This window comes from Salmo salar, chromosome ssa02 (genome assembly GCF_905237065.1).
Source record: "Salmo salar chromosome ssa02, Ssal_v3.1, whole genome shotgun sequence".
NCBI classification, from domain to species: Eukaryota; Metazoa; Chordata; class Actinopteri; order Salmoniformes; family Salmonidae; genus Salmo; species Salmo salar.
Window position 1 is genome coordinate 74092089 of NC_059443.1, and position 144179 is coordinate 74236267.

The 144179-nt window shown below is 46.0% G+C and overlaps 5 protein-coding genes and 2 pseudogenes across 11 annotated transcripts in view; 4 read left to right on the plus strand and 3 right to left on the minus strand.

The window, feature by feature from the left end:
* Nucleotides 1-6386: 6386 nt before the first annotated feature.
* On the minus strand, nt 6387-10811 carry LOC106592666 (GTPase IMAP family member 7). 2 transcript variants are annotated; one of them, XM_045709857.1, is made up of 4 exons: nt 8521-10811; nt 8117-8177; nt 7846-7914; nt 6387-7711 (listed from the first exon to the last, which is right to left on the minus strand). In XM_045709857.1, the coding sequence occupies exons 2-4, from the start codon at nt 8133-8135 to the stop codon at nt 6756-6758; spliced, it is 1044 nt and encodes a 347-aa protein (XP_045565813.1). In that variant the 5' UTR covers nt 8136-8177; nt 8521-10811; the 3' UTR covers nt 6387-6755. The 2 variants fall into 2 exon arrangements, with proteins under 2 accessions (XP_045565813.1, XP_045565821.1); XM_045709865.1 differs by lacking the exon at nt 8117-8177 and having other exon boundaries at nt 8521-10810.
* Nucleotides 10812-13460: 2649 nt separating this feature from the next.
* On the minus strand, nt 13461-20244 carry LOC106592646 (GTPase IMAP family member 4-like; annotated as a pseudogene).
* Nucleotides 20245-37102: 16858 nt separating this feature from the next.
* LOC106592601 (GTP-binding protein Rhes) lies at nt 37103-39117 on the minus strand. Its single transcript, XM_014183941.2, has 2 exons — nt 38198-39117; nt 37103-37812 (listed from the first exon to the last, which is right to left on the minus strand). The coding sequence occupies exons 1-2, from the start codon at nt 38850-38852 to the stop codon at nt 37274-37276; spliced, it is 1194 nt and encodes a 397-aa protein (XP_014039416.2). The 5' UTR covers nt 38853-39117; the 3' UTR covers nt 37103-37273.
* A 2273-nt stretch (nt 39118-41390) lies between these two features.
* On the plus strand, nt 41391-71320 carry LOC106592609 (MYCBP-associated protein). Its single transcript, XM_045713282.1, has 14 exons — nt 41391-41516; nt 41978-42012; nt 43321-43410; nt 43766-43928; nt 46432-46538; nt 47303-47435; nt 47632-47747; nt 47821-47965; nt 48623-48741; nt 67145-67269; nt 68264-68372; nt 69196-69367; nt 70090-70277; nt 71302-71320. Exons 1-12 carry the CDS (start codon nt 41450-41452, stop codon nt 69211-69213), a joined length of 1227 nt encoding a protein of 408 aa, XP_045569238.1. The 5' UTR covers nt 41391-41449; the 3' UTR covers nt 69214-69367; nt 70090-70277; nt 71302-71320.
* LOC123731111 (putative nuclease HARBI1) lies at nt 57273-58637 on the plus strand (annotated as a pseudogene).
* Nucleotides 71321-84925: 13605 nt separating the features above from the next.
* epn3b (epsin 3b) lies at nt 84926-104934 on the plus strand. Its single transcript, XM_045713283.1, has 12 exons — nt 84926-85690; nt 96516-96728; nt 97934-98092; nt 98971-99054; nt 99806-100130; nt 100851-100969; nt 101508-101588; nt 102407-102535; nt 102965-103076; nt 103172-103429; nt 103524-103757; nt 104657-104934. The coding sequence occupies exons 2-12, from the start codon at nt 96660-96662 to the stop codon at nt 104932-104934; spliced, it is 1848 nt and encodes a 615-aa protein (XP_045569239.1). The 5' UTR covers nt 84926-85690; nt 96516-96659.
* Nucleotides 104935-125090: 20156 nt separating this feature from the next.
* b3gntl1 (UDP-GlcNAc:betaGal beta-1,3-N-acetylglucosaminyltransferase-like 1) overlaps nt 125091-144179 on the plus strand; it is a 24452-nt gene continuing 5363 nt past the window's right edge. For 2 of the 6 annotated variants that reach the window (XM_045709888.1, XM_045709889.1), the window contains exons 1-8: nt 125195-125532; nt 126324-126440; nt 126819-126918; nt 127022-127086; nt 133583-133648; nt 136694-136789; nt 141995-142090; nt 143224-143348. In XM_045709888.1, coding sequence (XP_045565844.1) covers nt 125254-125532; nt 126324-126440; nt 126819-126918; nt 127022-127086; nt 133583-133648; nt 136694-136789; nt 141995-142090; nt 143224-143348 — 944 coding nt within the window. In that variant the 5' untranslated portion in view covers nt 125195-125253. The other 4 variants (XM_045709891.1, XM_045709892.1, XM_045709890.1 and 1 more) reach the window with 4 other exon arrangements.

Below are 144179 nucleotides of genomic sequence, written 5' to 3' on the forward strand. Positions count from 1 at the left end.
TGGATACTAACTATCTACGAGGAGAGACTACTGTCTGTCTGGATACAATCTATGAGGAGAGACCACTGTCTGACTGGATACTAACTATCTATGGGGAGAGACCACTGTCTGTCTGGATACTACCTAACTATGAGGAGAGACCACTGTCTGTCTGGATACTAATTATCTATGAGGAGAGACCACTGTCTGTCTGGATACTAAATATCTATGAGGAGAGACCACTGTCTTTCTGTCTGGATACTAACTATCTATGAGGAGAGACCACTGTCTGTCTGGATACTAAATATCTATGAGGAGAGACCACTGTCTGTCTGTCTGGATACTAACTATCTATGAGGAGAGACCACTGTCTTTCTGTCTGGATACTAACTATCTATGAGGAGAGACCACTGTCTGTCTGTCTTGATACTAACTATCTATGAGGAGAGATCACTGTCTGTCTGGATACTAATTATCTATGAGGAGAGACCGCTGTCTGACTGGATACTATCTATCTATGAGGAGAGACCACTGTCTGTCAGTCTGGATACTAACTACTATGAGGAGAGACCACTGTCTGTCTGGATACTATCTATCTATGAGGAGAAACCACTGTCTGTCTGGATACTATCTATCAATGAGGAGAGACCACTGTCTGTCTTTCTGGATACTCTCTATCTATGAGGAGAGACCACTGTCTGTCTGGATACTAACTATCTATGAGGAGAGACCACTGTCTGTCTGTCTGGATACAAACTATCTATGAGGAGAGACCACTGTCTCTCTGGATACTAACTATCTATGAGGAGAGATCACTGTCTGTCTGGATACTAACTATCTATGAGGAGAGACCACTGTCTGTCTGGATACTAACTATCTATGAGGAGAGACCACTGTCTGTCTGGATACTAACTATCTATGAGGAGAGACCACTGTCTGTCTGGATACTAGCTATCTATGAGGAGAGACCACTGTCTGTCTGGATACTAACTATCTATGAGGAGAGACCACTGTCTGTCTGGATACTAACTAACTATGAGGAGAGACAACTGTCTGTCTGTCTTGATACTAACTATCTATGAGGAGAGACCACTGTCTGTCTGGATACTAACTATCTATGAGGAGAGACCACTGTCTGTCTGTCTGGATACTAACTATCTATGAGGAGAGACCACTGTCTGTCTGTCTTGATACTAACTATCTATGAGGAGAGACCACTGTCTGTCTGGATACTATCTATCTATGGGGAGAGACTACTGTCTGTCTGGATACTATCTATCTATGAGGAGAGACCACTGTCTGTCTGTCTTGATACTAACTATCTATGAGGAGAGACCACTGTCTGTCTGGATACTAACTATCTATGAGGAGAGACTACTGTCTGACTGGATACTATCTATCTATGAGGAGAGGCCACTGTCTGTCTGGATACTATCTATCTATGAGGAGAGACCACTGTCTGTCTGGATACTAACTATCTATGAGGAGAGACTACTGTCTGTCTGGATACTATCTATCTATGAGGAGAGATCACTTTCTGTCTGGATACTAATTATCTATGAGGAGAGACCGCTGTCTGACTGGATACTATCTATCTATGAGGAGAGACCACTGTCTGTTAGTCTGGATACTAACTATCTATGAGGAGAGACCACTGTCTGTCTGGATACTAACTATCTATGAGGAGAGACCACTGTCTGTCTGGATACTAACTATCAATGAGGAGGGACCACTGTCTGACTGTCTGGATACTATCTATCTATGAGGAGAGACCACTGTCTGTCTGGATACTAACTATCTATGAGGAGAGACCACTGAATGTCTGGATACTAACTATCAATGAGGAGAGACCACTGTCTGTCTGTCTGGATAGTAGCTATCTATGAGGAGACACCACTGTCTGTCTGTCTGGATACAAACTATCTATGAGGAGAGACCACTGTCTGTCTGGATACTAACTATCTATGAGGAGAGACCATTGTCTGTCTGGATACTAACTATCAATGAGGAGGGACCACTGTCTGACTGTCTGGATACTAACTATCTATGAGGAGAGACCACTGAATGTCTGGATACTAACTATCAATGAGGAGAGACCACTGTCTGTCTGTCTGGATAGTAGCTATCTATGAGGAGACACCACTGTCTGTCTGTCTGGATACAAACTATCTATGAGGAGAGACCACTGTCTGTCTGTCTGGATACTAACTATCTATGAGGAGAGACCACTGTCTGTCTGGATACTAACTATCTATGAGGAGAGACCACTGTCTGTCTGGATACTAGCTATCTATGAGGAGAGACCACTGTCTGTCTGGATACTAACTATCTATGGGGAGAGACCACTGTCTGTCTGGATACTATCTATCTACGAGGAGACACTACTGTCTGTCTGGATACTATCGATCTAAGAGGAGAGACCACTGTCTGTCTGGATACTAACTATCTATGAGGAGAGACCACTGTCTGTCTGGATACTAAATATCTATGAGGAGAGACCACTGTCTGTCTGTCTGGATACTAACTATCTATGAGGAGAGACCACTGTCTGTCTGTCTGGATACTATCTATCTATGAGGAGAGACCACTGTCTGTCTGTCTTTATACTAACTATCTATGAGGAGAGACCACTGTCTGTCTGGATACTAACTATCTATGAGGAGAGACTACTGTCTGACTGGATACTATCTATCTATGAGGAGAGACCACTGTCTGTCAGTCTGGATACTAACTATCTATGAGGAGAGACCACTGTCTGTCAGTCTGGATACTAACTATCTATGAGGAGAGACCACTGTCTGTCTGGATACTATCTATCTATGAGGAGAGATCACTGTCTGTCTGGATACTAATTATCTATGAGGAGAGACCGCTGTCTGACTGGATACTATCTATCTATGAGGAGTGACCACTGTCAGTCTGGATACTAACTATCTATGAGGAGAGACCGCTGTCTGACTGGATACTAACTATCTATGAGGAGAGACCACTGTCAGTCTGGATGCTAACTATCTATGAGGAGAGACCACTGTCTGTCTGGATACTAACTAACTATGAGGAGAGACCACTGTCTGTCTGTCTTGATACTAACTATCTATGAAGAGAGACCACTGTCTGTCTGGATACTAACTATCTATGAGGAGAGACCACTGTCTGTCTGTCTTGATACTAACTATCTATGAGGAGAGACCACTGTCTGTCTGGATACTAACTAACTATGAGGAGAGACCACTGTCTGTCTGTCTTGATACTAACTATCTATGAGGAGAGACCACTGTCTGTCTGGATACTAACTATCTATGGGGAGAGACTACTGTCTGTCTGGATACTATCTATCTATGAGGAGAGACCACTGTCTGTCTGTCTTGATACTAACTATCTATGAGGAGAGACCACTGTCTGTCTGGATACTAACTATCTATGAGGAGAGACTACTGTCTGACTGGATACTATCTATCTATGAGGAGAGACCACTGTCTGTCTGGATACTAACTATCTATGAGGAGAGACCACTGTCTGTCTGGATACTAACTATCTATGAGGAGAGACTACTGTCTGTCTGGATACTATCTATCTATGAGGAGAGATCACTGTCTGTCTGGATAGTAATTATCTATGAGGAGAGACCGTTGTCTGACTGGATACTATCTATCTATGAGGAGAGACCACTGTCTGTCAGTCTGGATACTAACTATCTATGAGGAGAGACCACTGTCTGTCTGGATACTAACTATCTATGAGGAGAGACCACTGTCTGTCTGGATACTAACTGTGAATGAGGACAGACCACTGTCTGACTGTCTGGATACTAACTATCTATGAGGAGAGACCACTGTCTGTCTGGATACTATCTATCTATGAGGAGAGACCACTGTCTGTCTGGATACTAACTGTGAATGAGGACAGACCACTGTCTGACTGTCTGGATACTATCTATCTATGAGGAGAGACCACTGTCTGTCTGGATACTAACTATCTATGAGGAGAGACCACTGTCTGTCTGGATACTAACTGTGAATGAGGACAGACCACTGTCTGACTGTCTGGATACTAACTATCTATGAGGAGAGACCACTGAATGTCTGGATACTAACTATCAATGAGGAGACACCACTGTCTGTCTGTCTTGATACAAACTATCTATGAGGAGAGACCACTGTCTGTCTGTCTGGATACTAACTATCTATGAGGAGAGACCACTGTCTGTCTGGATACTATCTATCTATGAGGAGAGACCACTGTCTGTCTGGATACTATCTATCAATGAGGAGAGACCCCTGTCTGTCTGTCTGGATACTCTCTATCTATGAGGAGAGACCACTGTCTGTCTGGATACTAACTATCTATGAGGAGAGACCACTGTCTGTCTGTCTGGATACAAACTATCTATGAGGAGAGACCACTGTCTGTCTGGATACTAACTAACTATGAGGAGAGACCACTGTCTGTCTGTCTGGATACTAACTATCTATGAGGAGAGACCACTGTCTGTCTGGATACTAACTATCTATGAGGAGTGACCACTGTCAGTCTGGATACTAACTATCTATGAGGAGTGACCACTGTCTGTCTGTATACTAACTAACTATGAGGAGAGACCACTGTCTGACTGGATACTAACTATCTATGAGGAGAGACCACTGTCTGTCTGGATACTATCTATCTATGAGGAGAGACCACTGTCTGTCTGGATACTAACTATCTATGAGGAGAGACCACTGTCTGTCTGGATGCTAACTATCTATGAGGAGAGACCACTGTCTGTCTGTCTGGATACTAACTATCTATGAGGAGAGACCACTGTCTGTCTGTCTGGATACTAACTATCTATGAGGAGAGACCACTGTCTGTCTGGATACTAACTATCTATGGGGAGAGACTACTGTCTGTCTGGATTCTAACTATCTATGAGGAGAGACCACTGTCTGTCTGGATACTAACTATCTATGAATTATCAGCATCAACCAATAGGAAGATCTTGGAAAATAACTTACTGGTGAAAATGTATGAAACATTACAACTATAAAATGGAAATAATGTGATTGAAATTTTACACCAAGAACATTGCATTCTCTGTCCCACAATTTACTATACACCGAGTGTACAAAACATTAGCAGCACTTTCCTAATATTAAGTTGCAGCCCATTTTGCCCTCAGAAAAACCTCAATTTGTCAAGGGCATGACTCTAGGTGTCGAAAGCGTCTCAATCCACTGCATCCCCCGATTTTGCCATTCTGCGTCTGTGGTGTAAGGTGGCCGAGATACAACAGTGTACAAGATACAACAAATTCTATGTAGGGAGGAAGAGTAGAGGTAGAACAGACCAGGGAGGTTAGAGGGAAAGGATATTATAGGAATTCTGATATTTATATAACATTTCCCATAGAATAACAATTATTCGGAGACACAACACCAATACACCACTATGTGTACATTCAGAAGGTAGCTGGTGTCTGTATTACAGTTCTACCAAGTATTCATACCACTGACATACTATTATGAGCTGTTCTGAATACAACTAAGCATTTATGTAAGGTCATTTAGATGTTATACATGGTCATCCCTAGTTATAACCACTTATAACCATAGGCATAAGGTACACAAGGTACACCTTGTGTACCTTATTTTGTTCCGAACAAGTTGGTTGACCTAGTCATGGAAGTTTTGAACAATTGAACAACTGAATATCGCTGTCATAATCGTGTATGTAGGTGGCAGGGAAGTCAGGCGCAGGAGAAACCAAATTTCTTAATCTGGAGTATTTAATGAGAAAACAAACTCCAAAACCAAAGTACAAAATAACATGGGTAAACAAAACCCATTTTACACAGATACAAAAAACACACGTAACATAACATCACAAACAATCACTGACAAGGACATGAGGGGAAACAGAGGGTTAAATACACAACATGTAATTAATGGGATTGGAAACAGGTGTGTAGGAAAACAAGACAAGACCAATGGAAAATGAAAAACTGTTCAATGATGCCTAGAAGACCGGTGACGTCGACCACCGAGCACCACCCGAGCAAGGAGGGGCATCGACTTCGGCAGAAGTCGTGACAATCTCTGCCACTTCCTCTGTGGATAATGTGCATTGAGAAACACATATCTCTACCTTAAACAGGATTTTGTATTCTTATGCTAATTAGATAATATAAATTAAATGTGTGAAGTTTGAATTCAATTGCACACACTATGCATGCATTACCCTGCAAAGGGATTTATGGCTGATTTAACATGAAATTGTCAACCCTGTTACTTTATTTGGCACTTAATAGGCACTTTGAATGTTAAAATTAGGTGAAATATAAAGTCGTTTTTTTTTACCAAGTTGCACTTCTCAAAAGGCGCCAAATTGGTGGAACTACCCAGTTACAGTATCAAGTCATAAAGATTGAATGAATTAATTGATTTTATTTGACAAATGTAAAATACATTGAATATTTCCTTAGCCGAGTAGAATACATGTATATAAAAAAATCATAGATGATTAAAAACACAATTGTCTAACAAAATGTCCATATTTCCATGTACATTAGAAGTTTACCTCTTTAACCCTTTTTGAATCACAAATAGATTAATTAAATTACCCCAAAACGTTTGATCAGATTTTTTTATTCATAATCACCTACAGTATACATGCTATTATTTATCACCTAATGTGTTTATAAATTCATCAAGGACCATGTTTAACATGAATATTGTAAGTATTGTACTAGTTTCTGAAGATGTGTATAGTAGCTCATTTCCATCTGTGGTACTGTTTTCTTACCGTCTTCTCTTCTTTACCCAAATGACAATAGCTGCTATACCAAAACCAGCTCCCCCAACCAACATAATTGGTCTTGCTACCACAACCACTGGGATTACAACAAGTACTGTAGTCCCAGCTACTATTGCCCCAACAGCTGCTGCTGAAGTTAAACCTATTGCAATATTTTCTCTTGTTGCTCTTTCCCATCTCCTCCTTTCTTCCTCCCGTCTCCTCTTTTCTTCTTCCTGTCTCCTCCTTTCTTGCTCCTGTAACTCCTCCTCCCTTCTCCTCCTCTCCTCCTCCATCTCCTGTTTCTTTCTCTCCTCCTCCTCTCTCAATTTCCTCTGGGCCTCCTGGTACATCTCATTGGTGTAGTGCTCTCCTCCATTCATCTTCACCATCTCTTCTATCTTCTTCAGCAGCTCTTTGACCTGAAGGCGGTCATCCTTCTGATCATTATTGAGACAATGGTACCTTCCCCAACAACTTCTGATCAGTTCCTGGAGTGCAACACAAGGATTCAGAAACTCCTCAACTGTTTTCCCCTTCAACTGATCTTTACCAGTGAACAGCAAGATGGTGTACTTTGAGGCTTCTTCTCCAAAGTTCTCCTGGATCCACTTCACAGTGTTCCTCTCCTCCTCTGTGAACCTTCCCAGTCTGATCACCAGCAGGAAGGCGTGGGGTCCTGGGACTGACATATAGATGGCCTTTTCTATTTCACTTTTCATCTCTTCTTTAGACATTGTTGTGTCATAGAGCCCCGGGGTGTCGATGACATCAGTCTTCCTCCCATCCACCACTCCTCTCTGTTTCTCACACTCTGCAGTTACAGACACAAGGGAGGCCTCTTCTGTAAAGGCATCTTTCCACAGGATGGTGTTTCCTGTTGAACTCTTCCCTGCTCCAGTCTTTCCCACCAAAACTATCCTCAGATCAGCTGGCTGTTCTGAATCTGTGGAAATAAAAACTGTAACGCAGTTTCATCATTGTTAGTTACTAAATTCATTCAATTAGATTCACAGGAATCATATTCAGCTAACAACAGCAGTGAAGACTCACTATTGCATCACTAGTTTTATTTATCCGATACTGTTATCTTACCTGCATGGCTGTCATTCTCAGCGGGATAGGGTGACGATCTTTCATGTAGGTAGATTCCTTCTACAGAACCTGAAATGAAATGTTTTGTCCTAATATCTTGATTCAAGGATTACATAGTACACTGAAATATGTATAATTAATGAGAGAATAATGTGTTGTGGATTTCTGTACATTGGTTGGCTTGGTGACGCTGTGTATATACTGTTTGCTCTAGTATAAACAATTTTTAACCGGAATTGTGGTTTATTAATTATCTGTCCATCTTGCTGACCATAAAGGAATGGAGCCATGCTCACTGAAGTCTGATGTCTCTGCCTCCTTTAGTAAAGGAACTGTAGTTGACATAAAACAATACATGTATAATTGTATAACTGTTTTTCTTATTTATTGGACTATATAACCATATGAACATGTTATGAAGTACTATATAACCATATGACATGTTATTAAGTACTATATAACCATATGAAGCAGGTATTAAGTACTATATAACCATATGAACCTGTTATTAAGTACTATATAACCATATGAAGCTGTTATTAAGTACTATATAACCATATGAAGCTGTTATTAAGTACTATATAACCATATGAACCTGTTATTAAGTACTATATAACCATATGAAGCTGTTATTAAGTTCTATATAACCATATGAACCTGTTATTAAGTACTCACCACATTCATCTGCCATGCTGGTTTTTCTATCTCATGTTTGAGGAATTAAGTTCATCCCATGAAAGGTACTTCAGCTCTCTTCTCCGCCTCACAGATGTCCAGGTGAAGTTGAATGCGTCACTCTCTTGCCTTTAAGAAGGAGGATTGTGTTGTGGGAGGTACATGTAGGTTTCTTCCCAAATGGCACCCTGTTCACTTTATAGTGAACTACAATAAAGGGAATAGGATGCCATTTGTGACACATCTCACATGAGTCGATGTCTTTCCTTCTTTCTCTTTAGATACCTATCTGGACTTTTACCGGAGCTGTATGGAATGTATTTTGCTGTTGTTTTGAAGACAACATGTCTAAGCATGTTTCCTAACAGGGAAAGAGAAACTGTTGATACCTGACATGATGATAATAGATTAAAACAGTCCTGAGATCATTCAGGTCAGGCTCACTAGCATGGTGACTATAGTATGATATTTGTCTTATCTAACTCTTGTAGTGTGTACTTGAGGGAATTGGAATGTGTTTGTTGCATATCCCAACTCCCCCTGAGACATCTTCGGAGAGTGGGGTCAAAGCCATGGTCAGACATTTTTCTGGCTGACCAATGAATCCCAGCCTATGTGTGTCTATACAGTGTTTGATTGAATCCTAGGCTGTGTGTCTTTACAGTATTGGATTGAATCCCAGTCCATGTGTGTCTGTGTCTATACAGTATTGGATTGAATCCCAGCCTGTGTGTGTCTATACAGTATTTGATTGAATCCCAGGCTGTGTGTGTCTTTACAGTACTGGATTGAATCCCAGTCCATGTGTGTCTGTGTCTATACAGTATTGGATTGGATCCCAGCCTATGTGTCTATACAGTATTGGATTGAATCCCAGGCTGTGTGTGTCTATACAGTATTGAATTGAATCCCAGCCTGTGTGTCTATACAGTATTGAATTGAATCCCAGCCTATGTGTGTCTATACAGTATTGGATTGGATCCCAGCCTGTGTGTCTATACAGTATTGGATTGAATCCCAGTCCATGTGTGTCTATACAGTATTGGATTGAATCCCAGTCCATGTGTGTCTATACAGTATTGGATTGAATCCCAGTCCATGTGTGTTGATACAGTATTGGATTGAATCCCAGCCTGTGTGTGTTGATACAGTATTGGATTGAATCCCAGCCTATGTTTGTTGATACAGTATTGGATTGAATCCCAGCCTATGTGTGTTGATACAGTATTGGAATTAATCCCAGCCTGTGTGTGTCTATACAGTTGACCATCATTTCTTATTTTGATAGTGGAGTCTCTTCTAGTTCTAAAGTACAGTTGTGTTCTAATACAGTATAATGGAACCCTTCCACTTTACAATGGGAGTGTAACAATGGAGCAGAACGTTCTGTTTTCTCTTTTCCAAACTGGATGAATGGCTATTTTACCCTGTAACACAGCAACAAGTCTGGCTGATACTAACACACAGTCCTGCTGACTTCAGTCTTGAAAGGCTATTTTGATGTTGTCGGTACGATGACAAAGCAAATTTCTCTCTCACTCGCACACTCTCTCAAATGTGAAATAAATCTGTTGTAAAGATTTTGTTCTTTGAAAGAAATGTGAGGAAAGGATTTTCTGGATTTCACATTGTTTAAATCTGGGGAAATCACACATGCAACAATAGCTAACACTAACAACTAAAGGTTGTCCATCAAATGTCCATCAAAGATTGATAAATCATGAAACATTATACAGCACAAGCACTGCACAAAATACTAATAATCAAATTGATAGACTATATTTATACAATATATAATCCCTCCATATCCCTTTCAGTAGGTATACGATACAAAATCCCTCTTTGTAATTGTTAAAGTAATGTTCTTTTCCAAGAACAGTAGAAATAAAGTAATGAAGTACAGCAGAAATATAGTAATGAAGTACAGTAGAAATACAGAAATGAAGTACAGTAGAAATACAGTAATGAGGTACAGTAGAAATACAGTAATGAGGTACAGTATGAATACAGTTGTGACGTACAGTACATTAAAACTGTGTTAATCATGTGGTGTTTAACACTAACTCTGACACTAGAGGGAGAACACAGACCAGGGAGGGAGGTTAGAGAGAGGCTAGAGGGAGAACACAGACCGGGGAGGGAGGGTAGAGAGAGGCTAGAGGGAGAACACAGACCAGGGAGGGAGAGTAGATGGAGACCACAGACCAGGGAGGGAGTGTAGAGAGAGTCTAGAGAGAGAACACAGACCAGGGAGGGAGGGTAGAGAGAGACTAGAGGGAGAACACAGACCAGGGAGGGAGGGTAGAGAGAGGCTAGAGGGAGAACACAGACCAGGGAGGGAGAGTAGATGGAGACCACAGACCAGGGAGGGAGGTAGAGAGAGTCTAGAGAGAAACACAGACCAGGGAGGGAGGGTAGAGAGAGACTAGAGGGAGAACACAGACCAGGGAGGGAGGGTAGAGAGAGACTAGAGGGAGAACACAGACCAGGGAGGGACGGTAGAGAGAGGCTAGAGGGAGAACACAGACCAGGGAGGGAGGGTAGAGAGAGACTAGAGGGAGAACACAGACCAGGGAGGGAGGGTAGAGAGAGGCTAGAGGGAGAACACAGACCAGGGAGGGAGGGTAGAGAGAGACTAGAGGGAGAACACAGACCAGGGAGGGAGGGTAGAGAGAGACTAGAGGGAGAACACAGACCAGGGAGGGAGGGTAGAGAGAGGCTAGAGGGAGAACACAGACCAGGGAGGGAGGGTAGAGAGAGACTAGAGGGAGAACACAGACCAGGGAGGGAGGGTAGAGACTAGAGGGAGAACACAGACCAGGGAGGGAGGGTAGAGAGAGACTAGAGGGAGAACACAGACCAGGGAGGGAGGGTAGAGAGAGACTAGAGGGAGAACACAGACCAGGGAGGGAGGGTAGAGAGAGACTAGAGGGAGAACACAGACCAGGGAGGGAGGGTAGAGAGAGGCTAGAGGGAGAACACAGACCAGGGAGGGAGGGTAGAGACAGACTAGAGGGAGAACACAGACCAGGGAGGGAGGGTAGAGAGCTAGAGGGAGAACACAGACCAGGGAGGGAGGGTAGAGAGAGGCTAGAGGGAGAACACAGACCAGGGAGGGAGGGTAGAGAGAGACTAGAGGGAGAACACAGACCAGGGAGGGAGGGTAGAGAGAGGCTAGAGGGAGAACACAGACCAGGGAGGGAGGGTAGAGAGAGACTAGAGGGAGAACACAGACCAGGGAGGGAGGGTAGAGAGAGACTAGAGGGAGAACACAGACCAGGGAGGGAGGGTAGAGAGAGGCTAGAGGGAGAACACAGACCAGGGAGGGAGGGTAGAGAGAGACTAGATGGAGAACACAGACCAGGGAGGGAGGGTAGAGAGAGACTAGAGGGAGAACACAGACCAGGGAGGGAGGGTAGAGAGAGACTAGAGGGAGAACACAGACCAGGGAGGGAGGGTAGAGAGAGACTAGAGGGAGAACACAGACCAGGGAGGGAGGGTAGAGAGAGGCTAGAGGGAGAACACAGACCAGGGAGGGAGGGTAGAGAGAGACTAGAGGGAGAACACAGACCAGGGAGGGAGGGTAGAGAGAGGCTAGAGGGAGAACACAGACCAGGGAGGGAGGGTAGAGAGAGACTAGAGGGAGAACACAGACCAGGGAGGGAGGGTAGAGAGAGGCTAGAGGGAGAACACAGACCAGGGAGGGAGGGTAGAGAGAGACTAGAGGGAGAACACAGACCAGGGAGGGAGGGTAGAGAGAGGCTAGAGGGAGAACACAGACCAGGGAGGGAGGGTAGAGAGAGGCTAGAGGGAGAACACAGACCAGGGAGGGAGGGTAGAGAGAGACTAGAGGGAGAACACAGACCAGGGAGGGAGGGTAGAGAGAGACTAGAGGGAGAACACAGACCAGGGAGGGAGGGTAGAGACTAGAGGGAGAACACAGACCAGGGAGGGAGGGTAGAGAGAGACTAGAGGGAGAACACAGACCAGGGAGGGAGGGTAGAGAGAGACTAGAGGGAGAACACAGACCAGGGAGGGAGGGTAGAGAGAGACTAGAGGGAGAACACAGACCAGGGAGGGAGGGTAGAGAGAGACTAGAGGGAGAACACAGACCAGGGAGGGAGGGTAGAGAGAGACTAGAGGGAGAACACAGACCAGGGAGGGAGGGTAGAGAGAGACTAGAGGGAGAACACAGACCAGGGAGGGAGGGTAGAGAGAGACTAGAGGGAGAACACAGACCAGGGAGGGAGGGTAGAGAGAGACTAGAGGGAGAACACAGACCAGGGAGGGAGGGTAGAGAGAGACTAGAGGGAGAACACAGACCAGGGAGGGAGGGTAGAGACTAGAGGGAGAACACAGACCAGGGAGGGAGGGTAGAGAGAGACTAGAGGGAGAACACGACCAGGGAGGGAGGGTAGAGAGCTAGAGGGAGAACACAGACCAGGGAGGGAGGGTAGAGAGAGACTAGAGGGAGAACACAGACCAGGGAGGGAGGGTAGAGAGAGGCTAGAGGGAGAACACAGACCAGGGAGGGAGGGTAGAGAGAGGCTAGAGGGAGAACACAGACCAGGGAGGGAGGGTGGAGAGAGGCTAGAGGGAGAACACAGACCAGGGAGGGAGGGTAGAGAGAGACTAGAGGGAGAACACAGACCAGGGAGGGAGGGTAGAGAGAGGCTAGAGGGAGAACACAGACCAGGGAGGGAGGGTAGAGAGAGGCTAGAGGGAGAACACAGACCAGGGAGGGAGGGTGGAGAGAGGGTAGAGGGAGAACACAGACCAGGGAGGGAGGGTAGAGAGAGGCTAGAGGGAGAACACAGACCAGGGAGGGAGGGTGGAGAGAGGCTACAGGGAGCACACAGACCAGGGAAGAAGGGTAGATACATCAATATTGTAGATATCCAGAAACCTAGAATGTCTTTACCCATTCTAACTTATTATCTATCTCTGAGTTGATGAAACACGATTTCAGATATTTCTGTCTGTTTGTTTTTGTTGACTTATAAATATCATCCTACAGTATGTTATTATCTCTGATCCTTTGAATGATACACATGTTAAATGTTAAATAACTGATCGTATTAGAAAGTGATGAACAATCCCTGATGGTTGTCATTGTACAGTATTAATCTACTGCTACTACTTGACATTAAGATGAGGAAGAGAGTGGCACTTCACACTGCCTCCTCTTCCTCATTTAATCAGAATCATCTAAATCTTCAGCTACTTCATTTGCAAGGAAAGCAGCTCCAACTGGAATTGCTAATGGTCCTGCTACCACCGCTGTGATAGCAGTTGCTAAAAATCCCAAAAGGCCATTTGACGACGACTTCCTCGTCCTCTGGTGTCTCATCCTCTCCTCCTCTCTCGCCTTCGCTACCTGTTTTCTGATCTCCTCCTCATGTTTCTTCTTCTCCTCCTTTCTCTTCTCCTCCTCCTGTCTCTTCCTCTCCTCCTCTCTCACCTTCTCTACCTGTTTTCTGATCTCCTCCTCCTGTTTCCTCTTCTCCTCCTGTCTCTTCCTCTCCTCCTCTCTTGCCTTCTCTACCCGTTTTCTGGTCTCCTCCTCCTGTTTCCTCTTCTCCTCCTCCTCTCTCTCCTTCTTCTCCTGTTTCTTCCTCTCTTCCTCTTCTTTGATCTTCCTCTGGACCTCCTGGTACATCTCATTGGTGTAGTGTTGTCCTCCATTCTTCATCACCATCTCATCTATCTTCTTCAGCAGCTCTGGGACCTGATTGTGGTCATTCTTGTTTTTATTATTGAAGACATGATTTCTGCCCTTAAAGACCTTGACGAGTTGCATAAGCTCCTCACTCTCACTTAGAAAGTCCACCATTGATTTGTCCTCCAGCTGGTCTCCACCAGTGAACAGAATGATGGTGTACTTTGAGGCTTCTTCTCCAAAGTTCTCCTGGATCCACTTCACAGTGTTCCTCTCCTCCTCTGTGAACCTCCCCAGTCTGATCACCAGCAGGAAGGCGTGGGGTCCTGGGACTGACATATAGATGGCTTTTTCTATTTCACTTTTCATCTCTTCTTTAGACATTGTTGTGTCATAGAGCCCCGGGGTGTCGATGACATCAGTCTTCCTGCCCATCCACCACTCCACTCTGTTTCTCACAGTGATCAGTGACAGACTCAGGGGAGAAGGCTTCTCTAAACGACTTTCTCCCCAGGATGGTGTTTCCTGTTGCACTCTTCCCTGATCCAGTCTTCCCTATCAGAACTATCCTCAGGTCAGAGGGCTGCCCTGAATCTGTGAAAACAGACAAGAAGTGCTTGAGTTGATAGTGATTGTCCTGATGAAAACCTAATGAAATGTGTGTGTGTGTCAGACTCTAACCGTGCAGAGCACATGCCCCTTTGTCCTTCCAGTCTCTAAAGCACCCTTTTGGGTGGTGGTATAATTTCCCCCCCAATTTTTTGTTGTTGTACTTGTTCAGAACCCACTGCTCACAAGTTGTCGTCAAGTTCACCCCCCTCCACCCCGTCTTTTGGTTGCGCCTGTTTCCCAGTCTGACCTGTAAAGAGACACCCAGCTTGAAAGACCTTAACATCTGTCTAACACTTTATAAGACTTGATTTAGCCTACGTCATCATCCATATTCAGTCTAATTGGCTGATAGGTTCAGAGAGGGTAAGACAAGACAAAGGTAAATCACAATCAGTAAAATAATTAAAGTTAACAAGCAGATGAACATCAATCATCCACATCAATGATCAGCTGATAGCCCGCCTTCTTTACCCCATGTCAATCATGTCTTTAGGAGGCACTGAACTAGTTTGTAATGATGAGTGTGTTGCATACATAAATAGGCCTATTTAAAAGTGTAAAAGTTCTCTACAGAGGCATTTGGTATTTTCTAGATTTCGCCCTTTTTTTCATTTTGAGCACCTGCCCCCTGCATGGCCCTGGTGTGTGTACGTGCATGTGTGTGCACGGGTGTGTGTACTGTACCTTGGCATTGACCAGTGAAGGCTTGAAGACAGAGTGTCAACAGCAACAGAATCTTCAGAGTCCCTCTTCTTCGTCCCATATCTGTTACAGTGGCTAATCAAAAACATGGAATTAGACGATGATCTCATTACAAATATCAAATTCCACAAAATAAAATGAGAATTTCTTCTCAGCTATTTCACTTTCAAACAATGTAAACCAGGGGCGTAAAACTCACGGAGGGCCTAATGTCTGCAGGTTTTAGTTTTTTCCTTTCAATTAAGACCTGGACAACCAGGTGAGGAGAGTTCTTTACTGATTAGTGACCTTAATTCATCAATCAAGTACAAGGGAAGAGGGAAAACCTGTAGACCAGGGCAGCTCAACCCTCTTCCTGGAGATCTACTTTCCTAAAGGTTTTCAGTCCAACCCTAATTTAGCATATCTGATTCAGCTAGTTAAGGTCTTATTGAGCAGCTAATTAGTAGAAGCAGGTGTGTTAAATTTGGGTTGGACTGAAAACCCACAGGACAGTAGATCTCCAGGAAGAGGGTTGGACTGATAACCTACAGGACGGTAGATCTCCAGGAAGAGGGTTGGACTGAAAACCTACAGGACGGTAGATCTCCAGGAAGAGGGTTGGACTGATAACCTACAGGACGGTAGATCTCCAGGAAGAGGGTTGGACTGAAAACCTACAGGACGGTAGATCTCCAGGAAGAGGGTTGGACTGCCCTACTGTAGACACTAGGCCCTGCATGGAATGAGATACCTGTGATGTGAACTATAAAAAGAGTAATCCCCCAAAAATGCAATAATAATAACTAGAATTGAGTAATGCTATGTGGTATAACTGTTGTAAAACGAAGTACATTCCCTAACAATGTAATTGTACAATAAAATGTATGTTACTGGCTCCAACAGTGCAGTAGAAGGTCACGCAAAATACAATGCCAATACACAAGTAATCAAAAGAAGAAATCAAGAAATGATAGAACTAATTACTAAGGTAGTTAACTTCTTTGGGAATATTGAATACTGAAGTCACTTTTAGTGTGGTTGTACTGATCTGTTAATTGTTGTCCCCTGTTGTGACTGTGAGAGGTGAGGCTATGTGCTGCACCTTATAGTCGGAGTTAAGTTTTGTTTCACCTGTAACTAGTCATTTCTAGCCAATGAGAGAAATAATTCACCTCAGGACAGGCAGAGTCTGAATTCTGATTGGGTGTCACAATTACACATCGCTGACTTCAACATCTCTGAGTAAAATGTCAGACACATAGACGTCTCCTTCTGGTAAAAAAAAAAAGGTTAAAAATGAAATAACAAATAAAACATAATTTTCAAATGTAACTTTGTTGTTGCCTAGTCTGGTCCTAGATCTGTTGGTATTATTTCCAACTCCATTGATCACTACATACTGTAGTTGCCTAGCCTGGTCCCAGATCTGTTTGTGCTCTTTCCAACTCTATTGCTTACTATCAGGCCAAAGACGATGAGAGACATGAGATGGAAAGATAGCACAGGAGAGCCACACACTCTAGGAGCTCAGATGCAATAATTGAATAACCAACATTTGGACAGACAAGCTGTCTTCATCAGGGTATAATGACAAACACTGCGGGTCACTTAAGCAATAAGGCGTGAGGGAGTGTGGTATATGGCCAATATACCACGTCTAAGGGCTGTTCTTAGGCACAACGCAACGCATCTATTATAAACTGGTTACCAATGTATTAGCGCAGTACAAATATTATGGATTCATACCCATGTTATATGGTCTGATATATCACCAATCAGCATTCAGGGCTTGAACGACACAGTTTATAATAGTTTATATAGTTTGAAAGGACACACACAGGTGTCTATAATCATGGATGGTTGTGGTTTGATTTCATTGGTCGATTTACAAATATAAATAGAACATATAAAGATGATCTCTCTCTACTGGTATCATGAGGACAGCTGTCTCCCTCATCTCTCTACTGGTACCATGAGTACAGCTGCCTCCCTCATTTCTCTACTGGTACCATGAGGACAGCTGCCTCCCTCATCTCTCTACTGGTACCATGAGGACAGCTGCCTCCCTCATCTCTCTACTGGTACCATGAGGACAGCTGTCTCCCTCATCTCTCTACTGGTACCATGAGGACAGCTGTCTCCCTCATCTCTCTCTACTGGTACCATGAGGACAGCTGCCTCCCTCATCTCTATACTGGTATCATGAGGACAGCTGTCTCCCTCATCTCTCTACTGGTACCATGAGGACAGCTGCCTCCCTCATCTCTCTACTGGTACCATGAGGACAGCTGTCTCCCTCATCTCTCTCTACTGGTACCATGAGGACAGCTGCCTCCCTCATCTCTCTACTGGTACCATGAGGACAGCTGCCTCCCTCATCTCTCTCTACTGGTACCATGAGGACAGCTGCCTCCCTCATCTGTCTACTGGTACCATGAGGACAGCTGTCTCCCTCATCTCTCTACTGGTACCATGAGGACAGCTGTCTCCCTCATCTCTCTACTGGTACCATGAGGACAGCTGTCTCCCTCATCATTCTCTACTGGTACCATGAGGACAGCTGTCTCCCTCATCTCTCTACTGGTACCATGAGGACAGCTGTCTCCCTCACCATTCTCTGCTGTTACCATGAGGACAGCTCAAATTGAAACTTAATCCCATAGTAATCTTATAGTAGACCAGCCAACCTGAAAAAAGTGCTGGGATTTGATTTTGCTTATTACAGACTGTCATCAATGCTAGATAAAACATGTTTGCTGTGATACAAGGTCATTTTGGTTTTCTAATACCATTTTCAACAGGTCAAAGGTCAAATGTGTTGAAAATTGTTAAATGTATATATATTTAGGTGGAATGTTCAACAAAAACGGAGTGGATTATCAAACAACACTTAGACTATAGAGTTTCTGCATTAGTAGTTGCTTTACATTGTAATGGCTTGGTAGTCGTGGTGAAGGAATGAGGCACAGGAAGCAGCGAGCACAGGGTAGTGGCGTATTTAATGTACACTCACACACAAAACAAATATTCCCAAACACAGGGGAGAAAACACACACGGCGTAACACAGCGCCGACACGAACAATGAGCCGTCAGTAACGAAATAATCCCGCACAACACGGAAGCGGACCAGCTAAATTAAATAGCCCCGCTAATTACCCAAACTAAACACAGGTGCACAAAACCAAAAAAAGGGAAAACCAAAAAAGAGAATCAGTGGCAGCTAATTGGCCGGTGACGACGACCGCCGAGCGCCACCCGAGCAGGAGGGGGCGCCACCGTCGGTGGGAATCGTGACATACATACAATTATTATGCTTTCAGACATGCACATCCAGCTCATCAAATGCTTTAGAAATGGTGTATTTGTGTGTCATAAGGAACATTAATGGTATTTTAGTCTTTTTTTTAAAGGCCTTTTTCAATACATTTGTAAATGCCCATAAACCCATTGCATACCTGCAGCATCTGGAACTGGAACAGCTGCCGTTTAGTAAATACTGTTTGACTGTACCACTGAGACCTTGCTTTCCTTATTTTAATACAACTACAGGGCGACAGGTAGCCTAGTGGTTTGAGTGTTGGGCCAGTAACCTAAAGTTAGATACACTCTTAGCTCCTTTTTTTCTATCTAGAACCTTGAAGGGTTCTTCGGCTGTCCCCATAGGAGAACCAATTGAATAACTATTTTAGGTTTCAGGTAGAACCCTTTTGGTTCCAGGTAGATCCCTTTCCACATATGGTTCTGTATGGAACCCAAAAGGGTTCTATCTGGAACCAAAAAGGGTTCTGCTATGGGGACAACCAAAAAACCCTTATGGAACCCTTTTCTCTAAGAGTGTAGTCCTAATCCCAGAGCCGACAAGGTGAAGCTAGGCAGTTAACCCCCCCACAACAACTGCTCCCCAGGTGCCCAATGTGGCACGTCCTCAGAGGGGTCGGGTTAAAAGTGTTTCGGTTGGACCTTGTGTGTAATTTATGATGAAAATATATCTTTTTTTTTTTAATCAGTGATAGAGGGAAGTTGTATCATTATGCCATTTTGTGGTCTAGTCATTTAATCTCAGTAAGGACAGACATGGGAACGACAAGCTGTCTCATCATTTCTTTGCCGTTCAACAGTAAAAGTTGTGTTTTTGCATTTCTGAGTAAAAGTCCCTTTAATATTTATTGTTTCCGTGGCATTGCTATTACATCTTTATGGTGCTGCTGCTAGAAATGTGTTCACATTTTAACTCAGAAAGATATGTAAATACATTTTTGAATAAACGTTCTTACCGTTTTTTTTCTCTTCTTCCTGGATGTACTTAGAAAAGCTGTGTTCTGTAGTTCATCAGCTCCAGTTCTCAATGAAACTCTGGTTAGTTGGAGGAGATGAAACTCTGGTTAGTTGGAGAGGAAGACAAAGAATGATCTCAGAACCAACTATTCAGTCAGCTTTAACATTGCCTCAAACTAGTGACTACACCCTCTACTGCTGTTTACCAGAACAGAGACGTTCGTTGTGTGTGTGTGTGTGTGTGTGTGTGTGTGTGTGTGTGTGTGTGTGTGTGTGTGTGTGTGTGTGTTGTTTAAGGCTTTCAGCTTAGTCATAGGGTCTCAAAAAACAGGATATGGTACTACCAGAACAGGCATTCTGTGGGCATTTCAGAGAAACATGTGGGTGTGTATGTGCAATTGTGCCTGTTACTATGGAGGCAAAGTATGTGCCAAAAGGACACATTTTAAATGAAAAGTGGACACTTGTCATAAACCAGTAGGCTGCCTTTCTGTTAAGAGTTTGGTTGGACCGCAGTACCCTTGAGATTTCACTCTCTATCGCTGGTTAATGGTTTTCCTCATGAATCTTGTTCACTAGCTGGCACAGACACAAAGTCATCTGTCTTGAACCTTAACTCTGACCTTGATCCTAACCTTAACCAAACTCCTAAGGCCTAACCCTAACATTTCATTCAGAACAATAATTTTTTTTTTGTTTTCATTCATTTTTACAATGTAGCAACATTTGGACTTTGCAGCTGGCCTATCTAGCAGAAATCCAATGCCTCTCCATCCCTCCTCCCACTCTCTCCTGTCCTGATCTCTTCTTTTATTCTTTCTCCTCACTTTCTCCATTTCCCTTCCTTCTCCTATACATATGCTCTTCCATCTCTCCTCTCTTAGTGTGTACTGTGGGTATCTCTCGTCTATATCCATCCTCTCTCCATCTCTTTAGTGTGTACGGTGGGTATCTTTCCTCTCCATCTCTCCTCTCTTGAAATAACGTTTATTTGTCACATGCGCCGAATACAACACCTTACAGTGAAATGCTTACTTACAAGCTCTTAACCAACAATGCTTTAATAAGTTAATAAAAATAAAAGTGTTAAGTAAAAAATAGAAAATTAAAGTAAAAATTAAAGAGCAGCAGTAAAATAACAATAGGGAGGCTATATACAGGGGGTACCGGTACATTGTTAATGTGCAGGGGCACCGGTTAGTCGAGGTGGTTGAGGTAATATGTACATGTAGGTAGAGTTAAGGTGACTATGGATAGATAATGAACAGAAAGTAGCAGCAGCGTAACAGAGGGGTCTGGTGGCCCTTTGATTAGCTGTTTACGAGTCTTATGGCTTGGGGGTAGAAGATGTTTAGAAGACTTTTGGACCTAGACTTGGCGCTCCGGTACTGCTTGCCGTGCGGTAGCAGAGAGAACAGTCTATGACTAGGGAGTCTTCAACAATTTTTAGGGCCTTCCTCTGACACCGCCTGGTGTAGAGGTCCTGGATGTCAGGAAGCTTGGCCCCAGTGATGTACTGGGCCGTACACACTACCCTCTGTAGTGCCTTGCGGTCAGAAGCCGAGCAGTTGCCATACCAGCCAGTGATGCAACCATTCTGGATGCTCTCGATGGTGCAGCTGTAGAACCTTTTGAGGATCTGAGGACCCATGCCAAAACTTTTCGGTCTCCTGAGGGGGACTAGGCTTTGTCGTGCCCTCTTCACGACTGTCTTGGTGTGTTTGGACCATGATAGTTTATTGGTGATGTGGACACCAAGGAACTTGACGCTCTCAATCTGCTCCACTACAGCCCCGTCGATGAGAATGGGGGCGTGCTCGGTCCTCTTTTGCTTGTAGTCCACAATCATCTCCTTAGTCTTGGTTACGTTGAGGGATCGGTTGTTATTCTGGCACCACACGGCCAGGTCTCTGACCTCCTTCCTATAGGCTGTCTCATTGTTGTCGGTGATCAGGCCTACAACTGTTGTGTCATCGGCAAACTTGATGGTGTTGGAATCTTGCCTGGCCATGCAGTCATGAGTGAACAGGGAGTACAGGAGGGGACTGAGCACGCACCCCTGAGGGGCCACCGTGTTGAGGATCAGCATGGTGGATGTGTTGTTACCTACCCTTACCACCTGGGAAAGACCCGTCAGGAAGTCCAGGATCCAGTTGCAGAGGGAGGTGTTTCGTCCCAGGGTCCTTAGCTTAGGGTGTACTGTGTGTATCTCTCCTCTCCTAGTGTGTACTGTGGGTATCTCTCCTCTATATCCATTCTCTCTCCATCTCTCCTCTCTTAGTGTGTACTGTGGGAATCTCTCGTCTATATCCATCCTCTCCATCTCTGTACTGTGGGTATCTCTCCTCTATATCCATTCTCTCTCCATATTTCCTCCTGTCCTTATCTCAGTTCTAATCTGTTCACTGCCCCTGTGAACCACTGCCCTGATTGCAATGTTGAGTAACATACACCTACCTTACTTTCACTCTCAACACCTTGCCTTGCGTGCCAGCAAGGCTTTTGCCCATACACACATGCACGTACACACAAACACACATGCACGCACACTAACACAGACTCATACAAACACATACACTCACAAAGAAAGGGCCATGTCCCAGATCAGGGTTAGGTCTCTCTAATGGTAGTTTGTCAGGATCAGAGGCATGAGGGTCAGAGGCCTGAGGGTCAGAGACATGAGGGTCAGAGGCATGAGGGTCAGAGGCATGAGGGTCAGAGAAGGTGAAATTATTGAGAGGGCAAAGAGATTACAATGAATATTGCATACATTTACTGTTGAGTATGTTCAGTTAACTCCACAAAGTGAAAGTTGAAAAATGAACTTTCTCTGAGCTAACTTTGCCCCTTCCCCCTCCCCCTCTTCCTCTCGAAAGTACCACAAAGTCAAACAGGAAACTCAGTGAGTCACAAGGTTGTGCTAAACACCGTAGTGTTGAGAAAAAAAACATCAGTCACAATAACAAATAATGTGGTTTAATGTAGATAGAAAACAAGCTTAATAAACTATGTAGAATGTGGACTAGTTGTCCATAGTTGTCTATATCATGAATGTGGACTAGTTGTACATAGTTGTCTATATCATGAATGTGGACTAGTTGTACATAGTTGTCTGTATCATTAATGTGGTCTAGTTGTCTAGTTGTCTATATCATGAATGTGGACTAGTTGTCCATAGTTGCCTATATCATGAATGTGGACTAGTTGTACATCGTTGTCTGTATCATTAATGTGGGCTAGTTGTCTTGTTGTCTGTATCATTAATGTGGGCTAGTTGTCTTGTTGTCTGTATCATGAAAGTGGGCTAGTTGTCCATAGTTGTCTATATCATGAATGTGGGCTAGTTGTCCATAGTTGCCTATATCATGAATGTGGGCTAGTTGTCTTGTTGTCTGTATCATTAATGTGGGCTAGTTGTCTGGTTGTCTATATCATGAATGAGGGCTAGTTGTCCATAGTTGTCTATATCATGAATGTGGGCTAGTTGTCTAGTTGTCTATATCATGAATGTGGGCTAGTTGTCTGGTTGTCTATATCATGAATGTGGGCTAGTTGTCTAGTTGTCTATATCATGAATGTGGGCTAGTTGTCCATAGTTGCCTATATCATTAATGTGGGCTAGTTGTCTTGTTGTCTATATCATGAATGTGGGCTAGTTGTCTAGTTGTCTATATCATGAATGTTGGATAGTTGTCCATAGTTGCCTATATCATTAATGTGGGCTAGTTGTCCATAGTTGTCTATATCATGAATGTGGGCTAGTTCTCCATATTTGTCTATATCATGAATGTGGGCTAGTTGTCCATATTTGTCTATATCATGAATGTGGGATAGTTGTCTAGTTGTCTATATCATGAATGAGGGCTAGTTGTCCATAGTTGTCTACATCATGAATGTGGACTAGTTGTCCATAGTTGTCTACATCATGAATGTGGGATAGTTGTCTATATCATGAATGAGGGCTAGTTCTCCATAGTTGTCTATATCATGAATGAGGGCTAGTTGCCCATAGTTGTCTACATCATGAATGTGGGCTAGTTGTCCATAGTTGCCTATATCATGAATGTGGGCTAGTTGTCCATAGTTGCCTATATCATGAATGAGGGCTAGTTGTCCATAGTTGCCTATATCATGAATGTGGGCTAGTTGTCCATAGTTGCCTATATCATGAATGAGGGCTAGTTGTCCATAGTTGCCTATATCATGAATGTGGACTAGTTGTCTAGTTGTCTATATCATTAATGTGGGATAGTTGTCCGTAGGTCTATATAATTAATGTGGGCTAGTTGAAAAATAGTTGTCTATATCATTAATGTGGGCTAGTAGTCCATAGTTGTCTACGTCATGAATGTGGACTAGTTGTCCATAGTTGTCTACGTCATGAATGTGGACTAGTTGTCCATAGTTGTCTATATCATGAATGAGGTCTAATTGTCCATAGTTGCCTATATCATGAATGAGGGCTAATTGTCCATCGTTGTCTATATCATGAATGAGGGCTAGTTGTCTATATCATGAATGAGGGCTAGTTGTCCATAGTTGGCTATATCATAAATGTGGGCATGCAAGATGAGCAGGGATATACAGTCAAATATAACATGTAAAGTAACCCAGGTTAGTATGGTTGTTATCAAAGACAGGTTAGTATGGTTGTTATCAAGGACAGGTTAGTATGGTTGTTATCAAGGACAGGTTAGTATGGTTGTTATCAAGGACAAGTTAGTATGGTTGTTATCAAAGACAGGTTAGTATGGTTGTTATCAAAGACAGGTTAGTATGGTTGTTATCAAGGACAGGTTAGTATGGTTGTTATCAAGGACAAGTTAGTATGGTTGTTATCAAGGACAAGTTAGTATGGTTGTTATCAAAGACAGGTTAGTATGGTTGTTATCAAGGACATGTTAGTATGGTTGTTATCAAGGACAGGTTAGTATGGTTGTTATCAAGGACAGGTTAGTATGGTTGTTATCAAGGACATGTTAGTATGGTTGTTATCAAGGACAGGTTAGTATGGTTGTTATCAAGGACAAGTTAGTATGGTTGTTATCAAGGACATGTTAGTATGGTTGTTATCAAGGACAGGTTAGTATGTATGGTTGTTATCAAGGACAGGTTAGTATGGTTGTTATCAAGGACAGGTTAGTATGGTTGTTATCAAGGACAGGTTAGTATGTATGGTTGTTATCAAGGACAGGTTAGTATGGTTGTTATCAAGGACAGGTTAGTACGTATGGTTGATATCAAAGACAGGTTTGTATGTTTGCTATCAAGGACATGTTAGTATGTATGGTTGTTATCAAGGACAGGTTAGTATGGTTGCTATCAAGGACAGGTTAGTTTGGTTGCTATCAAGGACAGGTTAGTATGGTTGCTATCAAGGACAGGTTAGTATGGTTGCTATCAAGGACATGTTAGTATGTATGGTTGCTATCAAGGACAGGTTAGTATGGTTGCTATCAAGGACAGGTTAGTATGGTTGCTATCAAGGACAGGTTAGTATGTATGGTTGTTATCAAGGACAGGTTAGTATGTATGGTTGTTATCAAGGACAGGTTAGTATGGTTGTTATCAAGGACAGGTTAGTATGGTTGCTATCAAGGACAAGTTAGTATGGTTGTTATCAAAGACAGGTTTGTGTGGTTGTTATCAAGGACAGGATACCAATCATGCTTCTGAATGCTTCACTTTTCTGTGTGAATGAAATAGGACCTCACATATCTGTGTGTGTGTGTGTGTGTGTGTGTGTGTGTGTGTGTGTGTGTGTGTGTGTGTGTGTGTGTGTGTGTGTGTGTGTGTGTGTGTGTGTGTGTGTGTGTGTGTGTGTGTGTGTGTGTGTGTGTGTGTGTGTGTGTGCTCGCGTTTCCATGCTCACTCGTGTGTATGTCGGATATGTGTGTGAATGCCTGCCATTCAATCCCACATTGTGTGGTTGTGCATTGTCCCACATTGTGTGGTTGTACATTGCCCCACATTGTGTGGTTGTGCATTGTCCCACATTGTGTGGTTGTGCATTGTCCCACATTGTGTGGTTGTGCATTGCCCCACATTGTGTGGTTGTACATTGCCCCACATTGGGTAGTTGTGCATTGCCCCACATTGGGTAGTTGTGCATTGCCCCACATTGGGTAGTTGTGCATTGCCGCACAGTGTGTAGTTGTGCATTGTTGCGCAGTGTGACGTTGTGCATTGTCGCACAGTGTGACGTTGTGCATTGTCGCACAGTGTGTAGTTGTGCATTGTCGCGCAGTGTGACGTTGTGCATTGTCGCGCAGTGTGACGTTGTGCATTGTCGCGCAGTGTGACGTTGTGCATTGTCGCGCAGTGTGACGTTGTGCATTGTCGCGCAGTGTGACGTTGTGCATTGTCGCGCAGTGTGACGTTGTGCATTGTCGCGCAGTGTGACGTTGTGCATTGTCGCGCAGTGTGACGTTGTGCATTGTCGCGCAGTGTGACGTTGTGCATTGTCGCGCAGTGTGACGTTGTGCATTGTCGCACAGTGTGACGTTGTGCAGTGTCGCACAGTGTGTAGTTGTGCATTGTCGCACAGTGTGTAGTTGTGCATTGTCGCACAGTGTGACGTTGTGCAGTGTCGCACAGTGTGACGTGCATTGTCGCACAGTGTGTAGTTGTGCATTGTCGCACAGTGTGTAGTTGTGCATTGTCCCACATTGTGTGGTTCTGCATTGTCCCACATTGTGTAGTTGTGCATTGTCCCACATAACGAATCAGACAGTCTATCTATCTATACCAGAGAAGCTGTGTGGCCGAGTAATTGTGCCGTTTCTAAAGCCTATCTCTGTGAGAGGGGTCATAGGCAGACAAACATTCCAACAAAACAACCCAGCAGTCACGTGCCTTCATGTGGCAGACGGTTTCCTGCAATGTGAACCTTCCAGCACGTGACTGACTGCACAGCGGTGGGGGCCAAAATGGAGGGTGGTTTCCTGCAATGTGAAGCCCCAAGCAGGGAACTGTGAAGCGGTTGGGGCCAAAATGGAGGGTGGTTTCCTGCAATGTGAAGCCCCAAGCAGGGAACTGTGAAGCGGTTGGGGCGGGGTTAAGGAGGAGACAGCCCCAGAAACCTACAGGGAAATAAAGAGAGAGAGACATCCCTTTTACTCAGTGGTTGTTTAAAGGGTCAATCTGCAGTGGCGGTTTTAGCATGTAAATCTTGGTGGAGCAAACTCAACCAATTTTATTAGATGCATGCCAGCAAAGCCACTATACAACACAACACAGCACTATACCGGTGACAAATTCTGCCCACAAACTGTTAGGGCCTACATAAAGCTGTCCCAACAAACTACATAAAGCTGTCCTGTCAAGGCTGTCTGAAGAATGGGACCAAGGCGCAGCGTGTGTATCGTTCCACATTTTGGAACGAATCTATGCAAGACATACAAATAAACTTAATAAACAAAACAACAAACCGTGACAAAGAGGTGCAACATACACTTACACAAAATAATCTCCCACAAAACCTAGTGGGAAAAACAACAATTTAAATATGATCCCCAATTAGAGACAACGATGACCAGCTGCCTCTAATTGGAGGTCATCCCCCCCAAAAAACATAGAAATACAGAAACTAGAACCCCCAGACAAAACCCCCTGTCACGCCCTGACCTACTCTATCATAGAAAATAAAAGCTTTCAATAGTCAGGACGTGACATGTCCCGACAGACTACATAAAGCTGTCCCGACAGACTACATAAAGCTGTCCCGACAGACTACATAAAGCTGTCCCAACAAACTACATAAAGCTGTCCCGACAAACTACATAAAGCTGTCCCGACAAACTACATAAAGCTGTCGCGACAAAATATATAAAGCTGTCCCGACAAACTACAAAAAGCTGTCCCGACAAACTACATAAAGCTGTCCCGACAAACTATATAAAGCTGTCCCGACAAACTATATAAAGCTGTCCCGACAAACTACATAAAGCTGTCCCGACAAACTACATAAAGCTGTCCCGACAAACTATATAAAGCTGTCCCGACAAACTACATAAAGCTGTCCCGACAAACTACATAAAGCTGTCCCGACAAACTACAAAAACCTGTCCCAACAAACTACATAAAGCTGTCCCAGCAAACTACATAAAGCTGTCCCAGCAAACTACATAAAGCTGTCCCAGCAAACTACATAAAGCTATCCCGACAGACTACATAAAGCTGTCCCGACAGACTACATAAAGCTGTCCCGACAGACTACATAAAGCTGTCCCGACAGACTACATAAAGCTGTCCCATCAGACTACATAAAGCTGTCCCGACAAACTACACGAAGCTGTCCCGACAAACTACACGAAGCTGTCCCGACAAACTACACGAAGCTGTCCCGACAAACTACACTAACCTGTCCCGACAAACTACACGAACCTGTCCCGACAAACTACAAAGACCTGTAAACCTGTCCCGACAAACTACAAAAACCTGTCCCGACAAACTACAAAAACCTGTCCCGACAAACTACAAAAACCTGTCCCGACAAACTACATAAAGCTGTCCCGACAAACTACATAAAGCTGTCCCGACAGACTACACGAAAGCTGTCCCGACAGACTACATAAAGCTGTCCCATCAGACTACATAAAGCTGTCCCGACAAACTACATGAAGCTGTCCCGACAAACTACATGAAGCTGTCCCGACAAACTACATGAAGCTGTCCCGACAAACTACATGAAGCTGTCCCGACAAACTACATGAAGCTGTCCCGACAAACTACATAAAGCTGTCCCAACAGACTACATAATGCTGACCCAACAGACTACATAATGCTGTCCCAACAGACTACATAATGCTGTCCCAACAGACTACATAATGCTGTCCCAACAGACTACATAAAGCTGTCCCAACAGACTACATAAAGCTGTCCCAACAAACTACATAAAGCTGCCCCAAAAGCAGAGCTTATCCTTTCAGCAACATGGAGTGAATCCTTACCACAGCTACACCTGGCTATCATCGGAGCCTCGTCTGATGTACTGCCTTTTTAAAAAACCATAGCTGATATGTCTGACTTGCTTAAACAAATGTGGTTTCTACTGACTCCTTGTGGATTTGTGTAAGTCGATAAGAACCGCATTGTCCTTCAATAATAGCGAACGCCAACATGAGTTGTGACTTTTGAACCATACACAAACATTAGGCTGTTACATTTATGTTCAGTGAATTTATGTTTGTTTTTATATCATTATCACTTAGCTCTAAGTATACGAGGTAGGCCTATTCGTTCAGCACTTTCAAAATGGACAAAGACAGAAATTCAGATAGATGTTAGTTCAGATAAATTCAGCAAGATTTTGTGGCCTTAACTTTACTCTTCTTTAACCTGTCTGGGCGAGGTGGGACGTTAGTCAACAGCCAGTGGAATCGCGTGGTGCGAAATACAAATACCTCAAAAATGCTAGAACTTCAATTTCTCAAACATATGACTATTTTACACCATTTTAAAGACAAGACTCTCGTTTATCTAACCACATTGTCCGATTTCAAAAAGGCTTTACAGCGAAAGCAAAACATTAGATTATGTCAGGAGAGTACCCTGCCAAAAATAATCACACAGCCATTTTCAAAGCAAGCATATATGTCACAAAAACCAAAACCACAGCTAAATGCAGCACTAACCTTTGATGATCTTCATCAGATGACACTCCTAGGACATTATGTTATACAATACATGCATGTTTTGTTCAATCAAGTTCATATTTATATGAAAAAACAGCTTTTTACATTAGCATGTGATGTTCAGAACTAGCATACCCACTGCAAACTTCCGGTGAATTTATTAAATTACTCATGATTAACGTTCACAAAATACATAACAATTATTTTAAGAATTATAGATACAGAACTCCTTTATGCAATCGCGGTGTCAGATTTTAAAATAGCTTTTCGGCAAAAGCACATTTTGCAATATTCTGAGTACATAGCCCGGCCATCACGGCTAGCTAATTTGACACCCACCAAGTTTGGCCCTCACCAAACTCAGATTTACTATAAGAAAAATTGGATTACCTTTGCTGTTCTTCGTCAGAATGCACTCCCAGGACTTCTACTTCAACAAAAAATGTTGTTTTGGTTCCAAATAATCCATAGTTATATTCAAATACCTGCGTTTTGTTTGTGCGTTCAGGTCAGTATCCGAAGGGTGACACGCGAGCGCATTTCGTGACAATTTTTTTAAAATATTCCATTACCGTACTTCGAAGCATGTCAAACGCTGTTTAAAATCAATTTTTATGCTATTTTTCTCGTAAAATAGCGATAATATTCCAACCGGGCCACGTTGTATTCATTCAAAGGCTGAAAGAAAAAAAATGGAGAATTCTCATGAACGCGCTTCTCAGTCTCACTGTTCCCAGGCTGACCACTCACAAACAGAGCTGCTGTACTTCGCCCAGAGACTGTAGACACCCCATTACACTTTCTGGCGCCTTCTGAGAGCCAATGTAAGCCTTAGAAAATGTCACGTTACAGCAGATATGCTGTATTTTCGATAGAGATGCAACTGAAGGACAACAAATTGTCAGACAGGGCACTTCCTGTATGGAATCTTCTCTGGTTTTGGCCTGCCATATGAGTTCTGTTATACTCACAGACACCATTCAAACAGTTTTAGAAACTTTAGAGTGTTTTCTATCCAAATCTACTAATTATATGCATATTCTCGTTTCTGGGCAAGAGTAGTAACCAGTTTTAAATCGGGTACGTTTTTTTATCCGGCCGTGCAAATACTGCCCCCTAGCCCCAACAGGTTAAGTCACCATAAAGACAGAGAGAGAGGCAGTTACCATTTTAGGATAGTATTAGACCTATGTGGTCAAAAAAGGAAGGGAAATACAAAACCACCTATATAGACAATATACCGACGCACAGACAACACATTGCGCAAACAAAAACAACCTTCGGAATAGCAACAGGAATTACATGGTTCTATTAGTGAACCTTTTGCTGAAAAACATACTGTATATTTCAATGGGAAGAGACTGTCACTGGCAAACATGGTTACAGACCCAACAACAGTATATAGTATCCCCTCCTCGTGGAGAAAAGCACATGAGCTAATTATAATACACAAAGTAAGCAAAACAATGGAATCATTCTAACCTTGCCTAAAATGATGAATAAGATACTAATGAGATAGACCTATGTAAGCAATACAACAATTGAGATAAACAAACTATGGCATAAGGGAATGATGAGCAGATAAGAGTCAAGCCATAATTTCGATTAAGATCAAATCAAATTTATTTATTTAGCCCTTCTTACATCAGCTGATATCTCAAAGTGCTGTACAGAAACCCAGCCTAAAACCCCAAACAGCAAGCAATGCAGGTGTAGAAGCACGGTGGCTAGGAAAAACTCCCTAGAAAGGCCAAAACCTAGGAAGAAACCTATAGAGGAACCAGGCTATGAGGGGTGGCCAGTCCTCTTCTGGCTGTGCCGGGTGGAGATTATAACAGCACATGGCCAAGATGTTCAAATGTTCATAAATGACCAGAATGGTCAAATGATAATAATCATAGTAGTTGTCGAGGGTGCAACAAGCCAGTAACACAAGAGTAAGTGTCAGTTGGCTTTTTCATAGCCGATCTTTGAGAGTATCTCTACCGCTCCTGCTGTCTCTAGAGAGTTGAAAACAGCAGGTCTGGGACAGGTAGCATGTCCGGTGAACAGGTCAGGGTTCCAGCAGGTCTGGGCCAGCAGGTCTGGGACAGGTAGCATGTCCGGTGAACAGGTTAGGGTTCCATAGCCGCAGGCAAAACAGTTGGAACTGGAGCAGCAGCACGGCCACGTGGACTGGGGACAGCAAGGAGTCATCAAGCCAGGTAGTCCTGAGGCATGGTCCTAGGGCGCAGGTCCTCCGAGAGAGAGAAAGAAAGAAAGAGAGAAAGAGAGAATTAGAGAGAGCATATTTAAATTCACACAGGGCACCGGAAAAGACAAGAGAAATACTCCAGATGTGACAGACTGACCCTAGCCCCCCGACACATAAACTGCTGTAGCATAAATACTGGAGGCTGAGACAGGAGGGGTCAGGAGACACTGTGGCTCCATCCGATGAAACCCCCGGACAGGGCCAAACAGGTAGGATATAACCCCACCCACTTTGCCAAAGCACAGCCCCCACACCACTGGAGGGATATCTCCAACCACCAACTTACCATCCCGAGACAAAGCCGAGTATAGCCCACAAAGATCTCCGCCACGGCACAACCCAAGGGGGGGGCGCCAACAATTAAGATATTAATGTGCTCTTCCCTGTGGCTCAGATGGTAGAGCATGGTGTTTGCAACGCCAGCATGGTGTGTGCAACGCCAGGGTTGTGGGTTCGATTCCCACGGGGGCCAGTAATTTATTTTTTAATTAAATGTATGCATGTACTACTGTAAGTCGCTCTGGATAAGAGCGTCTGCTAAATGACTAAAATGTAAAATGTAAATGAGCAAGCTAGGACGGATGTAGTCCATATAACTATTTGTTCAGTACTTTTGAAATGTACAGTGACATAATTCAGCACATGGGCTATGCTTACAGTATTCTCCCTGTACACCAAGTCAGAACCGTAAGATAAATAACGGGGCCATATGAACAGACAATGAAAGCTTTTACAATTTTCAGTTATGCCATTTCTCTACAACAGGCTATAGGCTACATGTACACCACCAAGTCTGAACAGTAGGCTAAGTTTTGATGGGGAAAGGGACCAAATTATTAGGGTGAGACACATGGGCTCCTTACAGCTTACCACACAACATACACTTGTATTACTTTCTTAGCTACAGTATACATATCTCCCTGGCATATTACATCATTTATGCAGCAGTATACAAGACATATATTTGGACTAACCGTTGTTGTGCTGTGCTCACTTGAACAGGAAGGTGGAGCAGCGGCCCTTCTTGTTGGCAAACTTACTCAAGTTGCACCCTGATCTGTTTCACCTGTCTTTGTGCTTGTCTCCACCCCCCTCCAGGTGTCGCCCATCTTCCTCATTATCACCTGTGTATTTATACCCGTGTTCTCTGTTTGTCTGCGGCCAGTTCGTTTTGTTCGTCAAGCCTACCAGCGGTTTCCCCCCCTTGCTCCTGTCTGTTTCTAGTTTCTGTTTTCTAGTTTTCCTAGTTTTGACCATTCTGCCTGCCCTGACCCTGCCTGCCGTTCTGTACCTTGTCACACAACCCTGGATTATTGACCTCTGCCTACCCTGACCCTGATACTGCCTGCCGTTCTGTACCTTTTGGACTCTGACCTGGATTACTGACCTCTGCCTGCCCTTGACCTGTCGTTTTTCCTGCCCCTGTTCTAGTAATAAACATTTGTTACTTCGACACTTTCTGCATCTGGGTCTTCCCTTAAACGTGATGATAACTCATCAAACTTTGTCATGGAAGTCAGGCATTCTCTTGATGATGTCATGCTGGATTGACAGCGTAGCCAATGTATTCAACCTTTTCTGGCCCATGGAATTGGGTGTGAATGTTTAAGCTTGGAAAAGAGACCCTTTCAGACAGTGATTGCTTTGTGATGCTCACAGTTGGCCTCTGATTCCTTCCAAACCACTCGTTGTTGAATTTGCGATTTCCGACATGTTGTGTAATGTTTATGTCCAATGGCCGATGAGGACCGAAACGTTTTATCTATAATTTCTCTTTATATGTCAAGGATAGATTGTCGATGTGATTCATGATTTTAACTTATTGTCTAGCTAGCTTGCTAGATAAGATTTAGAAAGTATGATGTTGACATGATCTGTCCAATCAAAGCTACGGTAGATATAACATGATATAACATAATTTTATCTGTGGCCGATGACCTTGAGCCTTCTTGGACGGGCACTTCTATTGTAAATCTATGGCAGCACCCATAGAATAAAAATAAAATTACTTGTGTCATGCACAAAGTAGATGACCTAACCGACTTGCCAAAACTATAGTTTGTCAACAAGAAATTGGTTGAAAAACAAGTTTTAATGACTCCAACCTAAATGTATGTAAACTTCCGACTTCAACTGTATCTTTTGTTTGTTTTTAGTCCCATCATTCAGCTCCACTCAACCCCTCCCATCTATCTCTGAAGACCATAATGTCCCATCCTTCAGCTCCACTAAACCCCTACCATCCATCTTTGAAGACCATAATGTCCCATCCTTCAGCTCCACTCAGCCCCTCCCATCTATCTCTGAACACCATCCAGGTTTGATTTATATTTGCTAAATATATATTTCCACTGTGCTGTGATGTTTCACAAAAGTTCTGAACCTTTCTATTCTCATAGTTTCAACCGATTGTAAATTAAAGATAAACATTTTTGCTAAGACTATTATTATATTATTGATCGATTTGACTATGACTTTTCAAATCACCCAACAGTGCAATTTGCAGAGTAATTTTTCAGCCGTTCCTAAACCTGCGACCAAAAACTAAATATGGGCAATACCAAAACAAGTGATCTAATGATTCTGTCTCTTTGCAACAAAATCTGCGGAGATGGGATGGATGTATCCCCCATATATATATACGAATTAAGTCTGATTTTTTTACACACACATACATCTGTAACTCCATACTATAGGCCCTATTCTATATATTCAGCATGATGATGATGATAAGTAATGATGATGATGATGATGGTGATGATTAGTACATGTGATTGATGGTCTGTATCTGATGTTCAGTCTTATCCCTAAATAACATCTACAGTGGCGTTGTGCTAAATGGTCCACAGCATCATCTGGATAATGTGTGCAACAAAAGTTCAACATTCACCTTCTGCTACCATTTCTGTCAAGCTGACTACTTATACAACTTGACTCATACATTTGCAAAAAAAAACGACCTAACGCAGCGCAACTGCCTCGGCAATGCTGCGAGGCAAACGCAGAGTTCCATTGGAAATGGATGCACTTCTGGTGTACCAAAACACAATGAGGTTGTCGGTGTGGTCGACGTGTGATCATGCCCAATGTCCACCAGATGCATATAGGTTTTGTTTTGCCAGATGTCTAACCCGCATTTTCCGTACTTGACGCACAGGTGCTTCGCTTTTCAACTAGCTAAAATCTAGCTAGTTGCAGTATGTGTGTGTACTTCTGTATGTACCACTACATGGTAACGCAACACACAAGTTTAAAATATTGAACGCATGTGGTACATAGAACGCAGCCTACTGCAGCACCCCTAACGTAGTGTCGCGGACTGTTCCATAGACAATGAATGACTTCCGCTGGAACACAAAGTGTTTGACGCATTTGGTGGACATGAGGCGTAATGCTTCAAACACACCAACTGTATTAAGGCGCAAAATAGTATGCAGCATCGTCTAGATGTGTGCGCAACATTCACCTTCTGCTACCATTTCTGTCAACCTGTTTACGCATACAGTTTGACGCATATGTTCGATAAATCCAACGTGTGCACCACACAGAACGCATTGCCACTGCCTCTGGAACGCAATGCTGCGAGGCAAACGCAGCGTTCCATAGGAAATGAATGCACTTCTGGTGTACCAAAACACAATGACACAGTCGGTGTGTTCGAAGCGTTAGGGGAGTGAGAGCAGCGTCTGTCCCTCCCGCTCTCCCTCCCTCCACTCTGAAAAGGGGACATATTCTTCCAGCTGATGACGGAATTCAAGTCCCACTGCATTATTTCATGCACCAATTCATGTTGTTACTCCTATGACCAGAGAAAGTGAAATATTCCTTGATATTAAAAAAGTCTCAAGCCGCTAATAACGCAAGATTATCAGAATACTTTGCTATTGTCATTCACTGCAGCTGCAGTGCTGGTTGAGTGGACAGACCGGAGAATGCACATTTTGTTTTATAAAAGTGTTGAACAAAGTGACAGTGCTGAATAACAACTTAAACATTAACTTACTCATAAAAACAGCAACTATTTGCTGTATTCCTTGGGTATCTCTCTAGTGATGGTTTTAAAAGTTTTGCTATTTCACAGTACCCACTTTACTGTTCATTCGAGGCTTATTTTTTTACAGTCTATGGCTCGAGAAAGCTGTTCAGACACGTGCCTATGGGTGCACTTGATTTGCTCTCTGGGCCTTCCTGGAAGGTGGAGTTCAACCTTCAGACACATGAAATGGTTCAAAATGGGAAAACTTTGCCTTCCCGGTTCCAATTCGAATTAATTATAATTCATAATTCTATGGTTATAACTATCTCATGGATGGTAAATCCTTGCATCCATAGCTTTGTAAAGTGGTTACATTGCTCCAGACCCATCGGTTTTTCAAATCCCAGGTTGGCCCTTTAAGCATGTGGAACAGCCAGAGGACTCACACAGGTTATGAGAACAGAGGTTATAATGTTTGTACTAGGGGATAAAGAATCCCATTTACGCTACACAATAGCCATAATAACACCTAGTTTGGACACACACACACATATTCGCACACGTACACACACACACACACACACACACACACACACACACACACACACACACACACACACACACACACACACACACACACACAGGTAAAGGGAAATATCCAGGCTGAGATTATACGAGTGGAAATCTAAAAAACAAGTAGCTGTTGTTTTATGGAAACTCAGAAACTCCCAGCAGCCTCTGTTGTGTTGAAAGGCTTTCACCGGCCCTGCAAGAACACACACACTCTCACAAAGGACACACACACACACCCTCATTCATGGAACAACGGTGCACTGATTGTGGTTGAAAAAATATCCTATGACTCTTTTGTCAGTGTCATTACGCCTATTCATCATCATCAACAACTTCATCGTCACCTTCGTCATCATCATCACCATCATCATCATTACCGTCATCATCATCATCACCATCATCATCATCATCATCATTACCACCATCATCATCACCATCCTCACCATCATCATCATGCTGTATATATAGAATAGGGCCTATAGTATAGAGTTACAGATGTATGTGTGTGTGAAAAATCTGACTCATAGACAGAATGTAAAGAGTCTACTGCAGACAGTGAGCTGTGTAGGCTAGTTAGTACAGTACAACCCTCTGGTTGATCACGACTCTGCTGCAGTCAATACTGCTCTGCCTTTCTGTCTGACGCACTCACACACACAAGCACACACACTTTCACTCTCTTTCTCCACCATTCCCTCTCTCTCTCTTTCTCTCGCTCTCTATTTCTGTCTGTAGGACTCATGAAATGTGTTATGCAATAAAGTCAATGAAGTCAAGTCCCTGACTCAATGTCCTCTTACTCCCGCTCTCTCCTCTTCCGCCCCTAAAGGAGACGCACACTATAATACATGATCAAAAATGCTTTTTATTCATTTCAAAAAAATATATTTCACATTAGATTGAGACACACAATTGCACAACTTCTGCACATTTAGTAGGCTATTAGTAGTGTTCAAGTCCCTGGTGCAGATACTATTCACAGTCATATCTACATTTAGCAGAACGCATTTGTGGAAATCAAACATGATTGTTTTTCCTCGCTCCACACACCCTTATAAACCAGTCCTGTCTGTCTTTGGCTCCTTCACTGAATCTGACATTTCTCCAGCGGCTTGCCCGGCTTCCGTGCGGAGTTGGGGCCGAGGACTTGACGGAGATCACTACTGAAACTCGGCCGTCGTGCGAGTGGATACAGCGCCCCACACGGAGCCTTACAACCAGGCGCCTGGCTCCCTCTCCCGGCCACGCTGCCCTCCTTCAGCGCCTGATACGACCGAATCGAGACTTTACGGTGCTGCGACGGACTAGTTTCAGTTGGCAACCCGCCCCGTTTAGCCAGAGCCTCGAATACCTCCTCTAGATTAGTACGGTCTTTGGCAGAGGTCTCGAAGTAGGCGCAGTCCTCACCGAGGGCTCGGAGCACCTCTGCCCGGGAAAGTTCTCTCTCCGCTGGGGACAGGTCCACCTTGTTAGCGCAGACTACCGTGGGGACCCCTGCGCTCTGGCCCAGCCTGGTGGGCTTGAGGAGCTTGGTCTTGGCCGCGAGGATCTCAGTGCGCAGGGCACACACCTCCTCGAAAGAGCTCCTGTCGTCCAGGGTGAAGACCAGAAGGAATATGTCACCTATACAGAACACAGGAGGAGACCGAAATATTATAGCCTATTATAGCCTATATTTTCATTAGCCGACATTGTCATATTCTCATTAGCAATATGAACTGAAGTTCCTTCTGGGATAAATATTATATTATGTTTTATTCTATTCTATATGCTATTCTATCCATAATGTATACGTCAATATACACATATTTATATTATCTCTCAATCGTTTAAAAAGCAAGCATGTCTACTTGGACTTATACACACACCACAAAGAGACACTTATTCATTTGCATGCATTTACATCTTTAACACTGCGATAACAAAAACTATTGAGGCACCTCCAGCACCCTCCAACATAGAGACCATGATAAGGACTCCCGTTATAGCCTACATTCCCATTACGCACCGGTTAGTATGGAGAGCCTGCGTTTCGCCGGGAAGCTCCTCTCTCCAGAGGCGTCCAGTACGTCGATCTGATACGTCTCCCCGCGGATGTGGAACATTTTCCGGAGGAAATCCTCGGAGGTGGGCTGGTACTCCTCCGCGAAGCCGTCCCAGAGGTACCGTCGCAGGATTGAAGTCTTGCCCACCCGGGGCGCACCCAGAACCACGATGCGCCTGCAGTTCTGTGGCTTGGTGGAGCTCAGCGGGTCCTGCCGAGAGTCCTGGGCGAGCCTTGGGTCGTCCTCGCCGAGCTGACGGAGCCGGATCTGCCCCTGGAGAACCAGAGTAGATAGCTGGTCCAGTGGCGACCTCTTGCAAGAGTGCCCATCGGAGGGAGGTGGAAGCCAGCTAGCTGTGCTTGGGGACCGCACCACCCTCCCCTTCTTTTCCTGGTGCTTCCACTGAGACGTGGCCATTTTAAGGAAACCCATGCTGGCTTTGAGCCCCGGTGAGTTCAGGTGCTGGGTTGCGTTTTTGTATGCCAGCAGGACCTTGGAGGAGCCGGGGCTCAGGGCTCTGGTCCCGGGGAACTGAGAAGGTTCAGCCCGCTGATGGGCGACGGGCATGTTGGTTGTGGTGGTCGGTGGGCTAGTGGAGGAGTTACCTTTTACCTCCATAATGTTGTCTCACTTAAGTGGCATGTGAAATGTAGCCTATGATAGCCTGTAGGGCAGTGTGGATGCCTGGGTGGATCCTGTAATATTCCAACCTGTGAGGTTTGGACACTACATGTGGTCCTCGTGACACCTGTGGGTTTGCGCACGTCTAGTCTGGGTGGTACAGAAACAGATGTCTTTTGGTGTTGTTTTTATACACATGCATGCGCCTAGCTCGTCCGCGTCACACGGCACGGGTCATCTGCTCGTCTCTCCCTACAGCTAGTTGCCAGAACTGCAGATTGACAGAAGCAGAGAGATTGTTATGTTCTCCGGGAGAACACGGAATGTTCGCTGATTCTGGAACAATGGAAGTGGCCAGGCCCAGTTCTACTTCAAGGTGCACGGCCAAGACAGGCATTTTGGTTTTTTTGCGTACGTTGTGGTGGTTGGATAAATTGAGGCTATGGGAGATTGTGATGATCTGGTGTTTTTAATTCAATATCAACATACAAATAAGCCATATGTATTTGTTTACCTACTGCTGGCACACGGTGACACATCTGGCCCTTAGCCTTTTTGTATGAGCAAAAATAAGCCTTATAAGGCTATTCATTATTGGCCAGATCAATGTCATTTTCTTTACTTTTCATTACATTTTGTGATGAAATAGTCCAACAAATAAAGGCCTAATGTATTGAGGAACAAAGCATGAGAGCACCGTCAACACATATATATATATATACGAGCATCACCAAAGTGCCATAGTTGCAATTTTATACAAATAGTATGTGTTACTTTGTGCTGCCGACTGCCTAGAATTAGGCTTGATTAATTTTCTTCGAGGGAAATTCTTATTCGGCGCTGTTGGATTTGACTGTTGTCCGACAGAAAGTGAGCATCCCTTTAAGAGCAACCAAGCGTCCGTTGCCATGGGTACAGCGAGGCAGCGGGGAGAAAGAGACATGAATGACAAGGCTAGATGCTTGCTATCAAAAGTTTACTCAACGACGAAGTTGCTTTTGTATACATTTTATAAATGTCACTGTTTAGGGACAATTGTAACTTTCTTGTCTCCCTGCGTGACACCAATTAACTTTAGCTAAAACGACTCACTCAGCTGCCGAGTTGACTAACTAGCTAGGCTACAACTAACTAGCTAGGCTACAACTAACTAACGTTACCTTAGCTAGCCTGTTAGGGCTAGGGGGCAGTATTGACACGGCTGGATAAAAAACATACCCGATTTAATCTGGTTACCACTCCTACCCAGTAACTAGAATATGCATATACTTATTACATATGGATAGAAAACACCCTAAATTTTCTAAAACTGTTTGAATGGTGTCTGTGAGTATAACAGAACTCAAATGGCAGGTCAAAACCTGAGAGATTCCTTTACAGGAAGTGGCCTGTCTGACCATTTCTTGAACCTCTTTTCCATCTCTATCATTTACTAAGGATCTCTGCTCTAACGTGACACTTCCTACGTCGTCCATAGGCGCTCAGAGCCCGGGAAAAAACAGAATGTCGTCATTCCAGCCCCAGGCTGAAACACATTATCGCCTTTCTCAAGTGTCCGACACTGGGTTTATGCGCGTGACCCGACCGCCCCCGCCTTTGGGATTTTTTCCTCTGTTTGCCGAAAAGGAGATTCCCTGTCGGAATATTATCGCTTTTCTACGAGAAAAATGGCGTAAAAATTGATTTTAAACAGCGGTTGACATGCTTCGAAGTACGGTAATGGAATATTTAGAATTTTATTGTCACGAATTGCGCCATGCGCGCGACACTTCTTTACCATTTCGGATAGTGTCTGGAACGCACGAACAAAACGCCGCTATTCGGATATAACGATGGATTATTTTGGACCAAACCAACATTTGTTATTGAAGTAGCAGTCCTGGGAGTGCATTCTGACGAAGACAACAAAAGGTAATCAAACTTTTATAATAGTAAATATGATTATGGTGAGTGCTAAACTTGCCGGGTGTCTAAATAGCGAGCCCGTGATGCCTGGGCTATGTACTTAGAATATTGCAAAATGTGCTTTCACCAAAAAGCTATTTTAAAATCGGACATATCGAGTGCATAGAGGAGGTCTGTATCTATAATTCTTAAAATAATTGTTATGCTTTTTGTGAACGTTTATCGTGAGTAATTTAGGGGTATGCTAGTTCTGAACGTCACATGCTAATGTAAAAAGCTGGTTTTTGATATAAATATGAACTTGATTGAACAAAACATGCATGTATTGTATAACATAATGTCCTAGGGTTGTCATCTGATGAAGATCATCAAAGGTGAGTGCTGCATTTAGCTGTCTTCTGGGTTTTGGTGACATTATATGCTGGCTTGAAAAATGGGTGTCTGATTATTTCTGGCTTGGTACTCTGCTGACATAATCTAATGTTTTGCTTTCGTTGTAAAGCCTTTTTGAAATCGGACAGTGTGGTTAGATTAACGAGAGTCTTGTCTTTAAATAGCTGTAAAATAGTCATATGTTTGAGAAATTGAAGTAATAGGATTTTTAAGGTTTTGAAAATCGCGCCACAGGCTGCCAGTGGCTGTTACGCAAGCGTCCCACCTAGCCCATAGAGGCTAGCCTAAGCATTGAAATGGCAAGTCTAGGCAAATCCACTGGCAAAACTCCCAAAAAGGAGGCGAGACCTCGGACCCCGCCAGGTATGTAGAATATAGCTAGCTAACATAGCTGTAATACTATTGCTAGCTAACTAAACACACACACACACACACACACACTTAACATTATCCTCCTGACCCCTCCCGTTCCTCTGTCTGTTCGTTAACGTTAGTCCATACGTGTGTTTGTGGGGGGGGATAGATAGTCATGAATCATGTAAACGAGAATTTGTTCTCAGTCAACTGAAATAAAATTAAAATAAAAAAGAGAGAGAAAGAAGAGAAATAAGGAACAAGACCTCCAATCTAATTTCCTGTCTTTACTCTGTAAAATACATTCTCGAGGCATAGGCGTGTATTTGTTTACGTGGGGCTCTGTCGTTGTGTTTGTGTTTATCTGTGTGTGTGTTTATTTTTGTGTGAACGCTGTTGTGTGTGTATGTTTATCTGTGTGTGTGATTGTTTTTGTGTTGATGCTTGTGTGTGTGTATGTACATTAACAGGATACAGTCACAAAGAGAGTGCATGTGGAGCCTCAGTATCCCCGTTGCCTTCCATTGTGTACCAAGGTCACCCACTATGAAGGATGAGACTCCTGCAGTTTTTCTTTTATCCCTTCTGTGGCCTTCTCTCACTCTCCGCAAGGTGCTACCCTCCTCTGAAAACCACACAGAATGCACCGAGCCTCAGAACAGGTGGCAGGGAGGGGGGGGGGGTAGAAGAAAAGGATAGAAAGCAAAAGGTAGAGAAGCAAAAGTTGTGGTCATGGTAACCAGGGGCAGACTCAAAAGATGAGCGGTGGATTGTGTGGTGGTCATGGTAACCAGGGTCAGACTAAAAAGATAAGCGGTGGGTTGTATGGTGGTCATGGTAACCAGGGACAGACTCTGTTGCAGTTGGAGCGCTGAGGACGGACAGAATTGCGTAACTATGTGTGTGTGTGTGTGTGTGTGTGTGTGTGTGTGTGTGTGTGTGTGTGTGTGTATGGATATTCTGCTCCACTCTTTCTCTCATGGTCAGGAGGTGAGTGATGTGATGTAACAATAGCGTTGCTAACAGCAAATAATGGTCTTAATTTCAGATGTAGCCTGGTCTATGAGTTAGTGTTTGTTAAGTCTGATGCTGTTGGTTCAGTAGTTCAGATGTAGCCTGGTCTATGAGGTAGTGTTTGTTAAGTCTGATGCTGTTGGTTCAGTAGTTCAGATGTAGCCTGGTCTATGAGGTAGTGTTTGTTAAGTCTGATGCTGTTGGTTCAGTAGTTCAGATGTAGCCTGGTCTATGAGGTAGTGTTTGTTAAGTCTGATGCTGTTGGGTCAGTAGTTCAGATGTAGCCTGGTCTATGAGGTAGTGTTTGTTAAGTCTGATGCTGTTGGGTCAGTAGTTCAGATGTAGCCTGGTCTATGAGCTAGTGTTTGTTAAGTCTGATGCTGTTGGTTCAGTAGTTCAGATGTAGCCTGGTCTATGAGCTAGTGTTTGTTAAGTCTGATGCTGTTGGTTCAGTAGTTCAGATGTAGCCTGGTCTATGAGCTAGTGTTTGTTAAGCCTGATGCTGTTGGTTCAGTAGTTCAGATGTAGCCTGGTCTATGAGTTAGTGTTTGTTAAGTCTGATGCTGTTGGTTCAGTAGTTGGCTGTATGTGTCATCACTGGAAACTTGGTTTTCCCCATATGAGTGCAAGCCAAAACAAATACATTCAGAAATGGGGAAGCTTGGTTTATTATTCCGAATTTGAACAGGTGCCATGTTGGCCCCATGTGCTTGCAATGAAACAGTTGGTTCTCTCCTCTCCTCATCCTGTCCTCTCATTTCCAGAGAAGAAACGTCTGAAAGTGTCAGAGGATTTCTAGTCGTGTCTGAGTGAAGAGCAGCCTCAGAGCCCCACTCTTAAAGGAGAGGACATCCAGGCCCTGGCCATCAGACCTGAGGACCTGGAGAAGGTGTGTGTGTGCATCTGTACATAATGTGTGTGTGTGTGTGTGTGTACATAATGTGTGTGTACATAATGTGTATATGTGTGTGTGTGTGTGTGTGTGTGTGTGTGTGTGTGTGTGTGTGTGTGTGTGTGTGTGTACGTAACGTGTGTGTATGCATACATGACGTCCACGTCATCAGCGACGGGGGAGCAGTTAATGTTGGAGATTAACTGGGCCGATTTTTCCACCTTGCCGGCTCGGGGTTCGAAGTAGCAACTTTATAGTGACTGTCCCAGCGCTGTAATCGCTTGGCTACCTGCCACCATTGTGTGTGTGTGTGTGTGTGTGTGTGTGTGTGTGTGTGTGTGTACGTCCATAGTTGCGGGTGCCCCAGCCCCCTAAAGAACCCCAGAAGCCTGCAGCAGTGACCCGAGTGCTGGTGCGTAAGACCCGCCCACCTGATGACATCAGAAAGGGGGTGAGGGTAGCGGTGGCCCGCCCCCTGGCCCAGGACACCACCACACAGCCACTGGACTACACAGGTGAGCTGGCTACACTGCCCCTTCTGTCCGGAGGTGTGGAGTACAGGTGGGGTGTATCACGGTTGTGGTCACTCAACACAATACAGTGGTCACCAATCCTGGTCCTAGAGAGTTACCGGGGTGTGTGGGATTCTAGAGTCTGTGATTAGTTCAATCAGGTGTGTGGGATTCTCAAGTCCGTGATTAGTTCAATCAGGTGTGTTTTAGAGCTGGGCTGGTGCAAAAGCCTGCAACACACTGTAGCCATCCAGGACCAGGTTTCTGTGACCAGTGGTGTAGGTATCCAGGACCAGGTTTCTGTGACCAGCGGTGTAGACATCCAGGACCAGGTTTCAGTGACCAGCGGTGTAGCCATCCAGGACCAGGTTTCTGTGACCAGCGGTGTAGGTATCCAGGACCAGGTTTCTGTGACCAGCGGTGTAGACATCCAGGTATTCCCTAACTGGTGTACGTGCAATGCCGTCGGGGCTATACATTTGGGTGAGGTTTTTTTCTCGCCTGAGTAGCCTCGTTACACTGCCAAAAAAAAATGTAACCATCTAGTGTTCGGCGAAATAACAACACAATGTTGGTAGCCTAGTCAAATAATTAACATCCAATCACATTAACCGTTACTCTCTCGCGGGAATTCCACTAACGGTCAGTATGTAGGCAAACGTAGCTGCTGCTCATGTTGGTATCTGTACTGATGGCATAGTGGAGTGGTAACGTGCGTGCAAGCAGTTGCTCCCGACGCCACTTGGGTAAACTGCAGTTTCCACCGAGAGGCTCTTGCTGCCAAGGGAATGCCTGACAACTTGAAAGACATTTTGGACACTACAGTGAAAATGGTTAACTTTGTTAAAACAAGGCCGCTGAACTCTCGTTTATTTTCTGCACTATGCAATGATATGGGCAGCGACCATGTAACGCTTTTACAACATACAGAAGTGCGCTGGTTATCAAGGGGCAAAGTATTGACACGTTTTTTTGAATTGAGAGATGAGCTTAAAGTTTTTATTACTGACCATAATTTTCACTTGTCTGACCGCTTGCGTGATGATGAGTTTCTCACACGACTGGCCTATCTGGGTGATGTTTTTTCTCGCCTGAATGATCTGAATCTAGGATTACAGGAACTCTTCGCAACTATGTTCAATGTACAGGACAAAATTGAGGCTATGATTAAGAAGTTGGTGTTCTTCTCTGTCTGCAATAACAAGGACAATTCAGGTCTTTCCATCATTGTATGATTTTTTTGTGTGCAAATGAACTCAAGCTTACAGACAATGTCAAATGTGATATAGCTAAGCACCTGAGTGATTTGGGTGTGCAATTACACAGGTACTTTCCTGAAACGGATGACACAAACAACTGGATTCGTTATCCCTTTCATGCCCTGCATCCAGTCCACTTACCGATATCTGAACAAGAGAGCCTCATCGAAATTGCAACAAGCGGTTCTGTGAAAATTGAATTGAATCAGAAGCCACTGCCAGATTTCTGGATTGGGCTGCGCTCAGAGTATCCTGTCTTGGCAAATCGTGCTGTTAAGACACTGATGCCCTTTGCAACCACGTACCTATGTGAGAGTGGATTCTCGGCCCTCACTAGCATGAAAACTAAATACAGGCACAGACTGTGTGTGGAAAATGATTTAAGACTGAGACTCTCCAATACAACCCAACATTGCAGAGTTATGTGCATCCTTTCAAGCACACCCTTCTCATTAACCTGTGGTTAGTTTTATATGTAAGATGGCTAAATAAAGAGCAAAATTATTGATTATTATTATATTATTATTTGTGCCCTGGTCCTATAAGAGCTCTTTGTCACTTCCCACGAGCCGGGTTGTGACAAAAACTCACACTCATTCTTATGTTTAATAAATGTATCGTATAGTGTGTGTGTGTGGCAGGCTTACAATGATGGCAAAAAAACAACATTTGCGAGTGCGCTGACCCTGGTGCTAGAGGGGGTACGCAGCTGGAGGTTGAGTGTTTGAAGGGGTACGGGACTATGAAACGGTTGGGAACCACTGGTGAAGACAAACAAGGAAAGGGGCTCAGAAATGAATGTCGAAAATCCACTTCACCTTTATATTCTTGTTCATGTGCAGTTCATCTGTTTTGACAGTTATTTAGTAACCTAGAATGTTATCATTCATCCTCATGCTGTGTAGAACTAGTGGTGCTGTCTGTCGTTATGTTGTGTGCTCTTCAGTGGAGGCTGGTGAGGGGAGGACGGCTCATAATAATGGCTGGAAGGGAGTCACTAGAATGGTATCAAACACATAAAAGATGTGGTTGATACGGTTCCATTCACTCCATTCCAGCCATTATTATGAGCCGTCCTCCCCTCACCAGCCTCCACTGGTGCTCTTCTATGTTGTATTTCTACTCTCCTGCCTACGTAATGGCCCCCCGTGGGATGAATCAACTATTTACAATTTGAATTTGAATCGTGTTTTGTGTAGTTAATGGAGAGGTGATGTTGACGTGATGTTGCGGTGTGGTTTTGTCAGGACCGGGGGGACCTCGCTTCGACGCCCAGGGGATGGTCCTCCCCCACAGCATTCTGGGTAGTCTGGAGGACTTCAGGACAGAGATGCAGGCCAGGGGAGAGACTGAGGTGAGAGAAGATACCATGGTTGAAAATCCCTTCTAACAAAAATAATGGTTTTGGTTATAATTCTCTGTTCTCTGCTGCCAATGACTGGAACGAACTACAAAAATCTCTGAAACTGGAAACACTTATCTCCCTCACTAGCTTTAAGCACCAGCTGTCAGAGCAGCTCACAGATCACTGCACCTGTACATAGCCCATCTATAATTTAGCCCAAACTACTACCTCTTCCCCTACTGTATTTATTTATTTTATTTATTTTGCTCCTTTGCACCATATTATTTATATTTTATCTTTGAACTTTCTTCAAACTACAAATCTACCATTCCAGTGTTTTTCTTGCTATACTTTATTTACTTTGCTACCATGGCATTTTTTTGCCTTTACCTCCCTTATCTCACATCATTTGCTCACATTGTATATAGTCTTATTTTTTTTTTTATTATTTTTTTTTATTCTACTGCATCATTGATTGTATGTTGTTTTACTCCATGTGTAACTCTGTGTTTTTGTATGTTGTCGAACTGCTTTGCTTTATCTTGGCCAGGTCGCAATTGTAAATGAGAACTTGTTCTCAACTTGCCTACCTGGTTAAATAAAGGTGAAATAAATAAAATAAAAATAAAATAAATAATGCTCTTCAATCAATGTTACAATGACAATGTTTCTCTCTCTATCTCTCTTTCTCTCTGATGGGTTCTGACTCTTAACTTGAAATATTGTTAACCTTTCCCTCCCCCGTATCTCTCTCTCCGAGAGCCGTCTCCCAGGTGTTGGGGGGTCAGAGGGGTGCAGAGAGACCCCCTCCAGTCCTCAGGGGTCAGAGAGACATCCAGAGCCACGCCCTGCAGCACTGGCACACACATATGACCCAGAGACGACACCAGCAGGACCTTATCTCCAGTAGGTCTAACAGAACTACAACTACCACATAAAGGACTACAACTACCATCAGCATTATCTCTCTCTTTCTCTTTTCTCCCATCTCCCTCTCTCTCTTTTCTCTTTCTCTTCTCTTTTCTCTTCTCTTTTCTCTTCTCTCTCTCTCTCTCTCTCTCTCTCTCTCTCTCTCTCTCTCTCTCTCTCTCTCTCTCTCTCGACTTGCTCCAGAAGCCAGTAGAGAGGCTGTTGATGAACCAGTCCAACCGTTTCAGAGAGACTCAGGAGCAGAGAGAACTGATCACCCGAGGCCTGCCAGCCATACATTCTGGACAGGTAGGAGTCACCTGGAGGGGGGTGTCTATTGCTACTCTAGCCATTTAGAACTAACCTGTGTGTGTGTTGCCAGGGTTACCGTGTAGGCAGTGAGTTCTGGAGCCTCCCTCAGAGGTTTGGTGATGAGCTGAGTGGTATCTCAGCCACCCAGACACAGAGAGGACAGCAGGAACCTGTCACACACATCGCACAGCCACACAGCATCCGCATGGAGTCAGGTAAACACATACACACATCTCACAGCCACACAGCATCCACATGGAGTCAGGTAAACACATACACACATCTCACAGCCACACAGCATCCGCATGGAGTCAGGTAAACACATACACACATCTCACAGCCACACAGCATCCACATGGAGTCAGGTAAACACATACACACATCTCACAGCCGCACAGCATCCGCATGGAGTCAGGTAAACACATACACACATCTCACAGCCACACAGCATCCACATGGAGTCAGGTAAACACACACAGAATGAATGCAGATACACACACACATCTCACAGCCACACAGCATCCGCATGGAGTCAGGTAAACACATACACACATCTCACAGCCACACAGCATCCGCATGGAGTCAGGTAAACACATACACACATCTCACAGCCACACAGCATCCGCATGGAGTCAGGTAAACACATACACACATCTCACAGCCACACAGCATCTGCATGGAGTCAGGTAAACACACACAGAATGAATGCAGATACACACACACACACGCACACATATGAATGAATGCACTCATGCACACCCACACGAATGAACACAAATCAAAAACAGACACACACACACACACACACATACGAATGAACGCACACACACAGACAGTTTCTAAAATAAAGAACCCCTCATTGTGTGTTGTAGGTAATGTTCTCCCAGAGACCTGTGGTTCACCTAGCAGGACCTGGGACCAGAGTCTCTATCTGCAGCACCGACGACATGAGCTCAGAGATGTTCTCAAAGACCTGGACTTCAACCATCCTGTAAGACTCACACACACACAACACACGCACGGCATGGCACCTCACGACACACAGACGCACAGCATTCCAAGTTTCTCCACAGGGAGATGAACTGATTTTTGTACGGTTAAGTTGAGTCATTCATTCTGAATGGTTAAGGTAATGATTAAGGTTTGCCTGGGGACATGGACACACACATCTACCACATAACTTTGACATCACTACGCTACGACAACCCTAAAACATTAAATACACTCTACCTCACTCCATAATACTGTTTACCTCACTCCACAATACTGTCTACCTCACTCCACAATACTCTATACCTCATCTTGGCAATACTCTTTAATTCACTCCACAATACTATTTACCTCACTCCACAATACTTTCTACCTCACTCCACAATACTCTAAACCTCACTCCACAATACTGTCTACCTCACTCCAATACTGTCTCCCTCCACTCCACAATACTCTCTACCTCACTCCACAATACTTTATACCTCACTCCACATTACTTTGTACCTCACTCCACAATACTTTATACCTCACTCCACAATACTGTCTACCTCACTCCACAATACTCTCCACCTCACTCCACAATACTTTATACCTCACTCCACAATACTGTCTACCTCACTCCACAATACTCTATACCTCACTCCACAATACTTTATACCTCACTCCACAATACTCTCTACCTCACTCCACAATACTTTATACCTCACTCCACAATACTCTCTACCTCACTTCACAATACTTTATATCTCACTCCACAATGCTGTCTACCTCACTCCACAATACTTTATACCTCACTCCACAATACTCTATACCTCACTCCACAATACTGTCTATCTCACTCCACAATACGTTATACCTCACTCCACAATACTGTCTACCTCACTCCACAATACTGTCTCACTCACTCCACAATACTCTATACATCACTCCACAATACTTTATACCTCACTCCACAATACTCTCTACCTCACTCCACAATACTCCTGTGTCACGATTCCCACCGACGGTGGCGCCCCCTCCTGCTCGGGTGGCGCTCGGCGGTCGTCGTCACCGGCCTATTAGCTGCCACTGATTCCCTTTTTTGGTTTTCCCTTGTTTTGGTTTTGTGCACCTGTGGTTAGTTTGGTTAATTAGCGGGGCTATTTATTTTGGCTGGTCCGCTTCCGTGTTGTGCGGGATTGTTTTGTTGCTGACGGCTCATTGTTCGTGTCGGCGCTGTGTTACGCCGTGTGTGTTTTCTCCCCTGTGTTTGGGAGTATTTTTTTGGTGTGTGTGTGTAAATTAAATACGCCACTACCATGTGCTCGCTGCTTCCTGTGCCTCATTCCTTCACCACGACTACCAAACCGTTACAGAATCCCGCACCCCAAAAAGGCATGGAATCAGCAGGAGCAGCGGCCACCCTTCTTCCCTCGACGGAGGAACGCGTCCTCCACCACACTACGGTCCTCCACCGCATCGGATCCACGATGGACCAGATGATGGAGAGGATGGACCGATGGGAGAGAAGTGGTCTCCTCTCTCCACCTCCGGCTCCTCCGATGCAGCCACCTCCTCCTCCCACTAGGTCTGGCTCTGGCGCGCTTCGTTTGGCGCTCCCGAGGGAGTATGATGGGGCGGCGGCTGGATGCCAGGGATTTCTGCTCCAGTTCGAGCTGTACCTGGCCACCGTCAGACCGGCTCCCTCGGGAGAGGAGAGCGTGAGTGCCCTCGTTTCATGCCTGACGGGCCGAGCTCTGGAGTGGGCTAATGCGGTCTGGAATGGTCCAGACTCGGCGAGGGACCACTATCCAGGAACGGCTGTTCCACCTCAGGCAGGAGACGAGGAGCGCTCAGGACTTCGCGTTGGAGTTCAGGACCTTGGCTGCTGGGGCGGGGTGGAACGACAGGGCCCTCATAGACCACTACCGATGCAGTCTCCGGGCGGACGTCCGCAGGGAGCTGGCCTGTCGAGACACCGCTCTATCCCTGGACGAGCTCATCGACATGTCCATTCGTCTGGAGAATCTGCTGGCTGCCCGCGGGCGTTCGGAGAGGGTCCTGCCCGTTCCACCTCCGTGCACCCCCGCCCCTACCCCTATGGAGGTAGGGGGGGCCGTGCCAAGGGGCGCCGGAGGAGCTGGCTCCTCCTGCACCAGCTGTGGTCGGAGAGGACACACGGCCGACCGGTGCTGGAGGAGCCAGTCTGGGAGTCGAGAGGGCAGGCAGAACACTTCTCGGTCACCCCAGGTAAGTCGGCACCAGATTCACCCAGAACCCCCTGTTGGTCACGTGTTCTTACCTGTTTTGTTTTAAAAAAAATGTCCCTCTTCCCAGCATAGGGCGCTAGTCGATTCAGGCGCAGCTGGGAACTTTATGGATCGTGGACTTGCCATCAAGCTGGGCATTCCGCGGGTGCCGATAGATCCCCCCTTCCCCGTGCACTCCCTAGATAGCCGACCATTAGGGTCAGGGCTAGTCAGGGAGTCTACGGTGCCACTGGACATGGTAACGCAGGGGAATCATAAGGAACGCATTCGTTTTTCCTTATTGATTCGCCTGCGTTTCCGGTGGTGCTGGGGGTCCCCTGGCTGGCTGGTCACAATCCCCGTATTTTGTGGAAACAGGGGGTTCTCCAGGGGTGGTCAGAGGAGTGTTCAGGGAGGTGTCTAGGAGTTTCCATAGGTGCCACGTCGGTGGAGAGTCCAGACCAGGTGTCCACCGTGCGCATTCCCCCTGAATACGCCGATTTGGCGAATGCTTTATGTAAAAAGAGGGCGACTAAATTACCACCCCATCGACAGGGGATTTTGCGATAGATCTCCAGGTTAACGCTGCGCTTCCCAAGAGTCACGTGTACCCCTTGTCACAGTGGCGGCTATGGAGACATATGTCACGGAATCCCTGGGACAGGGGTACATTCGGCCCTCCATCTCACCCGCCTCCTCGAGTTTCTTTTTTGTGAAGAAAAAGGAGGGAGGTCTGCGTCCGTGCATTGATTACAGAGGTCTAAACGCTATCACGGTGGGGTTTAGTTACCCACTACCTCTCATCGCTACGGCGGTGGAATCATTTCACGGAGCAAAGTTCTTCACAAAACTGGATCTCAGGAGCACGTATAACCTGGTGCGTATCAAGAAGGGAGACGAGTGGAAAACCGCCTTTAGTACCACATCGGGCCATTATGAGTACCTTGTCATGCCGTATGGGTTGAAAAATGCTCCAGCCGTCTTTCAATCCTTTGTTGACAAGATTCTCAGGGACCTGCACGGGCAGGGCGTGATTGTCTATATCGATGACATTCTGACATATTCCGCCACCCGCTCCGCGCATGTGTCCCTGGTGCGCAAGGTGCTTGGTAGACTGCTGGAGCATGACCTATACGTTAAGGCTGAGAAATGTGTGTTTTCCAAACGAGCCGTTTCCTTTCTGGGTTATCGCATTTCCACCACGGGGGTGGTGATGGAGTGTGACCGCGTTAAGGCCGTGCGTAATTGGCCGACTCCAACCACGGTGAAGGAAGTGCAGCGGTTCTTAGGCTTTGCCAATTACTACCGGAGGTTTATCCGGGGTTTTGGCCAGGTAGCGGCTCCCATTACCTCACTGCTGAAGGGGGGGCCGGTGCGTTTGCGATGGTCTACGGAGGCGGACGGAGCCTTCAAGAAGTTGAAGACGATGTTCACCGACGCACCCGTGTTGGCGCACCCGGACCCGTCTCTAGCATTCATAGTGGAGGTGGACGCATCCGAGGCTGGGGTGGGTGCCGTGCTATCACAGCGCTCGGGTATGCCATCGAAACTCCGCCCCTGCGCTTTCTTTTCGAAGAAGCTCAGCTCGGCGGAGCATAACTATGATGTGGGGGACAGGGAGTTGCTAGCGGTGGTAAAAGCCTTGAGGGTGTGGCGGCACTGGCTTGAGGGGGCTAAGCACCCCTTTCTCATCTGGACCGACCACCGAAACCTGGAGTACATCCGGGCAGCGAGGAGACTGAATCCATGTCAGGCAAGGTGGGCCATGTTCTTCGCCCGGTTTAGGTTCACTATCTCCTATAGACCGGGTTCCCTGAACACTAGAGCCGACGCGCTGTCCCGTCTCTATGACACGGAGGACCGGCCCATCGATCCGACTCCCATCATTCCAGCGTCTAGGCTGGTGGCGCCGGTGGTATGGGAGGTGGACGCGGACATCGAGCGGGCATTAGTGTTGGAACCTGCGCCTGCGCAGGTTCCCGTGGGTCGCATGTATGTGCCGCTCGGTGTTCGTGATCGATTGATTCGATGGAGCGGCTGGGGGTCTTGGCTGGGGGTCTCGCTCATTGTTCGTGTCGGCGCTGTGTTACGCCGTGTGTGTTTTCTCCCCTGTGTTTGGGAGTATTTGTTTGGTGTGTGTGTGTAAATTAAATACGCCACTACCCTGAGCTCGCTGCTTCCTGTGCCTCATTCCTTCACCACGACTACCAAACCGTTACATCCTGCTAGCTGAATAAGTTTTGCCTCACTATAAATACAGTGTTAATTTATTTCCACTTCAAAGACCTTCCTACACACCACTAAATAGCCTACTCTAACCACTCCACCTCCTCCACAAACCCCCATCCTTCCCTGTTCCCTCCCCGCTCAGGGTGAGCTGCCCTAACTCTTGATGTCCTGAATACGTTTAATGACAGTGTACAAGTTAACAGAGAGAGAGGCACACTGTGTGTCTGATGTGGATGTCCTGTACACTCCTGATCCGTTCAGAACATGACACACACACACACACACACACACACAACTTGTACGGTTAATGAAGCGTGTACCCAGTGCCTGCCCATACATACATTTACATTTACATTTAAGTCATTTAGCAGACGCTCTTATCCAGAGCGACTTACAAAATGGTGCATTCACCTTATGATATCCAGTGGAACAACCACTTTACAATAGTGCATCTAAATCTTTTAAGGGGGGGTTAGAAGGATTACTTTATCCTATCCTAGGTATTCCTTAAAGAGGTGGGGTTTCAGGTGTCTCCGGAAGGTGGTGATTGACTCCGCTGTCCTGGCGTCGTGAGGGAGCTTGTTCCACCATTGGGGTGCCAGAGCAGCGAACAGTTTTGACTGGGCTGAGCGGGAACTGTGCTTCCTCAGAGGTAGGGGGGCCAGCAGGCCAGTGGTGGATGAACGCAGTGCCCTTGTTTGGGTGTAGGGCCTGATCAGAGCCTGAAGGTATGGAGGTGCCGTTCCCTTCACAGCTCCGTAGGCAATCACCATGGTCTTGTAGCGGATGCGAGCTTCAACTGGAAGCCAGTGGAGAGAGCGGAGGAGCGGGGTGACGTGAGAGAACTTGGGAAGGTTGAACACCAGACGGGCTGCGGCGTTCTGGATGAGTTGTAGGGGTTTAATGGCACAGGCAGGGAGCCCAGCCAACAGCGAGTTGCAGTAATCCAGACGGGAGATGACAAGTGCCTGGATTAGGACCTGCGCCGCTTCCTGTGTGAGGCAGGGTCGTACTCTACGAATGTTGTAGAGCATGAACCTACAGGATCGGGTCACCGCCTTGATGTTAGTGGAGAACGACAGGGTGTTGTCCAGGATCACGCCAAGGTTCTTAGCACTCTGGGAGGAGGACACAAGGGAGTTGTCAACCGTGATGGCGAGATCATGGAACGGGCAGTCCTTCCCCAGGAGGAAGAGCAGCTCCGTCTTGCCGAGGTTCAGCTTGAGCTGGTGATCCGTCATCCACACGGATATGTCTGACAGACATGCAGAGATGCGATTCGCCGCCTGGTTATCAGAAGGGGGAAAGGAGAAGATTAATTGTGTGTCGTCTGCATAGCAATGATAGGAGAGACCATGTGAGGATATGACAGAGCCAAGTGACTTGGTGTATAGCGAGAATAGGAGAGGGCCTAGAACAGAGCCCTGGGGGACACCAGTGGTGAGAGCACGTGGTGCGGAGACAGATTCTCGCCACGCCACCTGGTAGGAGCGACCTGTCAGGTAGGACGCAATCCAAGCGTGGGCCGCGCCGGAGATGCCCAACTCGGAGAGGGTGGAGAGGAGGATCTGATGGTTCACAGTATCAAAGGCAGCAGATAGGTCTAGAAGGATGAGAGCAGAGGAGAGAGAGTTAGCTTTAGCAGTGCGGAGAGCCTCCGTGACACAGAGAAGAGCAGTCTCAGTTGAATGCCCAGTCTTGAAACACATAGAGTGACAGTGTTCAGGTCTGGTGGATTGGAACCCCAGAAGACATGACCAGTCTTGTTCTACTGTTCTACAACATAACAATAACCCTATCCCTGAGACAGTCCTGTTCTACAACATAACAATAACCCTATCACTGAGACAGTCCTGTTCTACAACATAACAATAACCATATCACTGAGACAGTCCTGTTCTACTGTTCTACAACATAACAATAACCCTATCACTGAGACAGCCCTGTTCTACAACATAACAATAACCATATCACTGAGACAGTCCTGTTCTAGAACATAACAATAACACTATCACTGAGACAGTCCAGGGGCCTGTTGCACAAAAGTAGAATTAAGACATCCGGGATAAATGACTCAGCTGAGCTCAATGAAGCCAAAACATGTGCGTCCAGGCTTAATTGGTTGCACAAAGACCAAGCCAGGATGAGCAGACACGGATTCATTAAGCCAGGTGAAACCAATCCTGGATAGGTGCGCGCTCACGGCTCACTCAAATAGACCCCGCCACAGATCACAGATTAACTGATTTACCATGGCAACTAGAGCCGCGTACTTTTCCCCGTCGGAAGCACAAATCCTCATGGAGGCATACGAGGAGGTAAAATATATAATTAAGAAGAAAGGCAACACCGCCACAGTGATAAAGCAAAGAGAAAAAGCGTGGCAAAGTATTGCAGACCGCCTGAATGCGTAAGTAGTGCACAATTACACAGTCACCGCTCCGCTGAAACATCACAATTACAATTCAAATATTTAATTCACATCTCCAAAAATGCAGTTGTACTGTAATTATGAAACGGTTAAATTTTTAATTGAAATGCACTGCAGATATGAGTGAAATTGTGTAAAGTAACTCCATCACACTGTATAAAGCTATGATAGATTTTTTGATATTTTTACTGAAAACAAGACAAAAATACCAAGTAATTTTTTGCAGTGTGACTCCATTAAATGTGTGTGTGTGTGTGTGTGTGTGTGTGTGTGTGTGTGTGTGTAGATTAAACATGAACGGGCCAAAACGGACATGGCAGCAGGTCAAAATCAAATACAAGAACATTCTGCAGAATGGTATGGTCCCTGACTAATATTTAACAAAGCACAAGCATATATTGTACCCAGAAGGTGCCTGCTCACACATTGTCTGTACTGTTTTAGCAGTGAAAAAGAATACCCACAGACAAGGCACGGGTGGTGGGTCACCAAAGGCTGACCTTACCCCAGCAGAGGACATGGCCTTGGAGCTAAATAAAGGCAGGCCCGTCTTAGAGGGGATCCCTGGGGGGAAAGAGACGAGCATAGGTTCCTCCCAAGATGCCACCCGCTTCATTCAAGGTATGTCCTTCCATCTCTACATGGGATACAACCACATTCATATTGAATCAATTTGGACTGTCTGACTTTGGTTTACCTATTGCCTTGCAGTGTCTGGCAGCACTGTGTTCCTGTTAGAGCCACCAGCACAAGCACCAGACGATGCTGATCCAGTGAGTACTCCATCAAAGGCATACTGTAGGCCTGGCATGTCTTGTCTACTAGCTTCAATATGAATCCGATTAAATGTGATAGGGTGAAGGCCCCAGTGCAGCAGCAACAGCACATGATGGAGACGATGATGAGGAGGAGACCATCTCTCTGGATTCCAGAAGGCATGAGGTATCATGTTAAGACTGTGAAAGTACTATTTACTCTACAATGGTGAGGAGTCCTCATCAAAATCAAAAAATCTAATTTCTTTTACAGGACCCAGATGCTATACAGTGGGAAAACCAGCCTGGCAACATAGTGCGTATTAATAAAAGGACACCACATCCTGCCAAATTCCAGCTGCGCTAATTGTATTGTGTTCACAGAGCTCACAAGCTATCAGAAAGTTGTATGGCAACCACCTCCGGCGCCAAATAGAACTGGCAGACATAGACATTCAGTACAAGAAGAAAAAGATGGAAAATCTTGCACTGGAGTCCGAAATAAAAAAGAGGACAATTAGGAAACTGGACCTTGAAATAAAAAACTTGAGAGGGAGGTGAGATATGCCTTCAATGTACACTGTATGCTAACTGTAACACAAATGTATTAATCATTATTTTTCTTTCCTCCCCAGCTCCAAGAAGATGACACAGCTCAAAATAAAAATTAGGTATATTCTCGTAAAGTCAAGTGAGCCATGACATATGAGCTCTTATTGTGAGCACACAGGACGGTGGCATCTTTCTAAGGTTTTTTTATTTTCCCAGCAATCAGTACAACCAAGTCATCGTTATAAGGCATCGCCCTCTTTTGCCCACCCCCCAGCACCAGGTGTGGCCACTAGCCTATATGAAGGCCCAAAATTGTGTGTTCCTTTCTGCTCTGACAATGGCATGCCCATTCGTGCGAGATGTGGTGGATGAAGAAGCACTTGTGCTGAGGAGAGCCTTCAGGCGAGAAAGGGTCTTCAGGGACCGGTTGGACCCACTGGCCTTCCCTGATGACCATCTATATGAAAGATACAGGTTTTCTGCAGATGGCATCAGGTATCTATGCAGACTACTGGGTCCCAGGATTAAGCACCGCACTGCACGGAGCCATGCACTGAGTGTGGAGCAAATGGTTTGTGTGGCCTTGCGCTTTTTTTCTAGTGGAGCCTTCCTGTACTCAGTGGGGGATGCAGAACAGCTGAACAAGGCCACAATTTGCCGCACAATAAGGAGTGTGTGTCTGGCTATCAAAGCATTAGCAGATGTCTTCATCTCCTTCCCTGGCCACAGAAGACTCTGTGACATCAAAGAGGAGTTCTATAGGATTGCAGGTAAGAGGATCTACAAATTACAGGACAACTGTTAACACATAGTAGGATACTCATTACTTTGTGTGACAGGTTTCCCCAATGTCATTGGTGCAGTGGACTGCACACACATAAGGATAAAAGCCCCCTCAGGTGCCCATGAGGCCGATTTTGTGAATAGGAAATCCTTTCACAGCATTAATGTTCAGGTGAACATAACTTTTTGATATTGTCCATTGACGAACACTCTGCATTGCCAGTGATGTGCATTGATTGGTGTAATATTCCTCATCTTATGATTTCAGATGGTCTGCAATGCTGACTGTGTGATCAGCAATGTTGTGGCAAAATGGCCTGGCTCAGTCCATGACTCCAGAATCTTTCGGGCCTCTGAAATCTATCAGTGCCTATCACAAGGTAAGCCACACAACCCCTATTTATAACCATCATGGCTGTGTCAAGAATATCACTGTGTTTATGAGGTAGTAATGATGAGATTTTGTGTTGACAGGTGAATTCTCTGGTGTGCTGCTGGGAGACAGGGGGTATGGCTGTCAGCCTTTTCTCCCTGACACCTTTCACAGACCCCCAGGAAGCACAGCAGGCCTACAACCATGCCCATGCCAGGACCAGGGCCAGAGTTGAAATGACCTTTGGCCTCCTGAAGGCACGCTTTCACTGCCTTCACAAATTAAGGGTCAGCCCTGTTAGGGCATGTGATATTACTGTGGCTTGTGCTGTCCTCCACAATGTGGCCTGCCTGAGGAAGGAGAGGGCCCCCAGAGTGCCACCAGCCATGGACTGGGACAATCCGGCAATCTTCCCTGATGACGACAGTGGTCGGCTGCTGAGGGACCAATATGTGTTGAATTATTTTAGTTAGTATGTGTGCTTTCAATTTTGGTTAAATATGTCCTGCGGTGGCAGAGGAATTGGGGTTTTTTGGGTTCGTTTTTTTACGAATTTGGCCTCTTATGATGTTTGTGCGGTATACTGTGTGTAATACAAGGCTGCAGGGGAGGCTACTGCATCCATTCATTTGTCTGTTCAGTTGATGTGTATGGATTTGTCCTGCATTTATTTTAGTGTGCAGACATGCAGGGTGTGTTATATACAGACCTTTGAATGTGTATGTATCATTTTGTATAATATGCTTGGATTCTGTGCTTTCCATCTTGTAGTCACTGTGACTTCAGTTTCGAAAGGAGCTGATGGTTTACCTGCTTTGTTTTGTCCTTATTCAATAAAGGAACATAATGTTACACATTGTGTTTTTATATTCATATGGAATGTGTATTTGTTTATATGACAGAGTACTAGGGCCACACTGAAGAAAAAGGATAAAGTCATACATTTATGAGGCTGGTTCTTTCTGCAGAAAAGCTACATATTGTTTTTACAGTTTTGATACTTATGACAATGTGATACTTAATATTCTGGCACATCAGCATGTCTTTGTTTATGAAACCATACTGAAGTACAATTTCACGAAATGCCCCACATCTGTCATTTTAACAACTGTCCTCCTTTAAAACAACCGGTTACAATATTATTACTTGTGTTTTTTTCCCCTCTGTGGCCCTAATATTCTATCATTTTATATATAGCCTTATAGTCTATGGGAAACTGTAAATTATCTAATGATAGCAACATAATCTAAAAATTATTTTTTATCCAAAATCATTGAAATTAATGATCACAAACGTTTAAATAATGACAGTGGGTCTAGTTATGTGATAACAATGTATAGTGAGCAGTGAAATAACTATTGGTTTCCATTTGTGGTGACTGCTGACTGACATTAGGGATGAGATTAAATAGATCCTGGAATTTAGCCTGGTCTGGAGCAGGCTAGCTCCACAGAATAAATCTCCATGGTAATTTATACCATAACATATCCTCCTGCCCCCTATCCATCTTTAGTGCAACCGGATTACGGATCAATTGAGCCAGGATCACCAAGATATCCTGGCTTAATCCCTTATCCTAGTTTTGTGCAACAGGCCCCTGTTCTACAACATAACAATAACACTATCACTGAGACAGTCCTGTTCTACTGTTCTACAACATAACAATAACCCTATCACTGAGACAGTCCTGTTCTACAACATAACAATAACCCTATCACTGAGACAGTCCTGTTCTACAACATAACAATAACCATATCACTGAGACAGTCCTGTTCTACTGTTCTACAACATAACAATAACCCTATCACTGAGACAGCCCTGTTCTACAACATAACAATAACCATATCACTGAGACAGTCCTGTTCTACTGTTCTACCACATAACAATAACCCTATCACTGAGACAGTCCTGTTCTACAACATAACAATAACCCTATCACTGAGACAGTCCTGTTCTAGAACATAACAATAACACTATCACTGAGACAGTCCTGTTCTACAACATAACAATAACACTATCACTGAGACAGTCCTGTTCTACTGTTCTACAACATAACAATAACCCTATCACTGAGACAGTCCTGTTCTACAACATAACAATAACCAAATCACTGAGACAGTCCTGTTCTACAACATAACAATAACCCTATCACTGAGACAGTCCTGTTCTATAACAATAACACTATCACTGAGACAGTCCTGTTCTACAACATAATACCCCTATCACTGAGACAGTCCTGTTCTATAACATAACAATAACCCTGTCACTGAGACAGTCCTGTTCTATAACAATACCCCTATCACTGAGACAGTCCTGTTCTACAACATAACAATACCCCTATCACTGAGACAGTCCTGTTCTATTACATAACAATAACCCTATCACTGAGACAGTCCTGTTCTACAACATAACAATAACCCTATCACTGAGACAGTCCTGTTCTACAACATAACAATACCCCTATCACTGAGACAGTCCTGTTCTATTACATAACAATAACCATATCACTGAGACAGTCCTGTTCTACTGTTCTACAACATAACAATAACCCTGTCACTGAGACAGTCCTGTTCTACAACATAACAATAACCCTATCACTGAGACAGTCCTGTTCTATAACATAACAATAACCCTATCACTGAGAGAGACCTGTTCTACTGTTCTACAACATAACAATAATCCAATCACTGAGAAAGTCCTGTTCTACAACATAACTGTCACGTCCTGACCAGTAAAAGGGGTTATTTGTTATTGTAGTTTGGTCAGGGCGTGGCAGGGGATGTTTGTTTTGTGTGTTTCGGGGTTTTTGGTGTATGTTCTGTTTTCTATTTCTATGTGGGTTTTCTAGTTTTTCTATTTCTATGTTAGTTTTGGGAACAACCTCCAATTAGAAGCAGCTGGTTGTCGTTGCTTCTAATTGGAGGCCATATTTAAGTGGGTTTATTTTCTCTTGTGTTTGTGGGTAGTTTTTTTTTCGTATAGTCCTTGTGTCCTTACGGAACTGTTAGTTTACATCTATTTATTTTGTTTGTGTTCACTTATATAAATAAAAGAAGATGAGCACGATACCCGCTGCGCCTTGGTCCACTTACTACGACGCACCTGACAATAACAATAACACTATTGAATCAGTTGCACCTACATCCGGTTTTCAGTTGAGTTTGTGTGTTTAACTCTGCCCGTAAACACGCTGGATGATTCAGAGTCCATTGAAGAGCTTGAACGATTCATTGATGAGAGATACTTACGAACTCAAAGAAACATGTCGCTGGTTTCGGAGGATTCAAGCATTGTTAAGGACAGCCAACCCAATCAACAAAATAAACCAAAACCAGGTTGGCAAATAGTTATCAACAATGGAACCAAACCATCCCCTAGTAAGAGTGTGGCGAGTGGGGAGAGGTTTACTGATATGGATGTTGACTTGTTAAAATCCATCAATGAAAGGCTTGCCAAACTTGATATCTTGGATATATTACGAGAGGACATCAATGCATTATGTGCTAGTCTAGAATTCAGCCAACGTCAGATTGATGATCTAAGGAAAGAGAACACGGTGCTGAAAGATACTGTAGACTCTATTCATAGCAAGGTGGAGGTGGTGCAAAGGGAGAACAAACAACTTAAAGAAACCTTGCTTGATGTACAGTGTCGATCAATGCGGGACAATCTAATATTTTCAGGGATACCGGAGAATGACAACAGCAGAGGCTGTGAGGACACAGTCCGAGACTGTATGTCAACTCAACTAAAACTGCCCACTGATGTTGTGCGTAATGTCACTTTCTCCAGAGTCCATAGAATAGGTAAGGCCTCTGGAAATAGGCCATGGGCTATTACTGCATGTTTTGACAAATTTAAGCAAAATGAAATGACAAAGAACATGGGCAGAGAACTCAGAAACACTGATTTTGGAATGAATGATCACTTCCCCACCGAGATCAATGAAAGGAGAAAAAAACTATATCCCATCATGAAGGAAAAGCGTTGCCTGAGTCAACGAGTCTCCATGGTGATGGATAAACTTTATATCATCGGGCAATTGTATCGGGACCCTAGAGTAACTCCCCGGCTATTTTAATTGAATGTTCAAATTTGTGTGTTGTAGTGTATCATGACAACTTCAACTATAATGAATACATGCTCTATTGATCTCCACTTGATAAGGAAAGGGTTGCATATAGCTCAGGTTAATGTATGTAGCCTTCCTAACAAAATACATGAGGTTTTTAACTTGGTCAACATTAATAATATTCATATTTTGGCTTTGACTGAAACGCATTTAGATGCATCTGTAAATTATGGGCAAATTAACATTCCTGGATATAGTCTACTGAGAAGGGACAGGAATAAGAATGGTGGGGGTGTAGCACTGTACATTCAGAATCATATACCTTTTAAGAGGAGGGATGACCTTAATATATGTCAAGTAGAGGCACTATGGGCTCAAGTACATCTGCCTCACCAGGCAGCCATATTGGTGGGATGTGTGTATAGACCTTCTAGCTCTAAAGTGTCCTATTTGGATGACTTATGTACTGGGTTTGACCAGGCCACAGATAGCAACAGAGATGTATTTATGTTGGGTGATTTTAATATAAATTGGAAGGATCACAATAATTCGAATAGAACAAAATTGATGAGATATGCCGAGAACTGTGGTTTGAAACAAATGGTTAATGATACTACTAGATCATCAATTAAGTTGGGTCATCGTTCAGACACATGCATTGATCTGATTTTCTGTAATATACCATTGCAATGCTTAAAAGCCAGATCAATGCCAGTGGGCTGGACAGACCATAATATTGTGACCATAACCATCAACACCAAGGTTCCAAAGAAACCCCCTAGGATTGTGGTCAAGATAAATTTTAAAACATTTAATCATGCGCTATTTCTAAATGATTTGGCTGCTGTACCCTGGGAGCTGATTTATCTAGAGGATAATTTAAATCACGTTACAGAATGTTTTATTGATTTGCTCACTGAGGTAATGGACCATCATGCCCCTATAAGAAAGAGTACAGATGGTGCTCGTCCATCTCCATGGATTGATGATGAACTGCGTGAGGCTTTTTCTCAAAGAAATATGGCAAAAGTCTTAGCAGCCAAATCAAAATTAGAAATTGATGAACAGAATTATAGAACATTACGTAATTGTGCAGTTAAATTGAATCGAAAGAAAAAAAGTTATTTTACAACAATGCTTTTATTGATTGTAAAAATTATTCTAAAAAGGTATGGAACACAGTTACTTGGTACATCTATCTCATCATGCCCATCTAGTGTGGAGGTTGACGGGAGAATAATAACTAAACCAGTTGATATTGCCAATCATTTTGCAGATTTTTTTACAAAGAAAATACATTTACTGAGCAACACTGTAAACATACATTCTTCCAAGCAAGCTATTGTCCAATGGATTGATGATCATATTATGAGCAACAAGACCTGCTCTTTTAGTCTGCAAACGGTGTCAGTGAAGGAGGTGTTAAACCTATTGAAGTCATTACCTGATGGTAAATCTACAGGTTATGGTCTTATGGACAATTTTTTGCTACGCTGTGCTGCTCCCCAGATTGCAGTTCCACTGAGATACATATTTAATTAGTCACTGGAAAAGGGGATGTTTGCAAATGTATGGAAGCATGCCAAACTGTGTCCTATTCCGAAAGACTGCAAAGAACCCATTACTCCTGCCAATAGTCGACCAACTAGTCTACTCCCTACACTCAGTAAGACATTGGAGGGTATTGTGAGTAGACAAATATGGGAGTACATGGAAAAGAATGATCTGATTATAGCCAATCAGCATGCTTATCGCAAAAACCATTCCACTACCACTGCATTGGTTGACATGACTGACCAGTGGCTCAATGCTATGGATAATGGCAAGTTTGTGGGTGTACTATTTTTAGATTTCAGTGCAGCATTTGATTTAGTGGATCATGAAATAATTTTGACAAAATTAATGCATTATGGTTTTAAGGAGGTAGCATTGAATTGGGTACAGTCATATCTAACTGACAGGAAACAGTCCACCTATATCAATGGTTCATTTTCTTCCCCTCATGCTTTAAACTGTGGAATACCGCAGGGCAGCTGCCTTAGGCCACTTCTTTATTTAATATATACCAACGACCTTCCCTATGCCTTAGCTGAAACTCAAGCTACTATATTTGCAGATGATACTACAATTTATGCAGCAAGACAATCGGTTCAATAGGTACAGCAAGCTTTGCAAGGAGATTTGGAGAATATCAGGGAGTGGGTTTGCCAGAACAAACTTGTTTTAAACACCAAGAAAACCAAAGTTATGTTGGTCTGTTCCACTAGGAAAAGGCCAAAACAGCATGGGATACAATTAAGTATGGGAGGAGTACAAATTAAAGAAGTGGCAGAAACCAAACTATTGGGAGTGCAGCTAGACAACTGCTTATCATGGCCATCTCAAATAACTAATCAATGTAAAAAAAATAAATGCATGCATAATCAGAAGGATAGCTAAATATTTACCAGGAAAAATTCTTAAGCAGATAACACAAGCATTAATTGAGAGTCAGGTGAACTACTGTTCTGTGGTCTGGGGAAATGCATCATCAAGTGAAGTTAGGAGGCTGCAGAATACACAGATCAAAGCAGCAAGGATTGTTTTAAGGTGGAGACATGGTTCTTCTGTTGCAGTCATGCGCAATGTTCTTGGTTGGTCATCAATCGACAAGATAATTGAAAAAAACATGCTTATTTTATTTTATAATATACATAATTTAAAACGTCCAAGTTCTATTCACAACGGTATTCAGTTGGTAAGAGACAGACATTCCGTAAATACTAGGAATAGATTGTCCACCATTTATGCGTTATCCAGACAGAAAAGAGAAATAGGCAAAAGAACATTTCGATTTAGAACAATAAAGAAATTGAATAAATTAACTAAGCAAACCAGAAACCTTTCAATATATACATTTAAACATTATTTTAAAACGATTTAAATATAATACATAGAAATGTTGTGGGACTATAGTAGATGAAGAATCAATATTTTTTAGATTGAGTATTTATTGGGTCATTATGTTAGTATATTATGTATGTTTGTAATAGTGTGTTATATGTGAAAATGTGTTTGTATTATAAATTGTATTTTAATGTTTAAGGACTCTTGGAAGATTAGTCCAAATGGGGACTAAATGTCACATCCTGACCAGGGATTATTTGTCATTGTAGTTTGGTCAGGGCGTGGCAGGGGGTGTTGGTTTTGTGTGTTTCGGTGTTTTTGGGTTTAGGTTCCATGTTATCTATTTCTATGTTTATATCTAGTTTTCTATTTCTATGTTGGGTTTTTGGCAATGACCTTGAGAGAGACCTGGGGCACCGTCAGACACACACACACACTGGTCCAGAAACACACACTAGCACACGTAACACACATACATACAACAGACACCCACAGCTTTGCCTCTCCTCACCCTCTGTGCATAGTCATTGTCAATTAGACCTGATTAGCAGCTTAAGTAATAGGCGCTTATTATGGGGGAGTTCATTCACACACACATAGACACACACACTCATTAATAATGAGAATGGTGTAAGGCAGTGTTGTAATGAACCTGTATGTTCTGGTCTGGCGGTGGTGTGTGTATGTGTGTTTGTATGTGTGTTTGTGTTCATTCAAGTGTGTGGATGTCAGTGTGGTCTGACTGGGAGTTTGATGTGTCCAGAGAAACAGACAGAGACAGAATGTGCTGTCAGATAGATGATGGAGAGAGAGAGAGCGTGAGACAGAGAGTGAGAGAGAGAGAGCTGAGAACAGATTGAGAGGGAAAGCGAGAAATGGTCAGAAAGAAACAGAGACTACATATTGAGACGGCTGAAGACAGTGGGTAGAAACAGAGACTACACATTGAGACGGCTGAAGACAGTGGTAGAAACAGAGACTACATATTGAGACGGCTGAAGACAGTGGGTAGAAACAGAGACTACATATTGAGACGGCTGAAGACAGTGGGTAGAAACAGAGACTACATATTGAGACGGCTGAAGACAGTGGGTAGAAACAGAGACTACATATTGAGATGGCTGAAGACAGTGGGTAGAAACAGAGACTACATATTGAGACGGCTGAAGACAGTGGGTAGAAACAGAGACTACATATTGAGACGGCTGAAGACAGTGGGTAGAAACAGAGACTACATATTGAGACGGCTGAAAACAGTGGGTAGAAACAGAGCCTACATATTGAGACGGCTGAAGACAGTGGGTAGAAACAGAGACTACATATTGAGATGGCTGAAGACAGTGGGTAGAAACAGAGCCTACATATTGAGACGGCTGAAGACAGTGGGTAGAAACAGAGACTACATATTGAGACGGCTGAAGACAGTGGGTAGAAACAGAGACTACATATTGAGACGGCTGAAGACAGTGGGTAGAAACAGAGACTACATATTGAGACGGCTGAAGACAGTGGGTAGAAACAGAGACTACATATTGAGACGGCTGAAAACAGTGGGTAGAAACAGAGCCTACATATTGAGACGGCTGAAGACAGTGGGTAGAAACAGAGACTACATATTGAGATGGCTGAAGACAGTGGGTAGAAACAGAGCCTACATATTGAGACGGCTGAAGACAGTGGGTAGAAACAGAGACTACATATTGAGACGGCTGAAGACAGTGGGTAGAAACAGACTACATATTGAGACGGCTGAAGACAGTGGGTAGAAACAGAGACTACATATTGAGACGGCTGAAGACAGTGGGTAGATGTTCATATTATGTTGTGTTACCTGTCACTTTGATACCCTGATACTCTGTTCATGTTATGTTGTGTTACCTGTCACTGATACTGTTCAGCCATATTTCAGTGAACAATTACTGTCTGGTTTGTTCCCTAGTTATAGGATGCATCCCAAATGGCAACCTATTCCCAACATAGTGCACTACTATTGGCCAGAGCCACATGACCCTATTCTCTCTCTCTCTCTCTCTCTCTCTCTCTCTCTCTCCCTCTCCCAGTCTCTCACTATACTGTCCTCTCCCCGCCTCTCTAGGAGATAGATGGCTTGGAGGTGATTGGCACAGGCCAGCCCTTCACCTCTGTCACTGTGAAGCGGAGCCCCATATTGGAGGAGGAGGAGAGGGAGGAGCTTAGGGAGGCAGAGCAGAAGGAGAACCAGTAAGAAATGCCGCCCTCATCCTAAATCACTGACAAACAGTTTATCTAGTGGCTCATTGATTCTGATGATATCCTCATGTTGGTCCATTGTAGCGTTGCCAATAGTGACCGTGTGTATTGATTCTGAAAATATCCTCATGTTGGTCCATTGTAGCGTTGCCAATAGTGACCGTGTGTATTGATTCTGATGATATCCTCATGTTGGTCCATTGTAGCGTTGCCAATAGTGACCGTGTGTATTGATTCTGAAAATATCCTCATGTTGGTCCATTGTAGCGTTGCCTATAGTGACCGTGTGTATTGATTCTGATGATATCCTCATGTTGGTCCATTGTAGCGTTGCCAATAGTGACCGTGTGTATTGATTCTGAAAATATCCTCATGTTGGTCCATTGTAGCGTTGCCAATAGTGACCGTGTGTATTGATTCTGAAAATATCCTCATGTTGGTCCATTGTAGCGTTGCCTATAGTGACCGTGTGTATTGATTCTGAAAATATCCTCATGTTGGTCCATTGTAGCGTTGCCTATAGTGACCGTGTGTATTGATTCTGGGGGCGGCAGGTAGCCTAGTGGTTAGAGCGTTGGGCCAGTAACCGAAAGGTTCCTGGATTAAATCCCAGAGCTGACAAGGTAAAAATCGTTCTGCCCCTGAACAAGGCAGTTAACCCGCTGTTCCCCGGTAGGCTGTCATTGTAAGTAAGTGACTGACTTGCCTAGTTAAATAAAGGTAAAATAAAATAAATAAAAAATATTCTCATGTTGGTCCATTGTAGCATGGCCGATAGTGACTGAGTGTACATCCCAAATGTACACTCATATGGCCCTATATGCCCTATATAGTCCTAGTGCACTACTTTTGATCAGAGCCTTATGGTACAGAGGGCACCTTATTCACTATGTAGGGCCCATAGGGGCCTCTGTTCAAAAGTAAGGCACTATATAAGCAATAGGATGCCATTTGAGACACGACCTGTCCCTCTGTCTGTTCCCAGTGACCCTCTGTCGCAGTTTGATGATGTCATGCTGGACGCGGTGCTGGTGCCTGCCCTGAGGTTCTGTGGGCAGCCCGCCCGCTGGACAGGCAACTCCACCTCTCACAAGGTACACACACACACACACACACACACACACACACACACACACACACACACACACACACACTGTTAACCTGTAGAGCCACCACGTATACACAGTAGAATGATAAAACTCTTGTTCATATGGTCTATTGTTTGGTGAGTGGAGGAGAAATGATTTCAACAACAGGTTTTAGTCATAGTACTCTTTCTTAGTTACAACACTGAAAAACAGCATATTATCTCCCCCTCCTCCCTCCCTCCCTCCCTCTCTCCTTCTCCATCATTTTCTCTTTCTCTCCCTCCCTCCCTCTCTCCTTCTCCATCCTCCTCTCAACCCTCCTCTGTCTCTCCACCTCCCTCCCTCTCTCCTTCTCCATCATTTTCTCTTTCTCTCCCTCCCTCCCTCTCTCCTTCTCCATCCATCTCTCAACCCTCTGTCTCTCCACCTCCTCCCTCCTCTCTCCTTCTCCATCATTTTCTCTTTCTCTCCCTCCCTCCCTCTCTCCTTCTCCATCCTCCTCTCAACCCTCCTCTGTCTCTCTACCTCCCTCCCACTCTCCTTCTCCATCCTTTTCTCTTTCTCTCCCTCCTCTCTCTCTCCTTCTCCATCCTCCTCTCAACCCTCCTCTGTCTCTCTACCTCCTCCCTCTTATCTCCCTCTCTACCTTACCCCCTCTCCCTCTCTCTCCCTCTCTCTCTCTCCTCCCTCACACTCTCCTTCTTCATCCTCCTTTCAATCCTCCTCTCTCTCCCTCCCTCCCCTCTGTCTGCCTCCCTTCTCTCAACCCCTATCTCTCTCCCCTCCCTCTTATCTCCCTCTCTCCCGTACCCCCTCTCCCTGGTATCAGTGCCAGGGTAACGTTTGAGGCCCTGTCAGGAGAGAGAGCCAGTTCAGACATGGAGGTGCAGAACGAGGGCAGTACAGCAGTTTACTACAGCTGGCAGCGCCTGGCTGTACCACACAGCTTCCCTGACGCCAGGACACACACACACAGCACTTCTACTTCAACACCTCCACAGGTACACACACACACTACACATGTACGCGCAGACACACTATGAACGTACACACACGCTGTGCTTTTGTTCACACAGCTGGCAGCATTCACGTCAATGCATGTCATAATTACAACCTGCTTTGTCCTCCTTTCTCTTTCTCTGTCCCTCTCTCCCCCCATTCCTCTCTCCTTCTCCCCATCTCTCTCTCTCTCTCTCTCCCCTTCTCCCCTCCCCATCTCTCCTTCTCCCCATCTCTCTCCTTCTCCCCTCCCCATCTCTCGCTCTCCTTCTCCCCATCTCTCTCTCCTTCTCCCCACCCCATCTCTCTCTCTCTCTCCCCTTCTCCCCTCCCCATCTCTCTCTCTCCTTCTCCCCATCTCTCTCTCCTTCTCCCCTCCCCATCTCTCTCTCCTTCTCCCCATCTCTCTCCTTCTCCCCTCCCCATCTTTCTCTCTCCTTCTCCCCATCTCTCTCTCCTTCTCCCCTCCCCATCTCTCTCTCTCCTTCTCCCCATCTCTCTCTCCTTCTCCCCTCCCCATCTCTCTCTCCTTCTCCCCATCTCTCTCCTTCTCCCCTCCCCATCTCTCTCTCTCCTTCTCCCCATCTCTCTCCTTCTCCCCTCCCCATCTCTCTCTCTCCTTCTCCCCATCTCTCTCCCCTTCTCCCCTCCCCATCTCTCTCTTTCTCTCTCTCTCCTTCTCCCCTCCCATCTCTCTCTCTCTCTGTATCTATCTCTGTACCAGGTGTGATTCTACCAGGTGACAGCCAGCGTGTAGAGTTTATATTTAAGTCGGAGGTCCCAGGCGTCAGGACAGAGGTGTGGCGTCTCAACACACACCCTGTCCTGCTGGGCAGAGCTTCCATCCAGGTGACACTGAGGGGCGTGGCTCTCTACCAGGACAAGACCACCGACCAGAGACACGCCCTAGAGGTCTGTGTGGAGTGGGGGGAGGGAGGAGAGGGAGGGAGGGTGTGGGGAGGGAGGGTGGGTGGGGGAGGGAGGGAGGGAGGGTGGAGAGGGAGGGAGGGTGGGTGGGGGAGGGAGGGAGGGGTGGAGAGGGAGGGAGGGAGAGTGTGTGGGGAGGGAGGGGGAGGGAGGGTGGAGAGGAAGAGTGTGTGGGGAGGGAGGGAGGGTGGGGGGGGAGGGTGGGGGATGTGTGTGAGGAGGGAGGGTGGGTGTTGGGAGGGGGAGGGAGTGTGGGGAAAGGGGAGGGAGGATCTGGGAGGGAGGGAGGGTGTGGGGAGGACTGTGTGGGGAGGACTGTGTATGTGTGGGGAGGGAGGGAGGGTGTGTGGAGTGGGGGGGGAGTGGGAGGGAGGGTGGGTGGGGGGAGGGAGGGTGGAGAGGGAGGGAGGGAGGGTGGAGAGGGAGTGAGGGAGGGTGGGTGGGGGAGGGTGTGTGTGAGGAGGGAGGGTGTGGGGAGGGAGGGTGTGTGTGAGGAGGGTGGGGAGGGAGGGAGGGTGTGTGTGGGGAAGTCTGAGGGTGCGTGGGGAGGGAGGGAGGGTGTGGGGAGGGAGGGTGTGGGGGGAGGATGTGGGGAGGGAGGGAGGGTGTGGGGAGGAGGGTTGTGAGGAGGGAGGGAGGGTGTGAGGAGGGAGGGAGGGTGTGTGTGAGGAGGGAGGGAGGGAGGGTGTGAGGAGGGAGGGAGGGTGTGAGGAGAGAGGGAGGGTGTGGGGAGGGAGGGTGTGTGTGAGGAGGGAGGGAGGGTGTGAGGAGGGAGGGAGGGTGTGTTTGTAACTTCACAGTTGTATTAAGCATAATTGTGTTTGTTTGTGTATTCATGTGTTTATGTGTGTCTCTCTCTGTCTCTCTCTGTGTGTGTGTGTGTGTGTGTGTGTGTGTGTGTGTCTCTCTCTCTGTGTGTGTGTGTCTCTCTCTCTGTGTGTGTGTGTGTGTGTGTGTGTGTGTGTGTGTGTGTGTGTGTGTGTGTGTGTGTGTGTGTGTGTGTGTGTAGAGGGAGCTGCAGCAGAGAGAGGCTGCGTCAGTGTGTCGGTCGTTGGTGTGTGACGTGTTACGAGGCGTCCTCACCCCAGAAAGACCCAGCTCCCCTGCGGAGCTCTACACCACCGAGGAAGAACACTTCCACAACAGGAACCCAAAGGTACACTACACCTGGAAGATAGACTCAGAGAAATGACGTCGCATGCACCAAGTAAACACAATATCCCGTAAATTTCCACCACAACTAAGAAGCATCACCTCTCCGCTGTTGTGGTTCCCGTGGCTACCACGTCGTAGGAGCGAGAAGTGCACCTCTGTGAGAGCAAAGTCTTGCATTGAGCTCATCTTAATATCTGCGATGCTGCTCGTTGCCATTTCACTGAGTCTACCTTTAAGAAAGACGGGGGGGGGATGCCCCGCAAAATTCATAAACTGTCACGACCACAGACTCCTAAGCACAGGGGTCAGAGACACTAAAACAGCTCTGAACGTCCATTCTCTCAGTTCCACACAGCCAGCATCATCACTCTGAACGTCCATTCTCTCAGTTCCACACAGACAGCATCATCACTCTGAACGTCCATTCTCTCAGTTCCACACAGCCAGCATCATCACTCTGAACGTCCATTCTCTCAGTTCCACACAGCCAGCATCATCACTCTGAACGTCCATTCTCTCAGTTCCACACAGACAGCATCATCACTCTGAACGTCCATTCTCTCAGTTCCACACAGCCAGCATCATCACTCTGAACGTCCATTCTCTCAGTTCCACACAGCCAGCATCATCACTCTGAACGTCCATTCTCTCAGTTCCACACAGCCAGCATCATCACTTTGAACGTCCATTCTCTCAGTTCCACACAGCCAGCATCATCACTCTGAACGTCCATTCTCTCAGAATCCACACAGTCAGCATTATCACTCTGAACGTCCATTCTCTCAGTTCCACACAGCCAGCATCATCACTCTGAATGTTCATTCTCTCAGTTCCACACAGCCAGCATCATCACTCTGAACGTCCATTCTCTCAGTTCCACACAGCCAGCATCATCACTCTGAACGTCCATTCTCTCAGTTCCACACAGCCAGCATCATCACTCTGAACGTCCATTCTCTCAGTTCCACACAGCCAGCATCATCACTCTGAACGTCCATTCTCTCAGTTCCACACAGCCAGCATCATCACTCTGAATGTCCATTCTCTCAGTTCCACACAGCCAGCATCATCACTCTGAACGTCCATTCTCTCAGTTCCACACAGCCAGCATCATCACTCTGAACGTCCATTCTCTCAGTTCCACACAGACAGCATCATCACTCTGAACGTCCATTCTCTCAGTTCCACACAGCCAGCATCATCACTCTGAACGTCCATTCTCTCAGAATCCACACAGCCAGCATCATCACTCTGAACGTTCATTCTCTCAGTTCCACACAGCCAGCATCATCACTCTGAACGTCCATTCTCTCAGTTCCACACAGCCAGCATCATCACTCTGAACGTCCATTCTCTCCGAATCCACACAGCCAGCATCATCACTCTGATGTGCCTCTCAAATGGAACCCTACATAGTGTACTATGTAGGGAATAGGATGCCATTTGGGACACACACGGATTCATCCTTAACAATCAAATGAGTTATGTTGACAATAATTGGTCAAAAGATCAGAATTGGCCTGCCTGTGTAAAGATCAGAATTGGGCTTCCTGTTTAAACATCAGAATTGGGCTTCCTGTTTAAACATCAGAATTGGGCTTCCTGTTTAAACATCAGAATTGGGCTACCTGTTTAAACATCAGAATTGGGCTTCCTGTTTAAACATCAGAATTGGGCTTCCTGTTTAAACATCAGAATTGGGCTACCTGTTTAAACATCAGAATTGGGCTACCTGTTTAAACATCAGAATTGGGCTACCTGTGTGAGACAGAAAGAGCTAGGAGCTTGTCTCTGTTGGGACAACACAGGATGCAGCCTCAGCTAGACATTGTGGGTGTGTCCAAAATGGCACCCTATTCCCTATATAGTACAGTGTGCACTACTTTTGACCAGGGCCCTGGTAGTAGTGCACTATATAGTGAAGTGTCCAATCAAAACACATATTTTGACCAATGGGTAAATATGTGCATTGTGTAGATAGTCCTCTGAGAAAACCAATGGTCCAAACCTCAAGTCTCTATGATAATCTGTTCAACGGTTATTGGAGTTTTTACCCTTGTAGGATGGCCAGAATTAGGGCGACTAAATCAATGAAGGCCAGATAAATGTTTTTGTCCTGAATCAGGTTAATAGCATCGCGTCAGAGAATTAAGGCTAACTGACAGGTTCACCGTTGAACTCACCATCTTTCTTCTTGAATCCGCAGGGCATAAAACAATATCGAGGTAAAATAGATATTGATTTCGAGACATGACGTGTAGTATTTTCAAATTAAGTTTTGTATACACTTTTTAATTATTCATGTGAGATTTCTCACAAAAAAACAAGAATATCTCTGCGAAATGCAGACGGAGCACAAAGCTTTTTATTTTCAAAGACTTTTACATTTAATTCAGCTCATGTCATGCTACTTGAGCTTTTTGCGACCTGCAGAAACGACCACCACAAGATGTAAAATCCTCTAAAGTCACTAGGAGAAATCGGCACCACTATGTCAACAGAGCTCGGTGCTTATTATGGGATGTATTAGGTAACGACATCCAGCTTCTTAGATATAACGATAATGATGAGAGAAAGACCCCACTGAACGATTCAGGACATGAAGAATCATATTTGTCTTGGTAAAAATGTATTTTCTAACGTAAGGAAGTGAAATTTCAAAAACAAAGGGTGTTTTCACATGCTCTCTAGGCAGAGTGGGTAGACACCCTATATATAGGGGATAGGATGACATTTCAGCCACTGTCATTATCAACATTATCAGCCATTACTATAATTATGTGTGATCATGGCTTTTGTCATTGAACATGAATGGATTCTCTCTCAATATGTAAAAACAGACCAACAGAAAAAAGGACAAAGACTTAAAGGAGTCCTCAGTGATTACTATGATGACGATGATTTAGGTTCATTCATGGTTCTAGCTGATTTCTGAATAGAATAACACCTTCCTCTTTCTGTTGGGTTGTTTAGTCACACACACACACACACACACACACACACACACACACACACACACACCTGGCCCATACTGTGTTTGTAACAGTAAACTGTTGGTCCATCTCGGTCCTAGCTGCAGTACCGTTATGAGACAGTGGAGGCGCTGAAGAGCCTGTGGCAGCAGGTGACCGCAGAAACAGGAGGAGACAGAGAAACAGCCTGGGACCTCTCTGTGTCTACACTACGACAGGTACACACACACACACACATACCTCACGTGCGCAGCAGAGATGCAACAGGTCCCATTCACAGAGTCTCAACTGGGGATGGAACCCCTAACCTTCATCTCTCCTCTCCTCCCTCTCCCTCTCCCTCTCCCTCTCCCTCTCCTATCCCTCTCCCTCTCCTCTCTGTTCCCCTCTCCAGGCGGTGCTGGCTCTGCCCCAGGGGGACGGGGAGCAGGATGGACCCCAGGAGAGGCTCACCAGAGAGTGGGCTCTGGGCCTCTATAACACCCTCCTGCTGGAACTCACCCAGCCACTCATACAACACACGCCACTACCACTCAACGCTATAGGGTGAGGAGGGAGGGAGGGAGGGAGGGAGGAATAAATAAATATAGAGGTGGGAGGAGAGAGAAAGAAAGAGAGACAGGAAGGGAGACAGAGCTGCAGCACCGGTCTGGAGAAAAGAGACGAGGGAATATTGATGGGGAAACGAAAGAATGAAAGGCTACCACAGAAATTGATCAACAGTGCAGTTCATTATTAAAAAAAAGTGTGTGTGTGTGTGTGTGTGTGTGTGTGTGTGTGTGTGTGTGTGTGTGTGTGTGTGTGTGTGTGTGTGTCAACCCCTGCAGGTTGCAGCTGTGGAGAGAGCTGTTGGACGGTCTGGTCAGTGCAGCTCTGTGGCTCAGACATCTACTGGGTCTCCCTGAGACAGACACATGGGAGGAACACACACAGGACCACCACCACAGCTGTGAGTCTAACACACAGGACCACCACCACAGCTGTGAGTCGAACACACAGGACCACCACCACAGCTGTGAGTCTAACACACACAGGACCACCACCACAGCTGTGAGTCTAACACACAGGACCACCACCACAGCTGTGAGTCTAACACACAGGACCACCACCACAGCTATGAGTCTAACACACAGGACCACCACCACAGCTGTGAGTCTAACACAAACAGGACCACCACCACAGCTGTGAGTCTAACACACAGTACCACCACCACAGCTGTGAGTCTAACACACACAGGACCACCACCACAGCTGTGAGTCTAACACACAGGACCACCACCACAGCTGTGAGTCTAACACACAGGACCACCACCACAGCTGTGAGTCTAACACACACAGGACCACCACCACAGCTGTGAGTCTAACACACACAGGACCACCACCACAGATCTGAGTCTAACACACACAGGACCACCACCACAGCTGTGAGTCTAACACACACAGGACCACCACCACAGCTGTGAGTCTAATACACACAGGACCACCACCACAGCTGTGAGTCTAACACACAGGACCACCACCACAGCTATGAGTCTAACACAAACAGGACCACCACCACAGCTGTGAGTCTAACACACACAGGACCACCACCACAGCTGTGAGTCTAACACACACAGGACCACCACCACAGCTGTGAGTCTAACACACACAGTACCACCACGACAGCTGTGAGTCTAACACACAGTACCACCACAACAGCTGTGAGTCTAACACACAGGACCACCACCACAGCTGTGAGTCTAACACACAGGACCACCACCACAGCTGTGAGTCTAACACACAGGACCACCACCACAGATGTGAGTCTAACACACAGGACCACCACCACAGCTGTGAGTCTAACACACACAGGACCACCACCACAGCTGTGAGTCTAACACACACAGGACCACCACCACAGCTGTGAGTCTAACACACACAGGACCACCACCACAGCTGTGAGTCTAACACACACAGGACCACCATCACGACACACACGACACACACAAGCATGTACACTGACATACACACAAACACACACACTATCAGCCTGTCTACCACTACAACCCACTATCAGCCCGTCTACCACTACAACCCACTATCAGCCTGTCTACCACTACAACCCACTATCAGCCTGTCTACCACTATAACCCACTATCAGCCTGTCTACCACTACAACCCACTATCAGCCTGTCTACCACTACAACCCACTATCAGCCTGTCTACCAGTACAACCCCCTATCAGCCTGTCTACCAGTACAACCCACTATCAGCCCGTCTACCAGTACAACCCACTATCAGCCTGTCTACCAGTACAACCCACTATCAGCCCGTCTACCAGTACAACCCACTATCAGCCCATTCCTTTCCAGGGGGAAAGATGAAGAAAGAGGAGAAGTTTGAGAAGAAGGCAGGAGCAACCCTGAAGGAGGAGAAGAACGGAGGGAGCGTCAAAGAGAAGGAGGAGAAGAAGGGAGCAGCCAAGCCTGCTGTGAAGGCTTAACCTCCTACCCCCTCACCTCCTACCCCTTAACATCCTACCCCTTAACCTCCTACCCCTTAACCTCCTGCCCCCGAACATCCTACCCCTAATTCCTACCCCTTAACCTCCTACCCCTTAACCTCCTACCCCCTAACCTCCTACCCCCTAACCTCCTACCCCTTAACCTCCTACCCCTTAACCTTCTACCCCTTAACCTCCTAACCTCCTACCCCCTAACCTCCTACCCCTTACTCTCCTACCCCTAGTCACTTTGTGTATATGTTATCAAGCTCTATTCCTAACCAGAGATACTATGTTTATCTGAAGGATCAAATAGGTGTTAGTAATATAGTGTAACTCCTAGTCTATCAGAGAGTGGGGTGGAGCTATTACCAGATGATGTATACCTATCCAATCAGAGAGTGGGGTGGAGCTATTACCAGATGATGTATACCTGTCCAATCCCTTCAAACCTCTAAAGTGTCTAGATCAGGGCTCTCCAACCCTGTTCCTGGAGAGACACCCTCCTGTAGGTTTTAACCCCAACCCTGTTCCTTGAGAGACACCCTCCTGTAGGTTTTATCTCCAACCCTGTTCCTGGAGAGACACCCTCCTGTAGGTTTTATCTCCAACCCTGTTCCTAGAGAGATACCCTCCTGTAGGTTTTAACCCCAACCCTGTTCCTGGAGAGATACCCTCCTGTAGGTTTTATCTCCAACCCTGTTCCTGGAGAGACACCCTCCTGTAGGTTTTATCTCCAACCCTGTTCCTGGAGAGGTACCCTCCTGTAGGTTTTATCTCCAACCCTGTTCCTGGAGAGGTACCCTCCTGTAGGTTTTATCTCCAACCCTGTTCCTGGAGAGACACCCTCCTGTAGGTTTTAACTCCAACCCTGTTCCTGGAGAGACACCCTCCTGTAGGTTTTATCTCCAACCCTGTTCCTGGAGAGGTACCCTCCTGTAGGTTTTATCTCCAACCCTGTTCCTGGAGAGACACCCTCCTGTAGGTTTTATCTCCAACCCTGTTCCTGGAGAGGTACCCTCCTGTAGGTTTTATCTCCAACCCTGTTCCTGGAGAGACACCCTCCTGTAGGTTTTATCTCCAACCCTGTTCCTGGAGAGACACCCTCCTGTAGGTTTTAACTCCAACCCTGTTCCTGGAGAGACACCCTCCTGTAGGTTTTATCTCCAACCCTGTTCCTGGAGAGGTACCCTCCTGTAGGTTTTATCTCCAACCCTGTTCCTGGAGAGACACCCTCCTGTAGGTTTTATCTCCAACCCTGTTCCTGGAGAGGTACCCTCCTGTAGGTTTTATCTCCAACCCTGTTCCTGGAGAGGCACCCTCCTGTAGGTTTTATCTCCAACCCTGTTCCTGGAGAGACACCCTCCTGTAGGTTTTATCTCCAACCCTGTTCCTGGAGAGACACCCTCCTGTAGGTTTTATCTCCAACCCTGTTCCTGGAGAGACACCCTCCTGTAGGTTTTATCTCCAACCTTGTTCCTTGAGAGAAACCCTCCTGTAGGTTTTCACCTCCTGTAGGTTTTCAGGGATGATTTTAAGTTAAACCTACAGGAGGGTTTCTCTCCAGGAACAGGGTTGACACCAACACCAGATGGCAGCAAACACCTGTCTGTCTGTATGTTTGTCTGCTTGTCTGTTTGTTTGTCTGCCTGTATGTCTGCCTATCTGTATGTCTGGCTGTCTGCCTGTTTGTCTGCCTGTCTGTCTGCCTGTATGCTTGTCTGTCTTCCTGCTTGTCTGTCTGTCTGCTTGTATGTATGTCTGCCTGCCTGCCTGTCTGCCTATTTGTCTGCTTGTCTGTCTGCTTGTCTGTCTGTTTGTCTGCCTGTCTGCCTTTCTCTCCTCTTTCTCCTCACTCTCTCTCTCTCTCTTTCTCTTCCTCCTCTCTCTCTCCATCTCTCTCCATCTCTCTGATGGTTAGTTGAGTCATAGGTGAGCAACAGTTTATTTGTCACCAGGTGCCATGGTAACCGAACACTGTGTGAATATGTGCATCTGCTCTCAAACTGTGTCCAGGTTGTGAGTTATGACACCTGTACCGGCCACACACACACATTACACACACACTACACACACTACACGCACGTAGGCGGCGCGCACACACACACACACACACACACACACACAGCTAGAGGCATGTCCATCTGTACACCAACAACTATGAACAGAACGTACGGCAGAAATATCACAATCACAAGGACACGACTACCAGCACACCCACTCTCTCTCTATCTATCTCTCTTTCTGTCTGTCTGTTTTTCTTTATCTCTCTCTCCCCACCTGGGTTCATTCTCTCTAACTCTCTCTCTAACTCTCTCTTTCTCTCTAACTCTCTCTTTCTCTCTCTCTCTCGCTCTATAACCCACCATCTCCCTCCCTCCACCATCCCCCTCTCCGCATCCCTCCCTCGCTCTCTAACCATCTCTCTCCCTACCCCCATCCTTCTCTCCCTCTCTCCCTCCCCCTTCCCTCTCCCCCATCCCTCTCTCCCTCCCTCACTCCCCCATCCCTCTCCCCTCCTCCCCCATCCCTCTCTTCCAGGAGCATCCTGGCAGTAAGAAGATGTGGTGGGGGGGTGTCCTGCTCTCACTCTAACCCATCCCTCTCTCTCCCTCCCTCCCTCCCTCCCACATCCATCTCTCTCCCTCCCTCCCTCCCTCCCCCATCCCTCCTCCCCCATCCCTCTCCCCTCCTCCCCCATCCCTCTCTTCCAAAGGAGGTTGGTGGCACCTTAATTGGGGAGGACTGGCTCTTGGTAATGGCTGGAGCGGTATACGGTGGATTCGGAAAGTAATCAGACCTCTTTTTTGCTACGCATTTTGTTACGTTACAGCCTTATTTTTCTTCTAATCATCTACACACAATACCCCATAATGAAAAAGCAAAAACAGGTTTTAAGAAATGTTTGTATATGTATTAAAAAGAAAAAAACGGAAATATCACATTTACATAAGTATTCGGACCCTTTGCTATGAGACTTGAAATTGAGCTCAGGTGCATCCTGTTTCCATCGATCATCCTTTAGATGTTTCTACAACTTCATTGGAGTCCACCTGTGGTAAATTCAATTGATTGGACATGATTTGAAAAGGCACCCACTTGTCTGTATAAGGTCCCACAGTTGACAGTGCATGTCAGAGCAAAAACCAAGCCATGAGGTTGAAGGAATTGTTTGTCGAGCTCCGAGACAGGATTGTGTCGAGGCATATATCTGAGGAAGGGTACCAAAACATTTCTGCAACATTGAAGGTCCCCAATAACACAGTGGCCTCCATTAATCTTAAATGGAAGAAGTTTGGAACCACCAAGACTCTTCTTAGAGCTGGCTGCTCTGATCAATTGGGGGAGAAGGGCCTTTGTCAGGGAGGTGACCAACAACCCAATTGTCACTCTGACAGAGCTCCAGAGTTCCTCTGTGGAGATGGGAGAACCTTCCAGAAGGACAAACATCTCTGCAGCACTCCACCAATCAGGCCTTTATGGTAGAGTGATGTCGTGTTGTGACTTTCATTAATCTGATGACTGTTATTCATTTAATCCACTAACTATGTTTAATTGTTACCCGATTAAATTAATCATGTAACAATTAACTCATTAGGAAGTTGGGGCACCACGGAAGAAGTTGTTTAATGAGTTACCATCTCCTGAATTAAACTCTAGAAGATAAAAATGATAAATCGATAACGGTCACTTATTAATATTTACCTCATCAGTCTCATTCTGATCGGTCGCAACCTTCTTGGATCCGCAAGAACCCCAGTCAAGCTCATTATTCAATACTACACAAATTGATTGAATTATTTATTTACTAGCTAACTAAATAATAACAGAATAACATACACACTTACTTGAGACAAAGGTCCCTAGTGGACTGACAAGATATGACGGCTTGTTACAACATGACATTAGATGGAGAGAGGGAAAGAGAGAGAGGAAAGGGACACTTATCGTGGACACATTCTAGGACTGTTTTCACATGAATCATATACCTTGCACACGAACCACCGCCCGTTTGGGATAAGAAAAGAATGAATGCATTTACATGTTGAATGCCTTCGTTCGTCGTCCATCTCGGTCAGGACCAAGCCCTCTCAGAAAGTTGTTTCGGTGGGCTCTCCCGGGGGTGTAAGGCTCTGATTGTCCCCCAGAGGTTACGATGTCCTCCTTATTAGTTGTCTGTGGCTTCAATGATTCACCAGTAATTGTCTGAGGTGAACTTATCCTTTCTTCCTCGGATAGATAGTTAAAGTTCCAAACTCACTTTACACGCGCAGGTGCAGACTGGCGGGGTCCTGGTCTGGTAAGTTCATTTTCTTCACCTCTTGTTGAGAGTTTCAAAGTTTCTAACCATTTCAACGTGTGGTTCACGGTCTCACGTATTTTGGTCTGGTATGTTAATTCTTAGCCAGTCATTTTAAGCATTTAAGGGTGGTTCCATCACACTGACACGCTCTTCTGACCTCATTCGGGCCGTGGCTATTTAATGTGCAAAGGACATGAAAAACCATTATCTTATTAGAAAACCAAAATCACATTCCTATCTTAACACTATTTTCATCGTTCTTCATATTGTATTCACAATGTATTGGATATAAACTTGACAGCCAAAAGGGGGCTTGTTCCTAAGTTTCAGTATTTGGTTCACGGAGTTTTTAACCTCTTACATCTAGATGTGCCGCTAGCGGAATGCCTCGCCAATATCCAATGATAGAGCGTGGCGCGAATTACAAACACCTCAGAAATCCCAAAACTTCCATTTTTCAAACATATGTCTATTTTACACCATTTTAAAGACAAGACTCTCCTTTATCTAACCACATTGTCCGATTTCAAAAAGGCTTTACAACGAAAGCAAAACATTAGATTATGTCAGGAGAGTACCCAGCCAGAAATAATCACACACCCATTTTTCAAGCTAGCATATAATGTCACAAAAACCAAAACCACAGCTAAATGCAGCACTAACCTTTGATGATCTTCATCAGATGACACTCCTAGGACATTATGTTATACACTACATGCATGTTTTGTTCAATCAAGTTCATATTTATATCAAAAACCAGCTTTTTACATTAGCATGTGATGTTCAGAACTAGCATACCCACTGCAAACTTCCGGTGAATTTATTAAATTACTCATGATTAACGTTCACAAAATACATAACAATTATTTTAAGAATTATAGATACAGAACTCCTTTATGCAATCGCGGTGTCCGATTTTAAAATAGCTTTTCGGTGAAAGCACATTTTGCAATATTTTGAGTAGATAGCCCGGCCATCATGGCTAGCTATTTTGACAGCCACCAAGTTTGGCACTCACCAAACTCAGATTTACTATAAGAAAAATTGGATTACCTTGCTGTTCTTCGTCAGAATGCACTCCCAGGACTTCTACTTCAACACCCAATGTTGTTTTTGTTCCAAATAATCCATAGTTATATACAAATAGCTGCGTTTTGTTCTTGCGTTCAAGACACTATCCGAAGGGTGACGTGCCGGCGCGTATCGTGACAAAAAAATTCAAAATATTCCATTACCGTACTTCGAAGCATGTCAAACGCTGTTTAAAATCAATTTTTATGCAATTTTTCTCGTGAAATAGCGATAATATTCCGACCGGGAGACCTTGTTTTTTTTCAAACACTGAAAATAGAAAATGGAGTCTTCACATGCACGCGCGCGCCCGTGTCATTGTTCTCAGAACGACCACTTTCCAAAACCCCTACTTTTTTTCGCCCAGGGACTGCAGAGTCATCATTCCCCATTCTGGCGCCTTCTGAGAGCCTATGGGAGCCTTAGAAAATGTCATGTTACAGCAGAGATCCTCTATTTTCGATAAAGAGGCTATAGAAGGACAAGAAATGGTCAGACAGGGCACTTCCTGTGTGGAATCTTCTCAGGTCTTGGCCTGCCATATGAGTTCTGTTATACTCACAGACACCATTCAAACAGTTTTAGAAACTTTAGGGTGTTTTCTATCCAAAACAAATAATTATATGCATATTCTAGTTTCTGGGCAGGAGTAATAACCAGATTAAATCGGGTACGTTTTTTTATCCGGCCGTGAAAATACTGCCCCCTATCCTAAACAGGTTAATAACATCACAAAATGAAAAGAAATATGACATGATTATTCTTTAGATCCCCACTGACCATTCTTAACATTCCTATCTTAGAAATATTGTTCCAATATTGACTTTTTTGGGACGTTATAGTTTTGGCAGAAAAAGTATTCTGTAGACAAAAGGGACATTTCTTTACCAATACTGAAGAGAAAGAGGGAGATTCCCCTCCTGCCTAATTTACAGTGTTAGGGTGTCAACCCCCCCCCTCCTCTTCTGCGAGTGATGAGAGGGGTCTGGTCAACGTCAGCCATTTGCCAAACTGATCTGAGGCCTTGGATCGGATCATCAACCAGGAGAGTCATGATAGTGGCAAAACGATAACCACTCCTCAGTAAAAGGCACATGACAGCCCGCTTGGAGTTTGCCAAAAGATACCTGAAGACTCTCAGACCATGAGAAACAAGATTCTCTGGTCTGATGAAGCCAAGATTGAACTCTTTGGCCTGAATGCCAAGCATCTCCTCTGGAGGAAACATGGCACCATCCCTACGGTGAAGCATGGTGGTGGCAGCATCATGCTGTGGGGATGTTTTTCAGTGGCAGGGACTGAGAGACTAGTCAGGATTGAGGGAAAGATTAACGGAGCAAAATACAGAGAGATCCTTGATGAAAACCTGCTCCAGAACGTTCAGGACCTCAGACTGGGGCGAAGGTTCACCTTCCAACAGGACAACAACCCTAAGCACACAGTCAAGATAACGCAGGAGTGGCTTTGGGACAAGCCTCTGAATGTCCTTGAGTGGCCCAGCCAGAGGTTGGACTTGAACCCGATAAAACATCTCTGGAGAGACCTGAAAACAGCTGTGCAGCGACGCTCCCCATCAAACCTGACAGAGCTTGAGAGGATCTGCAGAGAAGAATGGGAGATACTCCCCAAATACAGGTGTGCCAAGTTTGTAGCGTCATACCCAAGAAGACTCAAGGCTGTAATCGCTGCCAAAGGTGCTTAAACAAAATACTGATTTTAAAGGGTCTGAATACTTATTCAAATGTGATATTTCAGTGTTTTATTTGTAATACATTTGCAAAAATGTGTCATTATGGGGTATTGTGTGTAGATTGACTAGGGGAAAAAATATTCAATCAATTTTAGAATAAGGCTGTAACGTAACAAAATGTGGAAAAGGTCAAGGTGTCTGAATACTTTCCGAATGCACAGTAAGTGGAATGGTATCAAATAGATCAAACACATGGTTTCCTGGTGTTTGATGACATTCCATTTGCTCCGTTACGGCCATTATTAAGAGCCGTCCTCCCCTCAGCAGCCTCCTGTGCTCTCTTCCAGGAGCGTCCGGGCAGTAAGAAGAAGGGTCGTGAGGAGGTCGTGGTAGGGGGCAAGCGTCCTGGAGGTAAACCTGGTAAAGAACCAGGCAGAGAGCCCTCCTCCACCACAACCAGCCCTGAGAGTGACTACCAGGACCACCACACTGACTCTACTGTAGAGCCTGAACTACAGGACAAATACAGGAGACAGCTGCACCAACAGGCTAGTACACTATACTATACTATACTATACTATACTATACTATACTATACTATACTAACAGGACCACTAAACGGTCTCTACTGTACATCATGCTATACTATAGACACTACTAGTGTAATATTAGTACTTTTGTAATAACCATAATCCTTTATCCGAAATCGCTTACTAACACTGCTGTTATCTCCCCCCCTCTCTCTCTCTGTCGCTCTCTCCCTTTCTCCCTCTCTTCCTTCCTCTCTCTCTCTCTGTCGCTCTCTCTCTCTCTTCCTTTCTCTCTCTCTCTCTCTCTCTCTGTCGCTCTCTCTCCCCCTTCTCTCTCTTCCTTTATCTCTCTCTCTGTCGCTCTCTCTCTCCCCTCTCTCTCTCTCTCTTTCTGTGTCTCTCTTTCTCTGTCTGTCTTTCTCTTCCAGGTGTATATTCTAATGGAAGGCTTAGTGGACTCTCTGTGTGTGCTGTTGGATGAGTCTGCAGAGGGAAAGGCCTGAGCTGACACACACACACACACACGCTCTCTGATCACACTATAATAAATTCCACTCTTCCCTAACACACACATTTGTACAGAGAATCCATCACAGGTGCAGAGGTTTATTTCCTCACTATGACGTCAATAAACTTGCTTTGTGAACTTACTATCTTTGTTTACTTCCTATGACTGTGAGATGTGGTTGTCATACATAGCTACTTCACTCACACGCTGATTCTGCATCGGAGGAGCATGGGTTAAACGCTGACTGCATGCTACCCACTACCCAGTATCCACCCTCATCCCGCCCCCTCGCTCTCCCTCTCTCAGCTGTGTGTACGAGTACCTGCCATGCGTGCGTGTGTGAGTGGGCGCGTGAGTGTGCCATGCCGTTGGTTGTCCAATGCGGATTTCACAGTTGCTGCCCGCCTCGTGTCTCGCAACTTCACCCGAAAAGGAACAGACTACGAGTCCCTTCGGAATTCCACTGCCGTTCCACGCACGGGGCTGAAGCATGGCATTCTGCTTGTCTGTCCTCATTCGGGAATAGCCTACCGATAGCTCCCTTACTCGCTGCCTCTGTGCTACGGTTCAGTGCTGCTGATACCGGTGGTTTAGTACTGCTGGGGGAATACCGACACTGCAGAGAGAGGGAAGGAGCGGAGAGGAGGATGGTGCCTGGTGTAGGAGGAGGGAGGTGATCATGGCAGAGGTAAGCGGAACGGACAGAATGCGGTAAACTAAACACATAGGACACCTGGGTTTTTAGGCTACCGCGACATAAAAAAGAAAACAAAATACTGCGATTTTTAAACATAGCCAAAGTTTTTTATAACTGAAACTTGGATGATTTCGATAGGCTATTAGTTCGTTTGACATTAGTCGGCAGTTTATTTTTGCAACATAAGCGGTGTGTTGTATAGGTAGTGTAGGCAATTTGAGGGTGTATGTTGTGGTTAGTTAGTGTAGCCATGTTTTCTTGACAGCTCAGATTGGACGATGAGCACATCGCGTTGCATAAGAATATTTGCATGAGTGCTTTGGTAGTTTATTTGTCAATGCTTCCTCTAGCCTTTTGGGGGCCCTACGATAGATTTTGTCAGGGGGCACCTCCCCTCCTCGCAGGCAGAACGTTTTAGTGATATGTGTGGGAGTGACTAATAAAATCAATGGGGGCCCCCAGGTCAGGGCCCCTGAGCACATGCCCTGTGTCCCGGTCGGTAATTTGGTAATGATTAGGCCTATTACAAGGGTTAGATAGCTGGGTAGACTACCTTACCTAGCAATCAAAACAATGTTAGCTGACATTGGCTAATTGAGTGACGGACAGGGATTGACAACCAGTGGTGTAAAGTACTTTAGTCAAAGTAAAGGGGGGTATTATTTATATTTTTGACAACTTTTACTTCACTACATTCCTAAAGAAAATATTGTACTTTTTATTCCATGCATTTTCCCTGACACCAAAAAGTAGTCATTACATTTGGATTGCATAGCACAGAAAAAAAATGTATGAAATGTATGCATTCACTACTGTAAGTCGCTCTGGATAAGAGCGTCTGCTAAATGACTAAAATGAAATGAAAAAATAGCAGGACAGGAAACTAGTTAAATTCACGCACTTATCAAGAGAACATGTAGTCATCCCTACTGCCTCTGGCTTGGCGGATTCACTAAACACAAATGCATCTTTTGTAAATAATCTCTGAGTGTTGGAGTGTGCCCCTGGCTATCTGTACATTTTAAAAACAAGAAAATGGTGTCGTCTGCTTTGCTTAATCAAATGAATTTTAAGTAATTTTTTACTTTTGATATTTAACTATAATTGAGCAATTACATTTACATTTAAGTATATTTAAAACCAAATACTTTTAGACTTTTACTGAAGTAGTATTTTACTGGCTGACTTTCACTTTTACTTGAGTAACTTTCTATTAAGGTATCTATACTTTTACTCGAGTATGACAACTGGGTACTTTTTCCACCACTGCTGACAACAAGAGAAAAACTGCTGATGAACAAAAAACACATCTAGAAATTGTACTTTTCTAATTCTCAAGAGTAAGTTGAGACCCTGACTCAGTTTATATACAGTACCAGTTAAACATTATGGACACAACTACTCATTATTGGGTTTTTCATTATTTTTTACTATTTTCTACTTTGTAGAATAATAGTGAAGACATCAAAACTATGAAATAACACATATGGAATCATGTAGTAAGCAAAAAAGTGTTAAACAAATCAAAATATATTTTAGATTTTTTTAAAGTAGCCACCCTTTGCCTTGATGACAGCTTTCACACTCTTGGCATTCTCTCAACCAGATTCACCTGGAATGCTTTTCCAACAGTCTTGAAGGGGTTCCCACATATTTCTGAGCACTGTTGGGTCATTGTCCAGTTTAAAAACAAATGATAGTCCCACTAAGCGCAACCCAGATAGGGCTCTTGAGTGGCGCATCGGTCTAAGGCACTGCATCTCAGTGCTAGAGGCGTCACTACAGACCCTGGTTTGATTCCAGGCTGTATCACTACCTTGCCGTGATTGGGAGTCCCATAGGGTGGCGCACAATTGGCCCAGCATAGTCTGGGTTAGGGTTTGGCCGGGGTAGGCCGTCATTATAAATAAGAATTTGTTCTTAACTGACTTGCCTAGTTAAATAATGGTTAAATAAATAAAAACTTGGATGGTGTATCGCTGCAGAATGCTTTGGTAGCCATGATGGTTTAGTGTGCCTCTAATTTTTTTGCAGCAATTCAACCATGAAGGCCTGATTTACGCTTTCTCCTCAGAACAGTTGATGTTGAGATGTGTCTGTTACTTAAAGTTTGTGAAGCATTTATTTGGGCTGCAATTTCTGAGGCTGGTAATTCTAATGAACTTATCCTCTGCAGCAGAGGTAATTCTGGGTCTTCCGTTCCTGTGGTGGTCCTCATGAGAGCCAGTTTCATCATAGCGCTTGATGGTTTTTGCGACTTGCACTTGAAGAAACTTTCCCTGAAATTTAGCGGATTGACTGACTTTCATGTCTTAAAGTAATGATGGACTGTCATTTATTTTTGCTTATTTGAGATGTTCTTGCCATAATATGGACTTAGCCCTATTTGGTAAAAGACTATCTTCTGTATACCACCCCTACCTTGTCACAACACAATTGGCATCAAACGCATTAAGAAGGAAAGAAATTCCACAAATTTACTTTTAACAAGGCACACCTGTTAATTGAAATGCATTCCAGGTGACTACCTCATGAAGCTGGTTGAGAGAATGCCAAGAGTGTGCAAATCTGTCATCAAGGCAAAGGGTGGCTACTTTGAAGAATCAAAAATATATTTTGATTTGTTTAAAATGTTTTTGGTTACTACATGATTCCATTTGTGTTATTTCATAGTTTTGATGTCTTCACTATTATTCTACAATGTAGAAAATAGTAAAAATAAAGAAAAACCCTTGAACGAGTACGTGTGTCCAAACTCTTGACATGTACTGTATATTTTATTTAATAGTCGGGGGGGGGGGCCTAGTAACCTATAGCTGCTGCATGGATTGATAGCTGCCTATAGCTGCTGCTGCATGGATAGGAGGTGTGTGTGACACTGCTGGGAATAGACACGCCACCTGTCAAATGCACCTGCTCCTCTACTTCCCATGCACAGCTGACCATAAACAGGGTGACGTGTGATAAAAAAATGACATACTTACCTGATTTGTTTGATATTAATAGTAAACAATTATTTACTGAACAAACAGTAAGATATTTCTGTCCTGCTAATGCTGTGTTTTTATGGTCTCCACTCTAGTTCCCTGCAGCTAATCTGGGCGTATGGTCACTAGAGATGGCTTGAGCTGACAAATGAGTTAAAGATTGCATTACATAGACAAGATGTGGTGGGTCTAACCGAGATAGAGATAGCCAGGAGGAGTTTAGAACAATTCCTCATTGTCTCTAAATCTTCCTTGCATCTGGGAAACTAAGCCAGGGAGGGGTTAAGACAACACCCACGTGCAGATAACGACAGGATGAACCCAGAGTGGCTTATGATGCTCCTTGGTCTACATGAGGGGGGCTGAACCAACCATGACTGAGCATTGTTAGTGTCAGCTATATATAGTACTCTGCATTTGTGTAAAGCTTAGGTTACTCGGTCCAACACTCAAGGGTGGGGGATCGACCAGGCTCATTTTAGCAATAATTAATCAATATTAAATAAAGATGATTGTTTGAAGAAATATCTCTCCGTATTGAATTTCCACGACAGCTAGTTCTCCTCCACGTTCAACGGCCCAATGAGGGCTCTATCCTCAGTCACTCGTCTGCTACAAGGACCCTTACAGGGGATAGCCCATGTTGATTGGACTGATGTTACTGGGGGGGAAAAGAGGAATTCAAGGGTAGAACAAGAACAGTGCTTTTACATCCCTTCACTGAAATCTCTGAACTGCTGATATCTCCATTCTTTATTTTCTCCTCAAGTCTCTCTCTCCTCTCTCTCTTCTCTCTTCTCTCTCTTCTCTCTTCTCTCTCTCTCCTCTCTCTCTCTCTCTCTCTCCCCTCTCTCTCCCCTCTCTCTCTCCTCTCTCTCTCTTCTCTCTCTCCCCTCTCTCTCCCCCGTCTCTCACTCTCTTCATTGAGAACTGGCAAGGAGGTCATGTTTGTGTCAGCATACCCAAATTGACGTGTGTGTGTGTGTGTGTGTGTGTGTGTGTGTGTGATTTGTCAGAAAGGTGATACTGATTGAACTGCTGATGTCTCCATTCTTTATTTTCTCTGTGTCCTCAAGTCTCTCTCCTCTCTCTCCTTCTCTCTCTCTCTTCTCTCTCCTCTCCTCTTTCTCTCCTCTTTCCTGCTCTCTCCTTCTCTCTCTCTCCTCTCCTCTTTCTCTCCTCTTTCCTGCTCTCTCCTTCTCTCTCTCTTCTCTCTCTCCTCTCCTCTTTCTCTCCTCTTTCCTGCTCTCTCCTTCTCTCTCTCTCTTCTCTCTCTCCTCTCCTCTTTCTCTCCTCTTTCCTGCTCTCTCCTTCTCTCTCTCTTCTCTCTCTCCTCTCCTCTTTCTCTCCTCTTTCCTGCTCTCTCCTTCTCTCTCTCTCTTCTCTCTCTCCTCTCCTCTTTCTCTCCTCTTTCCTGCTCTCTCCTTCTCTCTCTCTCTTCTCTCTCTCCTCTCCTTTCGCTCCTCTTTCCTGCTCTCTCCTCTCTCTCCTCTCCTTTCTCTCCTCTTTCCTGCTCTCTCCTCTCCCTCCCTCTCCCTCTCTCTTCTCTCTCTTTCTTTCTCTCAGTGTGTATTGCAGTTCTTCAGTGATATTGCTGAAGTCAGCACTACTGCGGGACAAAGCATTCTGTGACTGTTCTGTTCATCCTAACATCCTATTGGAGGACGGCTGTAGAACATGCCGTCCTATAGGAGGACATTTGAAATAGAGAACCAACTAAAGACCCTGTTTGCAAACTGAGACAATAATTGGGTAAAATATCCTAACTGGTCTACTTGTGTAAATGCAGCCAAAGGGCTACACATTTGAGTTTTTGCCCCTAGCACTAACACACCTGATTCCACTCATCAACTCATGATCAAACCTGTGATTAGTGGGATCAAGTGTGTCGTGCTATGGCAAAAATAAAAATGCACCCCGTTTGGGTCCCCAGAACCAGGATGAAGAAACATTGGTTTAAATGGGTTAATTGTGATGTGAACACAGTCTGAAGTACACAGGAGCCAGATACAGGCGAGAGAAATACAGTCACAGCTCTTAAGAGATGAAGTCCCTAATGTCTCTGGTAATATATGAGTTTAGAAGTGAAAGTGGGTTACAGTGTGTGTGTGTCCTGTGCGTGAGAGGGTGTGTGTGTGTGCGTGTGTTTTGGCCTGGATAAGACCAAGCTCTGCCAGACACATCAATAGTACCACTTTTTATGACCTACTTCCTGTTAACAAGTAGAATACGGTTCCTCCTACACCCTGATCTAAGGTCAGTTATGTGTTTTCCCTCTAATGGTTCAGGATAGTATTTGGGACGTGTAATCTGGTCCTAGATCTGTGTTTAGGTTAGTATCTAATGGTTCAGGTTGATATTAGGGAAGTGTAATCTGATCCTAGATCTGTGGTTAGGTTAGTATTTAATGGTTAACGTTATGATTATGGGAGTGTAATCTGGTCCTAGATCAGTGACTAGGTTACTATCTAATGGTTCAGTCTGAATTTGTTGCAGGGGACTGACTGACTAGGTCTGCAGGCTGCAAGGCAACAAATTCAGCATTGGCCACAGGACAATAAATCAATCGAGTCTCTTCAGAGTTCTTCCCAAATGGCACCCTATTCACATTAAAGGACACTACATTAGACCAGGGCCTGTAGAGCTCTTGTTAAGAGTAGTGCACTAAATGGAATATGGTTCACTATATGAGGAATATGGTTCACTATATATGGAATATGGTTCACTACAGTGAGGGAAAAAAGTATTTGATCCCCTGCTGATTTTGCACGTTTGCCCACTGACAAAGAAATGATCAGTCTATAATTTTAATGGTAGGTTTATTTGAACAGTGAGAGACAGAATAACAACAAAAAAATCCAGAAAAACCCACGTCAAAAATGTTATAAAATGATTTGCATTTTAATGAGGGAAATCAGTATTTGACCCCTCTGCAAAACATGACTTAGTACTTGGTGGCAAAACCCTTGTTGGCAATCACAGAGGTCAGACGTTTCTTGTAGTTGGCCACCAGGTTTGCACACATCTCAGGAGGGGACTGGTCCCACTCCTCTTTGCAGATCTTCTCCAAGTCATTAAGGTTTCGAGGCAGACGTTTGGCATCTCAAACCTTCAGCTCCCTCCACAGATTTTCTATGGGATTAAGGTCTGGTGACTGGCTAGGCCACTCCAGGACCTTAATGTGCTTCTTCTTGAGCCACTCCTTTGTTGCCTTGGCCGTGTGTTTTGGGTCATTGTCATGCTGGAATACCCATCCACGACCCATTTTCAATGCCCTGGCTGAGGGAAGGAGGTTCTCACCCAAGATTTGACGGTACATGGCCCCGTCCATCGTCCCTTTGATGCGGTGAAGTTGTCCTGTCCCCTTAGCAGAAAAACACCCCAAAAGCATAATGTTTCCACCTCCATGTTTGACGGTGGAGATGGTGTTCTTGGGGTCATAGGCAGCATTCCTCCTCCTCCAAACATGGCGAGTTGAGTTGATGCCAAAGAGCTCCATTTTGGTCTCATCTGACCACAACACTTTCACCAGTTGTCCTCTGAATCATTCAGATGTTCTTTGGCAAACTTCAGACGGGCATGTATATGTGCTTTCTTGAGTAGGGGGACCTTGCGGGCTCTGCAGGATTTCAGTCCTTCACGGCGTAGTGTGTTACCAATTGTTTTCTTGGTGACTATGGTCCCAGCTGCCTTGAGATCATTGACAAGATCCTCTCGTGTAGTTCTGGGCTGATTCCTCACCGTTCTCATGATCATTGCAACTCCACGAGGTGAGATCTTGCATGGAGGCCCAGGCCGAGACAGTTCTTTTGTGTTTCTTCCATTTGCAAATAATGCACCAACTGTTGTCACCTTCTCATCAAGCTGCTTGGCGATGGTCTTGTAGTCCATTCCAGCATTGTGTAGGTCTACAATCTTGTCCCTGACATCCTTGGAGAGCTCTTTGGTCTTGGCCATGGTGGAGAGTTTGGAATCTGATTGATTGATTGCTTCTGTGGACAGGTGTCTTTTATACAGGTAACAAACTGAGATTAGGAGCACTCCCTTTAAGAGTGTTCCTAATCTCTGCTCGTTACCTGTATAAAAGACACCTGGGAGCCAGAATTTTTTCAGTTCTATGTCTGTTCTAGGGTATTTAGATCTATGTTTAGGTAATTGGGATTGGGGCCTTCAATTGGAGGCAGCTGGTTATCGTTGCCTCTGATTGAAGGTCCTATATTTAGGAGTATGTTTGTTATGGGTATGGTGGGAGGTTGTTCTTTGCACTGCTGTATTTAGCCTGCAAGACTGTTAGTTCGTTCGTTTCTTGTTTTGTTTATTAAGTGTTCACAAATAAAGTTAAGATGAGCACTCGACCCGCTGCGCCTTGGTCCATTCACTACGACGACCGTGACAATATGAGGAATATGGTTCACTATATAAGGAATATGGTTCACTATATGAGGAATATGGTTCACTATATAGGGAATATGGTTCACTATATGAGGAACAGGATTCACTATATGTGGAATATGGTTCACTATATATGGAAAATTATTCACTAAATGAGGAATATGGTTCACTGTATGAGGCATATGGTTTACTGTATGAGGAATATGGTTCACTGTATGAGGAATAAGGTTCACTGTATGAGGAATATGGTTCACAGTATGAGGAATATGGTTCACAGTATGAGGAATATGGTTCACTGTATGAGGAATATGGTTCACCGTATGAGGAATATGGTTCACTGTATGAGGAATAGGGTTCAATATATGAGGAATAGGGTTCACTATATTAGGAATAGGGTTCACTATATGAGGAATAGGGTTCACTATATATGGAATAGGGTTCACTATATTTATTTATTTCACCTTTATTTAACCAGGTAGACGAGTTGAAAACAAGTTCTCATTTACAACTGCGACCTGGCCAAGATAAAGCAAAGCAGTGCGACACAAACAACACAGAGTTACACATGGGATAAACAAACATACACTCAATAACACAATAGAAAAAATATATACAGTGTGTGCAAATGTAGTAAGATTAGGGAGGTATGGCAGTAAATAGGCCATAGTGGCGAAATAATTACAATTTAGTATTAACACTGGAGTGATAGATGTGCAGCAGATGAATGTGCAGGTAGAGATACTGGGGTGCAAAAGAGCAAGAAGATAAATATCAATATGGGGATGAGGTAGTTGGGTGGGCTATTACCAGATGGGCTGTGTACAGTAAGCTGCTTTGAAAGCTGATGCTTAAAGTTAGTGAGGGAGATATAAGTCTCCAGCTTCAGTGATATTTGCAATTCGTTCCAGTCATTGGCAGCAGAGAACTGGAAGGCAAGGTGGCCAAAGGAAGTGTTGGCTTTGGGGGTGACCAGTGCAATATACCTGCTGGAGCGTGTGCTACGGGTGGGTGTTGCTATGGTGACCAGTGAGCTGAGAATAAGGCGGGGGCATTACCTAGCAAAGCCTTATAGATGACCTGGAGCCAGTGGGTTTGGCGACGAATATGAAGCGAGGGCCAGCCAACGAGAGCATACAGGTCGCAGTGGTGGGTAGTATATGGGGCTTTGGTGACAAAACGGATGGCACTGTGATAGACTACATCAAATTAGCTGAGTAGAGTGTTGGAGGCTATTTTGTAAATGACATCGCCGAAGTCGAGGATCGGTAGGATAGTCAGTTTTACGAGGGTATGTTTAGCAGCATAAGTGAAGGAGGCTTTGCTGCGAAATAGGAAGCCGATTCTAGATTTAATTTTGGATTGGAGATGTTTAATATGAGTCTGGAAGGAGAGTTTAAAGTCTAACCAGACACCTAGATATTTGTAGTTGTCCACATATTCTAAGTCAGAAGCATCCAGAGTATTGATGCTAGACAGGCGGGCGGGTGTGGGCAGCGATTGGTTGAAGAGCATATAGGGAATATGGTTCACTATATGGGGAATATGGTTCACTATATATGGAATATGGTTCACTATATGAGGAATATGGTTCACTATATGGGGAATATGGTTCACTATATATGGAATATATATACTGCTCAAAAAAATAAAGGGAACACTTAAACAACACAATGTAACTCCAAGTCAATCACACTTCTGTGAAATCAAACTGTCCACTTAGGAAGCAACACTGATTGACAATAAATTTCACATGCTGTTGTGCAAATGGAATAGACAACAGGTGGAAATTATAGGCAATAAGCAAGACACCCCCAATAAAGGAGTGGTTCTGCAGGTGGAGACCACAGACCACTTCTCAGTTCCTATGCTTCCTGGCTGATGTTTTGGTCACTTTTGAATGCTGGCGGTTCTTTCACTCTAGTGGTAGCATGAGACGGAGTCTACAACCCACACAAGTGGCTCAGGTAGTGCAGCTCATCCAGGATGGCACATCAATGCGAGCTGTGGCAAGAAGGTTTGCTGTGTCTGTCCAGAGCATGGAGGCGCTACCAGGAGACAGGCCAGTACATCAGGAGACGTGGAGGAGGCTGTAGGAGGGCAACAACCCAGCAGCAGGACCGCTACCTCTGCCTTTGTGCAAGGAGGAGCACTGCCAGAGCCCTGCAAAATGACCTCCAGCAGGCCACAAATGTGCATGTGTCTGCTCAAACGGTCAGAAACAGACTCCATGAGGGTGGTATGAGGGCCCGCCGTCCACAGGTGGGGGTTGTGCTTACAGCCCAACACCATGCAGGACGTTTGGCATTTGCCAGAGAACACCAAGATTGACAAATTCGCCACTGGCGCCCTGTGCTCTTCACAGATGAAAGCAGGTTCACACTGAGCACGTGACAGATGTGACAGAGTCTGGAGACGCCGTGGAGAACATTCTGCTGCCTGCAACAGCCTCCAGCATGACCGGTTTGGCCATGGGTCAGTCATGGTGTGGGGTGGCATTTCTTTGGGGGGCCGCACAGCCCTCCATGTGCTCGCCAGAGGTAGCCTGACTGCCATTAGGTACCGAGATGAGATCCTCAGACCCCTTGTGAGACCATATGCTGGTGCGGTTGGACCTGGGTTCCTCCTAATGCAAGACAATGCTAGACATCATGTGGCTGGAGTGTGTCAGCAGTTCCTGCAAGAGGAAGGCATTGATGCTATGGACTGGCCCGCCCGTTCCCCAGACCTGAATCCAATTGAGCACATCTGGGACATCATGTCTCGCTCCATCCACCAACGCCACGTTGCACCACAGACTGTCCAGGAGTTGGCGGATGCTATAGTCCAGGTCTGGGAGGAGATCCCTCCGGAGACCATCCGCCACCTCATCAGGAGCATGCCCAGGCATTGTAGGGAGGTCATACAGGCACGTGGAGGCCACACACACTACTGAGCCTCATTTTGACTTGTTTTAAGGACATTACATCAAAGTTGGATGAGCCTGTAGTGTGGTTTTCCACTTTAATTTTGAGTGTGACTCCAAATCCAGACCTCCATGGGTTGATAAATTGGATTTCCATTGATTATTTTTGTGTGATTTTGTTGTCAGCACATTCAACTATGTAAAGAAAAAAGTATTTAATAAGATTATTTCTTTCATTCAGATCTAGGATGTGTTGTTTTAGTGTTCCCTTTATTTTTTTGAGCTGTGTAGTTCACTATATGGGGAATATGGTAACTAGCAATTTAACAGTTGAAGTATTTAGTAGTCATATTACTGGATAATTAGCTAATTAACTAAGGAGCAGTTGAGTTGATGATATTGACTTGTATTAACACATTTTAATTGTTATTTTAGAGTTTAATTGTCTGTCTATCACCCTGTTTCTTTTGTCTTTCTTTCCTTTCTCCTTCTCTCCCTCCCTCTCTCTCCCTCTCTCTCTCTTTCTCTCCTACAGTGGTGCCTCTGACCCCCTCTCCAAAGAGCGGAGACTCTACCGCCTCAACTACCTCCCTCCTCCTCCCTCTTATCCCAAACCCCTTACCTCACCCCCTCTAACATTTACCTTACACCCCTAACGCCCCCCCCAACACGAGTCACCATGACGACCTCAGCGTTGCGTCGCCAGGTGAAGAACATCGTTCACAACTACTCTGAGGCAGAGATCAAGGTGACTGTAACTAACTATACTAACTCTACTATATTTTAGACTTTCCTTCTGTGTGTTGTAGAAAGTTGTTTGCCTGGTGTGTTCCCACCTGTGGTCCCGGCTGGATTATTTAACCATTGGGTATACTGTGGTGTAATGTAGGGTAACACTGTGGCGTAATGTAGGGTAACACTGTGGCGTAATGTAGGGTAACACTGTGGTGTAATGTAGGGTAACACTGTGGCGTAATGTAGGGTAACACTGTGGCGTAATGTAGGGTAACACTGTGGCGTAATGTAGGGTAACACTGTGGCATAATGTAGGGTAACACTGTGGCGTAATGTAGGGTAACACTGTGGCGTAATGTAGGGTAACACTGTGGCGTAATGTAGGGTAACACTGTGGCGTAATGTAGGGTAACACTGTGGTGTAATGTAGGGTAACACTGTGGCGTAATGTAGGGTAACACTGTGGCGTAATGCCGGGTAACACTGTGGCGTAATGTAGGGCAACACTGTGGCGTAACGCCGGGCAACACTGTGGCGTAACGCCGGGCAACACTGTGGCGTAATGCCGGGCAACACTGTGGCGTAACGCCGGGCAACACTGTGGCGTAACGCCGGGCAACACTGTGGCGTAACGCCGGGCAACACTGTGGCGTAACGCCGGGCAACACTGTGGCGTAACGCCGGGCAACACTGTGGCGTAACGCCGGGCAACACTGTGGCGTAACGCCGGGCAACACTGTGGCGTAACGCCGGGCAACACTGGCGTAACGCCAGGCAACACTGTGGCGTAACGCCAGGCAACACTGTGGCGTAACGCCAGGCAACACTGTGCCGTAACGCCAGGCAACACTGTGGCGTAACGCCAGGCAACACTGTGGCGTAACGCCAGGCAACACTGTGGCGTAACGCCAGGCAACACTGTGGCGTAACGCCAGGCAACAATGTGGTGTAATGTCAGGTAGCTTGCTATTCAGTTTGATAGTTCCATACTCGGCTATGAATTGATACATGTTCATTAATGATTTATTGACTACTTACAAAGCCTTTCTACACTATTGGTAGCCCCTACCTTTCACACCTGCTACACTGGGTCGTTGAGAAGGCAGCCCATCATTATAGGTAAAATGTTACCAGAAATGTGCCCCCCCCCACCCCTCTTCTAAACCTGATGTGTGATACTACTTTCTCTCATTCCAATAAACCTCCCTCCTCAACCAGGTGCGCGAGGCGACGTCCAACGACCCGTGGGGCCCCTCCTCCTCGCTGATGTCAGAGATCGCTGACCTCACCTTTAACGTGGTGGCGTTTGCTGAGGTCATGGGCATGGTCTGGAAACGCCTCAACGACCACGGGAAGAACTGGAGACACGTCTACAAGGTAAACACCTTTAAAGAGACACCATTACGTCTACAAGGGAGACACCATTACGTCTACAAGGTAAACACCTTTAAAGGGACACCATTACGTCTACAAGGTAAACACCTTTAAAGACACACCATTACGTCCACAAGGTAAACACCTTTAAAGACACACCATTACGTCCACAAGGTAAACACCTTTAAAGACACACCATTACGTCCACAAGGTAAACACCTTTAAAGACACACCATTACGTCCACAAGGTAAACACCTTTAAAGACACACCATTACGTCTACAAGGTAAACACCTTTAAAGACACACCATTACGTCCACAAGGTAAACACCTTTAAAGACACACCATTACGTCCACAAGGTAAACACCTTTAAAGACACACCATTACATCTACCATTTCCTGGTTGCTAAAATTCTAATAGTTTATGTGGCTAAACAAGCAGCCAGTGTATAGAGAATCACTGTACCATCTAAACTGCTGTGAATTATATTTTCCATAACCAAAAATATTGTACTTTCAACTGTTTGAAGCTGGTGTACAAAACGGAAAGTAAAAGATGCAAAAAAATTAACTTAAGAAGGGAGGCGTAGAAATAGTGCACATAGAACAGATCTACCGCTTCCTAGACTTGCTTTCAATGAAAATGTGAATTTGGAATAGTTACATTTTCCAGCTTTAAATCAGTCTATTTTGGTCTTGTTTTATTATCCTATTCCTGTGGGTTTGTACTCATTTTTATCCTTCTATGCAGCTTTTATTGTCTTTTATCTAGATATATATTTAAGTGATGTATTTAAGTGTTTGTTTAGTATGTACAGCATCTTGAGTTGTGGTGTCTGTATGAAATGTGCAGTAGAAATAAAGTTCTATTATATGACAAGGCCCTGACGCTGCTCGACTACTTGATCAAGACCGGCTCAGAGAGAGTGGCTCAGCAGTGCCGCGAGAACGCATTCACCATACAGGTGGGTGGGGGAAACTGGAGTACGGTGGGGAGGGTGTTCTGGCACAAAATGGCAGTGAGAACTCATTCACCATACAGGTGCGTGGGGGAAACTGGAGTACGGTGGGGAGGGTGTTCTGGCACAAAATGGCAGTGAGAACTCATTCACCATACAGGTGGGTGGGGGAAACTGGAGTACGGTGGGGAGGGTGTTCTGGCACAAAATGGCAGTGAGAACTCATTCACCATACAGGTGGGTGGGGGAAACTGGAGTACGGTGGGGAGGGTGTTCTGGCACAAAATGATATAAATGCTGCAGTGGACTCCTGCTCTCCTCTCTTAGAAATAAAGGTGCTATCGAGAACCTTAAAGGGTTATTCGGCTGTCCCCTGAGGAGAACCCTTTGAAGAACCTTTTTTAGTTTCAGGTAGAACCCTTTTGTGTTCCATGCAAAACCCTTTCCACAGAGGGTTCTACATGGAACCAAAAAGGGTTCTACCTGGAGACAAAAAGGGTTCTACCTGGAACTAAAAAGGGTTCTCCTATGGGGACAGTCGAATAACCCTTCATTAGCTCATTGTTATGGATGTATCCAAATAATTGTCACTAGAAAACAGCTTAGATTTGTGTCGGGACTATTATCTTGTGGAAGGATGAAATAGTATGAATATATTTAAAGTTTTTAATGAAAATATGTCAATCATTATTTGTATATAATATAATGCTAAGGAATCAATTTGATATTAAATCCTCATCATCATGTCTCCATGTAGACGCTGCGTGACTTCCAGTACATGGACCGTGATGGCCGTGACCAGGGGGGCAACGTGAGGGAGAAGGCCCGCCAGCTGGTGTCTCTTCTCAGGGACGAGGAACGGCTCAGACAGGAGAGGAGCCAGGCATTGACGACTAAAGAACGCATGACGGCTGGAACGGGGACGGGGGGAGGAGGAGGAGGGCCGGGGGGAGGAGGAGGGATGGGACATGGAGTGGTACCTCCAGCGTACCAACCAGGGCGAAGGACCAGCCAGCCAAATATGGCAGCTCTCTATGGGGAAGAGTTTATCCGCTCCCGGGGCTCACCCTCCTCCTTTAACTGTGAGTGTAGACTTTAACACTTCCCCTTTAACTGTGAGTGTAGACTTTAACACTTCCCCTTTAACTGTGAGTGTAGACTTAAAAAATTTCCCTTTAACTGTGAGGGTAGACTTTAACACTTCCCCTTTAACTGTGAGTGTAGACTTTAACACTTCCCCTTTAACTGTGAGTGTAGACTTTAACACTTCCCCTTTAACTGTGAGTGTAGACTTTAATACTTCCCCTTTAACTGTGAGTGTAGACTTTAATACTTCCCCTTTAACTGTGAGGGTAGACTTTAACACTTCCCCTTTAACTGTGAGGGTAGACTTTAACACTTCCCCTTTAATTGTGAGTGTAGACTTTAACACTTCCCCTTTAACTGTGAGTGTAGACTTTAATACCTTCCCTGTAATGTAGTACCAAATTCAGAATGATACTTTATAGACTTTTACTTCACCTGTGTGTGCTCATTTTCAAGCACGACCACACAACTTCATATACACACACACACACACACAGCACAAATTGAGTCTGGACAATCAATGAAATAGATTAAAGCTATGAATAACACAAGACAACTGGCAAATATTTATCCTCTCTCCATATCTGTTTCTGTCCCCCCTCTCTCACCCTCCTCTGCCCCCTCTGTCTCTCTGTCTCTCTCTCTGTCTCTCTCTCTTCCTCCCCCAACTCTCTCCCCCATCTCTCTCTCCCCCCATCTCTCTCTCTCTCCCCCAGCCTCTTCATCCTCTCCTCGTGAAGCGTCTTATCTAGAACAAGCCCGCCCCCAGACCAGCGGAGAGGAGGAGCTACAGTTACAGCTGGCCCTGGCCATGAGCAGAGAGGAGAGCGAGAAGGTGAAACACACACACATTCTGAAGTGGGAGTCAGTGAGGTGGGCTGGACTCCTACACTGCCTCTCAGAGTGCATCTGTCATATCAGTGATGTCACCAACACCAGCTCAATGAGCTCAACAGCACCACTGTGTGGTGGGACAAACTATTACACACAGCTGCTGGGGTGTATGAACTAGGGCCGAAGGGAAGCAAACGTTGGGGGGGGGCTACATGAACTTGTCCAATAGGAAAAGCTTGTTTTCGTTTTCCGTTGCAAAACATTTAGCTACCGTGTGCACTAATGAATACAACCCTGCTGTGTCCTTTCCTTAGCAGGGACGTGGGAAAGTGTGTTGCTGTGGTTACCTTCTTACTCCCTAGGTTCATCCTGCAGCTGGTCTCTCTCTCTCTTCTCTCTTCTCTCTCCTCTCTCTCTCTCTCTCTCTCTCTCTCTCTTCTCTCTCTCTCTCTCTCTCTCTCTCTCTCTGATTGATGCTGATTGATACTGAATGCTCATTGGTTAGTCAGATGCTAATCACTGACACAACCCCTCTTCAGCTGGCCCCGCCTCCTCCCATTGCTATGGAGACAGATGACACACAGCTACAGATAGCGCTGAGCCTTAGCAAAGAGGAGCAGGTACACACACATTGCAGATTGTCCCTCCTCTGCCTGCTTCACCAGTGTGTGTATGGTAACCCCCTGCAGTGCCATGTGAATCCTGTCCTCTAACTAACTATTCTGTCCCCCTCCAGATTCCATCCTTACCTCTGCCGGCTCCATCTCCTAGTTTAATCTACCATTTCCCCTTCATCCCTTCATCCCTCCCTCTACCCTCTCCTCCCTCTCCCTACCCTCTCCTCCCTCTCCCCTCATCCCTCCCTCTACCCTCTCCCCTCTCCTCCTCCTCATCCCTCCCTCTCCTCTCCTCTCCCTCCCTCTCTCGCTCCTCTCCACCTCATCCCTCCCTCTCCCCTCTCCTCATCCCTCCCTCTCCTCCTCCTCATCCCTCCCTCTCCTCCTCCTCATCCCTCCCTCTCTCCTCTCCTCCCTCTCCCCTCCCTCTCTCCTCATCCCTCCCTCTCCCCTCTCCTCCTCTCTCTCTCCTCTCCTCCTCATCCCTCCCTCTCCCTCTCTCCTCATCCCTCCCTCTCCCCTCTCCTCCTCTCCTCTCCTCCTCATCCCTCCCTCTCCCCTCTCTTCCTTTCCCTCCCTCTCTCTACCCTCTCCCTCCCTCCCTCCCTCCCGTTCCCCTCTCCTCTCCCTCCCTCTCTCCTCTCCTCCACTTCATCCCTCCCTCCTCTCCGTTACAGGGCTGTAATATCAATCCCTTTTTTTTCTTTCTAACAGTTCAGTTGTTTTCCTAAAATATAGTGAAATGAACTAATGTGTGTGTCTGTGTGTGTCTTGTGTGTGTCGTGTCTGCGTCGTGTGTGCGTGTGTACACGTGTCCACAGTGTCTCCATGGTAACTGTGTAGATGATGTCACCATGCCGCCTCTGCAGGACCAGCGTTGTCTCCAAGGAGATGAGTCGTTTCTGCAGAGAGTCCTGGATGAGAGCAGGAGGGCCAGTCACACAGGGGAGGTGAGGGGGTGGGTGAGAGAGAGAGAGAGAACAAGAGAGAGAGAGAGAGGGGTTAATATGCTTTGTTATGATTCTGAAGGTCAGATAGCAGCCATGACAAGCTGCCTTGTGGGGGATCGTTTCAGCTTGTTTTGTCTTGTTTTTGATGCCATGTCTTGTTTTGAGGTGTTTTGACTCGTCTATGCTAATATGGCAAATAAATCCGCTAGTTAGCTAACCAACCGCTGTAACGATGTATTTGAGAGACAACAAGTGCTCATCATACAAATGTATTTATGGTTTCAATAAACATTTGGAGACTAAAATCTAGTTTACATGTTGTCAACGATCTAAGCCAACTGTTTTGTCCCATAGCTGAACAATCAGCCTATGACTCTGAAAGCAGCGTCTCCTTGACAACCAGATGTTTGTGATTCTGTTTCTCTCCAGTCCGCCATGTTGGATCTGGTGGATATATTTGGCCCCTCTGAGGCTCCGCCCCCAGCTGACGACCTCTGGAACGCCCAGCCTGCTGTGACCTCTGACCCTTGGGACTCTGTGGGTGAGTGGTACACGCGCCCACACACACACACAACCACACGCGCTCTGCCATGCAAACTCTGCATTGCAAAACGTGCGCACCCTCTCTCTCAACAGCAGTCCACTCCAACACTCCTGTGATTGGTAGTCCCTGGGCGACCCGCCCCTCCTCCAGCAGCCCAACCAATCCCTGGGCTCCGTCACGCTCTCCCACCTGGGAAGCTCCGCCCACATCATCCAGCCCTGTCATTCAAGGCTGGGAGAGCCCGCCCCCTCTTACAGGGGACGGTACTGATAGGACGGATCCCTTCTCTGTCAGGGAGGAGGAGGAGTGTAAAGGAGAGGAGGGACCACCTCAACCTGGCAGTCCAACTGGTAACACACACACACACACACACACACACGTTTGTTTTCCCTTCTGTATATGTTGTGTTTATACCTGCTGATGTCATTACCTCCCCCTCCACAGGCCCAGACGTGTTTGGGGAGCGTGTTCTGTCCCCCGAGGTGAACGGGCGAGGGGGGGGCAGTCCGGAGATGTTTGACCTGTCCCGTCTCGCCCCCCCCCAGGGCTCCGCGGCCCCCCGGATGTGTCGCACCCCAGAAGCCTTCCTGGGACCTACGGGGGCGTCGCTCGTCAACCTGGACACACTCATCCCCCCTAATCCTCCTAGCAGGACCCACAACAACCCCTTCCTCTTAGGTGAGAAGAAACACACACCTACTGTCAAAAATAAACTCACACTGCCAATGTCTAAATACTAGAACTTTCTCCCTCCCTCTCACTCTCTCCCCATCCCTCCCTCTCACTCTCTCCCCATCCCTCCCTCCTTCTCTCCTCCTCCTCTCCCCATCCCTCCCTCTCACTCTCTCCCCATCCCTCCCTCCTTCTCTCCCCATCCTCCTCTCCCCATCCCTCCCTCTCACTCTCTCCCCATCCCTCCCTCCTTCTCTCCTCCTCCTCTCCCCATCCCTCCCTCTCACTCTCTCCCCATCCCTCCCTCCTTCTCTCCCCATCCCTCCCTCTCACTCTCTCCCCATCCCTCCCTCTCACTCTCTCTCCCTCCTTCCTCCTCTCTCTCCCCATCCCTCCCTCTCACTCTCTCCCCTCCTTCCTCCTCTCTCTCCCCATCCCTCCCTCTCACTCTCTCCCCATCCCTCCCTCCTTCTCTCCCCATCCCTCCCTCTCACTCTCTCCCCCTCCTTCCTCCTCTCTCTCCCCATCCCTCCCTCCTCTTTCTCCCCTTCTCTCTTTCTTCCTCCCCCTGTTCTCTCTCCCCCTGCTCCACTCTCCCTCCCTCCCTCCTACCCTCTCCTTCTCTCAATTTCAATGTAAGGGTTTTATTGGCATGGGAAACATATGATGACATTGCCAAAGCAAGTGAAATAGATAATAAACAAAAGTGAAATAAACAATAAAAATTAACAGTAAACATTACACTCACAAAAGTTCCAAAAGAATAAAGGCATTTCAAATGTCATATTATGTCTATATACAGTGTTGTAACGATGTACAAATGGTTAAAGTACAAAAGGGAAAATAAATAGACATAAATTTGGGTTGTATTTACAATGGTGTTATAGATCTGTCTCTCTCTCCAGGTCTGAGTGTTCCCTCTCCCACCAACCCATTCCACTGTGACCAGCCCCGTCTCACACTCAACCAGATGCTTCGTCCCTGTTCCACCTCCCCACTCCCCCCTCACACCCTCCCCTACAGCCCCTCTCTCCCCCTCCCTCTCCCACACCACACCCAGCCCTCCCCCGGCCTCCTGGACCTCCCCTCTAACCTGCCCCATCCCCTCCTCCCCCTCTCCCCCGCCCCGGCCCACCGCGTCCCACCCCAGTCTCACACACACAGCCACAACCCCTTCCTCTGAGGCCTGCTGGGAGATGGAGAGGCAGCTGGCTCTTCAACTGGATCAAGCTGTTTTTATCCTCCTGGAGGTTCAGGTGAAACCCCTCAGAGAGAGAGAGAGAGAGAGAGGAATAGGACCCATTAGCGCTTCAACGAGAGCATGAATGCACCCCGTACCCCTTACCCATCTGTCTAACTCTCTCCCCCCGTGCCCCTTACCCATCTGTCTAACTCTCTCCCCCCGTACCCCTTACCCATCTGTCTAACTCTCTCCCCCCGTGCACCTTACCCATCTGTCTAACTCTCTCCCCCCGCACCCTTACCCATCTGTCTAACTCTCTCCCCCCGTACCCCTTACCCATCTGTCTAACTCTCTCCCCCCGTACCCCTTACCCATCTGTCTAACTCTCTCCCCCCGCGCACCCTTACCCATCTGTCTAACTCTCTCCCCCCGTACCCCTTACCCATCTGTCTAACTCTCTCCCCCCGTACCCCTTACCCATCTGTCTAACTCTCTCCCCCCGTACCCCTTACCCATCTGTCTAACTCTCTCCCCCCGTACCCCTTACCCATCTGTCTAACTCTCTCCCCCGTACCCCTTACCCATCTGTCTAACTCTCTCCCCCGTACCCCCTTACCCATCTGTCTAACTCTCTCCCCCCGTACCCCTTACCCATCTGTCTAACTCTCTCCCCCGTACCCCTTACCCATCTGTCTAACTCTCTCCCCCGTGCCCCTTACCCATCTGTCTAACTCTCTCCCCCGTACCCCTTACCCATCTGTCTAACTCTCTCCCCCGTACCCCTTACCCATCTGTCTAACTCTCTCCCCCGTACCCCTTACCCATCTGTCTAACTCTCTCCCCCGTACCCCTTACCCATCTGTCTAACTCTCTCCCCCCGTACCCCTTACCCATCTGTCTAACTCTCTCCCCCCGTACCCCTTACCCATCTGTCTAACTCTCTCCCCCCGTACCCCTTACCCATCTGTCTAACTCTCTCCCCCGTACCCCTTACCCATCTGTCTAACTCTCTCCCCCGTGCCCCTTACCCATCTGTCTAACTCTCTCCCCCCGTACCCCTTACCCATCTGTCTAACTCTCTCCCCCGCACCCCTTACCCATCTGTCTAACTCTCTCCCCCCGTACCCCTTACCCATCTGTCTAACTCTCTCCCCCCGCACCCTTACCCATCTGTCTAACTCTCTCCCCCGTACCCCTTACCCATCTGTCTAACTCTCTCCCCCGTACCCCTTACCCATCTGTCTAACTCTCTCCCCCGTACCCCTTACCCATCTGTCTAACTCTCTCCCCCCGTACCCCTTACCCATCTGTCTAACTCTCTCCCCCGTACCCCTTACCCATCTGTCTAACTCTCTCCCCCCGCACCCTTACCCATCTGTCTAACTCTCTCCCCCGTACCCCTTACCCATCTGTCTAACTCTCTCCCCCGCGCCCCTTACCCATCTGTCTAACTCTCTCCCCCCGTACCCCTTACCCATCTGTCTAACTCTCTCCCCCCGTACCCCTTACCCATCTGTCTATCTCTCTCCCCCGTACCCCTTACCCATCTGTCTAACTCTCTCCCCCGTGCACCTTACCCATCTGTCTAACTCTCTCCCCCGCGCACCCTTACCCATCTGTCTAACTCTCTCCCCCGTACCCCTTACCCATCTGTCTAACTCTCTCCCCCCGTACCCCTTACCCATCTGTCTAACTCTCTCCCCCGTACCCCTTACCCATCTGTCTAACTCTCTCCCCCGTACCCCTTACCCATCTGTCTAACTCTCTCCCCCGTACCCCTTACCCATCTGTCTAACTCTCTCCCCCGTGCCCCTTACCCATCTGTCTAACTCTCTCCCCCCCGTACCCCTTACCCATCTGTCTGTCTCTCTCCCCCGTACCCCTTACCCATCTGTCTAACTCTCTCCCCCCGTACCCCTTACCCATCTGTCTAACTCTCTCCCCCGTACCCCTTACCCATCTGTCTAACTCTCTCCCCCCGTACCCCTTACCCATCTGTCTAACTCTCTCCCCCCGTACCCCTTACCCATCTGTCTAACTCTCTCCCCCCGTACCCTTACCCATCTGTCTAACTCTCTCCCCCCGCACCCCTTACCCATCTGTCTGTCTCTCTCCCCCCCGTACCCCTTACCCATCTGTCTAACTCTCTCCCCCCGTACCCCTTACCCATCTGTCTAACTCTCTCCCCCGTACCCCTTACCCATCTGTCTAACTCTCTCCCCCCGTACCCCTTACCCATCTGTCTAACTCTCTCCCCCGTGCCCCTTACCCATCTGTCTAACTCTCTCCCCCGTACCCCTTACCCATCTGTCTAACTCTCTCCCCCCGTACCCCTTACCCATCTGTCTAACTCTCTCCCCCGTACCCCTTACCCATCTGTCTAACTCTCTCCCCCGTACCCCTTACCCATCTGTCTAACTCTCTCCCCCCCGTACCCCTTACCCATCTGTCTAACTCTCTCCCCCCGTACCCCTTACCCATCTGTCTAACTCTCTCCCCCCGTGCCCCTTACCCATCTGTCTAACTCTCTCCCCCCGTACCCCTTACCCATCTGTCTAACTCTCTCCCCCGTGCCCCTTACCCATCTGTCTAACTCTCTCCCCCGCGCACCCTTACCCATCTGTCTAACTCTCTCCCCCCGTACCCCTTACCCATCTGTCTAACTCTCTCCCCCCGTACCCCTTACCCATCTGTCTAACTCTCTCCCCCCGTACCCCTTACCCATCTGTCTAACTCTCTCCCCCGTACCCCTTACCCATCTGTCTAACTCTCTCCCCCGTACCCCTTACCCATCTGTCTAACTCTCTCCCCCGTGCACCTTACCCATCTGTCTAACTCTCTCCCCCGTACCCCTTACCCATCTGTCTAACTCTCTCCCCCGTACCCCTTACCCATCTGTCTAACTCTCTCCCCCGTACCCCTTACCCATCTGTCTAACTCTCTCCCCCCGTACCCCTTACCCATCTGTCTAACTCTCTCCCCCGTACCCCTTACCCATCTGTCTAACTCTCTCCCCCCGTACCCCTTACCCATCTGTCTAACTCTCTCCCCCCGTACCCCTTACCCATCTGTCTAACTCTCTCCCCCGTGCCCCTTACCCATCTGTCTAACTCTCTCCCCCGTACCCCTTACCCATCTGTCTAACTCTCTCCCCCCGTGCCCCTTACCCATCTGTCTAACTCTCTCCCCCCGTACCCCCTTACCCATCTGTCTAACTCTCTCCCCCCGTACCCCTTACCCATCTGTCTAACTCTCTCCCCCCGTACCCCTTACCCATCTGTCTAACTCTCTCCCCCGTACCCCTTACCCATCTGTCTATCTCTCTCCCCCGTACCCCTTACCCATCTGTCTAACTCTCTCCCCCGTACCCCTTACCCATCTGTCTAACTCTCTCCCCCCGTACCCCTTACCCATCTGTCTGTCTCTCTCCCCCCGTACCCCTTACCCATCTGTCTAACTCTCTCCCCCGTACCCCTTACCCATCTGTCCAACTCTCCCACCTATCCCACATTCCCCCATCTGCCCCTCATCTCCCTGTCTAACCCTCTCTGCCCCTCATCCCCTGTCTAACCCTCTCTGCCCCTCATCCCCCTGTCTAACCCTCTCTGCCCCTCATCCCCCTGTCTAACCCTCTCTGCCCCTCATCCCCCTGTCTAACCCTCTCTGCCCCTCATCCGCCTGTCTAACCCTCTCTGCCCCTCATCTCCCTGTCTAACCCTCTCTGCCCCTCATCCCCCTGTCTAACCCTCTCTGCCCCTCATCCCCCTGTCTAACCCTCTCTGCCCCTCATCCCCTGTCTAACCCTCTCTGCCCCTCATCCCCCTGTCTAACCCTCTCTGCCCCTCATCCCCCTGTCTAACCCTCTCTGCCCCTCATCCCCCTGTCTAACCCTCTCATCTCCCTGTCTAACCCTCTCTGCCCCTCATCCCCCTGTCTAACCCTCTCATCTCCCTGTCTAACCCTCTCTGCCCCTCATCCCCCTGTCTAACCCTCTCATCTCCCTGTCTAACCCTCTCTGCCCCTCATCTCCCTGTCTAACCCTCTCTGCCCCTCATCCCCCTGTCTAACCCTCTCTGCCCCTCATCCCCCTGTCTAACCCTCTCTGCCCCTCATCCCCTGTCTAACCCTCTCTGCCCCTCATCCCCCTGTCTAACCCTCTCTGCCCCTCATCCCCCTGTCTAACCCTCTCTGCCCCTCATCCCCCTGTCTAACCCTCTCTGCCCCTCATCCCCCTGTCTAACCCTCTCTGCCCCTCATCCCCCTGTCTAACCCTCTCTGCCCCTCATCCGCCTTTATGTTACCTCTCTGCACTGGACCTAACACGCTTTACCAACTGGACCTGACTGGACTCAACTAGATAAAATCTGACCTAACTGGATTAAACCCGGCCTAACTGGATCAAACTGGATCAAACCAGACCTAACTTGATCAAACTAGTCCAAACTTGGTCAAACCGGACATGGTTGATTGTATTCTCAGACCCTCGTGCCTGTCTTGTCGACAGACCCACAATGCTTTGCGACCCAGCTCCCGTGGTGTCTTGGAGGACCTCAGGGAGACCACTTTCCCAGCCAACACTCAGTGGAACTGGACTTCTGGATGGACAGAGAAAGAGAATGAAAGAGAGAGCGAGAGAGAGAAGGTATACTCTCTCTCTCAGGAGCAGTGATGAGCTGTGATGTCATCTCTGCACTGACAGACAGATGGACATGAATGTGTGCATAGATACTCGGACTACTGTAGGTATTTATTACAATGATATACAGTATATGAACAACTATATACTAATAAATGATGTTTGTTGCATTTTAACACTGCACGTGTTTTACTGCTCTTTTCTCTGAAGAAGAAAGGTGGACCAGGATGTTTCTGTCTGGTTTATCCGTGTGTGGTGTGGTGTGTGTGTGTGTGTGTGTGTGTGTGTGTGTGTGTGTGTGTGTGTGTGTGTGTGTGTGTGTTTTGAGGTTTCCTCTCCAGTCTTTGACAGAATCCTAGAGATACAGTAGTGATGTCATCACTGAGGTCACAGGACACAGTGTGCTGAATCACTGCTCTGTTCATTGGTGGAATGTTCCCCCCCCCCTTCATCTCCTAGATTCTGCCCACACACACACACACACACACACACACAGCAGAGTCTCTAACCCAGGGGAACCAGACTGCAGTAAAGAGAGAAAGAGAAATCACTGTTCAGTGAAATAATGATGTAATGCATCACCTCATCTGACCACCAGGGGGACTTTTACCCTTTTCACAGTGATTCCCCAACCTCTCCTCCTGTACTCAGTGATTCCCCAACCTCTCCTCCTGTACTCAGTGATTCCCCAACCTCTCCTCCTGTACTCAGTGATTCCCCAACCTCTCCTCCTGTACACAGTGATTCCCCAACCTCTCCTCCTGTACTCAGTGATTCCCCAATCTCTCCTCCTGTACTCAGTGATTCCCCAACCTCTCCTCCTGTACTCTCAGTCATTCCCCAACCTCTCCTCCTGTACTCAGTCATTCCCCAACCTCTCCTCCTGTACTCAGTCATTCCCCAACCTCTCCTCCTGTACTCAGTGATTCCCCAACCTCTCCTCCTGTACTCAGTCATTCCCCAACCTCTCCTCCTGTACTCAGTGATTCCCCAACCTCTCCTCCTGTACTCTCAGTCATTCCCCAACTTCTCCTCCTGTACTCTCAGTCATTCCCCAACTTCTCCTCCTGTACTCTGTCATTCCCCAACCTCTCCTCCTGTACTCTCAGTCATTCCCCAACCTCTCCTCCTGTACTCAGTCATTCCCCAACCTCTCCTCCTGTACTCTCAGTCATTCCCCAACCTCTCCTCCTGTACTCAGTCATTCCCCAACCTCTCCTCCTGTACTCTCAGTCATTCCCCAACTTCTCCTCCTGTACTCTCAGTCATTCCCCAACTTCTCCTCCTGTACTCTCAGTCATTCCCCAACTTCTCCTCCTGTACTCTCAGTCATTCCCCAACTTCTCCTCCTGTACTCTCAGTCATTCCCCAACCTCTCCTCCTGTACTCTCAGTCATTCCCCAACCTCTCCTCCTGTACTCAGTCATTCCCCAACCTCTCCTCCTGTACTCAGTCATTCCCCAACCTCTCCTCCTGTACTCTCAGTCATTCCCCAACTTCTCCTCCTGTACTCTCAGTCATTCCCCAACTTCTCCTCCTGTACTCTCAGTGATTCCCCAACCTCTCCTCCTGTACTCTCAGTCATTCCCCAACCTCTCCTCCTGTACTCAGTCATTCCCCAACCTCTCCTCCTGTACTCTCAGTGATTGAACTAATAAGAGGCTTGTAGATCAGGTGACCATTAACACAGCTGATTTAAGGAATGAGAGGCTTGCAGATTGTAGGAATACATCAAATAAGTGTATCATGTCTGGAATACTCAACAACCTGTTAAGACTATTAGACTGGTGGGAAACCTGATCCTAGATCAACACTCATACTCTGAGATGCTTTGTGGATACGGGCCCTGGTCCCCCCTCTACATGGGATGTTATTCATTTTGATCCAAAAGGTAAAACTGATCCTAGATCAGCACTCATACTCTGAGATGCTTTGTGGATACGGGCCCTGGTCCCCCCTTTACATGGGATGTTATTCATTTTGATCCAAACGGTAAAACTGATCCTAGATCAGAGCATAGGGCCCCTGACCTTGTTGTGACTGTAACAGTAGCTCTGCTGATGGTGTGTTTCATATGAAAAGGTAAAACTGATCCTAGATCAGAGCATAGGGCCCCTGACCTTGTTGTGACTGTAACAGTAGCTCTGCTGATGGTGTTTCATATGAAAAGGTAAAACTGATCCTAGATCAGAGCATAGGGCCCCTGACCTTGTTGTGACTGTAACAGTAGCTCTGCTGATGGTGTTTCATATGAAAAGGTAAAACTGATCCTAGATCAGAGCATAGGGCCCCTGACCTTGTTGTGACTGTAACAGTAGCTCTGCTGATGGTGTTTCATATGAAAAGGTAAAACTGATCCTAGATCAGAGCGTAGGGCCCCTGACCTTGTTGTGACTGTAACAGTAACTCTGCTGATGGTGTTTCATATGAAAAGGTAAAACTGATCCTAGATCAGAGCATAGGGCCCCTGACCTTGTTGTGACTGTAACAGTAACTCTGCTGATGATGTGTTTCTGCCTGCTGTTCTGTTCCCCCTCTGTTTCAGAGAAGGTCAAAGCACTGCTCATTACTGTGTGTGTGTGTGTGTGTGTGTGTGTGTGTGTGTGTGTGTGTGTGTGTGTGTGTGTGTGTGTGTGTGTGTGTGTGTGTGTGTGTGGTCTTAGTCTGCTGGTGAAGGCTACAACAGCAGCCTATGGTCCCTCATATGAAACTATAGAGCTATGGGAACAGAGAGGTTGTTGTCTGTCCCTCATATGAAACTATAGAGCTATGGGAACAGAGAGGTTGTTGTCTGTCCCTCATATGAAACTATAGAGCTATGGGAACAGAGAGGTTGTTGTCTGTCCCTCATATGAAACTATAGAGCTATGGGAACAGAGAGGTTGTTGTCTGTCCCTCATATGAAACTATAGAGCTATGGGAACAGAGAGGTTGTTGTCTGTCCCTCATATGAAACTATAGAGCTATGGGAACAGAGAGGTTGTTGTCTGTCCCTCATATGAAACTATAGAGCTATGGGAACAGAGAGGTTGTTGTCTGTCCCTCATATGAAACTATAGAGCTATGGGAACAGAGAGGTTGTTATCTGTCCCTCATATGAAACTATAGAGCTATGGGAACAGAGAGGTTGTTGTCTGTCCCTCATATGAAACTATAGAGCTATGGGAACAGAGAGGTTGTTGTCTGTCCCTCATATGAAACTATAGAGCTATGGGAACAGAGAGGTTGGCCTCCGTTTTGCTCTACGAACCCCCACAAGCGTTTTGGGACTCGTCTAAAGTCAGCACAGCCGATCTGCCAATTTCTGTCTGTAGCGTCTGAACAAACTCTCAGGAACATGTCGGCTGTTTTCCTCTAGGACACGCCCACAGGCCTCACAGAACAAACTTCCTTTAGATCTGTTGGGCTAATAGCAGTAAGTGTTCATCAAATAATTGTTAATACTTTTTGTTGATACTTCAAGGGGTCTTAAAATTCCAAATCAAATAGCAAAATGATCCTTGGTATAACCTTTAGAAATTCCACACAGCTTAGTAGAACAGCACCCTCAGCACCCCTACTTCTTAAAACAATTCCATACAGCTTAGTAGAACAGCACCCTCAGCACCCCTACTTCTTAAAACAATTCCATACAGCTTAGTAGAACAGCACCCTCAGCACCCCTACTTCTTAAAACAATTCCATACAGCTTAGTAGAACAGCACCCTCAGCACCCCTACTTATTAAAACAATTCCATACAGCTTAGTAGAACAGCACCCTCAGCACCCCTACTTCTTAAAACAATTCCATACTGCTAAGTAGAACAGCACCCTCAGCACCCCTACTTCTTAAAACAATTCCATACTGCTAAGTAGAACAGCTCCCTTAAAACCCCAACGCGGCAGATGTAGACAGAAATGTGCGTTTGTGAGCAATGTTCTCCTCCAGCCCCAGACCCTTTAATGTCTGACTGTCTGTCTAAACACACTAATTACACTCTAGCTCTAATCATCACTCTAAACAGAAGTATCTCACACACACACACACACACACACACACACACACACACACTGCACATGGTGTTCATGTGTGAAGTGAAAAGCTCCATACAGGGAAGCCTCAGCCTGGATTGTATACATGTTCTAGTCTCTTGGTGTGTATAATGACATACGGTGTGTATAATGACATACAGTGTGTATAATGACATACGGTGTGTATAATGACATACGGTGTGTATAATGACATACGGTGTGTGTATAATGACATACGGTGTGTGTATAATGACATACGGTGTGTATAATGACATACGGTGTGTATAATGACATACGGTGTGTATAATGACATACGGTGTGTATAATGACATACAGTGTGTATCTGGTGGTTTGGAGAGGAGATACCTCCCACATGCAACAGGGGGCGGCACTGGGCAGAGAATGACAAGACCCTTAGTATAGGAGACTACCAGACCCTTAGTATAGGAGACTACCAGACCCTTAGTATAGGAGACTACCAGAACCTTAGTATAGGAGACTACCAGACCCTTACTATAGGAGACTACCAGACCCTTACTATAGGAGACTACCAGACCCTTAGTAGAGGAGACTACCAGACCCTTAGTATAGGAGACTACCAGACCCTTAGTATAGTAGACTACCAGACCCTTAGTATAGGAGACTACCAGACCCTTAGTATAGGAGACTACCAGACCCTTAGTATAGTAGACTACCAGAACCTTAGTATAGTAGACTACCAGACCCTTACTATAGGAGACTACCAGACCCTTACTATAGGAGACTACCAGACCCTTAGTATAGGAGACTACCAGACCCTTAGTATAGGAGACTACCAGACCCTTAGTATAGGAGACTACCAGACCCTTAGAGTAGGAGACTACCAGACCCTTAGTATAGTAGACTACCAGACCCTTAATGTAGTAGACTACCAGACCCTTAGTATAGTAGACTACCAGACCCTTAGTATAGGAGACTACCAGACCCTTAGTATAGGAGACTACCAGACCCTTAGTATAGGAGACTACCAGACCCTTAGTATAGGAGACTACCAGACCCTTAGTATAGTAGACTACCAGACCCTTAGTAGAGTAGACTACCAGACCCTTAGTATAGGAGACTACCAGACCCTTAGTAGAGTAGACTACCAGACCCGTAGTATAGGAGACTACCAGACCCGTAGTATAGGAGACTACCAGACCCTTAGTATAGGAGACTACCAGACCCTTAGTATAGGAGACTACCAGACCCTTAGTATAGGAGACTACCAGACCCTTAGTATAGGAGACTACCAGACCCTTAGTATAGGAGACTACCAGACCCTTAGTATAGGAGACTACCAGACCCGTAGTATAGGAGACTACCAGACCCTTAGAGTAGGAGACTACCAGACCCTTAATGTAGTAGACTACCAGACCCTTAATGTAGTAGACTACCAGACCCTTAATGTAGTAGACTACCAGACCCTTAGTATAGGAGACTACCAGACCCTTAGTATAGGAGACTACCAGACCCGTAGTATAGGAGACTACCAGACCCTTAGTATAGGAGACTACCAGACCCTTAGTAGAGTAGACTACCAGACCCTTAGTAGAGTAGACTACCAGACCCTTAGTATAGGAGACTACCAGACCCGTAGTATAGGAGACTACCAGACCCTTAGTAGAGTAGACTACCAGACCCGTAGTATAGGAGACTACCAGACCCGTAGTATAGGAGACTACCAGACCCTTAGTATAGGAGACTACCAGACCCTTAGTATAGGAGACTACCAGACCCTTAGTATAGTAGACTACCAGAAACTTAGTATAGTAGACTACCAGACCCTTACTATAGGAGACTACCAGACCCTTACTATAGGAGACTACCAGACCCTTAGTATAGGAGACTACCAGACCCTTAGTATAGGAGACTACCAGACCCTTAGTATAGGAGACTACCAGACCCTTAGTATAGTAGACTACCAGACCCTTAGTATAGTAGACTACCAGACCCTTAGTATAGTAGACTACCAGACCCTTAGTATAGTAGACTACCAGACCCTTAGTATAGTAGACTACCAGACCCTTAGTATAGTAGACTACCAGACCCTTAGTATAGTAGACTACCAGACCCTTAGTATAGGAGACTACCAGACCCCTAGTATAGGAGACTACCAGACCCTTAGAGTAGGAGACTACCAGACCCTTAGTAGAGTAGACTACCAGACCCTTAGTAGAGTAGACTACCAGACCCTTAGTAGAGTAGACTACCAGACCCTTAGTATAGGAGACTACCAGACCCTTAGTATAGGAGACTACCAGACCCTTAGTATAGGAGACTACCAGACCCTTAGTATAGGAGACTACCAGACCCTTAGTATAGGAGACTACCAGACCCTTAGTATAGGAGACTACCAGACCCTTAGTATAGGAGACTACCAGACCCTTAGTATAGGAGACTACCAGACCCGTAGTTTAGGAGACTACCAGACCCTTAGAGTAGGAGACTACCAGACCCTTAATGTAGTAGACTACCAGACCCTTAATGTAGTAGACTACCAGACCCTTAGTATAGGAGACTACCAGACCCTTAGTATAGGAGACTACCAGACCCGTAGTATAGGAGACTACCAGACCCTTAGTATAGGAGACTACCAGACCCTTAGTAGAGTAGACTACCAGACCCTTAGTAGAGTAGACTACCAGACCCTTAGTAGAGTAGACTACCAGACCCTTAGTAGAGTAGACTACCAGACCCGTAGTATAGGAGACTACCAGACCCTTAGTATAGGAGACTACCAGACCCTTAGTATAGGAGACTACCAGACCCTTAGTATAGTAGACTACCAGACCCTTAGTATAGTAGACTACCAGAACCTTAGTATAGTAGACTACCAGACCCTTACTATAGGAGACTACCAGACCCTTACTATAGGAGACTACAAGACCCTTACTATAGGAGACTACCAGACCCTTACTATAGGAGACTACCAGACCCTTAGTATAGGAGACTACCAGACCCTTAATGTAGTAGACTGCCAGAACCTTAGTATAGGAGACTACCGGACCCTTAGTATAGGAGACTACCGGACCCTTAGTAGAGTAGACTACCGGACCCTTAGTAGAGTAGACTACCGGACCCTTAGTAGAGTAGACTACCGGACCCTTAGTATAGTAGACTACCGGACCCTTAGTATAGTAGACTACCGGACCCTTAGTATAGTAGACTACCGGACCCTTAGTAGAGTAGACTACCGGACCCTTAGTAGAGTAGACTACCAGACCCTTAGTAGAGTAGACTACCAGACCCTTAGTATAGTAGACTACCAGACCCTTAGTATAGGAGACTACCAGACCCTTAGTAGAGGAGACTACCAGACCCTTAGTAGAGGAGACTACCAGACCCTTAGTATAGGAGACTACCAGACCCTTAGTATAGGAGACTACCAGACCCTTAGTATAGGAGACTACCAGACCCTTAGTATAGGAGACTACCAGACCCTTAGTATAGGAGACTACCAGACCCTTAGTATAGGAGACTACCAGACCCTTAGTAGAGGAGACTACGAGACCCTTAGTAGAGGAGACTACCAGACCCTTAGTATAGGAGACTACCAGACCCTTAGTATAGAAGACTACCAGACCCTTAGTATAGTAGACTACCAGACCCTTAGTATAGTAGACTACCAGACCCTTAGTGTAGTAGACTGCCAGACCCTTTGTATAGGAGACTGCCAGACCCTTTGTATAGGAGACTGCCAGACCCTTAGTATAGTAGACTGCCAGACCCTTAGTATAGTAGACTGCCAGACCCTTAGTATAGTAGACTACCAGACCCTTAGTATAGTAGACTACCAGACCCTTAATGTAGTAGACTGCCAGACCCTTTGTATAGGAGACTGCCAGACCCTTAGTATAGTAGACTGCCAGACCCTTAGTATAGTAGACTACCAGACCCTTAGTGTAGTAGACTACCAGACCCTTAGTGTAGTAGACTACCAGACCCTTAGTATAGGAGACTACCAGACCCTTAGTATAGTAGACTACCAGACCCTTAGTATAGTAGACTACCAGACCCTTAGTAGAGGAGACTACCAGACCCTTAGTATAGTAGACTACCAGACCCTTAATGTAGGAGACTGCCAGACCCTTTGTATAGGAGACTGCCAGACCCTTAGTATAGTAGACTGCCAGACCCTTAGTATAGTAGACTACCAGACCCTTAGTATAGTAGACTACCAGACCCTTAATGTAGTAGACTGCCAGACCCTTTGTATAGGAGACTGCCAGACCCTTAGTATAGTAGACTGCCAGACCCTTAGTATAGTAGACTGCCAGACCCTTAGTATAGTAGACTGCCAGACCCTTTGTATAGGAGACTACCAGACCCTTAGTATAGTAGACTACCAGACCCATAGTATAGTAGACTACCAGACCCTTAATGTAGTAGACTGCCAGACCCTTAGTATAGTAGACTACCAGACCCTTAGTATAGTAGACTACCAGATCCTTAGTATAGTAGACTACCAGACCCTTAGTATAGTAGACTACCAGACCCTTAATGTAGGAGACTGCCAGACCCTTTGTATAGGAGACTGCCAGACCCTTTGTATAGTAGACTGCCAGACCCTTAGTATAGTAGACTGCCAGACCCTTAGTATAGTAGACTGCCAGACCCTTAGTATAGTAGACTACCAGACCCTTAGTATAGTAGACTACCAGACCCTTAGTATAGTAGACTACCAGACCCTTAGTATAGTAGACTACCAGACCCTTAATGTAGTAGACTACCAGACCCTTAGTATAGTAGACTACCAGACCCTTACTATAGGAGACTACCAGACCCTTACTATAGGAGACTACCAGACCCTTAATGTAGTAGACTACCAGACCCTTAGTATAGTAGACTACCAGACCCTTAGTATAGTAGACTACCAGACCCTTAGTATAGTAGACTACCAGACCCTTAATGTAGTAGACTACCAGACCCTTAGTATAGTAGACTACCAGACCCTTACTATAGGAGACTACCAGACCCTTAATGTAGTAGACTACCAGACCCTTAGTATAGTAGACTACCAGACCCTTACTATAGGAGACTACCAGACCCTTAGTATAGTAGACTACCAGACCCTTAGTATAGTAGACTACCAGACCCTTAGTATAGTAGACTACCAGACCCTTAATGTAGTAGACTGCCAGACCCTTTGTATAGGAGACTGCCAGACCCTTAGTATAGTAGACTACCAGACCCTTAGTATAGTAGACTACCAGACCCTTAGTGTAGTAGACTACCAGACCCTTAGTATAGGAGACTACCAGACCCTTAGTATAGTAGACTACCAGACCCTTAGTATAGTAGACTACCAGACCCTTTATGTAGTAGACTGCCAGACCCTTTGTATAGGACACTGCCAGACCCTTAGTATAGTAGACTACCAGACCCTTAGTATAGTAGACTACCAGACCCTTAGTATAGTAGACTACCAGACCCTTAGTATAGTAGACTACCAGACCCTTAGTATAGTAGACTACCAGACCCTTAGTATAGTAGACTACCAGACCCTTAGTATAGTAGACTACCAGACCCTTAATGTAGTAGACTGCCAGACCCTTTGTATAGTAGACTGCCAGACCCTTAGTATAGTAGACTGCCAGACCCTTAGTATAGTAGACTACCAGACCCTTAGTATAGTAGACTACCAGACCCTTAGTGTAGTAGACTGCCAGACCCTTTGTATAGGAGACTGCCAGACCCTTTGTATAGTAGACTGCCAGACCCTTAGTATAGTAGACTGCCAGACCCTTAGTATAGTAGACTACCAGACCCTTAGTATAGTAGACTACCAGACCCTTAGTGTAGTAGACTACCAGACCCTTAGTGTAGTAGACTACCAGACCCTTAGTATAGGAGACTACCAGACCCTTAGTAGAGGAGACTACCAGACCCTTAGTATAGGAGACTACCAGACCCTTAGTATAGTAGACTACCAGACCCTTAGTATAGTAGACTACCAGACCCTTAGTATAGTAGACTACCAGACCCTTAGTAGAGTAGACTACCAGACCCTTAATATAGTAGACTGCCAGACCCTTAGTATAGTAGACTACCAGACCCTTAGTATAGGAGACTACCAGACCCTTAGTATAGTAGACTACCAGACCCTTAGTAGAGGAGACTACCAGACCCTTAGTATAGGAGACTACCAGACCCTTAGTATAGGAGACTACCAGACCCTGAGGCCAATCTTTCCCTGGACTAGCAGCAGTCCAGACTGGTTCCAGAATCCCTCATAGAACCCCAAGAACCCCTCAGAACCAATCAGAACCAATCCGAACTTCCCAGAACCTCTCACTGTGATACTGGACTCTGCCTGAACCACAGATATTTCATCTCTTTCATCATACTAATTCCAAATGATGACATTATGGTTGTTTCACCATGCAGTATCATTTATTTTATGGATGTTATGTCTGGTCTCTCTCACACAGATTGGTTCCCCTTACTCTGACCTCTTCCAGTACAAACTCCGTCTACCTCTGTCTCTATCCAGGTCTTTCTCCTTCCCTCTCTACTCTTTCCCTTTCTCCCTATGTGACCCTTTCTCTCTCATACTCGTTGTGGGAAGACGAGAGAGACAGAGTGAGAAAGACAGAGAGCGACAGAAAGAGGGGAAGGAGAGAGAGACAGAGTGAGAAAGACAGAGAGCGACAGAAAGAGGGGAAGGAGAGAGAGACAGAGTGAGAAAGACAGAGAGCGACAGAAAGAGGGGAAGGAGAGAGAGACAGAGTGAGAAAGACAGAGAGCGACAGAAAGAGGGGAAGGAGAGAGAGACAGAGTGAGAAAGACAGAGAGCGACAGAAAGAGGGGAAGGAGAGAGAGACAGAGTGAGAAAGACAGAGAGCGACAGAAAGAGGGGAAGGAGAGAGAGACAGAGTGAGAAAGACAGAGAGCGACAGAAAGAGGGGAAGGAGAGAGAGACAGAGTGAGTGAGAAAGACAGAGAGCGACAGAAAGAGGGGAAGGAGAGAGAGACAGAGTGAGTGAGAAAGACAGAGAGCGACAGAAAGAGGGGAAGGAGAGAGAGACAGAGTGAGAAAGACAGAGAGCGACAGAAAGAGGGGAAGGAGAGAGAGACAGAGTGAGAAAGACAGAGAGCGACAGAAAAAGGGGAAGGAGAGAGAGACAGAGAGAGGGTAAGTATATTGAGTGGACAAAACATTATGAACATTATGTCATTCCATGACATAGACTGACCAGGTGAATCCAGGTGAAAGCTATGATCCCTTATTAATGTCACTTGTTAAATCCCCTTCAAATCAGTATAAATGAAGGGGAGGAGACATGTTAAAGAAGGATTGCTAAGCCTTGAGACAATTGAGACATGGATTGTGTATGTGTGCCATTCAGAGGGTGAGTGGACAAGACAAAATATTGAAATGCCTTTGAACAGGGTATGGTAGTAGGTACCAGACACACCGGTTTGTGTCAAGAACTCCAACGCTGCTGGGTTTTTCACACTCAACAGTTTCCTGTGTGTATCGAGAATGGTCCAGCACCGAAAGGACATTCAGCCAACTTGACACAACTGTGGGAAGTATTGGAGTCAACATGGATCTGACCTCTTCCTTTGGGCCAGTACTAACAGTATACCACTTTCTCTACAGGCCTTTCCCTCTCTGCTCTTTCCCTTTGTCCCTCGGTAACCCTTTCTGTCTCACGCTCGATGTGGGGAGAGCTAGAAGGAGAGAGTGAGGGCCACAGAGGGAGAGAGTGAGGGCCACAGAGGGAGAGAGAGTGAGGGCCACAGAGGGAGAGAGAGTGAGGGCCACAGAGGGAGAGAGAGTGAGGGCCACAGAGGGAGAGAGAGTGAGGGCCACAGAGGGAGAGAGAGTGAGGGCCACAGAGGGAGAGAGAGTGAGGGCCACAGAGGGAGAGAGAGTGAGGGCCACAGAGGGAGAGAGAGTGAGGGCCACAGAGGGAGAGAGAGTGAGGGCCACAGAGGGAGAGAGAGTGAGGGCCACAGAGGGAGAGAGAGTGAGGGCCACAGAGGGAGAGAGAGTGAGGGCCACAGAGGGAGAGAGAGTGAGGGCCACAGAGAGAGAGTGAGTGAGGGCCACAGAGAGAGAGTGAGTGAGGGCCACAGAGAGAGAGTGAGGGCCACAGAGGAAGAGAGAGAGAGTGAGGGCCACAGAGGAAGAGAGAGAGAGAGAGGGCCACAGAGGGAGAGAGAGAGAGTGAGGGCCACAGAGGGAGAGAGAGAGAGTGAGGGCCACAGAGGGAGAGAGAGAGAGTGAGGGCCACAGAGGGAGAGAGAGAGAGTGAGGGCCACAGAGGGAGAGAGAGAGAGTGAGGGCCACAGAGGGAGAGAGAGTGAGGGCCACAGAGGGAGAGAGAGTGAGGGCCACAGAGGGAGAGAGAGTGAGGGCCACAGAGGGAGAGAGTAAAGGCACAGAGAGGGAGAGAGTAAAGGCACAGAGAGGGAGAGAGTAAAGGCACAGAGAGAGGGAGAGAGTAAAGGCACAGAGAGAGGGAGAGAGTAAAGGCACAGAGAGAGTAAAGGCACAGAGAGAGGGAGAGAGTAAAGGCACAGAGAGAGGGAGAGAGTAAAGGCACAGAGAGAGGGAGAGAGTAAAGGCACAGAGAGAGGGAGAGAGTAAAGGCACAGAGAGAGGGAGAGAGTAAAGGCACAGAGAGAGGGAGAGAGTAAAGGCACAGAGAGAGGGAGAGAGTAAAGGCACAGAGAGAGGGAGAGAGTAAAGGCACAGAGAGAGAGAGTAAAGGCACAGAGAGAGAGAGAGAGAGTAAGGGCGAGGCCAGACTGGCCGGTTGATTTTCTCCGTATCCCTGATTTCCAATGGGAGTCATACATTGATGGTCAGCGGAGACGGCGCTTCCATATCCATACAATTTCCTCCATTTTCACAGATGGATACATAACCATCGGTTTAGACAATTAGAAAAAATGAGGCGTTTTACATCACACACACTCCACACACACACAGACAACAAGTCATTAAAAATGTATCTGTTCTAATTGGGTCACGCCCTGACAGAGAGGGAAGGAAAAAAGAGGGAAAGATCCAGAGAGAGAGAAAGACAGAGAGAGATGAGAGGGGAAGACAGAGAGAGAGATGAGAGGGGAAGACAGAGAGAGAGATGAGAGGGGAAGACAGAGAGAGAGATGAGAGGGGAAGACAGAGAGAGAGATGAGAGGGGAAGACAGAGAGAGGGAGAGATGAGAGGGGAAGACAGAGAGAGAGATGAGAGGGGAAGACAGAGAGAGAGATGAGAGGGGAAGACAGACAGAGAGAGGGAAAGAAGAGCGAGGGGGACAGAAAGAGCAGGTATGTATAGGTATTTATCTCTTTCTGATTGGTCAGTATAGTTTTACCCTGAGCTCTGGTAGCCTGGTGAGGTGAATAATATGATGACTGATTACAGAGCAGACTGGTCTGGTTACAAAGATAACACATGGTGACGACACATCTGGCTCTCCTCTCTCTCTCTCTCTCACACACACACACACACACACACATCTCTCTCTCACATCTCTCTCCTCCGCTCTTAAAAGGAGAGAGATGTGCAGATGTAAAGAGAATATCAATCAACTGGCTTTTTAATAGTTAGGGAGAAAAGATCTGTGCTTGATTGCTAATTATTCTATGACATCTCTCACACACACACACACACACACACACACACACACACACACACACACACACACACACACACAGAGAGAGAAGTGTTCCCATATGTATGGCTGTAGGAGTGTCAGTAGTCTGGTCAATGAACCACTAAGGAGTGATAAATAAAGAGAATTACCAAGATGGCCGACCAAGTCCTTCTCCCAATGTGGAAACCATTAGGACCGCTGCAGCACTGCCACACACACACACACACACGCGATGAAAGGAGTGCGTGCAGGAAGCTGAGTGCTAATTGAGTGGAGACAGCAGGAGTCGTCTCTAAACTACTTCCTGTTAGAATTTGACCCTGAAGTAAAGCCACGTTCAGAACTTGTCCAATAAGAAATGTTTGTTTTCATTGCAAAACGTTTCTCTACGGTTTGCACTAATGAATACACCTCCGGGCACACACACGAAAGCAATTACAGTATGCTGTGGTTTGATCTCAGACGAAGAAATCTCTGCTTTCATTCAGCCCTCAATTCCCAGCATGTGTGCTAGTGTGCAACAGTCTCTCATACCATTTCACAATTTAGTAGACACTCTTATCCATAGTGACTTAGTACTTAGTGCATACATTTTCATACTGGTCCCCTGTCGGAATCAAACCCACAGCCCTGGTATTGCAAGCACCATGCCCTGCCAACTGAGCCACACGGGACCATACCTCACCAATCCCTCCTGTACGAGCCTGCCAACTGAGCCACACGGGACCATACCTCACCAATCCCTCCTGTACGAGCCTGCCAACTGAGCCACACGGGACCATACCTCACCAATCCCTCCTGTACGAGCCTGTCAACTGAGCCACACGGGACCATACCTCACCAATCCCTCCTGTACGAGCACATACTCCCTAATACTATCTAAGTTCTGTTTCCTTTGGACCAGACCCCAGGAATTTATATGAGGGGGAAACTATCACACTATCACGATATCAACACACACTGAGAATTTCAAATCAAATCAACACTGCCTAACAGGGCACACTAAAACAGGTCTCACAACTCTCTCTCTCTCTTTCTCCCCCTCACTTGACAGTGGTGAGGTCATGCACTCTATCTTTCTCTCGTTGAAACAGATGTGTGTGTCTACCGTAGTGAATCATAGCTCAGCGTCAATTTCTTATCCCCCAGCTGTGATCTAAGCCTTGACACGCTTCACACTCAGAATCCATCTCAGCTGACACTACTCGCTCCCTTATTCTTATTCTGTTATCTCTTGTGTTTTTGTTCTACCTTATTATTGTTAATATTACATTGTTATTGATTACTGCATTGTTGAGGTCAGACCTTGCAAGAAAGGCATTTCACTGTACTTGTGCACGTGACATTAAAACTTCATACATTACTTCACTACTGAATCACCTGATCTGTCAAATAGATGGATTACCTGTCAAATGAGACAGACAGCATATAATCTGTATAATCATATAATCAGACAGCATATAGGAACCTTGTTGTTCTTGGACAAGAAACTGCATTGGGCTCCGATGGGAAGGGGACATGAGACTGTTTAAACGTGACACGGGACGATATCAACACATACTGAGAATTTCAAATCAAATCAAATTGTATTTGACACATGCGCCGAATACAACAGGTGTAGACCTTACAGTGAAATGCTTGCTTACAAGCACTTAATCAACAATGCAGTTTTTTAAAAAATACCTAAGAAAATAAGACATTGTTTTACTGACATTATAAGACATTGTTTTACTGTTAAAACGTAATATAGTTGCGTTGCTAGGCTACTGTAAATTATTCGTATCTGCTGTTTGTACTGGGGCAGTGGGCGGGACCAAGCGAACGTCATCGATTCTGCGTCATGTGTGACTAACATTGAAAACAGCGAATCAGAAGCTTGTCCGTGTTTTAAACTGACCAATGAGCGATTTGTCACCTTTGTTTGCGGAAGTGGAGCTGCTATCATCGAGGCAAGTTTCCAGAGCAAATTTGTATGTATTTTGGTGTTTTACAGCTCAAATGAAAGCAGCTCACTCTAGAACGAGTGTAACATCGTAATGCAAAGTCATGCATTCTATAAGAGCAGATATCGCTATAAATATCCCACGTGTGCTTTCTCCGTTGACGTTCTTTCAAATCCGCTAGCCAGTTTTCGGCAAAAAAAGCGTGTTTTTATCGTGTCTTCTTTGTTTGTGCAGATGAATACCTGTTCGCTGGCGCATCCCAATGGGCAGGAGGCCGACTCTGTCCCCGCCAAGCGGCTCTGCAAGGGGGAGTGCGTTCAGGATGGGTCGGTCGGAGGTGGAGGGGGGAAGACAAGCAGGGCAGTGGAGGTGGTAGGTGACATATCACTAATCTCGGCAACAACCCAGAACCAACATTGTTACCTCTGTTTGTCCACGAGAGAACATTTCACTGGCCTAGATAACCATACCGGATGGGAAATGTACCAGTCTGTCAAGCCTCTGTTATTGTAAAAATTCTGAGGACTGGGCCTGGAAAAATGTAACCACTCAAATTCATGGACAGAGCTTTGGATGCAAGCAAGGACTGACCATCCAAATTATACAAATGATAGCTTTAAGCATGTTTTAACGCTATACAGTGTTTGTTTACATTTACAATGCTGACAAACATTGGAGTGAAACAAGCTCATATGAAGAATGTATAAGGATGTTGCAATTGCAGATTGGCGTTTTACCTTGGTTTTTGTTTACTTTGTGGCAGAACATCTGCTTGGTGCCTGTTCGCACGTTGGCTAATAATAATTAGCTAGCTGACTTGACACAACGTCTGTCTCTCTCTAGTCTATAGTCATGCCAGTGTAACCCCTCCTGTCTGTCTCTCTATAGTCATGCCAGTGTATAACCCCTCCTGTCTGTCTCTCTCTAGTCTATAGTCATGCCAGTGTATAACCCCTCCTGTCTGTCTCTCTCTAGTCTATAGTCATGCCAGTGTATAACCCCTCCTGTCTGTCTGTCTCTAGTCCATAGTCATGCCAGTGTATAACCCCTCCTGTCTGTCTGTCTCTAGTCTATAGTCATGCCAGTGTATAACCCCTCCTGTCTGTCTGTCTCTAGTCTATAGTCATGCCAGTGTATAACCCCTCCTGTCTGTCTGTCTCTAGTCTATAGTCATGCCAGTGCATAACGCCTCCTGCTGGCTGGATGAGTGTCTGCAGGGGATTTTGAACCAGGACTATACTGGCTCTATGGAACTGTCTGTCTACGATGACGCCAGCACTGTGAGTTACTAGAATACTACTGCAGTACTACTAATACTACTGCACTGTGAGTTATTAGAATACTACTATAGTACTACTACAGTACTACTAATACTACTGCACTGTGAGTTATCAGAATACTACTACAGTACTACTACAGTACTACCAATACTACAGCAATGTGAATTATCAGAATACTACTACAGTACTACTAATACTACAGCACTGTGAGTTATCAGAATACTACTGCAGTAGTACCAATACTACACTACACCACTGTGAGTTATTGAATGCTACTATAGTATTACTGCAGTACTACTAATACTACAGCACTGTGAGTTACATACGTGCGTGTATGGGTTGTGTGTGTGTGTGGTTTTGTGTGTTTGTGTGTGTCAGGATAGTTCCAGAGCAATAGTGGAGGGCTGGAGGGAGAGGCTGGAAAGGAGAGGTGTTTCCATGGTGATCTCTGGCCATGACTCCGCCCAACCCAGAGGAGGTAAGTGTACGAACACAAGGTGTGTATGCGAGGTGTGTGTACGTGAGGTGTGTGTGTATTGTAACAGGCCCCATGCTGATCTCCTCTCTCTCCTCTCCTCCAGTGGGTCATGCCAAGAACCAGGCTGTGTCTCAGAGCTCTGGAACGTACCTCTGCTTTCAGGACGCTGTGAGTCACAACACAACGTGTTTATGTTAACCTGTCTCCTGTGTGATAATGTGTGTCAGTATGTGGGAGAGAGAGGTGGAGTGTGTGTGTGTGTGTGTGTGTGTGTGTGTGTGTGTGTGTGTGTGTGTGTGTGTGTGTGTGTGTGTGTGTGTGTGTGTGTGTGTGTGTGTGTGTGTGTGTGTGTGTGTGTGTGTGTGTGTGTTGTAGCGGTCTGGAGGGAGTCATCGTCACGCTCTAGCTACTGCTGTCTGACACATCTTGGCCACGTTTAGTACCACACACAAACACACACACACACACAGGCTATATAACAGGTGGGTACTGTATCAGAGTAAATGTTTGACAGAGCTGTCAGTATAAAATGAGGACTGAGACTCCAGTCTGTGTGAGTGTTTGTGTTAGAATGTGTGTGTGTTACACTTAGTAATTGCTAAATGAGCCTAAGCTCCTCTGCATGTTACTGGTGTCATGTCAATGTGCCAGTTTGTTTTTCATGGCCCGCTGCCAGAGGTGGGCGGAGTTTCTACATTTCAGACCATTCCAATGGCCGCATCTGAGAGCCAGAGAACCAAAGCACTAAACAGAGACATCGCAGCCAGGGACATCACACACACACACACACACACACACACACACACACACACACACACACACACACACACACACTTGGATATGCTCTGGCTTGTGACGCACGAAAAATATGAAAATGGAACTGAATTATAGTCACGAGTTCTGGCCCCTGCCGTGTGTGTGTGTGTGTGTGTGTGTGTGTGTGTGTGTGTGTGTGTGTGTGTGTGTGTAAAAGATGCCTGGAGCTGTTCTGTGCCCCAAGAAAAGCATAATTCCTGAAATGAGACTCTTTCTTATCCTGACTGGGCTGAAACAGAGTTGAAGGAAAACGGTGATAAAATCAGACCGTTTCTCAGAAATATAATGAAATGGTCAAATAGAGTTCAGTATCTCTGTAAATATTATCTTCTCCGCCCTCTCAGAGTTTAATAGAATGAGTCGGGTAGATCCGAAGTAAAAGCATTTTTGGGGTGGGGTGTCTCATATGGAAATCATTGGCTGAGCCTCTGGACTGAGGAAGTTAAATGTATTGAACGTAGTAGAATAGTAGTTGGTTAATTAGTTTCTGATAATCCACGAAGAGAATGCAGCAGTGATTCCTGTTTCCTGAAGAAGTAACGCCTGTTTCTGTGTAGCCTGTTTCTGTGTAGCCAGTTAGCGTGCAGAAACGGTCAGTGTGCCGAAACGGTTAGCGTGCAGAAACGGTTAGCGTGCAGGAGACAGTCATTTCTAAAGGCTTCCCCCAAAAACCTTCCCAATGAAATGTTGACTGTAAAGTAGTCCACCTGGAAGAATGATATCATGATGATTTCCATCAATGGGGTGGGTGTTTGTTTTACAAACTCTCCCATCACATGTACACTGCTACAAGAACCGTTATAGAAACACCGCTAACCAAACACAACAGGCTCTCTCTGGGGCACAATTCAATTAAAGGGCAGCTACTCTTGACCTCTCCTGATGTGGTTTAACAGTTGTTGTGGAATTAGAACACTCAGTTTGGTGTTTGTCCCATTTTGGGAATTATTGGTCGGTGAGCAGACCCCAGACCTCACAAAGAACAATGGGTTCTATAACTGATTCAAGTGTTTTTTTGCCAGATTCGAATTGGTATGATGAATTTTATGTTCCTTTTGATGGCGTAGGAGGCCCATCTTGCCTTGTCTCTCAGATCGTTCACAGCTTTGTGGAAGTTACCTGTGGCGCTGATGTTTAGGCCGAGGTATGTATAGTTTTTGTGCGCTCTATGGCAACGGAGTCTAGATGGAATTTGTATTTGTGGTCCTGGTGACTGGACCTTTTTTGGAACACCATTATTTTTATCTTGCTGAGATTTACCGTCAGGGCCCAGGTCTGGCAGAATCTGTGCAGAAGATCTAGGTGCTGCTGAAGGCCCTCCTTGGTTGGGGACAGAAGCACCAGATCATCAGTAGACATTTCACTTCAGATTTTAGTAGGGTGAGGCCGGGTGCTGCAGACTGCTCTAGTGCCCTCGCCAATTCGTTGATATATATGTTGAAGAGGGTGGGGCTTAAGCTGCATCCCTGTGGGAAAAAAATACCTCACACTTGTTGTTTGTGTACATGGGTTTCATAATGTCCTATGTTTTTCCCCCCAACACCACTTTCTATCAATTTGTATAGTAGACCCTCATTTCTGTTTTTCTCTTTCTCTCTTTCCACCTCTGTCTGTCTCTCTCTCTCTGTCTACCTCTGGTGTGTTATGTCTGATGTGTGTGTAAGTGTTGATTCTGAACATGTCTGTTTAGATCCTCTCTGAAGGTTGCGACCTCCCGGAGTGCTCTAGTCATAACAAACAACCCATCAACACGCCTTGAAATGTTTGTGAGAGAGCTAGCTAACCGTGTGTGTGTGTGTGTGTGTGTGTGTGTGTGTGTGTGTGTGTGTGTGTGTGTGTGTGTGTGTGTGTGTGTGTGTGAGAGAGAGAGAGAGCTAACCTTGTGTGTGTGTGAGAGCTAGCTAACCGTGTGTGTGTGAGAGCTAGCTAACCTTGTGTGTGTGTGAGAGCTAGCTAACCTTGTGTGTGTGAGAGCTAGCTAACCTTGTGTGTGTGAGAGCTAGCTAACCTTGTGTGTGTGAGAGCTAGCTAACCTTGTGTGTGTGAGAGCTAGCTAACCTTGTGTGTGTGAGATCTAGCTAACCTTGTGTGTGTGAGATCTAGCTAACCTTGTGTGTGCGAGAGCTAGCTAACCTTGTGTGTGCGAGAGCTAGCTAACCTTGTGTGTGAGAGAGCTAGCTAACCTTGTGTGTGAGAGAGCTAGCTAACCTTGTGTGTGAGAGAGCTAGCTAACCTTGTGTGTGAGAGAGCTAGCTAACCTTGTGTGTGAGAGAGCTAGCTAACCTTGTGTGTGAGAGAGCTAGCTAACCTTGTGTGTGAGAGAGCTAGCTAACCTTGTGTGTGAGAGAGCTAGCTAACCTTGTGTGTGAGAGAGCTAGCTAACCTTGTGTGTGTGAGCGCGAGAGCTAACCTTGTGTGTGTGAGCGCGAGAGCTAACCGTGTGTGTGTGTGAGAGCTAGCTAACCGTGTGTGTGTGTGAGAGAGAGAGCTAACCGTGTGTGTGTGTGAGAGCTAGCTAACCGTGTGTGTGTGTGAGAGAGAGAGCTAACCGTGTGTGTGTGTGAGAGAGAGAGCTAACTGTGTGTGTGTGAGAGAGAGAGCTAACCGTGTGTGTGTGAGAGCGAGCTAACCGTGTGTGTGAGAGAGTTAGCTAAACTTGTGTGTGTGTGAGATCTAGCTAACCTTGTGTGTGTGTGAGATCTAGCTAACCTTGTGTGTGAGAGAGCTAGCTAACCTTTTGTGTGAGAGAGCTAGCTAACCTTTTGTGTGAGAGAGCTAGCTAACCTTGTGTGTGAGAGAGCTAGCTAACCTTGTGTGTGAGAGAGCTAGCTAACCTTGTGTGTGAGAGAGCTAGCTAACCTTGTGTGTGAGAGAGCTAGCTAACCTTGTGTGTGAGAGAGCTAGCTAACCTTGTGTGTGAGAGAGCTAGCTAACCTTGTGTGTGAGAGAGCTAGCTAACCTTGTGTGTGAGAGAGCTAGCTAACCTTGTGTGTGTGTGAGAGAGAGAGCTAACTGTGTGTGTGTGTGTGAGAGAGAGAGCTAACCGTGTGTGTGTGAGAGCTAGCTAACCTTGTGTGTGTGTGTGTGTGTGTGAGAGCTAGCTAACCTTGTGTGTGTGAGAGAGCTAGCTAACCTTGTGTGTGTGAGAGAGCTAGCTAACCTTGTGTGTGTGAGAGAGCTAGCTAACCTAGTGTGTGTGTGAGAGAGCTAGCTAACCGTGTGTGTGTGAGAGAGAGCTAACCATGTGTGTGTGAGAGAGCTAGCTAACCTTGTGTGTGTGTGAGAGAGAGCTAACCGTGTGTGTGAGAGAGAGCTAACCTTGTGTGTGTGAGAGAGCTAACCTTGTGTGTGTGTGTGAGAGAGCTAACCTTGTGTGTGTGTGTGAGAGAGCTAACCTTGTGTGTGTGTGAGAGAGCTAACCTTGTGTGTGTGAGAGAGCTAACCTTGTGTGTGTGAGAGGGCTAACCTTGTGTGTGTGAGAGAGCTAACCTTGTGTGTGTGAGAGAGCTAACCTTGTGTGTGTGAGAGAGCTAACCTTGTGTGTGTGAGAGAGCTAACCTTGTGTGTGTGAGAGAGCTAACCTTGTGTGTGTGAGAGAGCTAACCTTGTGTGTGTGAGAGAGCTAACCTTGTGTGTGTGAGAGAGCTAACCTTGTGTGTTTGAGAGAGAGCTAGCTAACCTTGTGTGTGTGAGAGAGCTAGCTAACCTTGTGTGTGTGAGAGAGCTAGCTAACCTTGTGTGTGTGAGAGAGCTAGCTAACCTTGTGTGTGTGAGAGAGCTAGCTAACCTTGTGTGTGTGAGAGAGCTAGCTAACCTTGAGTGTGTGTGAGAGAGCTAGCTAACCTTGTGTGTGTGAGAGAGCTAGCTAACCTTGTGTGTGTGTGAGAGAGAGCTAACCTTGTGTGTGTGTGTGAGAGAGAGCTAACCTTGTGTGTGTGTGTGAGAGAGAGCTAACCTTGTGTGTGTGTGTGTGAGAGAGAGCTAACCTTGTGTGTGAGAGAGAGCTAACCTTGTGTGTGTGAGAGAGCTAACCTTGTGTGTGTGAGAGAGCTAACCTTGTGTGTGTGTGAGAGAGCTAACCTTGTGTGTGTGTGAGAGAGCTAACCTTGTGTGTGTGTGAGAGAGCTAACCTTGTGTGTGTGAGAGAGCTAACCTTGTGTGTGTGAGAGAGCTAACCTTGTGTGTTTGAGAGAGCTAACCTTGTGTGTTTGAGAGAGCTAACCTTGTGTGTGTGAGAGAGCTAACCTTGTGTGTGTGAGAGAGCTAACCTTGTGTGTTTGAGAGAGAGCTAGCTAACCTTGTGTGTGTGAGAGAGCTAGCTAACCTTGTGTGTGTGAGAGAGCTAGCTAACCTTGTGTGTGTGAGAGAGCTAGCTAACCTTGTGTGTGTGAGAGAGCTAGCTAACCTTGTGTGTGTGAGAGAGCTAGCTAACCTTGTGTGTGTGAGAGAGCTAGCTAACCTTGTGTGTGTGAGAGAGCTAGCTAACCTTGTGTGTGAGAGAGCTAGCTAACCTTGTGTGTGTGAGAGAGAGCTAACCGTGTGTGTGAGAGAGAGCTAACCTTGTGTGTGTGTGAGAGAGCTAACCTTGTGTGTGTGAGAGAGCTAACCTTGTGTGTGTGAGAGAGCTAACCTTGTGTGTTTGAGAGAGAGCTAGCTAACCTTGTGTGTGAGAGCTAGCTAACCTTGTGTGTGTGAGAGAGAGCTAACCTTGTGTGTGTGAGAGAGAGCTAGCTAACCTTGTGTGTGTGTGAGAGAGAGCTAGCTAACCTTGTGTGTGAGAGAGAGAGCTAACCTTGTGTGTGTGAGAGAGAGAGCTAACCTTGTGTGTGTGAGAGAGAGAGCTAACCTTGTGTGTGTGAGAGAGAGAGCTAACCTTGTGTGTGTGTGTGAGAGAGCTAACCTTGTGTGTTTGAGAGAGAGCTAGCTAGCCTTGTGTGTGAGAGAGAGCTAACCTTGTGTGTGTGAGAGAGAGCTAGCTAACCTTGTGTGTGAGAGAGAGCTAACCTTGTGTGTGTGAGAGAGAGAGCTAGCTAACCTTGTGTGTGAGAGAGAGCTAACCTTGTGTGTGAGAGAGAGCTAACCTTGTGTGTGAGAGAGAGCTAACCTTGTGTGTGAGAGAGAGCTAACCTTGTGTGTGAGAGAGAGCTAACCTTGTGTGTGAAAGAGAGCTAACCTTGTGTGTGTGAGAGAGAGCTAACCTTGTGTGTGTGAGAGAGAGCTAGCTAACCTTGTGTGTGTGAGAGAGAGCTAGCTAACCTTGTGTGTGTGTGTGAGAGAGAGCTAGCTAACCTTGTGTGTGTGTGAGAGAGAGAGCTAGCTAACCTTGTGTGTGAGAGAGAGCTAACCTTGTGTGTGAGAGAGAGCTAACCTTGTGTGTGAGAGAGAGCTAACCTTGTGTGTGAGAGAGAGCTAACCTTGTGTGTGAGAGAGAGCTAACCTTGTGTGTGAGAGAGAGCTAACCTTGTGTGTGAGAGAGAGCTAACCTTGTGTGTGAGAGAGAGCTAACCTTGTGTGTGAGAGAGAGCTAGCTAACCTTGTGTGTGTGTGAGCGAGAGCTAACCTTGTGTGTGTGAGAGAGAGCTAGCTAACCTTGTGTGTGAGAGAGAGAGCTAGCTAACCTTGTGTGTGAGAGAGAGCTAACCTTGTGTGTGTGTGAGAGAGCAGCTAACCTTGTGTGTGTGTGAGAGAGAGCTAACCTTGTGTGTGAGAGAGAGAGCTAGCTAACCTTGTGTGTGTGTGTGTGTGTGAGAGAGAGCTAGCTAACCTTGTGTGTGTGTGTGTGAGAGAGCGAGAGCTAACCTTGTGTGTGAGAGAGAGAGCATGCTAACTGTAACTGTGTGTATTCCAGGATGATGTGATGATGCCTCAGCGAATACATCTCCAATACGAGGCCTGCCTCTTCAACTCTACCTCTGTAAGTACTACTCTGTCTGTCTAGAGCCCAGGGAGTACAGCTCTAGTCTGGTGAGTTGTCCCTCCCTCTCTCCTTCTCCTCCATCTCCTACCTCTCTCCATCTTCTCCCTCCCTCTATCTCCTCTCTCCCGCTCTCCCTGTCTACTCTAAATGATCATAACAGACAGGAAAACCTTAACATTCTGTATGTCCGGAGTTCCACAAATTCCTTCTGTCCTGTGTAGTGGGGTAGTGTTCCTGATAGAGTGGTGTGGGTGTATATTAAGGTGTGTCTCAGTGTGAGCTGTGGGATTACAGGTCAAAGGTTAGGGGGTCATGTGTAGTAGGTGAGGGAGAGTTGCAGGAGATGGGGGTGGGTAGAGAGAGGGACCGAGAGATAATAGAGAGAGCGAGAGAATGGGGAAAAAGGGAAGTCAGGCCATGTGGTTTTCTCTGCTTATTTGCCCTTTGAACTGTGTGGGTGTGCAGCAGACAGGGTGTAGAGAGGAAATGAGAGGGATTGGTTCATCTATGTGGAATAATAATATGGGTTGACTTTAGGGTTGTTTTACATCTCCACTGGTAGATCGTTCCTCTCTATCTGTCTGGTAGATCGTTCCTCTCTATCTGTCTGGTAGATCGTTCCTCTCTATCTGTCTGGTAGATCGTTCCTCTCTATCTGTCTGGTAGATCGTTCCTCTCTATCTGTCTGGTAGATCGTTCCTCTCTATCTGTCTGGTAGATCGTTCCTCTCTATCTGTCTGGTAGATCGTTCCTCTCTATCTGTCTGGTAGATCGTTCCTCTCTATCTGTCTGGTAGATCGTTCCTCTCTATCTGTCTGGTAGATCGTTCCTCTCTATCTGTCTGGTGGGTCATTGGGATAGATGAAGAACAGAAAAAGCATTCAAATCAAATGTTATATGTCACATGTGCTGAATACAACAGGTGTATACCTTACTGGGAGATGCTTACTTACAAGCCTTAACCAACACTGTTCGTTGAAGAAATAGAGTTAATAAAATATTTACTAAATAAACAAGTGAATTTTTTGTCAATTATTTTTTTAAGTAACACAAGAAAATTACATAATAACGTGGCTGTATACATGGGGTACCGGTACCGAGTCAATGTGCGGGGGTGCAGGTTAGTCGAGGTATTTTGTAAAGTTACTATGCATAGCCTTCCTCTGACACCGCCTATCATATAGGTCCTGTCATATAGGGGGAAAAAGTTTTGTCGTGCCCTCTTCACAACTGTCTTGATGTGTTTGGACCATGATAGTTAGTTGGTGATGTGGACACCAAGGAACTTAACTCTCGACCCGCTCCACTTCAGCCCCGTCGATTTTAACAGGGGCCTGTTTGGCCCTCCTTTTCCTGTAGTCCACGATCAGCTCCTTTGTCTTGCTCACATAGGTTGTTGTCCTGGCACCACACTGCCAGGTCTCTGACCTCATCCCTTTAGGCTGTCTCATCGTTGTCGGTGATCAGGCCTACCATTGTTGTGTCGTCAGCAAACTTAATGATGGTGTTGGAGTCATGCTTGGTCACGCAGTAGTGGGTGAACAGGGAGTACAGGAGGGGACTAAGCACACACCCTGAGGGGCCCCAGTGTTGAGGATCAGCATGGCAGATGTGTTGTTGCCTACCCTTACCACCTGGGGGCGGCCCGTCCGGAAATCCAGGATCCAGTTGCAGAGGGAGGTGTTTAGTCCCAGGGTATTTAGCTTAGTGATGAGCTTTGTGGGTACTATGGTGTTGAACGCTGAGCTGTAGTCAATGAATAGCATTCTCACATAAGTGTTCCTTTTGTCTAGGTGTGGAAGTGCAGTGTGGAGTGAGATTGATCATCTGTGGATCTGTTGGGGCAGTATGCGATTTGGAATGGGTCTAGTGTTTCCGGCATGGCGGTGTTGTGAGCCATGAACAGCCTTTCAAAGCACTTCATGGCTACTGGCGTGAATGCTACGGGGCGGTAATCATATAGGCATGTTACCTTAGTGTTCTTGGGCACAGGGACTATGGTGGTCTATTTGTGACATGTAGGTATTACAGACTCGGTCAGGGAGAGGTTGAACATATCAGTGAAGACACTTGCCCGTTAGTCCGCGCATGCTTTGAGAACACGTCCTGGTAATCCGTCTGGACCCGCGGCTTTGTGAATGTTGACCTTTTTAAAGGTCTTGCTCACATCGGCTACGGAGAGCGTGATCACACAGTCGTCTGGAATAGCTGGTGCTCTCATGCATGCTTAAGTGTTGCTTGCCTCAAAGCGAGCATAAAAGGCATTTCGCTCGTCTGATAGGCTCGTGTCGCTGGGCAGCTCGTGGCTGGGTTTCCCTTTGTAGTCCGTGATATTTTTCAAGCCCTGCCACATCCGACGAACGTCAGAGCCGTTGTAGTAGGTTATTGACAAATAGACACTCACCCCCGCCCCTCGTCTTAACAGACGTAACTTCTCTGTCCTGCCGATGCACGGAGAAGCCAGCCAGCTCTATATTATCCGCGTCGTCGTTCAGCCACGTCTCGGTGAAACATAAGATATTACAGTTTTTAACATCCTGTTGGTAGGATAGTCTTAAATCGTAGATCGTTCGGTTTGTTTTCCAATGATTGCACGTTGACCAATAATACGGAGGGAAGTGGTGGTTTACATACTCGTCGGCAAATTCCATCTCTCTCTCTCTCTGTCTGGTGGATCATTGAGATGCAAAACAGAAAAAGCATTCCATCTTTGCCTTTCTCTCTTAGTTTTCTCCCCGCTCGCTCTGTCTCCCTCGCTCGCTCTGTCTCCCTCGCTCGCTCTGTCTCCCTCGCTCGCTCTCTCTGTGTCTCTCTCTCTGTGTCTCTCTCTCTGTGTCTCTCTCTCCAGCCCTCCCTCCTCTCTCTCTCTTCCATACATCATATGTGATCAGTGTGGTGTGATCAGTGTGGTGTGATCAGTGTGGTGTGATCAGTGTGGTGTGATCAGTGTGGTGTGATCAGTGTGGTGTGATCAGTGTGGTGTGAGTGTTTGTGTTGATGTATCTAGTAGATCACTAAGAGGTGTTTCTGTGTTTCTCTCAGTTGATTGGCTGTCAGGTCCGCAGGGATCCAGAGGGATCTACTGAGCGCTACACACGCTGGATCAACAACATCAGCCAGGATCAACTCAGCACCCAGGTAACACACACTCAGGATGTGTGTGTATGTGGGGGTCACGTGCCAGACAGTGGCCAGGGCCGATGGAAACAGGATCCGTACCTGGAGCCTGCAGTTTCCACACACACACACACACACACACACCAGAGGAAACAGGAGGACCACTTGTGTAAAATTACATAATTATTATACCTATATTTGTGTGTGTGAGACTGAGATGACTCCTGGCTTTAGGATGGGCTGGTATCGTGCAAAATTCCCAGGTTTTCCAAAGATCCCAGTTGGAAGATTCCCGGAATCAGGAGAGAATAAGAATCTTCCAACCAGGATTTCTGGAAAACCTGGGAATTTTCTGAAAGTTGGCTGAATTTTGCAAGCCTAAATACTTGAGAGGAAAGTAAAGCTCTGTGATTCAGCTCTAACTCAGGGAGAGGAAAGTAAAGCTCTGTGATTCAGCTCTAACTCAGGGAGAGGAAAGTAAAGCTCTGTGATTCAGCTCTAACTCAGGGAGAGGAAAGTAAAGCTCTGTGATTCAGCTCTAACTCAGGGAGAGGAAAGTAAAGCTCTGTGATTCAGCTCTAACTCAGGGAGAGGAAAGTAAAGCTCTGTGATTCAGTGCAGTCCTGTCGTCTAGGAGACAGGACTGCATACAACTGATCTGGCTTTTGCCTGGCTGGTCCACGTGAAGACACACACTGTACACACACACACACACACACACACACACACTCTGTATATACACACACACACACACTGTACTGTGTACAGACAGACATTCCAAGTAAATATATTTCTATGGTATTGAATTTCATGGGCCAGAATGAGATCATAGATTCTGTTGGTGTGGTGATTATCTCTACATATGAGTTTCTCCCTCTCTTTCTGTCTTTCTCCCTCTTTCTGTCTTTCTTTCTCCCTCTCTTTCTCTCCATCTCTTCTCTCCCTCTCTTTGTCTTTCTTTCTGTCTTTCTCCCTCTCTTTCTCTCCATCTCTTCTCTCCCTCTCTTTGTCTTTCTTTCTGTCTTTCTCCCTCTCTTTCTCTCCATCTCTTCTCTCCCTCTCTTTGTCTTTCTTTCTTTCTTTCTCCCTCTTTCGGTCTGTCTTTCTTTCTCCCTCTCTTTCTGTCTTTCTCCCTCTCTTGCTGTCTTTCTTTCTCCCTCCCTTTCTCTCTCTTTCTCTCTCTTTCTGTCTTTCTGTCTTTCTTTCTCCCTCCCTCACACTTGTTCTATTTCTCCTTCCCTTTGTGTGTAGCAATCTAACCCCTCAGTAACCCTCTACTCCTTCTTTCTCTCTCTACCTCTCTCTCTCTCCCTACCTCTTCCCTCTCCTCTCTCTCTACCTCTCCCCTCTCTCTCTCTCTACCTCTTCCCTCTCCTCTCTCTCTACCTCTCCCCTCTCTCTCTCTCTACCTCTCTCTCTCTCCCTACCTCTTCCCTCTCCTCTCTCTCTACCTCTCCCCTCTCTCTCTCTCTACCTCTCTCTCTCTCCCTACCTCTTCCCTCTCCTCTCTCTCTACCTCTTCCCTCTCCTCTCTCTCTACCTCTCCCCTCTCTCTCTCTCTACCTCTCTCTCTCTCCCTACCTCTTCCCTCTCCTCTCTCTCTACCTCTCCCCTCTCTCTCTCATAGGTTTATCTAAGGTGCTGTGTGTGTGTGTGTGTGTGTGTGTGTGTGTTGTGTGTTCTCTAGCCTGTGGAGTCTGTTCTTTCTGAGTTGAAGATATGATTGGAAGCACAGTGTTCAGCTGAAGGACATTAGATATGGCTGTTCCATAACTACACACTACAACTCCCCCACTGTGAACACGTCATCACATCGCTATCTATCTATCTAGCCTTTGTCTTTTCCTTTCTCACTCCCTCGTTCTCTCTACTCTCTTCTCTCTGTGTCTCTCTCCTCTCCTCTCCCTCTTTCCTCTCCTCTCTCTCTCCCTCTTTCCTCTGTCTCTCCCTCTTTCCTCTCCTCTCTCTCCCTCTTTCCTCTCCTCTCCTCTCTCCCTCTCTCCTCTCTCTGTGTCTCTTCCTCTCCTCTCTGTGTCTCTCCCTCTTTCTCTCCTCTCTCTGTGTCTCTCCCTCGGTATGACTGTCACAACTTTCTAAAAAAACAAATATAATCTTGAACAGCTGACATTTGCTAAATGCGAATGTTGGAATTTAGGTTTAGAGAGAGTGGACATAAGGTGGGACACACACACACTCTCTCACTCTCTCTCACTCACACACACACACACACACACACTCTCACTCACACAGCAGATTCAGATTCTATTCAGCTGCCAGTCCAGATGTTTTTCTCCAGTTTCATCTGTAATGGAAATCAGTGATGTGATGTGGGAATAGTCCCAGAGAACAGTAGTGGGGATAACAATGGGAATGTTGTTGATTAGTGACCTGGACCAGAGTCGGACTGGAACACCAGCTGGGAGTAATGCTGAGTGATGAACCCTTTTTAAACATCGAATTGACCAATGTTTTTTCTGTGAGTTCAATGTGTTTCTCTAGAGATGAACTCAGATGAAGCCTGAACTGTGTGACGTTGTCGTTTCCTACAGGCCAATATTCTACATAGTTTAGCGCAGAAAACCTGGTAATTAACCACAATGACCATAAGCCCTCTTGTTCGGCCTGTGTGGGAAGAGAGAGAAGAGACAGAAGACGAGGGATGGAGAGCAGTTGCTTCGAGAGGTATCTCTACCTGAAAATACATGATCTAAGTGGTTGATAGTTGTTGGTATTCAGCAGTTACAAAAGTATACCGTATTTACTTTGAACAACTACTAAAATAGTGATTCTGTCAGACAGCACAGGCAGCAGCTCTATAGAGATGAGATGACTTAGTGATTCTGTCAGACAGCACAGGGAGCAGCTCTATAGAGATGAGATGACTTAGTGATTCTGTCAGACAGCACAGGCAGCAGCTCTATAGAGATGAGATGACTTAGTGATTCTGTCAGACAGCACAGGGAGCAGCTCTATAGAGATGAGATGAGTTAGTGATTCTGTCAGACAGCACGGGCAGCAGCTCTATAGAGATGAGATGACTTAGTGATTCTGTCAGACAGCACGGGGAGCAGCTCTATAGAGATGAGATGACTTAGTGATTCTGTCAGACAGCACAGGCAGCAGCTCTATAGAGATGAGATGACTTAGTGATTCTGTCAGACAGCACGGGGAGCAGCTCTATAGAGATGAGATGACTTAGTGATTCTGTCAGACAGCACAGGGAGCAGCTCTATAGAGATGAGATGACTTAGTGATTCTGTCAGACAGCACAGGGAGCAGCTCTATAGAGATGAGATGACTTAGTGATTCTGTCAGACAGCACAGGGAGCAGCTCTATAGAGATGAGATGACTTAGTGATTCTGTCAGACAGCACAGGGAGCAGCTCTATAGAGATGAGATGACTTAGTGATTCTGTCAGACAGCACAGGGAGCAGCTCTATAGAGATGAGATGATCACTTGGAATGAAATAATAAAGTCGTCAAATAGAACAAATGTAATATACACAAGTGAAATATTTTATGAGAGAGAGCTCTCTAGTCTCTCTGCTCTCTAGTCTCTGCTCTCTAGTCTCTCTGCTCTCTAGTCTCTCTGCTCTCTAGTCTCTCTGCTCTCTAGTCTCTCTGCTCTCTAGTCTCTCTAGTCTCTCTCTAGCAGGGTGTTGATATCTCACTGCTCTCTAGTCTCTCTGCTCTCTAGTCTCTCTGCTCTCTAGTCTCTCTGCTCTCTAGTCTCTCTGCTCTCTAGTCTCTCTAGCAGGGTGTTGATATCTCACTGCTCTCTAGTCTCTCTCTCTAGCAGGGTGTTGATATCTCACTGCTCTCTAGTCTCTCTCTCTAGCAGGGTGTTGATATCTCACTGCTCTCTAGTCTCTCTCTCTAGCAGGGTGTTGATATCTCACTGCTCTCTAGTCTCTCTAGCAGGGTGCTGATACCTCACTGCTCTCTAGTCTCTCTCTAGCAGGGTGTTGATATCTCACTGCTCTCTAGTCTCTCTCTCTAGCAGGGTGCTGATATCTCTCTGCTCTCTAGTCTCTCTGCTCTCTAGTCTCTCTGCTCTCTAGTCTCTCTGCTCTCTAGTCTCTCTGCTCTCTAGTCTCTCTGCTCTCTAGTCTCTCTAGTCTCTCTCTAGCAGGGTGTTGATATCTCACTGCTCTCTAGTCTCTCTGCTCTCTAGTCTCTCTGCTCTCTAGTCTCTCTGCTCTCTAGTCTCTCTGCTCTCTAGTCTCTCTGCTCTCTAGTCTCTCTAGTCTCTAGTCTCTCTGCTCTCTAGTCTCTCTGCTCTCTAGTCTCTCTGCTCTCTAGTCTCTCTGCTCTCTAGTCTCTCTGCTCTCTAGTCTCTAGTCTCTCTAGTCTCTCTAGTCTCTAGTCTCTCTGCTCTCTAGTCTCTCTGCTCTCTAGTCTCTCTGCTCTCTAGTCTCTCTGCTCTCTAGTCTCTCTAGCAGGGTGTTGATATCTCACTGCTCTCTAGTCTCTCTCTCTAGCAGGGTGTTGATATCTCACTGCTCTCTAGTCTCTCTCTCTAGCAGGGTGCTGATATCTCACTGCTCTCTAGTCTCTCTCTCTAGCAGGGTGCTGATATCTCACTGCTCTCTAGTCTCTCTAGCAGGGTGTTGATATCTCACTGCTCTCTAGTCTCTCTAGCAGGGTGCTGATATCTCACTGCTCTCTAGTCTCTCTAGCAGGGTGTTGATATCTCACTGCTCTCTAGTCTCTCTAGCAGGGTGTTGATATCTCACTGCTCTCTAGTCTCTCTAGCAGGGTGCTGATATCTCACTGCTCTCTAGTCTCTTTAGCAGGGTGCTGATATCTCACTGCTCTCTAGTCTCTCTAGCAGGGTGTTGATATCTCACTGCTCTCTAGTCTCTCTAGCAGGGTGTTGATATCTCACTGCTCTCTAGTCTCTCTAGCAGGGTGCTGATACCTCACTGCTCTCTAGTCTCTCTAGCAGGGTGTTGATACCTCACTGCTCTCTAGTCTCTCTCTAGCAGGGTGTTGATACCTCACTGCTCTCTAGTCTCTCTAGCAGGGTGTTGATATCTCACTGCTCTCTAGTCTCTCTAGCAGGGTATTGATATCTCACTGCTCTCTAGTCTCTCTAGCAGGGTGTTGATATCTCACTGCTCTCTAGTCTCTCTAGCAGGGTATTGATATCTCACTGCTCTCTAGTCTCTGGATCCACAAGCAGTCCTGCTCCGCTGAGTGTGTGTGTGTCTCCCTTCTCTCAGGTGTACACCTCTCACGGCCCTACGGTCGTCATGCCAACCTGGTTCTGCTCCAGGGATTGGTTCCAGCGGATCGGAACCTTTGACGAGGGCGGCAAGGTGAGACTCCACCCCTAAAACTCCACGCAAGTCAAATTTAAAATCTAAAACCGACTACTTATGCCGATTTGAATGAATTGAACAGAGTCTATCGAGGGAGAACTTCCCTTTCAGGTGTGCTCAGGGGTTAGGGGTCAAGAAGTGCAGCACAAGACTGCATGAAGACTCCTCTAACTTGTCCAACATCAGATCACAAATCCATTTCAATAATGTGTGACCTCACTCTTCCCTTCTCTACCACCTCCTCCCTCATCTCTCTCTTCTCCTCTCCTGTCCTCTTCTCTTTCCTCTCTCTTCTTCTCTCTTCTTCTCTCCTGTCCTTTTCTCTTTCCTCTCTCTTCTTCTCTCTTCTCCTCTCCTGTCCTCTTCTCTTTCCTCTCTCTTCTTCTCTCCTGTCTTCTCTCTTCTTCTCTCCTGTCCTTTTCTCTTTCCTCTCTCTTCTTCTCTCTTCTCCTCTCCTGTCCTCTTCTCTTTCCTCTCTCTTCTTCTCTCCTGTCTTCTCTCTTCTTCTCTCCTGTCCTTTTCTCTTTCCTCTCTCTTCTTCTCTCCTGTCTTCTCTCTTCTTCTCTCCTGTCCTTTTCTCTTTCCTCTCTCTTCTTCTCTCCTGTCTTCTCTCTTCTTCTCTCCTGTCCTTTTCTCTTTCCTCTCTCTTCTTCTCTCCTGTCTTCTCTCTTCTTCTCTCCTGTCCTTTTCTCTTTCCTCTCTCTTCTTCTCTCCTGTCTTCTCTCTTCTTCTCTCCTGTCCTTTTCTCTTTCCTCTCTTCTTCTCTCTTCTCCTCTCCTGTCCTCTTCTCTTTCCTCTCTCTTCTTCTCTCCTGTCTTCTCTCTTCTTCTCTCCTGTCCTCTTCTCTTTCCTCTCTCTTCTTCTCTCCTGTCTTCTCTCTTCTTCTCTCCTGTCTTCTCTCTTCTTCTCTCCTGTCTTCTCTCTTCTTCTCTCCTGTCTTCTCTCTTCTTCTCTCCTGTCCTCTTCTCTTCTTCTCTCCTGTCCTCTTCCTCTCTCCTGTCTTCTCTCTTCTTCTCTCCTGTCCTCTTCTTCTCTTCCTCTCTCCTGTCTTCTCTCTTCTTCTCTCCTGTCCTCTTCCTCTCTCCTGTTCTCTTCTTCTCTCCTGTCTCCTTCTCTGCTGTCCTCTCCAGGGAGTTCCAGAGGATCTGTTATGGTTCTATCAGAGTGTTGGTCAGGGAGGAGGTGTGGTCAGAGTGGACCAGTGTTTACTAGTCTACCGCTACCATCAACAAGCTGCTACACACTCTGTCCTGGAGTAAGACATGCGCACACACACACACACACACACACACACATACACGTGTGTGTGTGTTTTTCCCTTTCCAACCTCTATAGCGACACACACACGTAGGACACGCGTAGCGGAAAGGCTGTTTCTGTAAATACTCTGATGGGGAAGACCTCCCCTACCCTCTCGTCCCCTCTTTCCTGTTATCACTCCTTCCTTCCCTCCATCTGTCCATCGTATATCTAACCTTGTTGATGCGCTGTCACAATTTACTCCTTTACAAATCATCCTCTCCTCCCTCTCTCCTCCCTCTCTCCTGTCTTCCTTTCTCTTTCATCTTTCTATTTGTGTCTATCAGTCTATTTCCAGATCCTTCTGTTATCTCTCTCTTAACTTCTCTCTCCCTCTGTCTTTCTCTCTCTTTCTCTCTGTTTATCTCTCTCTCTCTCTGATTCTCTCCCTCTTTGTTTCTCTCTTTTGCTCTCTCTGTTTCTCTCTCTCTCTCAATCTCTCTGTTTCTCTCTCTCCCTCCCTCTCTCTGTTTCTCCCTCCCTCTCTCTGTTTCTCCCTCCCTCTCTCTGTTTCTCCCTCCCTCTCTCTGTTTCTCTCTCTCTCTCTCTGTTTCTCTCTCTCTCTCTCTGTTTCTCCCTCCCTCTCTCTGTTTCTCCCTCCCTCTCTCTGTTTCTCTCTCTCTCTCAATCTCTCTGTTTCTCCCTCCCTCTCTCTGTTTCTCTCTCTCCCTCCCTCTCTCTGTTTCTCCCTCCCTCTCTCTGTTTCTCCCTCCCTCTCTCTGTTTCTCCCTCCCTCTCTCTGTTTCTCCCTCCCTCTCTCTGTTTCTCCCTCCCTCTCTCTGTTTCT

Bases quoted from the DNA above. Each gene is read 5' to 3' on its own strand.
- LOC106592601 (XM_014183941.2), bottom strand. From the start codon at position 38,852: ATGGAGGTAAAAGGTAACTCCTCCACTAGCCCACCGACCACCACAACC. The intron at 37,813-38,197 runs GTGCGTAATGGG...TGTTCTGTATAG, and splicing joins CAGGCTCTCCATACTAACCG to GTGACATATTCCTTCTGGTC.
- LOC106592666 (XM_045709857.1), bottom strand. The intron at 7,712-7,845 runs GTAAGATAACAG...ACTGCGTTACAG, and splicing joins TGAGAATGACAGCCATGCAG to TTTTTATTTCCACAGATTCA.
- LOC106592609 (XM_045713282.1), top strand. From the start codon at position 41,450: ATGGCAAGTCTAGGCAAATCCACTGGCAAAACTCCCAAAAAGGAGGCG. The intron at 43,929-46,431 runs GTGAGCTGGCTA...TGGTTTTGTCAG, and splicing joins ACAGCCACTGGACTACACAG to GACCGGGGGGACCTCGCTTC. The intron at 46,539-47,302 runs GTGAGAGAAGAT...GCCGTCTCCCAG, and splicing joins AGGCCAGGGGAGAGACTGAG to GTGTTGGGGGGTCAGAGGGG.
- epn3b (XM_045713283.1), top strand. From the start codon at position 96,660: ATGACGACCTCAGCGTTGCGTCGCCAGGTGAAGAACATCGTTCACAAC. The intron at 96,729-97,933 runs GTGACTGTAACT...CTCCTCAACCAG, and splicing joins ACTCTGAGGCAGAGATCAAG to GTGCGCGAGGCGACGTCCAA. The intron at 103,758-104,656 runs GTGAGAAGAAAC...CTCTCTCTCCAG, and splicing joins CAACAACCCCTTCCTCTTAG to GTCTGAGTGTTCCCTCTCCC.